Source organism: Abramis brama (assembly GCF_963993115.1).
Source record: "Abramis brama genome assembly, chromosome: 21".
Lineage (NCBI taxonomy): Eukaryota > Metazoa > Chordata > Actinopteri > Cypriniformes > Leuciscidae > Abramis > Abramis brama.
The window spans coordinates 14,268,127-14,396,791 of record NC_139983.1 but is presented as its reverse complement, the minus strand read 5'-3'; the positions used below and the strand labels follow the sequence as shown (position 1 = coordinate 14,396,791).

Here is a 128,665-nt window from a genome sequence, read left to right as displayed (position 1 = left end):
TGTTGTGTGAAACTTTACATATATTTGATATAATTTAATTCCTGTAGAAGTTCTATATGTTCTGTCGTTTATGTCTGCTTATTGTCAGATACATAATCAATAAAGAAAAAAAAGAAAAAAAAAGGAGGGGCTTTACTGATTGTAACAGGGCTGGCGAAAATAAGTAAATACATAAAAAAATAAAATAAAATTGTTTGTATAACAAATTTCTAAATAATTAATAAAAAAATAGATATAATAAAAAATAAATAAACATCACTTACTAATTCTTCCATACACTTACATACTATGATGGATAGATGCACTTTTATGGACTTCAAAACAAAAAAACGGCAATTCATTGCCATTTTAAAGCTTGGAAGAGCCAGTACATTTTTTAATATAACTCCGATTGTATTCGTCTGAAAGAAGAATGTCATATACACCTATAGACTTGAGGGTGAGTAAATAGGCTAATTTTCATTTTAGGGTGAACTATCCCTTTAATCAGTTATTAAATAAATAAACAGTATTATTAAATTGCGGTTGTTATTATTATTATCATCTGTTAAAATGACAGTTAAATGAATGAAAACATTTTCTTTTTTAACAAAACGCACTTTAATAAAAGAAAAATTACAGATTTTAAAAACTACTTTAAAAAGTAGAAATTCACAAAAAAACTACTTGATTAGAGCGAGTTGAGTGAAATATTGAGCTAATTATCTGCTAATAATGAGTGAAATATTTATTATAGGCCTAAATATTACATATCTAGCATTATTTCAATGAATGAATAAATTCAGACTATAAAGGATGGTTTCAAACAAATTTTCAACCCATCTATTAAATTATAACTATTAAAAAGAAAATGATCAAATTACCATACAAATTAAATGTTGTAGCTTTTTGTTTTTATGGACCCATTGAGGCAAATAATCTATAAATTCCACAGTTTATTCCCTCAAACGTGTTATTAGAATAGCAGTTTTTTGCAAACATGACTATTTTGTATAATACTATTTTGTATAATATTACTAGAAAAACACAGCTCTGCTTAAAATGACAAAAAAATAAAAATAAACTATGAATCTCACTAGAGCCATTTGACATCATTGAACTCAAATAAAAAGGACATTCAGGATAAAGGCTGACTTTAATATCACATTTGTATATGCTTTCATAAACATCGCATGGTGTTGACAAAAAGCTGGACCTTACTATATTTAAAAAATAAATAAATTCTGCCTTCTGTCAGGACACAGTAGTGATTATTTTTTTATTGAGTTATCTTAGGACAGGTGATTTCAGGGGTACTGAGTGATAATGTAATGCAACATAACTAACAATAACCTTCACCTTTATACATTTTAAAAAATACAAAATACGTTTAGATCTATACATATATATAATTTTACAATGCACCTTTTTTCTGGTCAACACATATTACATTCTTAACTTTTCAACAATTACAGAAACATCTTATGGAGTGGAACTGTCTTCATAGATTCAATGGTTATACCTTCAAATATAAATACAAACTTCAAGCACATATAAGTAGTTCACAGCATTTTCATTTACAGCAACAGGTGTTTTGAAAATTTGGCATGTGATGCCTATATGTGTACTAATGTGCACTAAAATTGTCCCACCCAAATTAACCATCACCTTCAGTGTTTAACGTTGCACATAAGGCAGTTTCAAGTTGTATTCAAGACCATTTCATCACAAACTAACCTTTAGCCTGTCCTGACTGCCTCCATGAACAAACTTTGCACTCAACTCTTGTAAGGTATCATGGCAAGTTCAGGTTGGAGTATAACTGATATAAAATATAAGTATAATAAATAAAACTAACATGCATACAGATGAACCACAGTAAAGACATACCGATTTATTTTGCATGAAAAATATAATGGTATCAAATACACACACACACACACTCACTCACTCCACATAACACACACATCCAAACAAACCTCAAACTGAAAGGATTCTTTCTCGTTACTGGTAATTACTATATATTCACATGAGTTATTGCTAGCATAAACAAACGGCCTTGCCTAAATGAAATAAAACTGGACATTGTGCAGATACGCAAATAAATAGACTTAAAGGTTTACTAAATAATTTTAAGTTAGTGTTAATCCATTACATTTTATTTATTAACCACTGCCACTTTACATCGGAGCGGTTTAATTTGTTTTTTGTTCTGTTCCTTTTTGTAGTTTTTGTTATCTGATGACAACATTTTTGTTGAGTTGTATCTTTATATTGTATTTGGTTTGTTTTATATGGCCTTTTTGATCATTTTTGTAAAGCACATGAGCACTGTAAAAATCATGTATAAATCTTTGCTACATAAATAAATATAAACGTATTAAATTGCTCAAATTGCACAAAACAGATGGTCATGTGATCTAAACATGGCGGCTCCCATGAGGGTGCAACCCACCTTATGTAGAAAAAAACAAACATAATTTTCTATGCCAATGATATGACTGGATCTCTTGACTATCCTTTCAACATATCTGTTAAAAGCACTATTATTATTTTTTAGGTATAAAAAGTAAAAGTGGAAACAATTAATTAGTACACATTTAGCTAAGAGTAGCTAAAACCAGACTTTCTTGCTCTGTCCATACCATAACATTAATAGACCAATGACGCAAACATGAAGAGAAAACACAAGCCCGTACAAAAGTCTGATACATGTTTTACAGTTAATTTGTCATAAACCTGAAAAGGCCTATATGAAGCAGTCAACCATATTTCTCTCTGCATTTCGCCAGTCTTTTTGCGTATGAAAGTGACAAAGGTAACTGCAGTTTTGGTATCGCATAAGCCAATGTTTGATGTGCATCAAAAAGTCAGAAGGATGGTTGTGTAAACCTCCAAAAGTCTAAAAGAGTGTAAGATGGATGTAGCTGGAGAACGATCAGCAGTACACCGACCAGTAAATAAGGTTGAAAACTATATAGGCTCCCGGGAAGATCATGCGGGAGTACTTGTCAATGGCATGCGTGTTCTGCATAATGCGGAAGGCGCGGATGCCCTTTTTCTTAGTGGCGGTGGACTCGCTGCTCATTGACAGGTGAACCACCATATGTTCCTGTTTCTCCGGCACCAATTCTTCGTGAACCATGGGAGCCTCTGTGTAGCCAGCCAAGCTGTTGGCGTCAGCCTCACTGTAGGTCCCATCCAACATCATGGTCCTGGTGTGGGACATACCGCAGGTGCATGGCAATGACTGGAACATGTTGAGTTGGGCACCCAGAGGGAACAAAAAACAAAGAGATCATTAACAAGGGCAAATTATCAGTTGGCATTAATAAACCAAGGCCACTCAAAAAATTGGCCACTATAAAGAAGTGCCTCTTTAAAAAATAGCCAATAGCCTTTTAACATGAGTAGTTAGTATATAGTATGTATACAGCTCACCACAGGCAATATTTCTGAATGCATAGAAATACCTTTTTAAAAGTGCAGTATGAAATACAATATCCCACAATGCAATGCGATTGAGTTAACTTTCCATTCATGGATAAGTCGGAAGTACAATCTTTTGTGTTTTGATATTTGATTGGAATAGCAAGAGTTAAGATGTTTATGTGCAAGATGGTCATGACAACAAAGTAGTGGATTACAGTTGGAAAATATTGCATAATTAATACTTAAAAAAAAAAAAAGTAGCCATTGTGTAGTAAGTAATATGCTAGAGTTCAAATATCAGTTCTAAATATAGCTTGTGGCTATGGAATAGACCTTATTTAGAGCAGCGCCATAACAAGTATGATCACTTATAATTTTCCACAGCTCATGTTGGTCTACTGAAATTTCTTGGAAATATATTTTTGCAGTGATTCGTCAGCAGAACAACCCAAAAACACATTAAATACAACTTAGTGAAATACAACTATTCCCTCACAACCTCGCTTTCAGTCCCGTTAAAAATCAAAGATGGCACTGCTGTGAATAAGGTCTATTGCATACTGCCATAAACAATTTTGCACCCAAATTAGTGGCAGAGCAAAACAAGGGTATAAAAAGAGAATGCCGTGTTCTGTACTGTATCCCACAATGCATTGTTCTCGACTTTCATTTCCATTTGGATGAATGAACCTGTAATCATTTCAGCCGTGTTCTTAAAATCTTTCTAGACTCATTATTTGATTGGATTGCTAAAGGTGAAGGCATTTTATAAACATACTTAAATAATCCAAATAACCGTATTTATTTCCGAGATGATAAAGCTCCACGAACCAAATGAAATATGCAATATGTGACAACAGTCTATTTTTAGGTGTATGTTAACAAAACTAACAAACAAAGACTAAGAGCCACAACACTCTACGTATTTCATGTCATGGGTTCTTTAAAAAAAATTATGCATTAATAATTGAAAATAGATGTTCATAAATTCCGATTTTTTACCTGCTCTTGAGCTGCTCGATTTCTGAGCTTCCGCTCTCTCCTCTCCTGGACCGTGGTCAGGTAGTTGACTGCCGCGTACTCCAAGACGGACAGGAACACAAACACAAAACTGACCCACAGGTAAATGTCCACAGCTTTGATGTAGGAGACTCTGGGCATGGAGGCGTTCACCCCTGTGATGATGGTGGACATGGTGAGCACCGTGGTGATACCTGGATAAAATCACCACATCCTGTTAACATCCGCAGGTGCGTGACACGACATAGGGAGCAGCAGTGACGCCCAAGGCCAAAATGCTGATTTGTGATAATCTTACCTAATGAAACTCTGGCTGGAACAGCCCTGCGATCAATCCAGAACGACACCCAGGACAACATCACCATAAGCGTGGCAGGGAAATAAGTCTGCAGCAGGAAGAAGAAGATGTGGCGGCGAAGCGTAAAGTTTATGTACAGGCGGTTGTACCATCCTAAAGAGAGATAAAAATGCAGATGGATGATCGAGTCAAATATTAACCCAGCAACCACAAAACACTTAAAAATTAATTCCATTGGATTAAATAAAATAAAAAAATTAAAACAAGTGACATTTACACTTTTGTTCAAAAGTTTGGGGTTGGTAAGATTTTTCCATGTTTTTGGAAGAAGTGTCTAATGCCTGCTACAGATTGTGTGATTTCAGCAATCCTAAAAGATCATTACAAATCACACTGATCTAATAAACTTGGGTACGACATGTATGTAGATTGTACGATGGTGACACCTATTGAATCGTAGGCTACGACGCAACTTAGTATAGAAGAATAAGACGTCATCAGCATGCGCTAGTGGTAAATAAATAGAGAAAGATGAATCGCACTTTGGCAATTGAGGTTTTTATGTGTGCTGAGAAAAAGAGGAGGAAGCAAAAGAGGAGAATATGGACGCGGTCATTGCTAGGGAAAAGAGGCCAAATTGGCATGCCAGTTTTGCAAAATGAAGCTTGAGGTAAGTAGTTTTAAGTTTTAACGCTGTCGCGTTATCAGGCCAAAATGAAGTTCGTTTGGTGTTCGTTTTGGAAGTTGCCAAAGCGAACTTTGCGGAAAAGTTTGCTCTGACTGGTAAACACCTTCAAACTAGCATTGGTCTGTGGTAATGACATAACAAGTAGGTGTGCTCTGAGGCTCCCTCTTCTTTAACAGAACTTATCGGTTAATTTCCTCTGTTCAGTCCATCCAGAACAGACGTCCATCACGAGTAAAACGCAAATACACTGTAGTGCTGCTTTATAGTAGAAATGGAAGTTGTAGTCCTAATTGAAAGAGACGCTGACATTGTTTGTTCATGTTTAAAACTCTAAAGCTGTTTGCTTTGAAACAATCTATTGTATAAAGCGCTATAAAAACGTGACTTTACTGGAGTGCAGAATTGGAAAGCTATAATCAGATGCTTTCTTAACTGCTGTTTTCTCACAGCTGTCATTTTTGTTGTGTTTATTTTATATTAAAAATGAAAGCGTGCAACACATATTTACATATTCATCTAAATGCCGCTCTAAGCAGTGTGGGCGGCGTTGGGATGTTCGCTAACAGTATATTGATGGTCAAGTATTTCAAACAAAAAGGACTTCACCATGAGTATATTGGGGCCTTTATGCTCACCAAGGCTGCATTTATTTGATCAAAAATACAGTAAGAACAGTACTGTAAAATACTATTACAATTTAAAATAACTGTTTTCTATTTTAATATATTTTAAAATATCATTTAATCCTTTCTGAATTTTCAGCATCATTACTCCAGTCTTCAGTGTCAATGATTCTTCAGAAATCATTCTAATATGCTAATTCTAATTTAAAAATATATATATTTTAAAAAGATTTTTTATGAATAGAAAGTTCAAAAGAACAGCATTCATTTGAGATAGAAATCTTTTCCAACATCATTAATGTCTCTATATTGTGTGTGTGTATATATATATATATATATATATATATATATAGATAGATATAGATATACATACATACATACATATATATAAACAGTGAGGAAAATAAGTATTTGAACACCCTGCTATTTTGCAAGGTCTCCCACTTAGAAATCATGGAGGGGTCTGAAATTGTCATCGTAGGTGCATGTCCACTGTGAGAGACATAATCAAAAAAAAAAAAAATCCAGAAATCACAATGTATGATTTTTTAACTATTTATTTGTATGATACAGCTGCAAATAAGTATTTGAACACCTGAGAAAATCAATGTTAATATTTGGTACAGTAGCCTTTGTTTGCAATTACAGAGGTCAAACGTTTCCTGTAGTTTTTCACCAGGTTTGCACACACTGCAGGAGGGATTTTGGCCCACTCCTCCACACAGATCTTCTCTAGATCAGTCAGGTTTCTGGGCTGTCGCTGAGAAACACGGAGTTTGAGCTCCCTCCAAAGATTCTCTATTGGGTTTAGGTCTGGAGACTGGCTAGGCCACGCCAGAACCTTGATATGCTTCTTACAGAGCCACTCCTTGGTTATCCTGGCTGTGTGCTTCGGGTCATTGTCATGTTGGAAGACCCAGCCTCGACCCATCTTCAATGCTCTAACTGAGGGAAGGAGGTTGTTCCCCAAAATCTCGCAATACATGGCCCCGGTCATCCTCTCCTTAATACAGTGCAGTCGCCCTGTCCCATGTGCAGAAAAACACCCCCAAAGCATGATGCTACCACCCCCATGCTTCACAGAAGGGATGGTGTTCTTGGGATGGTACTCATCATTCTTCTTCCTCCAAACACGTTTAGTGGAATTATGACCAAAAAGTTCTATTTTGGTCTCATCTGACCACATGACTTTCTCCCATGACTCCTCTGGATCATCCACATGGTCATTGGCAAACTTAAGACGGGCCTTGACATGTGCTGGTTTAAGCAGGGGAACCTTCCGTGCCATGCATGATTTCAAACCATGACGTCTTAGTGTATTACCAACAGTAACCTTGGAAACGGTGGTCCTGAACGGTTTTCAGGTCATTGACCAGCTCCTCCCGTGTAGTTCTGGGCTGATTTCTCACCTTTCTTAGGATCATTGAGACCCCACGAGGTGAGATCTTGCATGGAGCCCCAGTCCGAGGGAGATTGACAGTCATGTTTAGCTTCTTCCATTTTCTAATGATTGCTCCAACAGTGGACCTTTTTTCACCAAGCTGCTTGGCAATTTCCCCGTAGCCCTTTCCAGCCTTGTGGAGGTGTACAATTTTGTCTCTAGTGTCTTTGGACAGCTCTTTGGTCTTGGCCATGTTAGTAGTTGGATTCTTACTGATTATATGTGGTGGACAGGTGTCTTTATGCAGCTAACGACCTCAAACAGGTGCATCTAATTTAGGATAATAAATGGAGTGGAGGTGGACATTTTAAAGGCAGACTAACAGGTCTTTGAGGGTCAGAATTCTAGCTGATAGACAGGTGTTCAAATGCTTATTTGCAGCTGTATCATACAAATAAATAGTTAAAATATCATACCTTGTGATTTCTGGATTTTTTTTTTTAGATTATGTCTCTCACAGTGGACATGCACCTACGATGACAATTTCAGACCCCTCCGTGATTTCCAAGTGGGAGAACTTGCAAAATAGCAGGGTGTTCAAATCTTAATAAGCTTTTGAACAGTAGTGTATTTTAAAGCAAGACAGTCCAAGCACACTTTAAGCTAAATATTTCAAAAAAATTTGTTTGTTAGGTTGTAAATGATAAAAAAAATTTTATACATTGTCCAGAATTAGGACACATTGTGGTTGTTGAACACAATCTGATGAACCAGCACCAGTTGGTTAAATGTCACTGTAAACCCAGCACAGAGAGTGAAGTTAGTTTGGAGGAAAGCTCTGGCATAATTTGCTTGCAGATGCCACTTGCTTTGATATTTAATGTAATAACATTCCTAAACTTTTAAGTGTGACTTAAGTGTCCAAATCCGTCTTGGGGCCACATTTATTTGAAATAAATCAACTTGACAAATAATCCCCAGATACCTGTGCTGCTGTAGAAAGCCAGCCGAGAGGTAGTGTGAAACTTCTGTATGAGGAACTGAGAGAGAGAGATTTTGTCATCTATACTCAAAGACTCATCTCCACTTTTCCAGTACAGCATCAGATCCTCATCCGTGTAGGCGTCTAGAAAAAAAAGGATCCAATTCAGGAAAAACTAACTTGGCAGAGTGGATTGAGCATGTGCCGCACTAAAAATAACACAAATTAGTGATTCACTCACAACTCTCCAACTCCAAAGTGCAGGTCTGTGTATCCAGCGGGAAACGGCTGAAGTCCATGTTGCAGGCTGCTGTAACTGTGACCCTGGGCATAAGAACCATGTATAACATGAATGAAAATACAGAAACACACCGTCTTAGATCTTTATATTTCATCATATTTCTCACAGACTTCAGTTTTCGAACCCAAAATCCATGGAATTTTCATTTGCAGTTACAAGGGAAGTGGAACCGGTATTGATAATTCACTCAAAAATGGAAAACTCAGTCATCATATACTCACCCTCATGCCCAAACCTGTACAAGTATCTGACTATAACTACTATGTACTAAGATTTAAATTAATAATTTGATAGAATGCACTTATTGTGTCGATACATGTTTTTACATTGTACTTTTATATATAAAATACCTGTACATAATAACATTGAATTAATATCTGTAATTATATCCATAATTACACTGTTGACCCTACACCTATCCCTTAACCAACCCTTAAACCTAACCATACCACCAAACCTGTCTCTAACCTTACCAGTATCTCACCTCAATAGAAGCAAAAGTGTTTTGCAATCCAACATGAATACAATAAGTACACTGTAGTAAACAATTTTTTTGATGCAAGTACATAGTAATTGAAGACACCCAATATATAGTGTGACCTGACTTTCTTGCATTTGTGAAACGCAAAAGGAGTTGTACAGCAGAATGTCTAAGCTGCTCTTTTCTATACGAGTGTAAAAGAATAGAGCTGTAAAACCGATTCATTGCGAAGTTAGTTTGTGTTTATATAATATATATATATATATATATATATATATATATATATATATATATATGTGTGTGTGCGTGTCTATGTGTGTGTGTGTAATATATACACACACTGAAAAAAATGATTCATTTCAACTTAATGCATTTGTTTAAATGTAGATAAAATCAATTGAATGCAACCACTTACGATAAATGTTTTTATTAATTTCAAGGAATCATTTTTTTCAGTGCATAAACACATAAACACACACACTCATATATACATACATATACACAGAAACATATTATGTAAACAAACTTTTAAGTTAGATAATCGTTTTAATGCCCTATAAAAGACCGTCTTGAACATTCTACTAAGCATCTCCTTTTGTGTTCCACAAAAAGAGAAATTCATAGGCTTTAGTAATAAAGCTTTTGCTAAGAATAAAAATGTAAATGTGCTTAGTAATGCTAGTCAAGAACGGTGTACTAGCGGCATTTACTGAACTGGCACTGAGGACATCTCATTTTTCTCTCAGTATTTCTCTCTGTTCTCTGTCCATCATTTGTCGGACAATGGAAATAATCTGGGCCAAGCCCATCAATAATGACACTTTCCCTGGAGCCAGAACAGTATCTGAAATTTGACTTTGAACTCAGCGCTAGACCTTGATTATAGCCTGCACGCAGGTAGCTTGGCCTAATTTTTAACTCGCAGCACAAAAGACACGGCAAAAACATCACAGGCCAGAAGCATCGTTCTAATTTTAACACTAAAGCAATATGCAAATGCTTAAGCCCAGTGAAAAAAATATGAGCTTTTTCTTACATTGTACAAAATAAACACGAATTATAAATATATATACGTACATTTACATAAATACATTTAAACTCTATACATATATACATAACTTACAAATAATTGGAATTATAATGGCACACTTAAAAGTCAGAAATACTAGTGTTGATAATCTGCTTTTTTACCTCAGGCTGTAGAGAACGTGACCATCAGGGAACACTCTCAGCATGATATTTTCTGTGGTGGTGTCATGAATAAAAGATCTCTTAGAGTGGACGAAGAAGACATCGGGAACCCAGATCTTCTTCACCAAGCGGCCGTCGAAAGTCATGCTTTTATTTGTGGTGCTGGCGAAGGACAAGCGCTCATCCTTCCAGTAGTGTCTCAAGTATAATGTCATAGTAAAGTCCTACACAAACGGAGGAAAATAGATTGTGGGAGTTTTCACAATATTCAGTCAAAACAACAATCTTTACAGGAGGCTGTATCATCCTTGTTGTTTAAAACTTGTACAAAGGAGATACATTAACTTTTAAAAGTTTGGGGTTGGTATTTGTATTTTGACAAATTAATACTTTTATTCAGGAAGGACATATTAAATTGATCAAAAGTGACATTTTCAATGTCACAAATAAATGCTGTTACTTTGAACTTTCTATTATATCAGATTGAACTTTCTATTATAGTATATCAAAATGATTTCTGAAGGATCATGAGACTGAAGATTGGAGTAATGATGCTGAAAATTACATTTTTTCCTGTACTTCTGTTTTTACTGTATTTTTGATCAAATGCAGTCTTGATGAGCATAAGAGACTTTTTTCAAAAATATTTTTTTTAAATCTTACCAACCTTAAACTTTTCAATGGTAGTATTTGGATTAATCTCATGAAAACCTCTCACATTTGACACACAAATAATAAGACAAAAATAAGATATTATATTTTGTGTTATTATAATAAAGCCCTTTTATAGGATCATTAAGATTTTTTTCAAATTGGGACATTATCTCCCTCAAAAATCTTACTTCAAAAATCTAATTCTCACAGTGATGTGAAAAATATATGATTTTCAAAAGATGAAAAAAAAAAAAAAAAAGGGATCATTTGTAATTTCAAAATCATCTAGTCAAAAACATTTTGACTTTCTTTTTACCTTGGAACACAAAATGAGACATTTAGAGACTGTACATCAGACTGTCTCAAGAATGTGGACTAGAGCTTCAAAAGGTACACAGAAGTACCATAAAATTGGTTCATATGACCTGTGCGCAATAGTCCACGTCTTCAAAATCGTATGGCTTCTGAAGATTGAAGAGCATAGCGCATGATATGAATCATTTTTATGGTACTTCTGTGTCTTTTTGAAGCTTGAAAGCTCCATTCCTTGTAATTGCAATCGAAAGAGTGACCACATTCTTCAGAAATTCTCCTTTTGAGATTTAAGGAACAATGAAAGTCATTTGTGTTTGCAACAACATGAGGAGTAAATGCTGACATAAAATACCATTGTTTTTCTGCATTATATTAATTAGAATGGGATTGTATTTGCATTAAAACAATGAGAATTGAAAGAAGGGGATGTGATTAATTGTCAAAAAACTAATGTCACAATGCTAAAAACCTTAATGTACCATTAAGTACAGTTGGCTTCATTTTCTAAGCAACATGTAGTTTCTAATTTTACCTTTTGATTTTGGGGTGAAATATGATCTGGACATGCTCTCGAAGTTTATGTGAGATTCAATTATTTTCTTGATAAATAATGACAATGAAAAAATTTGCAAAGTTTTGGGAGCAACAAACGACAACTGTACTTCACTAGAGCAAGTACATGGCCAATTTTACATACAGTAAACACTCCTAACATGTCTCTCTTTGTCGTCTAACTACGTACCTCTTGATCCTCCACATGTCGGCTATGTCTCTTTAAATCGCTCAAGCAGATCATCCCTTCTCTATTCTATCTTTTGGTTACATAACCATAAACACTTGGAGCGGCCAGTAATTATATATGGTCAATAAAAGCACCACAAAGTTTCTTTGTTACATCACACAAAGGCTTCTGCCAAGAGGGAAATCCAATACATGAGAACGGAATGACAGAATGGGTGTCATATTCTGTTATAACAGAAGTAAAAAGAAGATTCATGATCAAAGTTTCTGCGATCAGAGACGCAGAAGCTCTTTTTTAGGAATACCCTTGTGGGACACAGTAACTGCAAAACAGCATGTAATAAATGAGCAAAAGGCAAGAGAATTATGAAATTGAGGGTGAATCTTACAAAACCTGTCGAGAACATTTCATAATTCTCTTGCCTTTTAAAATTTAGCATAAAGCCAATTTTTGCAAATACTTTTTCAAGAAAATTTTGAAAAAACTTTCTAAAATAAGGAAAATATGATTATATACTATTTAAATTGTAAGATAATTATAAATCATGGTAATGATGACTGTTTTTTATTTTATATATTATATATATATATATATTATGCACCGATTGAAATTTTTTTGACAGTTAATTGCATAATTTGACCGTTGATGCGCAGTAAGCCACTCATTTTGGTACTTGCGACTTACAAGTTGCTTGAGACTGAAAAGCGCGCTCCACTTTTGTAGATCAGTGGTGCGCATACTGGGTGTGAGCAAGAAGCCTGCGGGAATTTATTTATTTATTTAAAATTACGCAATACAAGTACTATTTAACCAGAGTAAATGAGACGAGTGAGTGAAAGGAGGTTGGCTGTGTGTCACTTCGCCGTCGGAGAGAAGAGAGCAAAAAACACACAGTTGACGTTATTACCTGTGCCGCTAGAAACAAAACGGACTAGCTCGGGATCGGAAAGACGTGAGACTGACCGTCCGATCATTGGTCCAGGCTGATCGTGGAAAATTGTCCGATTCCGTTCCCTGGCCGCTTGATCAGTGCATCTCTATTTTATATAATATATATATATATATATATATATATATATATATATATATATATATATATAAATATTTTTTTTAGTAATTAAATCTAAGCAAAAAAACATCTAGGTTACAAATGTAACCTCTTTTGTCGGAAGGAGACGTTCAGGCAAACTGATGCAAGGTAACGAGGTGCAGCATCTCGTTCCTCTTCTCAGAGATGTTCCCTTTCGAGTGGAACTTTGATTCGTGTCATGGAGATGACGCTATGGGGAACCAATAAGCACCCCGCCAGGCTGAGGGGATGCCTGCCTTACTAGGCAGTGGATATGCAAACCCAGTAACGTGCGGTGAAATCTTGTCATGGGTAGGCTGTGACCTATCAATGTGGCATATGTTCATATTCATTCAGTTAATGAAGCAACCCAAGTTCATATCAGGCATCATCACATCGCTGCCTGCATACAGCAAAGTCATATGTGAGGCTAATGCACAATCAAATCTAATAATCAAATTAATGGACACATCTATCTTATGATAGATATATATTATACAACAAACAAATGTTTTGTGCGGGACACAGTAAGAGAGGGAGGCGGCGCGGTGTCAGCGAACCGACAAGCAGCCTAGTCACTATTGTGTAGTTTGTATTAATGCCATGGTTCAAAAAATAATGTAAAGGTTAAATAATAATTCACTTAGACTTTATAAGAAGCAATTGCGACTTTATTTCACACAATTCTGACTTTATATCTTGCAATTCTGACTTTATAACATGCAATTGCGACTTTATTTCACGCAATTCTGACTTTATATCTCGCAATTCTGACTTTATAACACGCAATTGCGACTTTATTTCACGCAATTCTGAGAAATAATGACAGAATTGCGAGATGTAAACTCGCAATTGTGAGATGAAAAAGTCGTAATTATCTTTTAAAATGTTTTATTCTGTGGCGGAAACAAGCTTCCATACCTCCTGGCCTCTTCCTCCCATCCATCCTCCCTGACGCATAGCTACCGGGCCGGCCCAGCTATCGGTAGGCGCCGGCGGTGCCGCGGTAGTTACCTGAGAAAACGTTTTGGAAAAGACGGGCTATGGACCCAACCAACTCTATAGGAGGGGAGGGGAGAACTCCCTCACATGGTACAACCTATGCAGAGGCTGCGCGCTGCGGTGTCAGAATGCGGAACGTGTGTAGCCTAATGTAACTAACGTGACAAATGTGAAAAAACAAAAATCCTCGACCGGCCCAAAAGTGAAGCGGCCCACCGGGAATTCTCCCGATTACCCACCCCGGGCCTGTTGACAGCCAACGCTAGGCGCCGCTAGATCGGGAAGTGCGGATTGAGTGAGAGCGAGTGGATCACGTGACATGAAGCAAGCTCGGTCTCTGCCTCAATGTTGATAATTCAAGACAGCATGAGAACTGACTGCGCATGCGCAAACCTACGTAAACTACGTTCTATGGACCAAAGAGGCACTGCTAACCTCTGCCTCAATGGCCATGGCCTTGAATTTCCTGCATGAAACAATGGTTTTAGGAGCAAACAATGGCAAAATGAGTATATTATATGTGTATTCCTGAAAATTTTTGTTACAAAAATTAATATTTGGAATAAAATAAATGCAATTAATAATGTGGTGAATTAATAAAGTTCTTGGAATTAATAAATGTAATGTCAACATTTCCTTTGGTGAGGCACTGCCTACCCTGCCTACCCTGACCGCACGTCCCTGTGCAAACCATAGTGGGCATAAAATAGATTGACTCTGCAGATCACCTAGCTGGAGTCAAAGCATGTCAACCCACAGGGTGCAAATTGCTTATGGGAGCCACTCACTAAGCTCAATTTCAGGGCAGGCAAATAAACCTAAAAGGCCCCAAGAGTAGCTTATCAAAGGGAGTAAATCAACTAGGGTCTTCCATGTACCACTACCTCCAAGGGTGAGAATATATCCATCATTTTGCAAGGGATGCAAATATGAGGGTGACACAGAATAAATGCCAAAACTCTTGCTAGTGCAGCTCAACCCCTTAAACTCTATTTATTAAGCTCTACTAAAGACATAGGGGAGAGCGTGCAACCCTGTTTGAGCAAAGAACGTCTCCAGGAACCACTAGGAAAATCTGTTAGACTGCCTCTACTTGTCAGGTTTTCCCAGCATGGAGCAACTAGAGACTTTGCACGATACCAAGCCATAGGGGAGCAAAAGGCCCTACTTCAAGACCCAACCGTAGTTGGGGAGGGAATATATGAAACTGAGACATTTTGTAAATATCTATCACAATCCCGTCCATCATGCTCTACCCTAAGGTTATCTTGAGGGCAGCTCAAGAAAGGGAGCATGGCTTAAGTGCTCAAACCCTTAGTAATTAGTACTTCAGACTATTCACTACTGATGCCTCTCCAAGGGAAAGCCTAATCCTTACTCCTATTCAGGGAAGGAGGGAAAATGAAAGCAAGGCATAATGTGTGCCCAGTACTTCAATTTACCCAAACTTAAGCCCTACTTAAAGACCCCAATGTAACTGGAGGAGAGGAGCTTATCCCCTGCCTTGAGTAAGAACACATACACAGACAGCAAGGTGCCAAAAACCCACAGTAATTGGCCCTTGAGGTAAACGAAGCAGAGAAAGAACTTTAAGTACCCATCATAATTTTGTCCACCTTGCTCTACCCTAACTTGAGCAGCTTTCCTAAAAGGGAGCGATCAAAATGCTAACTGACTTCCAAACTTCAGCATCACAGGCTACAACCTTCAGTGTCGCCACTCATCCACTTCTCACGCATTCTGAAAAGTGGTTGTACCTCGGCAGAGCAGCTAAAGAGTGAAGGGGTTGTGTCTTAAAAAAAGTTAAGCAAGAGGGGTTTTATTTCCCTTACGTGGCTTACACCAGTGGGTGCATTCAGCTCCCTTGAATGCCAAATGCACTCGCTCTCCATTGGCAAGGCGGGAACCTTCCAAGAGGATGCAGAACCAAGGGAGGGATAGCTCGCAAGCAACTCATCAATCGGGGCTCTCATATTGATACTCACACAGTCCCTACAAATAATTCACTACATGGTAGAAGCTGCATAAAGATTCCTCCATAATCTTGACCCCTCAATGTGGTGATCTTGGAGAAATAAAAGGCTCACAGTCTTATATGCAGAGCAGCGGAGGTGGTGGAATATAAGTCAGTCAGGTCGGAAGGGGCAGCAGAGCGGCTTCCTGAATCAACAAGAGATCAATGGTGTTTAATAAATCTCCAATCAGATCAGAAGATTTTGCTCTCTTTTAAGAGCAAGCTTCCAAATTCACCAAATGGGATTGAGAGGAATGGATCTATCAGAAGCCCTGATTTCTTCTCCCCAAGCTCCGCCTACAATCCTAATGATCGCTCTTCCACCTCGGCAGCCATGATACCCGAACCGCGAGGTGCAGATGCTCAACTCTCATCTCTCAAGAGTGAGTTAAACATGGGCGGAGCTTGCCACAGTGAATTGCAACGTTGCATTACAGAGCATTACGGTGAATGGATTCAGCTCCCTCGAGAGCACGCGCTCTGTACAAAAGCTGGAATCTCATCACTATAAGAAAATCAGGCAAGAACAGAGCTTCTACTGCAAATGCATAGCTATGAGTGCATCCAACTCCTTAAAGAGCTAAACACGCTCTGTGCAAACGCTAGATTCTATCCCTCGAGAGAGAATCAAGCAGGAATAAAAGCTCTTACCACGAATGCATCACAATGAGCGCATTCAACTCCCTCAAAAGCTGAAAGCGCTCCGTGCAAAAAACAAAAGCTCTTACGCGAATGCATCACAATGAGTGCATCCAGCTCCCACAGATTCTGGTCTTACACGTGCATACAAACAAACAGCTCCTGAAGACAAAAAAGTTGATGAAGGGTCTTGCAGGTGCCCTTTTATACTCACGGGTGCTCTGCTAATGACGACACAGACTGCCGTCAGTCAATATTTGGCGTGTTTGGTACACGTGTTCAGACACAAGTTCCCCATAGCGTCAACTCCATGACGTAGTGTCACAGTTCCACTTTGAAAGGGAACTCAAAAGACGTCTGGACATATGTCAATAATTTGATGAGAAAATGTGCTTGTGCTTAAGTGTAATAAAAATAATGTCACAATGCATTTTTTTTGTTTTTTTTAAACAGGCTTATTTTTTCATGCAAATAATAATTTCTTGTTTTGTTAAATTAAAATGTAATTGTTTAATGTGTTGTTTAACACACCTAATGTGTGTTCATATATTCTAGAATTTAGAGTCAAAGAGTTGAGGATGTTACATAAAACAGCACAGGTAAAAAGCAACTGTTTAGGATTACCATGTCTACTTCTGAGATACTGTCCAAGCTTTCCACTTGTACATCAACTCCCACTGGAATAGCAGGACCTGAAAAAAACAAAAAACAAAACAATTTATACAACATATACAACTCTGTTTGTCAATTCATTTACACCATTTTCTCCATCCCACTGCTTTATGACCTCTTCTGCATATGCCATGCATACATTTTTCATAATACTCATTGTTTACTGGAGTCTGACAGCTTTATACCAGTTGCAATTAGCAGGGTGTTCGCAAAGACTTCTGTGAGCATCATTAAATATCTCCTCACAGCCAGATCTGAATCTGTTTGCTTTCCGCCAGATCTGTTCACAAAAGGCTTAGCAGCTGCTTTGACATCTGACGGATTGTAAGGAACGCTAGTTCTCAAAGGACAGGCCTTCAACCAGAACTGTAGCTTTCATATCCTACATGGAGCTGCACTTGTAAGGTCTTTTGTAGCAAACATAAACCCTTGCTCTTTCCCAGGATTAGTGTAATAGGGCTATCTGTCACTCAGAAGGTAAGACATTTAGGTAAATGGGCAGGAGGGTACATATGGACGGGGATGATGCACAAATGTCAGACAGATTCGAAACGAGATTTCCAGTGTGTTTCACTCCTAGTCGTAGTAATCCGACGAGATTACTGGAGATGGTAAATGGTGGATTAAACTTGGATGCTTAAAATGATACTGACACTGACTGAAACTTGCCATTATGTGTCACTTAATGTGTCGCTCATAAAATTTTTTTTATGAAATGCACAAGAATTGCTTAATATGCTGTAGAAAATGCATTTGAAATGCATTAGATAAGTAACGGCCAACTGTGGAGATGACTTTTACAAATGTTCTTATGTAATCCAGATCCTCATGAGCAAACTATTGCCAAGCAATACCCACTGGACTCCATCCTGTCAATTTCCCTGTCATGTACCATCAAGGCTTTTCATTTCACACAAATAAGCCTAAATAAGGACACAGCTCCTAGGTAAAATCGATTTGTCCAAACTAATCAATACCCTGCTGTCAGTTTGAGTCTGAAACCATTAGAATGACCTTGAGTGTCCCATTTCTTAGTTATAGTTACCACTTGGAGGTGGTTATTTGTGCTTGTTCCATGAAAAACAAGTGCAAATAACATTATATAAACTGGATATTCATCAAAAAAAACCTATTATTTTTTACACACTCTTGTGTTTTTCAAAACCCATGTGCCTTTCTGTCATCCTCTTAAAATTCATAAATATATCTCATTTTGTGTTCCACAGAAGAAAGAAAGTCACACTAATTTGGAGTGACACAATTTTAATTAAAGAGATAGTTCATAAAAAAAATTAACAATAATAATAATTTTTTGTCATTGTTTACACTCTTATGTTGCTCCAAAGACAAATGACTTTCTATTCTCTTAAAAGTTCTACAAATATCTCTTTTTGTTCCACAGAAGAAAGAAAGGCACACGTATTTGGAGCAACATAATGATTACAACAAAAATGTTCATTAAAGGGATAGTTCATCCAAAAAAACTTTTTTTTTTGTAATTGTTTACACACTCCTGTCTTATTGAAAACCCATTTGACTTTCTGTCCTATTAAAATTCCTAAATATATCTCGTTTTGTGTTCCACAGAGGAAAGAAAGTCACACTGATTTGGTGCGACACAATGTTTACAACAAAATGTTCATCAAAAACAAACAACAACAAAATCTTTTTTATTTTATTTATTATTTGCACACTCTCATGTTGTTCCAAACCCATATGATTTGTATTCTCTTAAAATTAATTTAAAAAAAGCATTCTTTTGTGTTCCACAGAAGAAAGTAAGTCAAACAGAGTTGAAAGGACATAATGATTATGACCTACTCCTTTACAAAAATGATGAAATCACCCCGTCTCAGGTTGATTTTAATAGTGCTTTTCTATCAAAGTTCCTGAGGCCACGAGCTGGTGATCGCTGGTTGATGTTTGGCGAGTGGGCGGTCTTTAAACCAGCTGTCTGCGTGGCAGGACAGGCTGGGATTGTTGCATGTGCTAATCCATGGGGATTGGTCCGGTCAGTACAAACCGCAGCCAGATTAATCTCGTCTCTAGCACCAGAGCGCCTCAGTCCATAGCAGATCGAGCGATCCTCCAGATGGACGAACCCATCAGTGAGGATCGCTTATGTCTTTAACGGGTGAATAAAAAAAAAAATAGAAAAAGTGAGAAAAGAGAGAGGGGCAACAAAATGTAATGTGATTACAATCGTCCACAGTTTTGCATGCAGCTTGTAAGACTGACTGATCTTTTTGCCGTCCAGCCAATTTTGGCAGCATGAATAACATGAGAAACGCTGCTGGCTTCAAGACGTGGCATCCTGGCATGGAGAGGTTACTTGATATCTTTTGATCTTTCATTTTGGTTCGTATCTGATTTTCGGATGCTGCTGGCCCAGCAGGCCAGAATATTAGTATTGAAAGCAGCATTGCACATATGCAAATCTACAGACAGAAGTAAACAGGGATGCATGTCACCATACAACATGAGACAAATCCTTAATACGTGTAATCCTTCACATCAAGAAACACATACTGTCCTATAATGACCCATAAACACACAGTGAGTGCTATATGTTTTTTTGTGTACATCAAGAGATACTCCCCTTGTGGAGGATTAGGCATAAGCTTTATGCACCATCAGTTAGCCGTCTCTGGATTTAAACTAGACTGCAGTCATGCATTAGCAATTCTCTTTTGCTTCTGAAGTAAATCTCATTTATGCAGTATACACGGCACATTATCCCTGCGCTACCTTTGACTAATCATTGCTTAGGTAGAATACTGCAATTTGACGGTGAAAAGCATGCTAAAAAGCATTGTTTAATATTTTTCCTGGTTCAAAAGTGCATGATGATTAAAGCAAATACTGAATATTGACAGAGCTGTGAAAAGAAATGGTTCAACAAATCCATGCAAACACTTTTTGATACAGCAAACATTTTTCGCAAATCCAGTCAAATGGCACCCGCTTTGAACATCCTTCACAACAAATTATTCCTTATTTCCTTCCAATTATGGGGGAAAAAATGTGCCACCCCAGTGTTTTCAGTGGCATTTTTTGCCTCGGTCTTTGGCTTTTCATGGGTGACTTTTAGCTCCTTGTTGAAGGATGCTTTTGATACTATCCTTTATCATATTTGGCATTTGCTAAAAAGTATTAATCACCTTGAACTAAACTAAAAACAGACAAAAATCTAATTTTATAAAAGTCTTTTGTCTTTAAGCTCATTGCAAAATTATTTTGAAATAAATATACTTTAAAAATGAAATGAATAATGAAATAAAATATGTTCAGTGCATTAAAAAAAGCTTCCTTTTTTGGACTATTTAGTGTTTTGTAATGCGATTACCCCCCCCCCCCCCCCCCCCATTAATACTATGAATCGATGACAGTTGTGAACTCATTACATCATGTTTTGAACTAGAAGCGAGATTTTCACTGTCAACCAGATGCAACAATGCATCACTGACAGAGATGACAGATCTGTGTATGCGTCTGAGGGGGTGAATATGTTTGGGCTATTTTCATTCCCTTTGCTGTGACCCCCTGCTGAACAAAGAGGAATTCCCAAACGTACGCCGAGTCTGAGCATCCAAATGAGTGACTTTTTAGAATACTCTATTCATAGGAGGAACAGCATCAAACACTGGAGTGTTTCTTTTTCTTTGCCCTATATAGGAACACATCATTAAAAAAAGAACAAGGGGGACTGTATGGACTGGCAGGAGAACTTTCATTAGTCCTTAGCCTATACTGCTTAAACTTTTAAGTGTCGTACAAAGAGAAGTCTTGAGCTCCCCCTTATATCATCCTTTAATACCATTCTAACCGTGGTAGACTAGAGGAGTCAGCATTAAAGGAATAGATCAAACAAAAATGAAAATTCTGACATAATTTTCTCGCCCTCCTGTCATTCAAAACCCCCTATGCTGTTATTTTTGTCCATGGATCACAAAATGGGAATTTTTTTAATCTTTACACCATTTTAGTGACAAAATTAATAGTGGCCATGGCTGTCAAACGCAACTGCCAAATGAAAATAACTCACCAAAAAAAACAAAAACATAAAAGTCTTTTGAAGCCATATGAAGTAATTATTAATTTATAATCTTACATTCTTGCCTATCAAAAATGGAAGGTTTGTGCGCACACACACACACACACACACACACACACACACACACAAACAATGGTGTTTTGCTTACCATGACGATGACATGCCATTTTTGAATCCGATATGCCTAGAGATAATATAAACTTGATATACAAGTAACATGGACTACTTTCATAATACCTTTATGGTGCTTTTAATCCTTTTTGGAGTTCGAAAGTCTTGTTGTTACTATGATTATCACTGAAATTCCCTGAAAATGACAGTATATGGGTAATGAGACAAAATAGGAGTGAATAAACAATGAACGTTTTTGGGTAAACTATTAATATTTAAAAATCTCATCTTCCCAGAGGATCAATTTGCACACACATCCAGCTGTTTTCATGTGATCTGATTGATTGTTAACGCTCCTAAAAGTGACAGTGACAATCTCATTAAAACTCTGAAAAAACCTTGAGGAATGTGTATAAGCTCCATATACACATTAGAAAAAGTTTAATAAGGTATTGCTTTGTAAAGCAAAAAAAAAAAAACTTTAACACTTTAACTTTAACACCCAGAATGCACTGGCCATGTAACCATCCAAGACCACTCCCACCAGTCTGTTATGGATACGCTTGACCAGAGTCAACTAACACCTTACATTACTAGGAAATACTACTAAGCAAACTTTTAGTCATAATGGTGTCGACTTGTATAGTTCCCGGGTGCAAGAATTCAAAAAGCAAATGTTTAGCAGGAGCAAGTTACTTTCGGTTGCCAATGAAAGATCCAGTGGCTAAAGGCTGCAAAGAATCAAAATATGGAGAGAATGCCGTGAAGGGAAATGTGAAAATCCTCCGTTTTTGTAGTTAGCATTTCAAAATGGATGACCATGAACACACTGTTTTTAGGCCAAACGGAGGGGAAAAACTGAAAGAAATTGCCGTTCTGTCAGTTCCAGCAAAACGCCGTCGCGTACAGGTACGAAAGCTGTTGCCATAGTGTTACATTTTTACCATAATGCTGTTTAAAGACTAGACAATGTATGATACAATTTTCAGTGATAAACCTAACCTTAAAAAAACTGTTCTGTTAATAACCCTCTGTTGATCCGACTTTTTTTGGGCAGGGATACAGGAATGAGGAAGTATAATCTGAAGACCGCCGGATGACGTGAAACGCTGACAAATAAACCTGAATTTCTCGGCCCAGGTAATACAGAGAACAACTAAACATTGTTCATGACATTGTAGCAAATAAAAAAACAGGTTGAAAATTGGCAAAGTTAGGCTTTAACATGAAATAATATAACGGACCAATTATATTATCACCGTAGCAAATATTTACCTGAACATTTTGAATGAATTAAGCATAAAGCAACTCAAGCTGCATGAACTCCACAAGTTTGTGTTAAACCTGATGTTGATCATGTTCTCCAGAATGGTTCGAGATGATCCAAAGAGCATCTTTTGGTTCAATGGAAGCAAAAACATTTCACTGTCTGTACAAAGAGTCACATGATCAATGACACAAATGTACTTATTGATTATAGTAACCTAGAAATAATGCAGAATCCATTTCTTCAAAATTGTATGCAGGCAATGGCTTAATATCAAGTAATAATAGTCTAAATTGAGAAAATAAAAAAAATTGGTTACACTATTTTAAGGTGTCATTGTTACAGTGTAATTCTATATTTAAGTACTGAGTAATATTAAGAAACTACATGTACTTACTATAGGGTTAGGGCAGGATTAGGTTTTGAATGAGGGTTAGTTGCATGTAATTATGCATAATTTACTGTTATTACTATGGTAAGTACATGTAACATATGTAAAAAGGACACTGTAAAATAAAGTGTTAACAAAAATTCCAATACTCAAAACCATATGCACTCCAGTTAAACTGAAATCCCAGTCTTTTTACAGCAGGGCTTGATGGGGAAGTTGTTTACCCCCATAGAGGGAGCCAATGTAGATTTTATGCCTGTTGGTCAAATAACTGACTTGAATGTTCTCCAATTGTGCATAGTAAATATGTGCAATCTGTACATAAGATTAAAACAATGCAACTAAAAATATTTGAGTGGCTTTCAGACAAACATACGGAAAGTATGGAATTTATAATAACACTTTACCACGACTTTCTTAGTCTCATGCTCCAAGTACAGTTGTCTTATTTTTGACTAATCTTCAGTTATTTTTGACTAATCTTCATCCTCATGGAGGATGTTAACACTAAACCGTAAACACTTACGAATACTGTATGTCTTTGAAGATTTGTTTTTAAAATAAACTGTACTGTACATAAATAATACTGGTCATGTCTTTGAAGATTTGTTTTTAAAATAGACTCCTAATGGAAGTTGTGGCTTTTAAATGAAGGGAATTCAGTTCACATTTGCAACACAGAAGAATGATGAACTAACCTGCAAATGCGGGCCTCATGGTGAAGTCATGATCGTCCACTTTCAACAACTGCTCTGTTTTCAGTCGCCGTGATTTTGTCACATCTGGCGGCTTCTTTGCCAGGGAGCTGCGGGTTTCAAAGTCACACAAAACACTCAGATCAGCCTCTTATATCATGGATTTGGACAATTTGCACTATTATAATGTGGAAATGAGCAGAGGTTACATGAAAAATTCAGCCTGAACCCTCAAAAGTCAATTACATTTACATAATTTCTGTGAAAATGCAGCCGCAAAAGTGTAATGACGGATTAAGATCATGCACAACGCTTGTATCAACAAACTGTTAACGCAGTGGCCAACTTGCTGCTGCAGCCGGATCTTTTTCAAATTACAAGAGATCTTATCGAAAGATGCTCAGAAGAGCCCCAAACTCTGGATTTCATGAACTGTGCTTGTTCCAGGCAAGCAATGAGCATAATTAAATCTTTATGTAGCGATATAATAATCACTGACAGTGACTCAAAAGAATCCAGTGAGTAGTAAACTGCCTCATTCCCCACATCGACTTTCCATTTGTAATTTATTTCCTGTTGCGAATATGAGACAGAAGGCAGCTTGCCATGACTGGCACCCTGTCTGCAGCGATACAGCTGGATTTGCTCATGCAAATTTGAAGGCTTTTGCACTCTAAAAAAATGTTAATTCTGAAGATTGCTTGTTTGTTTTAATTTCACAGACCCATGAGGCTGTACCCATGTCAGCTTGTCAGGACAGCTTTGTGCCAACGTACTGTCCTTGGCAGATGGGCGAAACGTGCCTGTGACACGTGGCTGTTTGTCTGAGTAAGAAGCACCAGTCCGAGCACACCATTGATACGTGTTGCGGTTCAGTGCCGGCATCATCTGTCTGGGTCATGTTAATTACACCCCGGCCCCTGGCCTCATTTATGGCACTCTGCTGTCATATAGAAATCAGGCTAATAAAGGTGGTGGAAAAGTGAGTCTGCGAAAGACATAAATGGATGAGGTCGCACCATCACCTCAGTTCTTATGTGCAACATTGTCATCTCTGATAACATAAATCAGAAACATTATCATCAAATGCTTGTAATTAGTGATGAAGTGATACATATCTGACATATGATATTTGACTATTTGGAGAGTACCAGCAGCATCAGCCGATAACTGTGCCCACTCGGTCGATTAACAGAAGTGTTTTTCTTTAGAAATAAGTTGCAAAGTCCGACACTTTCAATTACTTTTTAATGTTTCAAATACATTAAATAAGTTTTCATTTAACCTAAAATGCATAAAATTCATATATTCATCAAAAAGCACAGATACATTAACTGTAACCTATAACAACTTGTTTGGTTAACAAATTTAGATTGTGTGACAACTTAATTGAGGCATTCCTGGATTTTCAGATGAAAAGGTCACTGACAAGTATAGTAAAAATTGACACCCATAAACATGCATTTTGGGGTTAATTTATATAATTTTGTATATCCCAATTAAATTGTATATCAGCCAGTCGCTGGCCAACTAAAAACCTGAAGTTGAATTACTGCCTTAAGTAAAAATCAAAATCTTATAATGCAGTAATACGTTTTCTTCCACTTTAAATGCTTATGAAGCTTAAATCAGTAGAAATAGATGTTTTGTGTAGCCTGCTTGTTGACAGACATTCATCAATCATCTTCAATGTGATTATTGCTACATTCATCATCATCATCAGCAGCAGCATCATCTCCACCACTACCACAACAATCATCAGCATGAGCATCAGCAACTTTTTCATCATGAACAGTGAGCCCAGCAACGTGTAGGCTAGTCCACATCATCATCAGCACGAGATGTCAATCCAAGTTTAGCTGTCAAATGTTGAATTTCCACTTACGTCCCATGCTTCTGAGTGTCCACAGCTCCTGTCCACCTCCTCTCTCTCGTTGCGTGTTTATTCCGGCACTCCCCAAACGAGCCAAGGAAGAGCGCTAAAACCAGGAACTGTCTCAGATAAGGCATTATGCAGAAAACTAGGTGAAAAATCTACAGGTGTGTCCTGAACTCCAGCTTAATCCATGAATCCACGAAGGCAGCATCTTTCCGTTCTCAGCGCAGAAATCGCTGCAGCTCGCATCTCTGGCACGCGCGATGTGAGAATGGTTTAAATATCAGCGCGACGCGACGCATCCTGCAGCTCCGCGCGGCGTCTCTGCTGCCTGTCATTGGTTATCAGCCGCACAGCTGCTTTGACCACATGGCATCAGCGGTGGGCAGATACGCGCGCGCTTCCCACAGTTGTCTGTAGGGTTGGAGGAAAAGAAGGATTAGACAGACACATATGACCAGAAAAAGCTCTGCATCGGAGACTATGCAAGCTTTTAAATCTAAAGCACGGGTGAAATGGGTCCACTAAATGCCAAAACACCCCGTCTAAAGTTTTGACGCAATTCCACATGATTCTCTCTGGCTCGTGGGATCAATGCATTGCAGTTCTTATAAGTTTGATTCACTTACGATTCCATGGCGAATGGAATTCTGTTTAAAATACTGTTAGGCTATTACATAATTTAGCTAGCCTACTTTAGCTAGCTGCTAACCTATTTTAGATGTCCATCTTACACTGTAAAACAATCAACTACAATTCAACCGAACCGCCGAACTGAATTTTTTAAAAAAAAGTTTAATTGTTGCTTTGTTGCAACGCGACTTTCGCAAAATTAAGCTAATGACGCTCACTAATGACGTTAATTTTTAAAGCCCAATTTGCGCTCAATAGGCGTTTATTATGGCCGTTTTTTTAATTTCTGTGTACGATAAAATCTGTGGTTAGACACTATACACAAATTGCATGCAGTTTTGAAGCTGTTTGTTTGAAAAGAAGGAGAAGAAGAAGAAGAAAAAACCCGGCCTAAATTGATTCATAAGATTCCCTGAGGTAATTGTAGCCCAGCCCTTATTTAGCAAATTGTTACCAATTTACATAAAAAAATGTATCAAGTAATGTTATCTACAGACCTTATTTTACTTACAAATCCAAAAAGACCATTCTAAAAATAACAATCCCAAGGGAATCCATGGCTTGAAAACTGTCTGTTCTGGATTTTAGCAAACATAACAGCTCTACTGGGTGGAAATTATTGTGCCAATTTAAATGGATGGAAACAAAATGATGAAAAGCGTGCAGTGCATAACTTCCAGTGAAAATCTACTGATATGTTCAGTTTCTTTGTTTCAACTGCTTAAAGATGTCTTTTTAATTTCATAAAGATTGTATAGCCTAGGCTTTAACCATATGAATTGTACTTCTTCCAGTCTTACAAGGATCATAATTAACTATTTATTTAGTGATAATAAACTCTGATAGAAGCAACCCAGAGATGAAAAAAAGAAAAGAAGTAAATGCCTTTCCCCACTGTTTCTTTCCATTTGTAATTTCTTTCCTGTTGAGAGAACATCAGACAGAAGGCAGTTTGCCATGACTGGCACCACACAATAACACTGCTGGATTTCCTTTTGTTAATCTGCAACAAGACAAATTACGTCCTCTGAGCGATGGCCGCAAATGCAAATGTGTCTCTTTGAATGGTAATGATGCAGTTTAGGAATGACAACTTTGAATCACTACATGTGAATAATTTTGGGAAACATGCATAATATAAAAACATAAATGAGTATCTACAATTGCAAATATCGGTAACACTTTACAATAAGGTCTCATTACTTCATGTTAGGCATTAACTAACATTAACTAACAATGAGCGTTACATTTGTTATAGGCCTATTTATTCATCTTTTAAAAAAGTAATGCACCTCTTGATGGAATTAACATCACAAAATGTATTTTTGTGATCAAGATCAAGAGGTGCATACATTTTTGGTCAGGATCTTGTATTGACAATGCAAGAGTACAGCACTCTGTAAAGTCTCCTCCAGCACATCCCAAGGGCTTTCAATGAATTTAAGGTGCCAATTCATGTGTAAAAATGATTCTTCATGCTCCCTCCCAACCGTTCTTTCCCAGTTTGAGTCATGACATTGTCATCCTGGAATATGGCCATGATGTGTCTTCCAACATGCAATGAAAAGAAATGAAAAGCTACACAATCCATCAATTAGGGTTAGAATAGCTGTTGCCAAACATATAACATGATAATAATCACTGCAATAATGATCCAATCATAAACTCTTTCAATCCAAACATCGACTTTTTTTTTTTTTTTTGGTCGGGCAGTGTCAATTTTGCATAATTTTTCATATATTTTTTCCATCACCACATGAAAATTGGAAAATTGGCTCTGTAAAATTAACATGAATGATGATGGAAAGATGAATAAATCCTTAAAAATATTTTTCATTGTTCATTTTAATGTAAACTAAGTTAAAGTTACAATGAAATCAATATGGACAATTCATGTTTTTTTAGTATTTATTATCAGTGATTTATCCATGTATGTCAGTATATATTTTTTAATTCATGTGCCCTCATAAACTTTAATCAAAATAGCGTCCCCTCCCTCTTGTTACTGGACTGAGGGCGGGACAACCTGTCACTCACATGAGATCACAGCAATAGCAAACCACAACCAATCCAACAATCCAATCAATTCCCGATTAACAAAATCAAGTCTTGCCCTATTTCCAACTCCTTTTTCCTTGTTGTTTCATGCCGACTTTAACAAACGGAACCTTATCGTAAAGTGTTACCCAAATATCTGATGTCTTTGAAACATAGCTCAAGTAAAACATTTGACAAAAGACTTTTGTTAAGCTCGAAATTTTAAAACACCTGTGCTGTGAGGAAAGTTTCCAAAAAACAGTTCCAGACACCAGTTGCTTTCAAAGTCATTGCAAAAAGTAAAGTTATTTCTGAGAAAAAGGCTATTTTGTTATCTAATGCAATTTAATTTTTTTTTTCTCAATCTCATGAAGATTTCACAAGAAGATTGGTGTGTGGGGGGAGGGGATCTCCATCCAGGGGCTTGCCTGAAGGTCTGCTTTTCTGCCACTGTCACAGCAGCAGATGGTTAAGGCTCTTTTTTCATGCATTTGTCCTCCCACTCACTCAGCTCGGGCTCTACTGCCACTGAAACTCAGCTTATCTGGGATTTCACAGCAATTCAGCGCTACCACGCCCCAGCTCCGTATCCACTTGATGCCTGCCACTGAGCTGGAGGATCGCCAGTGTGTCACTAAAGGATCCGTTACGTAAAACTTTGTCAGGCCTCTCATATTAAAGGGATAAATCTGTCCCCTGCACAGCGAGGGCTTTTGTGTTGCAGTGTTTGCAAATCAAAATGGAGAAATTCAATTGGAAATATAAACAAAGCTATCCTTGGACCTTTTCTGATTAGACGTGGCTGATGGCATGTAGGAGGCTTTACAAACGCGCCATGTCAGACTCATGATATCCAGCCCTAACTGTGTCCAAATGAGCGCTGCCACATTGGCTCTGTGCTAAAAGCCAAATGAGAAAGATTGTCAATCTGAGTGACTCTGATTGGAGGTTACCGCTCACGCAGACAGGCGACTTCTTTTGAAGTGTGGAGCAAAGCACTGTAGGGCCTTTTCTGCGTTAAATTTGCTCATCTCCTCCCTATGATGGGTGCTGGAATCATTCTCGCAGTTCACACTCCTGGGAACCTCAAACTGTGGACTAATGTTGCATGCATTGCTCTTACAAATTTAGATAAAGGGAGAGTGACAACCACGTCGTGTCTTTTTACACTGTATTTGTTAAGCACTGATCTAATGATTGTTTGGCGAACAGCAAACGATCTCATGATGAGATATACATTTCACTGGAGCTACTGTATGATGAAAGAATTACACAAAACGTATGTGCAGTAATGAAATACAGACTGTTAATCTTTAAATCATAACATAGAGATTATGTACAGCGAGGCGTTGTCCCGCTTATTAAATTGCTTTACAGCAAATACCTAAATAAATTACATTAAATATTGACTTAAGTTGGAATTTTTTTATTATGAGTGAATGAATACCATAAGGTGCCAAGAGATAAGAAACTATGTAGAAAATATGTAGTTGCCTTGGTCAATTATGCAAAGGTTTGAAAAATCTAAATCATGCATGTTACTTACTGTAATATTCATTTCGCTATGATTTCTCATTCAAAATGACATGAAATCCCGATTTGAGTTGAATTGATTTTGTTAAAAAATTGCTATAAGGTGATGAGAGATATAACTATACACTGTAAAAAATATTGTTAGTTGAACTTTTTTAAAAAAAAGTAAGTTACATGGTTGCCTTAAAATGTTGAGTTCATTGAAATTAAAAATTTGAGTTCATACAATGAATGAGATTGGTTTAATCAACAGAAGCTCAAAATATTATGTTATCTGAACCACATTATCTGAGTTGATTTGACAAAAGAAAAAAAAAAGGTTGTGATAATTCATGAAAATAATGTTGTACAGTGCAGTATAGCTAGAAATTCAGTTGCTTTGGATAAGTAAATTATGCAAAAATATTCGCCAGGACTTGCCAATCAAAATTAAGTATTCTAGGGAGCAGTGTCAATTATTGTAATATTCATTTTGCTATGCTTTCTCTCATAACATAAAAGGTCCCATGCAGCCTCAAAGATTATTTTAATTACCAATCAGATATTGAAGCGATAATAGATGTTAAATATGTGGGAAATGATTGCAAGCTCAGCATAATCCAACAAAGAAGAAAGATAAACCAGTGGTTATATAACTGTTAATGAATACAATGGGTTAATTCATGAGCATTTCCAACTCAAGTATAGCAAACCGACGGTTTAAAAGTACATTAAAGCCAATGAAGAGAATTTTAGAGATTCTATATTTATTATGATTAAATTAAAGTGTAATGAAAGAATGTAGATATATTTTTTTTTTACAGTGCAGTGTATTCAAACATTTTTGTAATTTGAAATGCCCAATATTAATAAAAATGTATTAGGGCCATTGCTGAAGAAAAAAAAAGAATGTTTGTATGCTGACCCCAGTGTCTCTCTGTACACTCAGAAATATAACAAGAGAAACAAAAGCAATGCTTTATTCAGCTTTATGAATGATCTTCAGTATGGCCTTAGAAATCTGTTTCCAAGGTGATAAACATTAAAAAAAATTGTTCAGTACTGAAGGTTACATTTATAAGCAGATTTTTTTATATGGATCTGCAGTTTTTATCAGTTAACTGAAGAAAAGCTCACATGTGCTCGTTTTTTGTCACATGTATGATTACTGATCTGACATTTAATCTAAAATCGAGAAACATGTGACATGCTGCATAACTGCAAACAACAAAAACTAAAACATCTGTTGTCATTAACCTTTAACCTAAAGGCGTAAAACACATGTAATCTCTGTCAACACAAGACAAAATAAGGACTGTTGTTACCATTGGGCACATATAAAAATGTAATTGAAAAGTTTTAAAATCATTTATAATCAAATTTTTAAATTATTTATTTACGTAGGCATATTGAACTTTTTTTCAGCACAACCTTCATTTCCCTTTTGCGGGGTTGCAAACAAACTGTGGCATATTAAATATATGAAAATGGGTCACTCAAAAAAAAAAAAAAAAAAAAGATTAAATTGTTAAATTGTTAATTTATCATTCAATTGAATGTTTGCCTCGGTTCCAGATAAATTGAAATGGTTCTTAGATTTGCTGGATGCTGAGAGTCTAAATTATAATTTATCTTCAACGAGGCACTTCTGAATTGTTAATAATAATATTCGGGCTGCATATTTATGTGTCAGCGGGAGGTAAATTCACAAGTCAGATCTGCTGTTTTTCCTCCAACTTTTTCATTCCGTCGGGGAAATGGCGAGGTCAAAGAAACGTAGGCTGGATGCTGGGCTGTCCTCGCTCGTCACAGAATCTGGGGCTGTTGATCAGGGCCAATAGTTATGCAACAACAAAGATTACTTTTAAGAGAGTTTAAAACTGAAGAGAGTTCCTCTGGACTTCAAATCATCTCTTGAGCCATATACTCCCTCACTGACATCCATTTGAAATCAGAAATTGAAATCAATTCGAACATCTAGTTACAAGGTTTTTAGAAATCTATCTATCTATCTATCTATCTATCTATCTATCTATCTATCTATCTATCTATCTATCTATCTATCTATCTATCTATCTATCTTATTGAAGATGTCAATTTTCCTAGACCAGACATCACTTCCTAGGCCACTACTCTATATATTGAGTTATATATGCTGATAGTAAAAGCATTAGTTAGTGTACATTCAAAGACTAGGAATGCCATTAAACTTTTATTAATATTTATCCAATCCGTATGTTTTAACGACTTCTTAAATGTTCATTATCAAAGCATAAGGCCTACTAATGATTTTCTTTTCAAAAGTCAATGAGCTTCAATATACACTGAAAATCCATCAACAGTGTTTGTGTACTGGAAGAACGGCAGCGGAAGTAGGCTATCTGGATAACTTGACATGTGTCTGACGTGTACTTCATGAAGACTGCTCTCTTTTCACCCAATCAATGAAGACCTTGTAGAGCCCATTAAGCCTTTTCTTAATGTGGAGCGACAGCTTAAGTCTCGAAGCAATCTAATCCTCTATGACAGCTTCTGATTGGTACGTTCACTATAGTTGCTGTGCTGACTAGTTGTGACTGACAATAACCACTATGGCTGATAGATTTAAAAAACACTCGGTTTGACAGCAACTCTATTTAAAATGGCTGCGAGGAAAGAGTCTTTCCTAGATTCGAATATATTCACACTAGGAGACTTTCAATTTTCACTTCAACCTCACTTGTGTGCCTTAACAATACACAAGCTCAAGGGGAAAAGCCCTCAGTCACAGATGCGTCCTTGCTCTAGCCGAGTAAATAGCGTTTGGCCTCCTGATAGAGATTATAATACCAAACATGAAATTGTCTTACATAACACATTGTAGTTTCACTACAGATGATTTAGTGTCCATCCAGAGTGGAGCAGCTCTTGCGTAAGCGGCTCTGAACTCATGAGATTTACCCATCAGCCCTCATTGCTGAAGCAAAGGTATCCCCTGGGATTAGCACTGGCGCTCTAACCCACAGTGAGACACTTGCACTGCGTAGGCATTAAAACCCTGACAACACACACCAACCTCTGAAATCAGTTACATGATATTAGCGTCTGGACGGAGACGGGACCATGTACTTCCTGTGACGCCAAAGAAGTTAATTGTTCCTTGCGAGCAAAAGCTAAGAGCCTGGAAAGTGGAAAGTGTTTGAGAGAGAAGATACAACGCTTCTTGCATTTGTCAGAATAGGAACATTTTAGTGTAGTGGAAGTGAAATAAAAATGATTTTACCATAGTTGTGAGTGACAAAGTAAGAGACTTTTTTTTTTAAAAGCACTTTCATTTTTTAAACAAAATAAATCAATATTCTGCACATTTTTACACTTTTTTTTCCCACTTTAAATGTAGACATTCTGCCAACTGTATATGCTAGTGGTTCTCAACCTTTTTGACTGAAAGGTCCCCCCCCCCATTGTGTGACAATTTTCGAAGGCCCGTCCATAAAAGGTAAGTGTCACATGTATGATCTGTTTTGCTTGATTTCTTGTCCCTGTTTTGCTTTGACCTAGTTTTCTTAGTTATCAGTTTTCCTGCCACTTGTTTGTTACTATGGTTACTGATTAGTCCTCACCTACTCATTGTTCTGTTGATTACCATCCCTGTCTATTTAAGCGCTTAGTTTCTAAGGTTCACTCAGTCCTTTGTCTTAAGTTGATGTTGATATGATAAGCTAGTGTGTTACTCTGTTCATTAAAATGCCATTTGCTTTCATTTCTTCAAATCTTTTTGATTATATACACAGCAAGTGTGACAGTAAGATATTTTATCCAGTATTTCTGTTTTATGACAAAGCTGCTTGTTTTTAATCTTTTTTTATAAACATAAACTGGGAGAAAAACTGAAACAAATATAGCTGCAAGCAGCAATTACCGGGGCCAAGCACAAAGAACACGGTAAGTCATGCCAACATGGCTGAGAGTGTCAGACCAACTGCAACAACAAGCAATTAAAGACATTAAGATGATTTTAGGTAAGATAAATGTAAAATCATATATATTTAGTCACTAGTAGTATGATTTAATGGTTTATCAATTTTGACCAATAGGTGGCACTGTTACAAAATTCATGTGGTGTGGTCAGAGTAAAGTGACACACAAAGTTTAGTGTCAATATATCAAAGCATCACAGAGCCTCATTTTGGCATTAACTCATCAACTTTGTAAATGCGGTGTACGAAAACCGTTTCGTCTATCGACATGAAATCCATAACTTTTTGCCGGCATGGTCTATAGATGAAACAATTCGATTTTTGGTGAAAATCCGAACAACGGTCTTAAAGGAGTTAGAAAAAGTAGGTTTTTAAAGAAAATCAAAATGGCAGACAGGAAGTTCTGCCAATTATGGCAAAATTGGTATGTTCTCGGCATGACCCAAAGAATCTATTAAGACCAGTTTCATGACAAATTTGCATTTTTGGAAACTTTATTATAACTTTTGACCACAAGGTGGCGATGCTCCGAAATGTTTTGAGTACTGTCAGGACATGGTAGTGAAGACACATACATAGTTTCGTAACGATGCGCCAATGCATTCGTAAAATAAAGCATTTTACAACAAAATTCAAAATGGCCGATATGGGAAAACTGACGTGAAAATAAACGTGAGTGCTGCTTTGGACAGTTGGTGGCGCTAGAGGGAGAGTTAGAGACTCCAAATTTGCTATGGTGGCAGTTCAGACTGTCCTCTATGAATGTGCCAAATTTTATAACTTGCCTGCAAGCAGTTCTATGGGCTGCCATAGACTCAAGAAGAGCGGAAGAAGAAGAAATGGAAGAATAATAATAAGAACGCCAAATGGATACAATAGGTGCCTACGCACATTTGGTACTTGGCCCCTAATAATTACTGAAAGGGGGGAAAATAAAAAAGAAATATGTCTTCTAGATTTAATCTATTTTTTATAAATATAAATATATATTTAATAATATATTTTTCTATATTACATTTTTTAATTATAACATTAGTATTAAAGTCGACATGAAACAGAAGTATGTCAGAGTGAAATGGCTTCTCGAACAAGAAAAAAAATGTAGGGCAGTTGATTGGTTCCTTGTAGTTTGCTATTGCAGTGATCTCATGTGAGTGACAGGTTGTCCCGCCCTCGTGCCGAAAAACACATCATCAGAGAAGTGGCTGCAATAAGGATAAATACTGGAATATCCCATAAAAAATAGGAACTGGCCATTTTGATTTCATGGTGACTTTAATGGTGTTAATAATAACATATTAATATATATTATTTTAAGTCATCCTGCAGCCCCCTTGGAAGTTTGCTGAGGCCCCCTAGTGGGTCCCGGCCCCTTAATTGAGAACCACTGATATACGCAAAACCACCAATCATTTGCTTCTTTAACTTAAAGTTTCTGATACGCTTTACAACTTCAAGTAAATAAACAAAAAAATTCAAAAGATTAAATCAGATAAAAAATCATCTGCAGGGGTAATAAACATAAATAATTATGAATTAAAATAGGAAAGTAATTTTTAATTTTAAGCCATTAAATAAGCCAGTAAATACAAAATGTTGCATTTTTGAATTCTTATAAATAAAATGTATTATTATTATTTGCAAACAGTTAAAACATGGATGGCTAAGTTAGACGTGCAAGATATTTAATGCACAACACAGTCTGTATTTTCATTTTGGATTGCTGAAGAGCAGTAAGTGGCCCTAAAGAAGTTTCTGACAAACATAAATTGCAATTTTAAGTTTATAAACCAAAATATTTATGAAACTGAACAGCCATTTAACCATGAACAAATGACAAAGTAAAAAACGTCAGCAGGGGCATTGATAAATATAAATAATTATGAATTAAAAGGGTGAAATTTTGTTTTAATTGAGCAATTAAATTTCTTTCTTCTTTTATAGTGCATATAGAAGTTAAATGACATGTTTGTGCCCTACTGTACATATGCGATAAATATCTTTCTTTAGTGACTTTGGAAATGGCTTTTACCATGTATTTTGTGGGAAACTGTAGCACAATTGATTTTTTTTCCCCAGTAAAAAATATTATTTAAAAAAAAAAAAAAAGTGTTCTTTGTGAACAGTTAAAAGTAAAACATGGATGGCTAAGCTAGACGTGCAAGATATTAAATGCACAAATCAGTCTGTATTGCCCTTTTGGATTGCTGAAGAGCAGTAAGTGGCCCTGAAAAAGACTCAGAGCTCAAGCAAAGTCTGTGTGAATCCTTCACACTCGAGTCACTGTAACAGGCTGGACGGCTTTCAATGCTCTTCAATGAGGATGCACCTGAGTCCCGTTTGGCACGGTCTGTCTGCTCCACCTCCTCTGGCTCAGAAGCTTCCGACTCCTCTGCACTTTCAAGCGCACGTCAAACACCTCCTCTATGGCTTTCTTGAAACAGTGGAAATTGTAGTCGATAAGTCCTGTGTGAGAAAAGAGAAGTGTAACTAGCCTGTGGTAGGAAAGTCGTTCGAACCAATCCCAAATTAGACCACTGCATAAATGCACTTTGAATTAAGACTGACACACATAACAAGAGATGTCATTTAGCTTTGATCCAGAGAATGAAAAAAAATCTACATCAAACATTTAGTAACACCTACATGCAGCTATATTATGAAAGCAAGTGTTCAATATTCAGTACCACTTGATGGGTGCCAACTGGCTTTATGAACTCACAAATTATGAAATATTCAGTTTAACCAAAGACTTAAGGCATACAAAGATGGTATTCATTTTATATTTACATAATAAATTATCATATTCATATACTCATATTACTGTTGCTACATCCAAATTCAGAGGCTGCATCCTTTGAAAGATGGATCCCAATTCGAAGGCTCCTTCAAATGCGTCCTACGTTTTCCCGTGAAACGAAGGAAACAACAGATGGATCTTTCGAGGTCTTGCCAATTTATTGCGCACCAGTGACGACAGGATTTTTTGAGAGAAATTGCCAAATTACACTTTTAAATGCAATTATTGAGTTTCAACTTACTCAAATATATAATAATATAAATGTAAAACTAAAAAAAAGCATGTTAAAGGGGTCAAATGTTGATATATCTAACTAAGATGCCATTATGCAATCTAGTTTATACTCTTTATTATATACAGAAATGAACCATAGGGCAATTCCAGCGTTATGGACGTGACATTTGCAGTCAAAACTTGAAATATAAATTCTCAGAAAATGCATTTAATACCAATATATTGTAAACGTCTGTTTATATATCCATACTCCCTTAATAAAGGAGTCCAGACATTAGAAAAATATCAGTCTACGCATGCGTTTTATATTTAATATGAGGGAAATACACATGCGTTATGGACGTGACAAAAAAAATCTCTAACTTTTTGTTGCCAAAATATTTTTTAGTAATTCTGTGAATTACACTGCGCAAACCAAAAGTAATAGTACCCACCGAATGAAGAAGGGTTGGCTCTCCACAGAACATAAAATATTCATTTTATGTTATTTTTCGTTTTCGCATTTATGAGGAAAAAACCATGTTATGGACGTGACAGTTCTCCGTTACGGACGTGACCGCTCTGAAAGCGACACTAAAATACTGCTTTAAAACGTTCACAGAGACCTCAAACAGGCATTTAAAACACCAAATATTAAGGATTGGTATTATAAGCAAAAATAATATTCGATGTTTGTTCGAAAATCGTACCTCTCCCACAACATGCTCACCGGTAAGACGGCGTTCACTCAAATCCCGCTCCAACATTACATTTGAGTAGGCATTTAGTCTCATATTAATGTTTAAATAAAATAATTTTATTTTTTATTTCATATGTTGATTATATGAAAGGATAACAGCATGAGTAAGATCATAAGATGCGCAATATATCGGATACAGTATATCAGCGGGCAGACATGATTTTGACCAATTCTTTATTTTTTTTTTATTTTATTTTTTTTGTAGAAAGCTTTTCTTTAATGTGAATTTCGTTTTGTATAAATTGTATCTTAACTTTAATCAATGTTTCATCAACCAATTGCCTGGATTTTTTAAATAACAAGAAAATAGGCTATAACAGACAATATAATCAGGACACAGAGGCGCCGTCGCGTGAAGTGGAGCGCGCCTCATAAATGAACCGAAACTCCGCGTATAATGTAGGCTACTTGCCTCACATACCTGAGAAATATATCTATAGGACGTCTGAAATGTCTACTTTTAAACTACTTTTAAGTCGTGAGTCAAAATGATTGCAATATCACTATTATTTTGTCAGCTTGATCGCGGGATTATGATGAATATTCATGTTTTAACCAAGAGGGAAAAAAGCGACATCCCGAAGGAAATGTCCTATGGCTATAAGACACATGCTCTTCTTTAAGTTGTACTGTATCATATACTACCTTCTGTATTCATATTTCGTCCTGTAACTGGCAGAGGAAGAGAAGATCCGTTCATGTGCGCTTTATCCGCCGCGCACTGAGGCGCTATATACAGAAATATACCACGCCGTATTAAAGAGCGGCCTCTATTGTTTACATTTTGTTATAAAATAGACTGAATTTGAAAGTTGATACATTTTTTCATATTAAAACTAACAAAGCACAAATGTTATTGCGATTATTGGATATGCACTGAATATATGGAAAGCCTGAAACCGATCACAATTGCATATGATTTGATGTGAAGCGTCCGTAACGGTCACGTCCGTAACGCATTATTATGGTTGTTCAGAGCAAAGTAGTGGAATGAAATGTCGATCCTAGTAAGCATAAACATAGTTTAGCTTTGCATATAAAGTTTCAAGTTATTTGCATTTATAATTGTTATATTATATAAACTTAATCTTTAAAACGTTACGGACGTGACAGAGCACTGAAGCGTCGAGACCTCTTTATTAAAGCCCTTATAAATTCAACAGGCAGTGCTGTTATGACCAAATTAGTATATTTATTTCTCAGGCATGCCTCCATCTTTCAGCAAAATGCTTTATGTTCGAATTAAGTTTTTAAAAGGGGGGTCTTTGATACCTCTTTTGAAAGCATGAAATATGGCTGGTTGAAATTAAAATTTTAGCATTGTTGCTCACCTCATATGTGGTGGAAAAACAAGGCAATTTTCTTAAAATTTCTGATACAGCACATTAATACAGTATATTACAGACCTAAATGGACAACTTAAAAGGGGTTTTGATCTTTAGGTAAAAACTTTATTTTTTCATGGTAAGGATGACTTTTGCGTGGAATTTCCCCATAGTGAATATATTTAGACAGTTTGTGAACCCTGTTTTGTTTTCAGACAGTTTAATATAACTTTCAAAAAAAGTCCAGTACAAACTTTAGGGTCAGTCACTGGCAGCTGTCACAGTTGTTAGGGGACAAGACTAGTCCTCCATAGGCTAGACCGTCCCATTTAATAACGCTCAGTCTGACCTTTGAGTCCTTCAAAGGATGCAGCCTTTGAATTGGGACACATCCTATGAATGGGAGAAAGTGCAATGTGCAATATGGCGGAATAAGTCCCACCGTCTACACTAAGAACAGGTAAAGTCATTGTCACTGACTGTTTCTATAGCAAAAAGAGCTTTTAAAGACAGCTGCAGTGTTCTGAGACACGCGCTTAATGACTGCACATGCACACTGGCTGGTCCAGTCTGAAAAATGCTGGGTTTTTGTTGTCATGATTTGAGCATTTAGAAATAAACATTTGCATTGAGGTGCAATTATTATCTGCCACTATTTGTATAGTATAAAATCTAAATACTATTTACATTAAGTGCAGAGAAAATACTGCTGTTTTAAATTAGTGTAAAATAGCCTCTGGCAAAAATGAATCAGTTCAGTTAAAGATCTATTAGCGTGAATAAATAATTATAATGTATATACTACTATGACTCTCTTTAAATGCTAAGTTATGTTAAGTTTAAAAGTTTGGGATAATTTATTTTAAAGAAATTAAGATTTTTACTTTAAATTGACCAAATGTGACAGATATAACAGACATTAACAGACACCAAATCAGCACATCTGAATTATTTCTGATGGATCATGTGACACTAAAGACTGGAGTAAAGGCTACTGAAAAATCAGCGCGATTGTTCCCGGCGCCCCCCGCAGCGTTGGTCTGGTTTCACACTCAACCCTGGTGCGTTTGCGTGCATCTTACGTCATCGCAAATGTGCTCGGTGTATAAAACAGAACGCGAGTCAATATATTGTGTTTTTTCTTCTGAACAAGTGTGCACCCGAGTACATGTTGCTTTCACATTCACACGAACCGCGGCACGGTTCGAGTGCAACCGAACTCAGACCACCTCCTCCAGGTAGTCTCGGGTTCGGTACCCCAGTGCACACCCGGGTCCACATGATGGCGTTCACATTAGCAATTTTTTTTTATGCGAACCGTGCCCCGTTCCGAACTAAACTGCCAGTGTGAAAGCACCCTGAGACACTAAATAGCCATTGAGACTAGCCCTGGTCTCCCCTAAATGGAAAATGGCAGATTTAAACAATAATATTACACCAAACATATTTCCTCGTTGTCCAGAAAGCTCACCTTTCCTCTCAAAACTCTCTTCCCTGAGGAAACACACCAGGGCAAGAAACTTGGTGACCTCTTTTAGGTACATGACCGTAGTGTTGTTTAAGTGGATTATGGCCATGGAGTCTTTATCATATGGAGTTCCTGCCTCATCTCCGGTCAATCTGTGTATATATACATATATATAAATAAAAGGACAATTAAAACAAATCACAAACAAAAACAAAACCACTTCTCATCATGTTTTCCTTGTGTTCAGCAGTTCCAGAGACATTACATGCATTTTTTTTTTTTTTTTTTCACTTTTCCTTCAATAATGAGTCCGTAATGAAACACGTTCCCTTACGGGCGGCTTCCTTTCCCAATTTAGCTAAAGAACAGACCACAGTTAAAAAAAAAAAAGTGAAATTGTATCTGTGTGGAACAGATGTTGATTCATATCATAATTATCAAAATGAACAGATGCCCGGTCATAATCCCCTGCTTTTAAAACCAAACAATTTTATGCTATTATGCATGGATATTACAAATATAGAAATATTTTTCACACAAAAAAGAAAGCACAGAAAAGATGATGAGCAAATTGAGATGACATAATAAAGCGTGTAATTTGAAGCTTCCTGATACTGAGAGCACGGATCAATGTGAACATGATGAATAGGGGAAAAATTAAGTAGCTTATTAATTTCAATGAGTAATAAACAAGCCGGCTGGTGGAAATTAATTCCACAACAGCTCGACTAATGTACAAATATAAATAAAAGTCATATTCTACAGATTAGCCCACAAGCAGGCATGCAAAAATGGGCTGAACTGAATATAACCACTCCATGCCTCTCAGTTACCGACTAAAGCTCAAATTTGCAGGGTTAACAGTACTGTCTGCTCCCCAATTCATGGAATAGTGCTGAGGTGGCCCATCTGCTCTTGTAAGCCACTGCGAACCGACAGCTGTGCGGCCCCGGGTCAGGCCTGCGTTCCTGTACCTATTAAGACCGCGGTGTCCCGTCAAATTACAGGACAAATAGGGTCGATGCTGCTGGAGGTGCAACTCTCTGCCCTTCCAATGTTTAAAGCCAGTGTTTACATATCCCAGAGTTATATGCTTCTAATCCACAAAAGATTTAATCACAGCCAGCAATGGCTATAGGGAAACAAAGTTGTTGCATGTAGAATGTTTGTGTGTATTTTTAGATGCATGGCAAAAAATTATTATAGTGAGGGAAAGTGCAAGGCTTGCCATGCTGCTTCATGTCTATGGGATGAGAACATGTTACATAGCGTATTGTGACTGTGGAGGGAACTGTATGGGATTGAGATGGTGGGGAATCTTGGTGTCACTCACCCATAGATGCACGAGATGTCGATAACCACATCTATCATGTCACAACACAACTCGTAGGTCTGCATGTCCACCGGGCTGCTGTCGGTTGCTATGTAAATCTTACTAACCACATCAAAGAGAAAAGCCTTTTCAATCCCTGAATTCTGCAATGAGAGCACAGGGTCGGGTTAGGGGTCAGTAGTTATTCTTAAGAAGAAATGCAGTGGAACAGGACATTATATCTTAGAACACTTTGAAGTGGAAATGAATTACGCAACCAAGTATACTGAATTGCAAGTACTGTTGTTAGAAAATGCATCTAATTCTATAAAAGCTGTTGGAAGACTAGAAATCCTCTTCTTAAGAATAAATGTGACTTTTGTGACTGATGTTTTTAAGTTTGTGAAAGCATCACGGTAGGTTTTATATTGCGGTTAAATACTTTAAATAAATTAAGAATAAAATTAAATAATTTATATAATATTTTAAATAGCTACATAGTTCATCTCATTCAAAAGTAAGATATTTTATGGTCTCAGAGGCTGCATTTACTTGATCAAAAATACAAGTAATATTGCAAATAATGATTACAATTTAGCTGAATTTTCAGCAGTCTTCGGTCACACGATGCTTCAGAAATCATTCCAATATACTGATTGTGTGCTAAAAAAATATTTCTTATTATTAACAATGTTGAAAACAGTTGTGCCGCTTAATATTTTTGTGGAAACCATGATATAATTTTTCTTTTAAAAATTAGAAATTATTTAACCTAGAAAACGTTTGAAACATTATAAATGTCTTTACTGTCATTTTTGATCAATTTAATGCATCCTTGATGAATAAAAGTAATAATTTCTCTAAAAAAAAACTTTGACAACAATTTTTATAAAATATTTTCACAGTGTAGGGACAGAGATCAAGGACATGAATCAATCTATCAAACCAGACAATGCATAAAAAGCAGATTAATATAATGCATTGGCAGATGGTTAAGAGATTTCAATCTCCATAATGTCAAATCTATAAATTGTTCAGCTTTCATACTTCTATAGCATAGTCTTTTTACCATGTCAATTTACCCTCTGCTGCCACCAGCTGGTGAACTACTCAAGTAGTTATGATTCTGCTAAATGTAATTGCTTTTCTGATCAACATAAAAATAAAACATGAGCACCATGAAATTATATTATGTTTGAGAGAGATCATAATAAATAATAATGGGTTTTGTAATAATCATGTTGAATATTTTTTCCATTGTACTTAACTTCAAGTGGCAAATCACAGGGCAGTGCAAATGTACCCATGCTAATGGATGAATGTGACCATATATAAATGCGCAACAGATAGCAAATTATGCTTTCTGGTTTTGCGTCTAAACGTGAAAATGATTAGCAAAATACATCAAATACATCATTTTCTTTTTCTACTGAAACCACTTTGCAAGTTATAATTAGTGTATCGCTATTTTAATTCTAATTAAGACTTTCAAATGCATCATCAATTACAACCAATGATGTCATAATTGGTCGTGCCCAGAATTAATCATACCCCTGCTAAATATGATCAAAAATGGCTGTAAAAAATAAATCTGCATCGTTTATCCTTTTGATCATTTATTCAAAAAATTGGCAAAAATCTAACCTTTCATTGAAGTAAAAGAATTGAAAATGGGGGGGAAATCACATTATAAAATAAATGTTTTTCTCCAAAACACATTGGCGACAATTATTCATACCCCTAGAATTGTTTATGAGTAAAATATCTCTGAAGTATATTCCCATTAATATTTACCTTTTTTAGCACACCAGGGTGACAAGGAACATGAAATTGTCCAGCTATGACTTCTTATTTCACAGGAGTTTAAATATGAGGAAACACAAAGGCCAAATTCCCTTAATCATCCATCACAATGAATAAAACCAAAGAACATAGTTCTGATGTGCATCAAAAGATTGTTGAGCTTCACAAAATAGAAAGTGGCTGTAAGAAAATAGCTAAAGAATTGAAAATCCCCATTTTGACCATCAGGGCAATAATTAAGAAGTTATAATCAACTAAAGATGTTACGAATCTGCCAGGAAGAGGACGTGTGTCTATATTGTCTTAATGGACGGTGAGGAGGATAGTTTGAGTAGCCAAAGACTCTTCAAGGATCACAGATGGAGAATTGCAGAGATTAGTTGAGTCTTGGGGTCAGAAAGCCTATAAAAAAAAAAATCAAACAACCCCTACATCCCCACATGTTGTTTGGGAGGTTTTCAAGAAAAATGCTCCTCGCTCCTCCAAGAACAAACTCCAGCATATTCAGTGGTCAGACACGACTGGAACTTCAAACGGCACAGGGTTCTGTGGTCAGATGAAACTAAAAAAAGAGCTTTTTGGCAGCAAACACGCTAGATGGGTTTGGTGCACACAAGGATAAAAAGTACCCCATGTGTACAATTTAATATACCATTGGATCTTTAATGTTGTGGGCCTATTTTTCTGCTGGAGGTCCTGGACTTCTTATTCAGATACATGGCATTGTGGATTCTATCAAATATCAACAGATAAAAAATCAAAACCTGACGCCTTCTGCTAGAAATCTTATAATGGGCCGTGGCTGGATCTTCCATCAGGACAACGATCCAAAACAAACATCAAAATCAACACAAAAATGTGTTAGGGAGCACAAAATGAAGCTTCTGCCATGACCGTCCCAGTTCCCTGACCTGATGAGTGCAGTGAACTGAAGAGAAGAAGCACCAACATGGATCTGGGAATCTGAAGGATCTGGAGAGATTATGTATGGAGGAATGGTCTCTGATCTCTTGTCAGGTGTTCTCCAAACTCATCAGGCATTACAGGAGAAGACTCAGAGCAGTTATCTTGGCAAAAGGAGATTGCAAAAAGGTATTTAATAAAAGGGTATGAATAATTGTGGCCAACGTGTTTTGGAGAAAAACATTTATTTTATAATGTGATCCCCCCCCCCCCCCCCACTTTCAATTCTTTTACTTAAATGAAAGGTTAGGATTTTGCCAATTTTTTGAATGAAAGATCAAAAGAATAAACGATGCAGATTTATTTTTTTACAGCCATTTTTCATCATATTTACCAGGGGTATGATTAATTCTGGGCTCGACTGTATATATTTATATATATATATATATATATATATATATATATATATATATATATATATATATATATATATATTTACAGCTATATATATATAAATTACTAAATATTTCTAAGGTCTTAATGATAATAACAGTCATTGAGAAAGAACATAATTAAAGGTACACTATGCAAGATTTATACCTTAAAGCTGCCGTCGGCAACATTTTTTTGATCATATTCAGTTAAATCGACACTATAATCCGACAGAACAACATAAATAAGGTGGTTTTAGAAAAAAACCCGAGCTTCTAACTCCACCTGGAGCGTGTTATTTGTTTTGCAAAAATCCACCGCTCCCGGATCATCGGGTGGCAGTAACGTTAAATACAAGTACTCCACAGCGACTATAGGGGTCGCTGTTTGAGAAAAACGGAAACGGCATAGTGTGCCTTTAATTCAACACTAAGTACTGATAATAGATTCATCACTGATAAGATTTATCAATGCTGAAAATAAGTAAAACCAAGATATTAAAACTAGTGAGGTAGGCCAGACAGAGAAATAAAAGATGTTCAGCTACTCACAGATATGAAAATGTTAAGCAGATTCTCAAGGGTGGGAAGTTGAGGGATGAGTTTCTGCACAACTTTACTGAAAGCCTCAAAGATTGAATGATCATAGATGCTCGTCAAGTAGAAACTGAAAGAAATAATACATTTCACATCACAATTCCAACATCTGAAGATATTTTTAAAACTGCCAAAATATCTGAGCAGTTATAATACAAACCTTAAGTGTATTCTTTCTAAACCGGCATCGGCTAGATCATCATTGGCTCGTTTGTGTATGTCCCTCTGTTTCTCAATCTTGTGGTCATCTGACAGCCCATCCACCTTGTGGATGAACACCTCAAAGTTGATATCTGGATTGACCTTGTAGGCTCTTGTCACAGTGAGGTGAAGTCTACTCAGTGCCTCCACATAATCATCCTGTACAGGAAGACATTATAGTGTGTTTTTAAGACAGACAGAACATTTTAAAGCACTACAAACCCAAGAACTGAAAAAAAGTCCCCTCAGTCAACTGGTTCTGAGACTTACTGACCTGACTAACTCTACTAACACTAAGCAGTCTCAGATCAGCACTGCTTCTCACACAAACATCAAAATAAACCAAATTATCAAAGTCTAAAAATACATCTGGAACATTGGGATCAGGAAACTAAAACACAAAGTAAATTACAATTCTATTGAACTCTGAAATCAAATTATGAATTGGAAGAATATCTCCAGTGTGTGAGGATCCTGAGCAAGTACAGGCTGAGTGAACACAGCCTAGCCATCGAGACCGGCAGACACAGAAAGAGCTCGTCACCCCGAGAGCAAAGGGTGTGTGTTCACTGTAGGACAGGAGAGATTGAGACAGAGACGCACTTCCTCCTTCACTGTCACAAATACAGTTCAATCAATCAGAGACTTCTACATAAACAAATTCACAAACTTAATAAAGAACTTTACAGCCATGACTGAAGTAGATCAGATAAAGATCATACTAGGAGAGGGACAGACAGCAGCACTGGCTGCCAGATACGCGTGTGTGTGTGTGTGTGTGTGTGTGTGCCACAGCCTGAGAGACAGCAGGTGAATGTGTGTGTAATGTTTGTGTCTGACCTCAGTGTGTTTCCCTACTGTCCACTGTGTGTGTGTGTGTGTGTGTGTGTGTGTGTGTTAAAACACTGTGGTATCAAATGTTCACACATTTTAATTTGTTACACTGTTAATTTGTACAATTAATTTAATTTGTACATTTAAATTTAAGTTATGTTATAATAGAAAATTCTAATAAAAATTCTATGTATTCCAAGCTTTGGCAATATTGTATTATGTACAGTCATGCCAATAAAGCAATTTTGAATTGAACTGAATTGACAGACAGACAGATAGACAGATAGATAGATAGATAGATAGATAGATAGATAGATAGATAGATAGATAGATAGATAGATAGATAGATAGATAGATAGATAGCCATTTCACCTGAGAGTCTATGACAAAGATGAGAGCCCCTGTGCCACGAAATATCATCTCATAGTCGAATGTGGGGTCGAAGAAATCAATCTGACCAGGAAAGTCCCAGATTTGGAAACTGACAAAGGAACTGTTGGAAACATCCTCTCGACAAATCTTATTGGTGCTCTCCAGAAAGAGAGTCTCGTTGGGTGACATCTTGTGGAATACAACTTTCTGAATGGAAGACTTGCCACTTCGCCTCAGGCCCATGAGCAGGATCCGAGGTTTCACCTCACTGCTGAACGGATCACTGAACCCCAGCACTGTACAACAGCCAAACACAGGAACACTGCTTGAGAATATGCATCATAAACACGCAGGCTATTTCTGGTTAATGGTAAACCAAAGGCAGAATTCAAACAACTAAACTGAGCCACAATGAACTGCTAGTGACCGCTATACTACAACTCATGTTCAAAAGTTTGGGGTCAATAAGATTTATTTATTTTAATACTTTTATTTAGCAAGGATGCATGAAATTGACCAAAAGTAAAGCCTAAGTAAAGACAGTAAAGCCTTTTATGTTGTTACAAAAGATTTATATTGGTAAATGCAGTATACGTTTGTTTACTAATTTATGTTGTCACTATAAGACCTTATGCGCCAGAGAAACGAGGGCGCCGCCATCTTTAGAATATTGTCTTTGAACTTCCGTTTTTGTGGTCGCTCTGTATATTTCTATGGCATTGCTGTCCAGGAGTAATTGGCTTTTGAAGTGGATTTACTTTATGTAAAGTTAACGAAAGTTATCATGAGGATTGTAATGTTTAAAGAAGATGTCTTAACGAATGTCAGTAGACCGGGAAGATTTTAAAACGAGCCGTTCATTCATAAATACGCAAGATCGCTGTGAAAATACAGACCGGAAGTCAAAAGACAACGAGCGCAGCGCTGAAAAGGGGCGGGGCTACTTAAGGTCTATAGTGTGCATAGTAGCCTACTGTAGTATTGTCGGTTTTGTTCTGTAATGCTATACATGTCCCTTTTTATACACGGTTCTGATAGGAATAAGAGTGACAACCTTATATTTCCAGGAAATGTGGTAGTGAGTTGGGTTTTGGGTATGGCATGAACAGACTCACCCTCATATTATTCCAAACCTACGAGTTTCTTTCTTCTGCTGAACACAAAAGAAGATATTTCAAAGAATGTTGGTAATCAAACAGTTAACGGCACCCATTGACTTCCATAGTAGGAAAAAATAAATACTATGCAAGTCAATGGGGACCATAAACTGTCTTGTTACCAACACTCTTTAAAATATCTTCTTTTGTGTTTATGTTTCATTTTTGGGTGAACTATCCCTTTAACAGCTAATTGTCTGTCATGTCACTGATGTTGCCTTTAGCAGGAGATTTTGCTGTCAATCACTAATGTTAGTGTAATCTGTGCTTATAGAGCGAGACACAGCTATAACCAAATATTTGAAGAATGACAACAGCTGGAGTGTATTGAATTACTCAAAAAAGGTTACTAAAAAAATAAAATACACAAAGCCTTGATATTTACTGCCAAGTCTACGATTTTCTTTTCACTATGGTTACCGGCATCACTCAAGGTTATCTTTAGTCAGAGAAAAGATTGACATTGGTTATGTGTACTGTAGCCTATACAGAAAGTTTTTGATTGAAAGTCATGTATTCAAACATGATAATAACTAGTCCAAAATGAAAGTACACCTAAAAAAGAGCTGCATGTAAGGATAACAAAAATTGTGTATGTATTTTTCTGTATGCATGTAGCCGAAACCATGAATGTTTTGACATGAAACATCTTATAGAAAGATTAAAGGCGGCATTCGAATAATTGTCATATTTATTTAATTTCAAAACAGTATCATTCTGCATCATTGCACAATAATTTAACATCTAAAAGAGGCATGAACGTTGATACAAACTGCCGTTAATAACATCTGCTGGGGACAAGTTCATACACTCTCAATTAGACATGTATAGCTAAGAAGTGAAAAGAGAAATGGCATACTAATCCCATCAGTTTAAATCATATCAGCAGGATGACTGGTAGAGGGCATGAGTGTGGAGTTGTGGGCACAGCCTACACTGGCATTCCACTCCTTCATATCACATGCTTGCAGATGATTTGATGACTGTGACCTTGCTAGCTCTCAGCTGAGGAATGTCAACTGCATTTGGTGAGACTGAGGGACACTTCTAGTCTCAAAATACAGCCTGCAGTGTTTATCGAAGTGTCTAACAGGGGCACCACATAGTGAGGAGTAGCAGTGTGTTTGTGTTTGTTAAACGGGTCCAGTTCCAGGAAAGTCCTGGAAAACTTCAGCTGACTGAGCTGACAATCATCGTTTGCATCTAAAGTTGTGTGTAGAAACAATGGAATGAAACATAAGAAATGCTTAGCTTAAAAATCTAACTGGTTTCTAAGAAATCTTGTAAGTTGAAGCATGAAATAAAATTATACCATGGTCTGTCTGAACACTCGACTCTGATTGGTAAAACTGTTTAAAAAAAAAATCTAATTTTCTAAAATCTAATCACTGTTCTATATTAATGTACTGTTTTTACTGAAGCGCACACACACATACGTCACTCACAGACAGAGATCAGAGACAGTGGTTTTCCTGCAGAAATGGGCTACTTTCACACTGTTTTCACGGGTTGAAGCAAACTAGTTTTGGCTTCGATTCCTTGTTTTGAATAGCAATCGGGCTGGTTTTGTTATGACCTGGCAACCCTGATTGAAGATAGCGCTGCGCAAAAACAGAAACAGGAGCACAGAAACTAGTTGTCAACACTGCCCTAGTACACTGCCCAATAACATTTATTGTTAATAAATTAACTTTGCTACTGAATCTCTACATTATATACAAGGAGGTTGTAGCGTCGCTGTTTTTGAAGTAATTAAACTCACAGCTTCATTGTTGATGCTGCACAGACGCAGGTAATTCACACGCATCTCTCTCTCTCTCTCTCTCTCTCTCTCTCTCTCTCTCCATAGGCTAATTCATAAATAAATAGTATAATTAAATTAAATAAACATAACCTTACCGCACTACTTTATCTCTGTGTCTGATTTAAAGCAGGCAGAATGAATGTTAGATCTAACGAGTGATAGCTGACGTAAATAACAGTGACCTTCATTTTAGTCCTTTCATTCAAATTTAGCGCTGCAAATACCAATGACAGCTTTAACTTGACAATGCTGGCAAATTACCATGGTATAAGCAGGATAATCCACGGCTAGCTGTGCGTTAAACGATTTCAACGCACGACATGGAGGCAAAGAACCGCAAATCTTCCATAAAGATCAAATAGCCAAACTGAATCACACAAACTTATTTAACAGATGGTCTTTAAATAAAACCAGGTAAGACAAGTAAGGCAATGTAAGAAATGTGTGCACTCATTAATAAACCCCTTGTAAATGTTTCCATAGTATTTCCACCAATTAGTAGTACCAATTTAGTTAGGCTACAGGCTACTACAGTTTGTTGCTACTTTCAAAACCATATCACTGTTTCAAGTAGCTATTTTTTTTTTATTATACTGGTGTCTAATGCCAAATCGCCACAGTTTTAATGTAGTAACACAGCCCCCTTTTTAATAAATCTTTTGAACATTTACCAAAACACCTTACAGTAGTAACCAGTTATTAGCAGTATTTTTTAAACCATAATACACTTTTATAGGATCTCAAATAGTATAAGAAGCTTGCAGAATTGAATTACAAATAATAATAATAATAATAATATCAAGTTACCACAACTTAATAATAAATCCCTCTTAAATATTTACCAACCAAAGTTTCCAACAAAACACTAGTTGCTGAAACTATTGTTGGTAGGCCTACTTTTAAAACCATAATACATTTAAATATAATATTAAACATTGTAAGAAGCTTACAGAATATTTAATTGAGCATTTCTTATTTAATATTTATTTATTTATTTATTAGTTTTGGTGGCTAATAACATCAAGTAACCACAGTTCTGTGACTTGTAGTAGCAAACTAACTGTTGTATTTTAGAGGGAATTACTGTTACCATATTTTGTAATGGAATTACACTTTGCGCCCGTTTAGAAACATGTAAGTTACAATATAGATGAGCCCTTATTTATGAGTGCAAAATTAAATCTATCCCCTAACCTCCTTCATCACAGCCGCAGTCTCCGTCCCCGTCAGTGAATGTATCGAAATCATCATCGTCGTCATAATATCCGAACGACAGCGCTTCGTTTTCTCCGTCCGCTTCACTGTAGTTCCTTTCGCTTGTCATTCTCAGAGTTTGAGAAATTTTATCTGAGGAGGCAGCCAAACTTTTCCACATTGTCACCTGATATGGCCATGCCATGGTGAACTTTCACCTCCCCCCTCACACACACACACACACACACACACAGCAGACCGCCTGCGTGAGGAATCACAGCACATTGTGACAATTCATCACCGTCATCTCAGAATGAAGCAAGAGTTGCAGTGCAGAAGAACTTTGAGAGAGGACAGACGCCTCCCTTCCCCAAACAAACATGCCATGCATGGACTCCGACGATGGCTGTCACTGTCGATCTCGGGAGATGTAGTTTTTTGTTCACGCTTGTTTAGGAAACTTCGCCCAGTTTCTTTTCTCGTTATTAATGTTGTTATTATATTATATTATATTACACACACCAAATGGCAAAACAAACATTATAATAATATATTAAAAAAGAATAATATATAATAATTTAATGTATAATAACACAACAATAATGATAATAGCCTACTGTAATTTATATATATTAATATATACATTTAATGTTTGATGACATTTTAACTTTTACGTATTTAGTATTTTAGTATTATTAATATTAAAAATTATTAAATAGTTTACGTTAATTTATTATATTACTATACTAAGTATTAGTAAATATAGCCTAAATAATATTACTATTCTTAATCTATCTATCATAATTTTGTTTAATTTCTAAACTAGATGCTAGTCGAAATTATCTACTTTTTTATTATTTCAGAAACCACATATGGATTTCAAAGCCAAGGACAGATTGAGATTTGGCCTGTTATTTGATTTTGAGCTGTCGATCTGTGCAAGCCGCTGGATGTCGCTGCGATGTCGCGCTCAATTACTATTTATGGAGAATATTCAAGCACGTTTATGAGAGACGATAGAGTCTCATTCTCTCTTCCGGTTCACTATTGAAAATCTATATAATTAATACCATAATTGTTATTAAGATTAGCCTAATTCTCTAGTTAATTTTCTAATTTAGCTCTCTTTCTGTTGGGAGTAAAACTTCTCAAAGTCTCAAACTTTATTATTGTACACCGTAGGCTATTGATCATGATTATGTGTCATTGAGAACTAAATAGAGAATTCTTTTTAAATTCGAATCGAATTCCTTAATTCGAATTGAATTTGAATTTAGGGTAGCAAAATATACTTTGTCCTGATGTTCCAATGTGAGCCTTACAACCAAAAAAAGGGAATAGCCTACTCAATGCACTGCCTAATGCGGAATAAAGACAATTGCATCAGAGAGCTGTACACTCTTATAGCTGCACAATAAGGTAGCCTATAACATGCACCGTGAGTGACTCCAGACTGAACTTCAGCTCATCATCTCTTGAAAGCTCGCTGTCATAGCCTCACATGATTTCTGCTTCTGTACCGCCACAAAGCCAGCAGACTGCAGCTGATGTTGGGAATTTCCTCTGGGACAGCAGCCGGGTGAGTGGTTAGCTGGTGTAGTGCAGATGTTTGGTGTGTTTAGCACTGCTGTAAGTATATGAACTCTGGCCTCTGCTTTCTCAGACACTAATGCTAATGCTGTGGAACCAGTCCTGCTCTGACCCAACGGAAACTCTAAAAAGGTAATTTATTCATTTTATTATGACTATTTAGTCATCTTTGATTACCTTTTTAGTTATTTTTAGTTCTTATGTTGATTATTCAATCTACTCAAAGGGTTTTCAACTGGTTAATGGTTGAAAAAAAGTATTAAATTATAATATATTATATTATCTGAATTTCGATGTGTGTGGTCATTCGTCATCAATCTTTATTTGAAACATTGTAATGCCTACAATATAAGCTAAACAAACTATTTCATAACTATATTGCACTGATATATTATACATGGTGGAGCGTATAGAAATAATTTATTAAACACATAGATATTTAATGTATGCAATATGCTGTTGTTGCTTACAGTGACCAGTTAATGAGTGATTTCAACAGCCCTATTTGAATGTGCTATATTTCTTTTTGCTCTTAGCAGAGTGGGGTTCAATTTAAGCTTTGAGGTCAGTTGATCATTATATAGCCTACAAGATCAGCTTAGAAATGATCCACAGGGATCGGGCTATAAGCAGAAAGGCTGGAACTGCAATGACAGGAGATGTACATCTGTTCAGATTTCAATTTCCATATAAAATAGACTATGCTTATACTGAAAGAACCACAATATACGCTGAAGCATTACGTGATTCACATAGATTTTACCTGAAGCAGAATTCAAATGTTCCTTGGATGTGTAAGTTGCCAAAGGAAATTCTTTGAGCAGAGATTGTATCTTCTTGTTAATTATTGTATGATACATTACCTAATACTGATCCACCCTATACCCTGCAAACACTTTTAATCTTTGTGTTATCTTAATATGTATAATTTCCCTGTGGAGTAGTAATGCAAAATTCATGAAACAGTGAGTACGGCCTTGAAAACAACAATCCAGAATTGCTGTATTGCATTCAACCCACTTTAAACTCCCAGATGTTGCTTTTACATACTTCATGATGACTTCAAAGGAGATACATAGTAGAATGTCATTAATACAGAAGTGCTGTGTTGAGAGCTAGCATTCTAAGATCTGTGAGATGTTGAGAGACATTGACATCTCTGTCTCCTTGACATCCAGACTTATCTGTTTGTTTTATGTGAATGCATACCTCCTTCAAACACCTGCTTTACTTAGCTTAAAGTGATTTTATTTGACAAATATTAAAGTATACGTTAATGCATAAGTCTCAATATGATATATCCAAGTAGAAACAGTACTGACTGCGAGATGCACAAAATGTTAGTGGGGATCGATTGTGCTCAAGAAGTAGGTAGAGACTTCTGTCAGTATGCATGTGGGTAAAGAGTATTAAAAGTGTACTATAAAAGTGATGTATTAATAAAATTTGTGAGCTATACTTCCAATTTGAACAACTTAAGACCAGCCTGTTAACCTAAATAATTTTAATATTTAAGAACAAAGCTTGTTTCAGTGCAGTGTGATATCAAAATTCATGAGCTAGCCTAAAAGAGTTTATGAGTGCCATTGCATTCGTTAACTTCATGAACTGTTGAGCAGCATGCAACAGTACAGTAGTATATATATATATATATATATATATATATATATATATATATATATATATATATATATATGACTAAAAGAGAAAGCAGAGCTCATCTCCATCTGTCCTACTGCTCCAGCTGTAGCTCGTAGGACTCTGAGACTAAAATCTTGCTCTTCTTTTTCTTTTCACAGCACATTTGGTCCAGGCTTTTAATGTGTCCTTTGTTCAATGCATATTTTAAGCTGTTTTCACCAGACTTCAGAGCAAATCTCTCTAATGCTGTAATGTTACTGTGTGCAATCCAGATCTCTTTTCAGTGAGAGAATGAGATCATCACATGCTCTTTTCTTATACTTATTGAGGCATGGGACAAAAATGTGCCATTTTCCATGTGCCATATTAATATTTAGTGTGCCTATTAATTAATATTTTAATACATATTTTAGTATTTATTAATATTTTGAATTTGCTTTTATTTTTACATTTTCCCGTTTTCATTTTAATTAAGTAATTATAGTACTTATACTTATTTCAGTTTAACTTCAAGTTTTTCCATCTAAAATCTATATTAAAGTTTTATTTCAGTTAATGAAAATGATTTTTAATAGTTTTAGTTAACAATAACAACAGAATATCATCAAGCTATCAGATATTTATAAAAAAATATTAATACAATAATATCAATATCAAAGTTCTAATATCAAAGTCAACCTTCTGATGATTAGTTTGTCAAAGGTTTCATTTGCTGATTATTTCTTATAAATATTTTCCATGACATTATTATCCTACTGTGTTGACGAACTTAATTACAGATAGGAAAATTTTGCGGGGGAAAGAAAAACAATTCTTGTTTTGTCCCAATTTAACTAAAAAAGAGGAGCATATTGGCACACGCATAATGTCCGGAGACAGACCTGACATCAAAACAAGAGCTTAAATCATAGAGTTTCATGCTCATCCAGAAATATTCCCTCTTGCCCATGTGCAAAACCTAAAGGAAAGACTACAATGAATCCCTCTCTGTTCCCGTGCAAGGGATTACCCATGTGACTCTTTTAATGTCAGTAAAGACAGCTGGTCGTACACTCTCAATCCTGCGTGCGGGATTGTGGCACATCTGCGTATGATTTCTTTTCACGTGAGCATGCGTGACTTGTTTTCCACAGGACGTTTGCAGTCCAGCTCACCTGATCTCACTTAACGGTCCCACGGAGGCAGAGCTCACTCTTCAGGGGGGCGGTCAGTGGTTACCAAGGCGGCCTGGAAGATGTAAACTCATGGTCTATCTCTTTTGCTTCTCTTTTTGTATCTGTGTCAACCATTATTCCCTTGAGCGAATGATAAGACTGTCTTCTAGCAAAGTTTGAATGGGCCTCTGGTGGCCTTTAAGCAGATGGGATATACAGTACGGTCGGCCACACAACCGTGCTAAATGTTAACCACAATCAGTTTGTGTTTTTCTTTTTTCTAGGGTCATCAAACAGCCCTGCACCGGGCAGCTGTTGTGGGAAACCGTGACGCCATCTCTGCCCTCATCCATGGAGGCTGTGCACTTGATCTACAAGACAAGGTCTGTTCATTTGCAATTCAAAAATGGTTGCATTATGAATATTGTAATATCAGAACTATGGCATGCTGTTCTAAATTATACATAAATCTTGCTAGCTGTAAATTAACCTGTCAGATCTACGTAAAAATCCAGACTATAGTACGTTATTGTGCTGGAGTCGCTTTAACCTACATGAAAAACGTAAAATCCGTGCTATAGAATCTGATTTTCTTTCATCAGGAAGGAAACACTGCTTTGCATGAGGTATCATGGCATGGCTTTAGTACATGTGTAAAGCTACTGGTCAAAGCTGGTGCCGATGTCCAAGTGAAGAACAAAGTAAGTAGATTTCCTGTGGATTATTTTCATTTTACCTTAGGATTAAACCAGATTTTCTATTAAAAAGGCTCATTTTTCTTGAGCGTCTTTAAAAATCCCAAGGAATATTTTGAAAAGCTGAAATGTCTTTCCTATGTTTATGTATTTCCATTTGAAACAGGAAGTTGAAAAATTAAAAAAGCCAGTTTTATTGGTTTTTCATTTAGACAACAAAAGGAACGGTTACACTTTATTTTAAGGTTATTTAGTTATTGTACTAACTCAAATAAGTACTGAGTAATATTAATTAACTACATGTATTTACTATAGAGTAAGTACATGTACTGTAGTAACGTAACTATGCCACCAAAAAAAAGGGAACTATGTTCCCAAAGAATCTTCTGCTAACATACTTGTAACATAACAAAAGACATATACATTTAAAGGGACATTCTCATTCTACAAAGTGTTTCAGAATACAGAAAACAAAAATGTGCCCCTGTCTATTTTCCAGGAAAATAATTTTATAATGCATAAGTTTACTGTAGATCAACTGAAAGCAAACAGATGTGATCTAACCATATCAAAAACTCAACATTTTGAACACCGGAGATGTTCTGTTAAACTCTGAATTTTGATTAATGGTCATTACGCAGTCCACTTCTATGCAATGATTTATTTTGTATTACTATTTCATTTTAAGGCAGGAAACACTCCTCTACATCTAGCCTGTCAGAATGGACATTCCCAGAGCGCTCAAGTGCTACTGCTTGGCGGAGCTATGCCTGACAGCAAGAACAATGCATGTGCACTCTTTTAAAATCATTAAAAAAAATGTTTTAACGATTATATATAAATTGCAATGTGAAAGTAAACATTTTTAAAAACTGAATAAGAAGAGGAATCATTTCTTTCCTTCCAGGCAGGTGACACATGTTTACACATTTCTGCACGCTACAATCACTTGGCCATGATTAAGATCCTCTTGGGTTCTTTCTGCTCTATGGCTGAGAAAAACCAGGTCAGATCCTCATTCTGATTGTTTTGGATCCAGCACAAATGTGGTTCATTTGTTATGTCCTAGTTTCGAAATGATTTTTTTTATTAAGTTAATAGGCAATTATTCTATAAGCTGTCAAAAGATAACAAAACTACATAATGATTTATGGATGATGTATTATATTGTACTTCAACAAACCATAAGAAATTGGCACAAAAATTCAGAGACAAATTAACAAACAATGAAACGGTTTTAAACTCCAAGATTGTGGTTTAGATTACAGCAGTTTTCTCCTGTTAATTCCATATACGATTACAGATGTTTTTGGTCATAATCTTTAGGGAAAAACGACATATTTTTCAGATAGGAGACACTGCGCTCCATGTCGCTGCTTCTCTAAATCACAAGAAAGCTGTCAATCTGTTACTAGAAGCAGGAGCTGACACAAACATCAGAAACAATGTAAGTCATGTAATCTCATGATATGCCTGAATATTGTAGGGTCATTATTAAAGTTAGTTGTAATAGGGGCTGAATGATTCTACAGCTTAACTATCAATATTTTGCCCTTGACCATGGCATTTAGCCGACTGTAAATTGCTTTGGATGACAGAATCTGTCGATCTGTTGAAAATGTCAACTTATCTATCAACAGACAGGCCACACTGCTCTTGATAAAGCCCAAGACCATAACAACCGAGATTTGGCTATTCTTCTTGCAAAATCCAGCCAGGTAAGCAATGTTATTTACATTGAGAGATTTTCCATTTAGAACCAGTTCATTGTCCCATCAGACATACTCATTTTAGCGAAGCGTTACATGAACACTTGATTCGCACCTGAATAAATCAGCGCTATTGAACAAATCCATTTATTGAATGATTCAATGACTCATAAAGGCAGTCTCTTGATTCATTTTTGAACAAATTGTGTTGACTAATGATTCAGATGACTCACTCATAAACACAGTCACGCGCCGCCACCTAAGGTGCGTTCACACCATGTCGTAATTCCCATAATTATGAGATTTCAACTTGTAACTTGTAACTACAATTTGTAAGCTGGGAATTTTGAGTTATTTCTCTGTCTGTTATTGTTTGTAGTTTTGACTCAATTTCTCCTACGTGTTCTCCTATTTTCACTGAGGGCTTAAATACACAAGGCAAACAAAAGCGCTAACAAGATAATTAATGAGACCACAGGTGAACGGGATGATTAATCAAACAAACTGGGTCAAATGACAGACACAGAACCAAAACACATACAGTACATGTAACAGATTAAGGGGCTGTTTACACAACACTGTTTTCAACTAAAAACGTAAAACTTTTTATGCGTTTTGGCCATTCGTTTACACAACAACGGCGTTTTGGGTGCCTGAAAATGCAAACTTTTGAAAAGTTTTTGAAATCGGTCTCCGTGTAAACAACAAAAACGTGAATCTCTGAGGTTGATAACGTCATGCACATGCATATTATGTGTTCAGTCTATACTAGTGTTTCATCGCCATCTAATGGCCTGACAGCAGAATACAGCGTCGTTTTCGCGGATCCGTGTGAATGGGGATCGTTTTGGCAATGGTGTCGTCTGTACGCGGAAAACTCAAAGGAAAAACTTCTCTGTTTTAAGCATATCGTTGTCGTGTAAATGTACCCTTAGCTTGCGAATGATTTTTATTTAGTCAGAATACACGCTTACTTTTGAATGGCCATCAATGGAAAAAGACGCTTTGTGCCTTCAAATGGTGTAGTTACTCCATCTACCAGCAGGAGCTAACTTAACTATCTTAAACCATCCAAACATCTACCCTATTCTACCAATAGCTTCTCTAACTCAAACTGCGTCTCCCTGTTCAGGTCCAGAGGTTTGCTCGTGGAAAGACAGTGAGAAAAAGAAGAGATGTGTTGCAGGCCCAGAGGAGAACTCAGTCCCTCCCCAGAGATCAAACGTCCGGAGAGAAGGTGGAACATTCAGATAAGATTCACCCATCTAGAATGACATCTGCCCTGCCGCAGATTCATCATTTGTAATACGATTGGGGTCTAGGGGCCAGTGAAAAGAAAATGTCACTTGACTTACTAAGCTTCCATAACTCTAGAAGAGATCAGGAGGTCATGTGATTGTTTCGCCTAAAAATCCCTCTCACGCTGTGCACTGCCATCATTGTGCAGGACTGTACAGAAGTGGCTGAAGACACGAACAACAGTGATCAAGTATTTCACAGGATACAACCTGAACGGAAAACAGCAACTCTAAGCCCCAGCACGAGGAGAAAGATCAGGAGTCCAAGAAGGAAGGTAGCGATATTAAATTCATATCATTAGTAATTACGGTAACACCTATTATAATATTACGGTAATACCTATTATAATATTGAATACTATAATATTTCATATTCCATGTAAGGGATGATGTAAAGTATTAATAAAGAAAATGATAAAACAGGGGTTTAGTTTGCAATAATGCTGACATGCTGATTATACAGTATTTTGTGCATTAGATGGCTTAATAACTTAATAAATAAACATGAAATATTGATTTAAGTGATCTGTTATTTTAATATTAATAAAATGAATCTCAATAATTCTAATAATAAATATTTTTTATCTATTAAAAAAGTTGGAACATGTGTCCCGGAGAGAGTATCAGCTCCATGAGAGAGGATCTCCATCCCAGAGAGTGAAACACAGCAGCCCCAGCTCTCAGGAAGAAGATCAAACTCCGGGAAAAGCCTTTCAGCTTTATACACTATACAGAGACAGAGATGGACAGATAAAGCAGGTAAACTCTACATTAGTGCTATAGTGCAGTGTTTGTTTTAAACCTCTTAACCAGTGACTGTGTGCAAACAGGCTCCTGCAAGTGACTGTCATTGTAAGCCCCTGATTAAAAAGCTGGAGAAAAAGCTGAAAGCCACAAAGATGGAGATGAGGTCAGAAATTCACACCGTCCAAGAGGAGATGAACTGCAGGCTCGGCAGGATAGAGCAAAAACACAAGCATCAGGTTTGTCTTTTACATTTTCCTTTGTAACATCTTTTGGTAAGATATAAATTATTAATATTAAATAATAATTTTGTGAAATATTAAAATTTTAAATAACTGGTTTTTTTTTATTCTTACATATTTTCAAATGTAATTTATTCCTGTGATGGTAAAGCTGAATTTTCAGCATCGTTGCTCCAGTCTTCAGTGTCACATGATCCTTCAGAAATCATTCTAATATGATGATTTGGTGCTCAAGAAACATTTCTTATTAATATCAATGTTTTTGTGGAAACTGTGATTCTTTGACGAACAGAAAGTTCAAAAGAACAGCATTTATTTGAAATACAAATCTTTTGTATCATTATAAATTATAATGTCTTTACTGTTACATTTGATCATCAATTGAATGCATCCCTGCTGAATAGAAGTATGAATGTCTTTAAAAAGAAAAATCTTACTGATACCAAACTTTTGAACAGTAGTGTAAAAAAAAAAAAAACTTGTGATTTGGAGTTGTTTGAAATTGATTAAAAAAAATAGATTAATATAAGTAGTACCATTTAATATCTAGGATTTAGGAAGACTTGATCAGTTTTGGTGCATGGTTCTTTATTGTAGATTTCTTTGTTATCCCTTATGGATAAAATAAATTGGAAAAACACTTCTGAAACCAATGCCACTGAAAACATGAGTATTAGAGACTCATATCTCTTCCTGTTCAGATTAACCTGTTTGAGAAACTCACGCAGGAGCGCGTGTCAGCCGAGAGGATGGAGTGTCATTATCGAATCAATCAGAGGGCCACACTGGAACGCATGGAGGGCGAGAGAAAACAGGTACATCAGCTCTAGAGAAGAGATGCAAGACCACACCATCGCATCAGTCTAGACATGATTAATCAAGCTGATGTTGCTCTGTTTTTCTCTTTCAAGCAGGCAGCTGCTACCAATGCTGTGAAAAGCTGGTGCATGTCTAAGATTCAGGATCTTGAGGTGCGAATGCCTGCAGACACACAGTACTACAAACTCCTGCGCTCTCCGTCGGCGGATCACTCTCTGGTGGACTCAGACCCCGAGGGTCTCCCGCTGCTGTCACTCGTCTCTGAGGAGAGCTCCAGCTCACTGGCCACCTACGTCAATGTGTTACCCAGCCCAGGACCAGCTCCTAACACCGATGTGAAAAGTCTGGAGTTTGGGGATGCACTTGGGAGGAGATACTTTGAGATGAAGCTGAATGGTTCTTCAGGTTTAAAAACAATGCTTTGGAAAAAATCATTTTTTTTTTTTAGCAGTATTGAAACAAGTTGTACATTGACCTATGAATTGCATTGTATATATTAAGATATTAAGATCATATGAAAGAAAATTGATCTACAATGCATTTTTTGTTAATTGTGTGTATGTATATTATATATATATAGAGCTAGAGAAAAAAAGTTTAAAGTTTTTATAAATTTTTAACTTAATAAAGTTTGGAAACATTACTATTTTTTTGTTTTTGAAAGAAGTCTCATGCTCATCAAGCCTGCATTTATTTAATAAAAAATACAGGAATAACAGTTATATTGTGAAATATTATTACAATTAAAAAGAGTGGTTTTCTATTTTAATACTTTAAAATATGATTTATTTCTGAATTTTCAGCATTATTATTCCAGTTTTCAGTGTCACATGATCCTTCAGAAATCATTCATGCTGATTTGATACTCAGCTATTATCAGTGTTGGAAACTAAGTTGTGCTGCTTAATATTTTTCAGGATTCATTGATGAATAAAAAGAACAGCATTTATTCCAAATGGAAATCTTTTCTAACAATATAAGTCTTTACTATCACTTTTTATCAATTTAACACATCCTTGCTGAATAAAAGTATTAATTTCTTTCAAAAAAGAAAGGAGAAAAAATGACTGACCCCAAACTTTTGAACGTTAGTGTATACAAAAGATTTATATTTTAAATAAAATATTTTTTTTTTAAATACTTTTTAATCATCAAAGAATCCTGAAAAATGTAATTCAGGTTATAAAAAATATATCAAGCAGCACATTGATAATAAATCAGCATATTAGAATGATTTCTGAAGGATAATGTGACACTGAAGACTGTAATGCCTCATGAAAATTCAGCATCGCATCACAGGAATAAATTATATTTTACAGTATATTAAAATAGAAAACTCTATAAATTGTAATAATATTTCACAATATTACTGTTTTTTTTTTCTGCAGTTTTGATCAAATAAGAGACTTCTTTCAAAAACATTAAAAATAGTAATGTTTCCAAACTTTTGACCGGTACTTGATTTTGTCCATCATAAAGTGATTGAGAAGTTGTTAGAGGGGAGGGGTTGAAAAAAATTAGAGGGATTGGTGACATCAGCCGAAGTTGTTTTTGATGAAAATAATGTTCATAAAGGCCAGAAACAGGGTTCATTTTTGATTTCATGTTCACTTTAAGCATTAAACTTTAAATTTTAAAGGATTTTTTCAGTGTTTTGTAATATGCTGTACTCTAAAGTATTTAAAATAAATTAATAATTTGTTTGACTAAAATATTTTTACATATTCACACAGATGATTATCTTAACCTGACAGCTCCTTCCATGGTCAAACACAAACCTCTTTCACGGAAGCTGGCGACTGCTGACCCCAAGTGGCATCGAGAAGAACTGCAGGAGGTTGAGGTCTCAGAGTCCAGGTCAGACAAGGGGGATGCCAGCAGTAGCCTGTCCACATCCAGCAAGCGATTCAACGACAGCGACACAGAAGCAGCGCTCGGCCCGGCCTGGAAACACGGCGGGCACCTGAAGGATAGGATCGAAGCACATCACGCTCAAACCCAGCAGCACGGCACCATGAAGACCCTGGAGGTGTTTTCCCAGCGACCCGCGGAGGCCAGCTTCATTCAAGAGCGGGGAAACTTGCACGCCATGGAGGTGACGCAGCGTTTCTTTGAGACGGTCTCCACCCAGCTGGAGCGCTGGTATGAGAGGAAGATCCTGGAAGCGCAGAAGGTGTCGGAACAGAAAGCTCTGCAAGATAGAGCCAGTCTTATGGAGAAGGTCATCACCCTGGAGGAAGAGCTACAGAGGCTTCGCACTAACACTAAAACCAACTCTTGACACGTACGGTACAATGCCCACATGCCTGGATTCCTCTTAATATGAAGGTTGTGGCAATATAAACAAGATTGGAGCTTTGTAAACTGTAGCAGAGTAAACTTCAAAGTAGAATTGTACAGTAAAAAACAGGGATGCAAAATGTATAGGATATAATTTTTCCTTTTTCGTCAATACATGTACTTACTATAGTAATAACAGTAAATTATGCATAATAAATTTTAGAATTACAAAATAATTACAAGTAACTAACCCTAAACCAAACCCTAACTGTAACTATAGATTAAGTAGATGTAGTTCATTAATATTACTCATTACTTATTTGAGTTAGTACAGTGTATCTAATAAAGTGTATATAGTGTATCTAATAGTGTAACCTAAAATTCTTTCATCGTTTACTCACTATCTTTCAAACAGGGTTGATAAATTGGCTTCCTTTCATTGAGCTGGAATGTGAATTGGATTGGCCACATCCCACAGGAAGTTCACATGTAATGCATTCTGGGAAACCAAATGTTCCTCTCTGGAGAAATATAGAAAGTGTATACAAATTTATATAGCTGGCATTTCACAATTTAGTTTTCTATACAATGAAAGGTCTGGTCTATCAAAAAAAATAAAAAAAATAAATACATGGGTAAAAACATACAAATAATATAACAATATAAATAATATAAGTATTAAATATTGAGCACTAAATCAGCATATTAGAATGATTTCTGAAGGATCATGTGACACTAAAGACTGGAGTAATGATGCTGAAAATTCAGCTTGACCATCACAGTAACAAATTATTATTATCTATTTATTAATTACATTTTAAAATATAGAAAAATAGAAAAGTTATTTTAAGTCATAATAATACTTCACAATATTACTGTTTGTACTGTATTTCTGAAAATGTAGCCTGGATGACCATAAAATAGCCTACTTTTTTCCCCCATAAATTTACCGACCCTAAACAGTAGTGTGTGTGTGTGTGTGTGTGTATACTATATATATATATATATATTATACTGCACCACATCAGGGTGCGTAAAAAGGACATAATTTTCACATTTGTATTACATATTACATATTCTATTACTTTAAATGTGACTAAATTATCTTCACTCCAACAATATGGACTTGTAGCTTGTGTGGATTGCAATATTGTGAATTAAGAAATAGAAATATGTTTTTTTTTCCAGTCAATCAATTAGTAATGGCCAGATGAATAGTAAAGTCTTTTTTTACCCTATAGGTAGAATTACTATAAGTTAGATAGGCTACTTGTTGTAAGTATGATATATTGTTCAGTTCTTCATTCTGTGTCCCTGTACAGACAAAATGTAATTAAAACGTTGTAATTAAATTGCGTTGATATCAGTTTAACTTGAGAATAAAAAGAAATGTTTGCAAAGAATGCAGGATTTTTGCTCATGATTGATGATACATGTGAAAGCTATTAAAAGTTTGCCGAGTCAAATGTTGTATAACACACAGGTCATGACCCACCATGACCTCAGCACCACATTTCTGTTTTGCAGGGGTCTAGCGAGTCGCATGCATAATCATCCTATTTAGTATAGTGTAGGATTTCATCAGTGAATCTCATCGTTTCATAGCCTACTTTTCATTAAGAATTTATATCTTTTCCACTAAATGATTAATGATTGTGTCCATAATAAATCTGAGGTTGAAAACGATTTAATACTTTGAAACTCAAGTACAAGACAATATGGATGAATATTTGAATGCTACCGATCCTGATCTGAATTCTGACTTGTGATGCAGCCTGAATCATAATCACACCGTGTTTGTTCGTTGACCAGAGGAGAACTGCACCCCCGACTGAGCCTGGTTTCTCCCAAGATTTTTTTTCTCCATTCTGTCACCTTGATGGAGTTTAGGTTCCTTGCCACCGTCTCCTCTGGCTTGCTTAGTTGGGGACACTTGATATTCAACAATATTATACATGATTTAAAGGGATGGTTCAGAGTAAAATCAACCTAGTGTCCTTTGCACCATGACCGCGAGCCAAACAAAAAGGCCCCCCAGAAGCCTTTTTTCCCTTGGTCGAACATTATTAAAGTTAGAGCTTATTTAGAGATATCAGCCGAATGGCTTAGTGCAGGCGCTAATGGATCCAAGGTTGTATCTCGTAAATTACCACACTAATAATGCCCAGAATGGTACCAAACTTCTACAGTAAATAGGTTCTGTACTCATAAAACAACACATTGGAAAGTTTGTAAGTACATCAGGAGTTTATTTAAATAACACTTGCCTGACGGCTCATGCTACCGCTAACCCGGACGTCGAGGTCACTATAAGGATGTGTGTCGCATAAGGATGTAGTGTAACGACGCCCGGTTCCAGGAATGCACTAATATTTTGTTGGTAGTACCAGTTTGCAACAATTATTAGTTAACACTAAGTTGTCAACATTGCATTACGAGAATGGCTCATAATTGTAGCACACGCTTGTATTTTGAAATCTATAAAAGCACAAACCTACGGGTAGAGACACCAGCAAATTGGCTGAACCAAAAAAACAAAGAAAAGACATTTTTCAAAAAGAGGAGATTAAAGTCATTTTAGAGGAGGTGGAGCTATACAAACATATTATTTTCAGCAGGTTTTAAGGGCAGTCAAACAAATAAACAAAAACAAAAAATCTAGGAGGATTTTGCTAGAAAACTGACTGCAACTAGGGGCATTAAAAGATCAGGGAAGGAGGTCAGGAAGAAGTGTCAATACTTTGCCAGCCTTGCTAAAAGGAAAAGGGCACTGCAGAGGACAACATTTAATAAAACAGGAGGTGGTGGGCCCAATGAGTCCTCCCTTCTCACAGCAGAGGAAGAAAATGCCTTGTCAATACTTGGCACAAATGCTTCAGATGGCATTTGTGGTGGAATTGACATCCATGGAGGAGTATTGGTAACTCAACCTGAGCCTGAGTCAGGTCCTTCATGCTCAGAGGAACTATCAGTTTCAAATGCCATCTCCCAGCACAACTCATAGTCCTCCAAACAACCCTCCCAGGCCTCAGCCTCCATCTTCTGTTGTCCAGACTGCAGCCACACACCTCAGCAGTTTGAGAATCTTTGTAGTTGTAGTCAGGACATATGAGAGTGTCCTTACTTAACAGGGAGGAATAAGATGAAGAGGTGGTGGAGGAGGAGGAGGAGGAGGAGGAGGAGGTCAAAGATGGCATGATGGGACCACATGATGGCCAATCAAGAAATGCCCAATACATGGCACAAGTCATTGACAGATTTTTTTTAGTTCATCCTTATTTTTCCCAGTCTTTGAAGCATATTACATATTTTATAAATTTTTTTGTTCATTCATTTAATTTAGATTAAAATTATTAGATTAAATTATTTCATTTTTTTCTGCCCTTTTTAATTATTTCATTTAGAAATTAATTTAACAAAAAACGAGTAATAAAGTGTACAATAAACTTAAAGTACAATCGAAACCTTATAATCACATTGCACTTGAATAAATGTGTAATGTGCCGGTTGTCCAGAAGGTGTCTTCTTACGAGAGTACGATGCACTTAGGGATTTACGATTACTCCAGAGCACTCGTAGATCTACATGATTTTCAAGTGCTACTTAAATTACGATGCTTTTGGAAAACAGACCGTAATATTTAGATCAGTCGTACGATCGTTTTTACTATCTTCTTAGGCTTACGATGCTTTTGGGAAACGCAGCCCTGGACGATTAGCCTAGCCTATCTTTTTTTTTTTTTTTTCATAACTGCTTTATAGATGAAAATGAACTAATTTAATAATTGATGATCTTCACAACTTAAACAACATTTAACTGACTTCAGCTGAACAACGGCCAAAATGCATAATTTTCCTGTTATCGTAAAGCTGCATGTAAAGCGCTAGGCTAAATTAATCAATGTGACAATACTAAACAAAAACAAAAAATTCTCAAAGTCTAACGTTATTTTTTAGATGTTTTCAAGGGAAAGCTATTCACTGTTCTGTTTGTTACCTCGTTCACACCCAAAATCTCTCCTTGGTAAATATCCGCAGGCGTGCTGGAATCTCATTATCTCCAAACAGACAGATCAAGGCTGCACGAGTCTGTATTGATTGAAATTAATCAGAGTGAAGTAATCTATCAGTATGGTGGACGTCCATCTAACTGCCGCCATCCATTTCAAACTCCCGCCCCAAAGACAAAATGCTTTTACACTACAACAAAAACAAAAGGCTGTTACATTGTTACATATTTAAATAATTTTATTTTTGAATATTTAAATTGGCAGTAAAAAAAAATAAAGGAATATATATACAATCATTTTTTAAAATTAATGTTCACACTTTAAATAGTTAGCCCTGGGTCATTCTAAACCCCGGGTAAACAGAATCCTGGGGCCGGTTTCACAAAGATAGACTTTGACTATGGCTTAGATATAGTAGATAGTCAGACTTCAGATAGACATCTAAATAAGACCGTTACACAAAGCACTTAAGACTCTGACTATCTTAAGTCAAAGGGTACTTCTATACTCTTTGCTTAAGTAGGACTACACTGCAATGCATTCTGGGTAAAATAGACACTTTTCAAAACAAGAAACATGGCGGATCGAGTAAGCGCATTCAACCGCTCAGTGCTGTTTACCCCAGCGGAAAATATGTGTTTGTTGGAGGAGTATAAATGACGGCGTATGTTTTTATGTTTCCATTGTTCGATCGCGCCCGTGCCTCTCTCTCTCTGTTATTATGCAGCATTCACACCAAACGCGAATAGAGCGCCAAATTCGCGTCTAGTTCGACGCTTGAACATTTTGAATCCATTCGCGCGTCCAAGGCGAACAGGACGCGCGTATAAAGCGAGCGTTTGAAGCGAAATAGACGGGCGTTCAGAGCTATGACTCCACTATGACTCTACTACTCCCTGTTGCGTGAGCGGTGTATTGCATTTCACGCATCGCCCGTGACGCTTGCGTCCACTGCTCAGACTATGAAAGGGAGCGCGTCGATCGTTGCTCGCGTTGACTATGTAACGGCCCTAACAGTTACAAGGACATTTTACTTGGGAATGTAATAACTGGAAGAAATGTTTATGAGCCATTTTCCCTTTTCTTTTGGCAGTTTGTAACTGATTGTTACTGCTGGTTGCCAAGGTAACATAGAGTCTTAGACCTAAGTTGGCCTGGGGGTAAGGTGTCTAATTTTTTTGGTCTAAATTAAGTCAGTCTTTATTTTTGTGAAACAGTCTAACTTGCATTAGACTAGTCTATGAGCAAATTTTAGACTTGTCTAACACTATAGACCGGTCTAAAATAGCTTTGTGAAACCGGCCCCAGGGCTATCTTGATTCAAGTTTCACAAAGCTCATAATTTCCCCCTGGGTTTAGGTTCGTAAATTCATAAGCTGCCTTTTCACACTACATTCCTAAACCCTGGGTTAACGTCCTTATTTGCAGTGTCTGTGTCACTGAGTGGATGAATGCTGCATGCAAAATGTTTACACAAAGGCTCTAAAATTGTGCATCCTCATATTGCCGACTGTACTATCAAGTTTATCCAGAATGGACTTTTCGGACTATAAAGGTAGGAATGACACAGTCTATTCACTCCAATTGTTGTTTTCTGTCGCCATTTGACATTTCCCCTCAAACGCTAAAACCACTGTTTATAAAACGCACAATGTTTCTGTGACTGTCCAAAGCATGTGAATATGAGGCATGCTAAGGTGTCATGAAGAATCTCAGGCTCTGCAGGCGTGACGTGAAGAAGCTCAGGCTCGGCAGGCGTGACGTGAAGAAGCTCAGGCTCGGCAGGCGTAACATGAAGAAGCTCAGGCTCTGCAGGCGTGACGTGAAGAAGCTCAGCAGGGGTGACGTGAAGAAGCTCAGGCTCGGCAGGCGTGACGTGAAGAAGCTCAGGCTCGGCAGGCGTGACGTGAAGAAGCTCAGACTCGGCAGACGTGATGTGAAGAAGCTCAGGCTCTGCAGGGGTGACGTGAAGAAGCTCCGGCTCGGCGGGCGTGACGTGAAGAAGCTCAGGCTCGGCAGGGGTGACGTGAAGAAGCTCAGGCTCTGCAGGGGTGACGTGAAAAAGCTCAGGCTCCGCGGGCGTGATGTGAAGAAGCTCAGGCTCTGCAGGCGTGACGTGAAGAAGCTCAGATTCGGCAGACGTGATGTGAAGAAGCTCAGGCTCGGCGGGCGTGATGTGAAGAAGCTCAGGTTCGGCGGGTGTGACGTGAAGAAGCTCAGCAGGGGTGACGTGAAGAAGCTCAGACTCGGCAGACGTGATGTGAAGAAGCTCAGGATCGGCGGGCGTGACGTGAAGAAGCTCAGACTCGAAAGACGTGATGTGAAGAAGCTCAGGCTCGGCGGGCGTGATGTGAAGAAGCTCAGGTTCGGCGGGTGTGACGTGAAGAAGCTCAGCAGGGGTGACGTGAAGAAGCTCAGGCTCGGCGGGTGTGACGTGAAGAAGCTCAGCAGGGGTGACGTGAAGAAGCTCAGGCTCGGCGGGTGTGACGTGAAGAAGCTCAGGCTCTGCAGGCGTGATGTGAAGAAGCTCAGGCTCGGCGGGCGTGACGTGAAGAAGCTCAGGCTCGGCAGGCGTGATGTGAAGAAGCTCAGGCTCTGCAGGCGTGACGTGAAGAAGCTCAGGCTCGGCGGGTGCGACGTGAAGAAGCTCAGGCTCGGCGGGTGTGACGTGAAGAAGCTCAGGCTCTGCAGGCGTGACGTGAAGAAGCTCAGGCTCGGCGGGTGTGACGTGAAGAAGCTCAGGCTCTGCAGGCGTGACGTGAAGAAGCTCAGGCTCGGCGGGTGTGACGTGAAGAAGCTCAGGCTCGGCAGGGGTGACGTGAAGAGGCTCAGGCTCTGCAGGCGTACACGGCCAGCTGCGGACAGCACGAACATGGACTACTTGTATTATACAACTGAAAGTGTATGCTGGGGTCCGCTCATCAGATGTGTTCCACACATGCGCAGTAGATCGACGTGTACAGTTCCACACACACGGTGTGTACGCTTCCACACACGCAATTTTCCGCCACAAATCATTGCACATCTGGCTGTCTTTGTATTGTTTTAACGACGGATTGTAGAGGTGCAGGTAGCGACGGACTTCTTCACACAGCCTCTATTTAAATTCAGTATATAATGTTGTTTTTCCAGCGCATACGCAGTCGGTGCTTTTGCAAGGGCACTTGTCCGCATGGTCACAACAAATGGGAGGTACGTGGAGGCTGTTTGTGGACATCCGCGTACCTCCCATTTTTTGTGACCATGCGGACAAGTGCCCTTGCAAAAGCACCAACTGCGCATGCGCTGGAAAAACTCTCTGACGCACTTACTCGCGCACACGGAAAGTATAACACTAGTTCAATAATACAACAAGATGAATTTACCATAGTAAAAGTAAAAAAACATTAAAAGTACAAGTTAAGTAAAAGGGCAAGTTAAAGTGCCCCATTATGCTATTTTAAAGGTTCCTAATTTTGTAATTTTGCAACAAAGGTCAAAAAACACTTTCATTTTCACATAATATACATTGCACATCACCACATTTTTCAATGATTCTCAAACGACTCGTTGGATGAATCAGTCTCTCTAAATCTCTCCTTTCCGAGAGCCTGCTCTGCTCTGATTGGTCAGACAGCCCAGTCTGTTACGATTGGTCTACCGCTTACGGCGCTTGTCGGAAGCTAAACGCACATTACCATAATTGAATTTCAGCTCCGGAGGCTTCCTAAAGCTCAGTGATTGTACACACTGTAAAGACAGTAACAATGACATCGATTTTACCATATCAATCCGAGTGCGAGTCCGATGATGAAACATTGGAAGAACTAGTTATTCAGCCTGAACCTCCACTGCAAGGACGACTTGAGCAGAACGTTTCTAAGTGATATTCTACTCAGTTAGAGGTACATTATGAGATGTTGCAACTATAATTTCTCACCATCAGCATTAACAAGTGTATGTTCATCAACAAACTGTGACGAGTGACGACACATTGACCGTTGCAAGATGGCCTGCGCGCCTACGTGTCTATGGGATTAACAGCATAAAAGGGGTAAACCGTGGTAAAAGGGACATTTGATTTCATTCTCCTCTAAACCACTCCGCAAACGGCAACATTTTTTGACACAAAAACTTGCCACAGCACTGTCCCAAAATTCCGCTTTTTAAGATGCACGTGGAAATTTGTCTGATCCTTAACGCGATCGCAGGCAGCAACGCAAAGTTGATTCTGTGCTAAATTGATCTATTATTTAATATTTTTTTTAAATGTTGTAGATTTAAGTATAACAAATGAGAATCTGTCAAATTATTGTCTATATTTTGAGAGAAAGGTCTTGATGAATGATTTTCAGTTTTGTTCAAGGTTAATAAAGCAACAGTTTTTCAATAATTGAAGAATATGTAAAAGTATGATAATTGGAGTAAAAGGCATCCCTGCTGTTGGGGCGAAAGGCACAATAATTAACATGATAAGAAATAGTTGGCTGACTTTCCTTTGTTGACATGACATGGTTAGATTCAGATGGTAAATATCATAGCCTATATTAAGTTAGAGATAATCACCATATTTATAATGAAACCATCATATTTAAAACATGATATTAATCATAAAAATATCATATTTAGTGTTACTACTGTAAATAATGTTATATTAAATTAGAATAGGGTCTCATTCAATGCTTTCAGAATCTTATTAAAATAATTTTTGTTTTGTATTTTTAAAAAGAACATTTTAATGATAATATATTTATTGAACAAAAATGTATTATTTTATTTATCAAAATAAACAGAAAATAGTACAAACTTTGCTAAAGTGATTATTTTGAACAAGTATTAACTTAGACATTATTAAAAACATATTACTTTAGCTAAAGTATTTGTATTAATACTTTGTGCCTTTTGCCCCATGCTGGTGAGCCTATTACTCTGTGTGGGGGGTAAAAGGCCCACCTTGCCACCTCATACATCTATAAGATTTTTAAACAAACAAACAAACCATTTTTATGATTTATTTTCTCACAAAATCTGTTGTTCCATCAATCTTTAACAAACACATACTTTTTCTGCAGTTGTACATTATGGGTGTAGTAAAAAGCAAATTTTTCTTAAGGTGTGCCTTTAGCCCTGTTGTACCCTATAATAGGCATAGTTTAGGGTTAAGTTGAACAAAGGTGGAAGTAAAAACTAGCTCTTGAAAGGGTATTGCCCCAGGGACAGATTTTTTTGGAGAGTGTAATTTTATTATTTATTTTAAGAGCAGCCAGATAGTAAGTGAAAAAATTTACAGACAGTCGCACCTTCACAATGGAGCAAGACTGTCAGGGTTTATTTTAGAAAAATGACCAGCGGACATATGGTTTCAACACATATGACTATTTCTGCACATTTGCACTTTTAAGTACAATTCCAATTGAAATATCCTACAAACAGTTCCTCAAAAAAATGCATAGAATTCACTGTGCACATTTTGGCCCCAGTCAAGGCAATTAGATCAAATGAAGCACCACAGAACAAAGACCAATAGATGGTGTTCCACCGTTCGCTTGGGTATTAACTCATTATGTAATGAAACGTCCCTGATGTGACTTCTGGCATTTGCAGTTCAAGCTTCTGCAAGGGAAAATCAAATCAATCCCCCATTGACTCTGTCAGCATGTGATGGAAAGCTAATTAAAGGCCCTGAGGGATGGCTGGTCATTTTATGAAGCATGTAGTGTGATCGGCGAAATGATCTAGTTGTGCAGTAGCTGAGAGGTTCGGACAGGGACGAATCAGGATAACAAAATCACGTGCACATGCTGATTGGTGGATCACGGCTTGCCACGTTCCCTCCTGTTGTTCCGATATAAACCCATGTTTTGTTTTGTTTTGAATCAATTTCTATTGGATTTATAAGGTAAATGCACAATATTGTGCAAATATGCTTTTAATGAGATTTGTGGCACATAAAACCAGAAAAAAAAGTACACGCTAAACAAATCACTGCAGTATTGATGGATTGAGTTTAGGAGGGGGTGGGGTGGGGGGGGATTGAGTTTAGGAGGGGGTGGGGTGGGGGGGCCTGATGCAATCGAGAGAAAGGTCTTTCATTTGACATTGAGTGCTCGCAAACGTAAATAACACGGAAAGCTTCTGCCTAAACTCAAAGGGGAACACAAAGGAAAATGGTGATATAGAGTTGATATATTCCACATGTATGGTTTTGTGCTATAGGTGCTGGGTCAGATAAAAAGATCACCTTTTGAAAATTCCATACGACAGACATGCACAATAAACGCAATTTGCTATTAAAACTGGGCTTGACTATAGATTACACATACGATTAATGGTTAAATAGGATGAATATGCATGCTTACTGAAGTTTGAGACCCATTTTGTTGTTTGAGTCAACCCGGTAGTTGAGCTAAAATGAGTGGGATTGCATGAATACGGCTCACTAGAGAGCAATATCATGATATTTTGTGTGGCAGAACATTGTATTGACTGACTGCATGAGGGACATTCGGTTGGGTGGCATTGCGGGCAACTTTTTATGTGTGTGGGGGTGCTGTTTTCAGCAATTGCTTGATAAGATCTGCCATGGGGCATTGTCCTGTCAGTTTCTGATCAATTTCTAAATCCTGTGAACTCGCTGCATGCAACAACTGTGGGGAACATTCACTGTAGCCGACATTATGCGGAGAGACTGGCTGCGTTTTAATGTGCAAACTCCATGGCTGTAAAATGAAGGAATGATTTTCCTCATTGTGGAAAACATGCTTGTTTATATACCAAGGAAACTAGACAGCAAATCCCACTGAAATGTAAGTGCATTTTAGTTTGGTTTTGCAGATAATGTTTTGATTCGCTTAGTTATGTCATTTTGAACTATCACTTTGTGCTAAATTAAATACGACCAGTTTTCTGATGCATGTGCATGTCTTTTAGACTTGTGATTTACGTCAAACATCCTTCCTTTGTATGTCGGATCCATGGAAAAAGCCTCATGCATGACGGCTAATACATAAATGCAGAAAAATAAAGAATAGACCAACTTGAACAGTAGGCTAACCTCCTATTTTTTTGTCTTAAACTAAGCACGAACATGTTGCGGTGAAGATGGGGGACTGGAACTTGTTGGGGGGCATTTTAGAGGAGGTTCATATTCACTCCACCATCGTGGGTAAAATCTGGCTGACCATCCTGTTCATATTCCGGATGTTAGTTCTCGGCGTGGCGGCCGAGGACGTTTGGGTGGACGAGCAAAGCGAATTCATCTGCAACACGGATCAGCCGGGATGCAAGAACGTCTGCTACGACCAGGCTTTCCCGATATCGCTTATTCGCTTTTGGGTACTGCAGATCATTTTCGTTTCCTCGCCTTCGCTGGTGTACATGGGACATGCTCTGTACAGGCTGAGGGCTTTGGAGAAAGAACGGCACAGGAGGAAAATCCAGCTAAGAGCCGAGCTGGAAGAGACGGCACCCCTCTTGGATGAGCACAAGAAGTTGGAGAAGGAACTGAGGAAGCTAGAAGAGCAGAAGAAAGTGAAGAAGGCTCCTCTGAGGGGCTCCTTGCTACGTACATATATTATTCATATCCTTACCAGATCAGTGGTGGAAGTGGCGTTCATTGTGGGGCAGTATATCTTATATGGCATAGGACTGGATCCTTTGTACAAGTGCGAGAGGGTGCCTTGCCCGAACAGCGTGGACTGTTACATCTCCAGGCCGACGGAGAAGACCATCTTCATGGTTTTCATGATTGTCATTGCAGGGGGTTCGCTGTTCCTGAACCTTTTGGAAATATCCCACCTGGGGGTGAAAAAAATTAAACAGACTCTAAGCGGTCTCCAGTTTGTCGAGGACGACAGTCTTTACAAACCCAAGCATTCGACTATTCAGCAACTGTGTGTGATGACGGACTTGTCGCCTCACAAAAACCCGCAGTTGAAAACTTTTATCCCGCAGGGGCAAATGGACCCACCGCTGTTCTTAAACAGCGCTTGCGTCGGCTCGAGCAGCGACATACTGCGGCACAATAATTTCGCTGCGGCCACCCTCCCAGTGTCCTGCATAACCCAACAACCCCGCCAAATGCGCCAGCCCAGCCAGGGAATGATCCATGAACTGCACTCCCAGGCATCCATGGAGATGCTAGAGGACCGGGAAAACAGAGACCAGCATCTAGGGAGCTGTAACGGATCAGAGATGGACGTTAGGCCTTTTAACTCGGGTCATACCGAAATACCAGCCTGCCTTCGAAACGCTCTGCACAGGCCCAGCCGCTTGCCGGACCTGGGGGGCGATGCTTTAGAGTCCTCCGAGAGTGACTTTTGTCCACCAAACAGAAAAGCCAGTTTCATGGCCCGTATGCCCTCGGACAGCATGTCCGGCAGTCCGTCCTGTCCCTCCACTAGAAGTTCGGAGTCCGAGCTGGGCTCCCTCAACGACCTGCCCATGAACCCACCACCAGGGGGTGGACGACGGATGTCTATGGCAAGTAGACGCAAATGACACACAACCACTCTGCTGGTCATATAGAGGCATATAAAAGCTTTCTTATCCAGAACGACTTTTTGTGCATATATGTATGCCATTTACGTATTTATTTTGTAACAGTAAAACGAATTGATTTTGTGGTTATAACAAAAAAATTCTGTTATAACTATTAAGAAATTGTGTAAATTCTAAAAATCATCAACTGCCAGCTACATTAAAGAAATTTTATTGTATTTGCATTAATAAATATTAATTTAAAAAACGATAATAATGAATATCAATATCAATAATAATGATAATATACTGTACATTATTATTTTTCTGATATAGCTTACTGATATGAAAAATGTCCTTTTTTTTACAGAGTGTATTCTTGGATATCTCTTCCATCATGAAAAAGTGAAAGTGAGAAGGACAACAGGAATGTAACAAGGCCGTTCATGAGCAGAAATGAATGGAGATATCAGCGACAAATGGTTTTACTCTGGTCTGCTCTGCTTGGAAAGCACTGGTTTAACACAGCTTTATTGTGGTATAAACAGTGCTGTTTTATACCATTCATTTTTTTTTTTTATTGTAAGCACCTTAATTTACCAGTAAAGCATTGTGTAATTATTTTCCATGTCTAATTATGGAAGCCAAAAGACATCTGTGCATCTTTATAAAAGCTTCAGACCTTCAGACAGCTGGCAAAAAAATAACATTTTTAAATCATTTAGCTTACATCCATAAAATGTGATGCAAGCTGATGGATTCTTACATAAAATTATGAAGAAAATAAAAGTTTTCTTATTTCCAAAAGCGTTTGTGTTTGAATTCAGGGTGAATACAGATCATGCAAATATTATACTCCTAAGAGCAAATGATGCAAAACGCATTCAATCTGCATAAAACATGCTTGGCAATTTATTTAATATCCTAGTAGACAAATTCAATGTGGACACATTCAAGAATGTAACAAATACAGATCATGAACATTGAGGTCACAACTTTTCAAGATTTGATTAACAAGAGAAAGCAAAAAAAAAATCATTTTCAAAGAATCCCACAAAAACTGTAACTATAAACAGAATATGTACAATACATACAAAATATACATAAAAGAAATGATTGTAAAACGTCTTTTAAAAAGGTTGTAAACCAGTTCTGCGAGACGAGAGGTATATCGATTTTACAGGTAGATCTGTGAATGTCCAAAACTCTCCCTACTGTATGTAAACTAATAAATGAATATTCATATTTGCCCTTATTACAACTATTCAACTGTGATGCATCATATAACAAAGCCATGATAAAATGCTTTATCCAAATTCAAAGGTCATGAGAAATATATTATATATATATATATATATATATAATTTAAAAAGAAATCTGAATATGCACAGAATTCTTCAGAATTTAATCTGGTAATTTGTAAACATTATGAAGTCATATTTGAATTCTTGACAGTCAATTATTTGAGTGTCGTCGTTTATGGTGCACAAATGAACCCACATGACAATATAACATTTTTTAAAGGCCAAATCTATTTGATTTTTGCCCAATACAGACTTAAGCTAACATGTGACATGTTCGATCAGATCGATCATTTTTCGAACAAAATATAAAAAGATCAGCTTTAATCATGTCTTATCTCTCATTAAAGTCATGCAGTTCACAATAATTTGAAGTAAATAGACTTAATTAAAACATATACCCCATCTAACCTTTGAACTATAGTAATGTGACGATATAGATGCGAGTCACTTAAAGCAACAACAATGTAATGCAGCAATGAGATTTTTCCAACTGTTGTCACCTTAAGGCTTGAACTTTCACCTCATGTTATTAAATCAAACATGTAAAAGTGTTATAATTACACTGAATTGAATTGGACTGTATGCGAATCTTTTAACGGTGAAAGCATTAGGACCAGGAAAATAATTAAACACCGGGAGTGGAGTGTGGTTAAGTGTACACATTTTTTAACATTTACAAAATGATAAAGGCCCACCCCGCTTAAAATATATAACCCAAACATAAGAGAGAAAAATAATATTGATTTGCTTTGATATCTGACAACAGTAAAAGGATAATGTGCGTAACGCCCTGAAGGAATCAAAACAGATCAGAGAGATCTAAATGTGAGCTGCCAAAATGTACAAGGTCAGAATGGTTAATTTATTAATGTTTGCTTTTACTAATGAGAGTTTTATATACAACAGACATCCCTTATCAAACATGTTAACAGTCTAGAAAACTGAGTTTCGAAAAAATCTGTAGAAAAAATCTGGACCGTATCAAATGGTGCTTCATCACAAAATATTTGAGGGGACAATCACATATAGGCAGCTAATCGTCAATCCTGACTGGATTGCTTTATGATCTATTCTGACATTTTGTAGAGAAAGAAAGAGATCAGATGGTCATTTCTCAGTGCTGAAAAACAGATTGCTTGGCTTCTTGCAAATTCAGGTGAGAAGCTGTTTAGTTTCTCTGTTATTCAATTTCGTTTTTTCTTTATGCACATTAGGAATGCTTGAATGCACAATAGGTACAAACAACTTTCAAACACTCAATATTATATTTGCATATTCTGCTTGATTTGAAGTTGCCTTGCCACCAAAACTAAGTTTGAAATTCCTGAGATAAATCTGAGAACTGTATATATGAATGAAAGGAAAGTAATATTCAAAAAAGAAATTATTTTAGCATCCTATACAGTATGTATGAGAACACATCCATGTGCACACACAAGCAAAAACACATAAGGTGCACCATGAAAACAGAACAGTTCCCTAAAATAAATAAAAAAATAAAACAACATTAGCAAAAAAAGAAAATAAAAAAGTAACATTTACATGTATTGACCAAATACTCATGTTAAAAGATAAAAATGCAGTTTACCAAACTCAGTTCCTCTCAGGGAGCTCTTCTGTCGTACACTTCACGGTCATTTCCTGGCAAAAATCAAATGTCACACTTGAGCTGCCCGTCTGGGAGGGCTCAGTGTCCTGGGGCGGCACAGCCTCTCGGTCCACTCTAAGGTGTGGGTGTGAAGGTTCAGCTATGGTGTGACAGTCAGGGGACGACACCACGTTGCCATGTGAGGTGAGGGTGATGTCTATACTGGTGGAACTGGGAGAGATTCTAAGGTCTGTACCGGTTGAGCCGGATAAAACTGGGTCTTGTTGTAGATTATACAGAGATAGAGACTGATCCGGACTCCGTTGTTCCTCCCTGCACACCTCCTGCGACAGAAAGGAGAAGTTTTCCCACAGCTCCCCCATGCAGGTCTTCAAATGGCTACGTTCGGTTAGGAGCTTCTGTCTCTCGCAGACCTAATGGAGGAGAAGCACACACTGTAATGAAGGTGGACAGAAAAATCTAGATTCTGGTGGTGTGCGCAAGCAAACACTGTAGGGTTGTTTCTGGTGTCGCCTACCAGTTTGTGAATCTCACGCTCCAGGTTCTGGATGCAGTCCAGCTTTCTTTTCCTGCAGCGCTGAGCTGCGACGCGGTTTTTACCTCGGCGTCTCATGTCGTGGATGAAGTCTAGCTGATCCGTGGTCAGTTTATGCATCTTTATCATCAGCTGAAAGTCGTTGCGTGGAAGCTCTGTGATCTGGTCGACTGAGAAAGGCAGTTTCACCTGCAAGTGTACAGAGCATTATAGTTAGATGCATTTATTGCAACATGCTACTTAATATACAAGAAAAAGCAAATGTAAACAAATTACAAAACACATCCTTTACAGAATGTATGGTGCTTCACCACTAGATGACACTGCCATCTAACTTGTATGAAGTGTTTTTTTATTTGTGTTCAGAGCACTGATAGTAAAGGCCTCGTCGGCTAAAATGAGCAAACTTATCAAAAAAACAAAAGTTTAGGAAGAAATTATCAGAGTATGAAGAATATCAGAATATATATTAGTTATTAGTAAAATTCTTGAAAGATTTTCACATAAATGCTATATGACGCTAAAATTATTCGATATCAGATGAGTCTTTGTGTCAAAATATTTGGTCTTTTACACATAATAAATGATTTTAGGTACACTACCACTCAAAAGTTTCGGGGTCAGTAAGATTTTACTGGGGAAAAAAAGGGGTCGGTTTCCACAAAAATATTAAGTTAGCGCCACTATTTTCAGCACTGATAATAAGAAGGAATGTCAGCATATTAGAATGATTTCTGGAGGATCATGTGACACTCAAGACTGGAGTAATGATGCTGAAAATGCAGCTTAACCATAACAGGAATTAATAAATACATTTAAAAATATATTAAAATAGAAAACACACACATATACATATATATACATATATATATATATATATATATATATATATATATATATATTTTTTTTTTTTTTGTTTTTTTTTTTTACAGTTTTTAATGTATTTTTTAATGAGCTTGATTTTACTGGCTTTAGATTGTTCAGCCAATCACAGTACAGCTCCACAAATGTCATGCAAATGAAGATGCGTACAGGACACATAACGGTTCAATTAAAATTCTGTAAATAGAGCAACATGTATTCTTGTTTCAGTGCAATGACAGAGATGACACCTGACTTAAAACTCTGCCGAGGGAGTCCGTCATAGTGTTCACCATGACGAATACTCCCTCTCTCTGCTGTGACCTTGTGCCACTGCTCAGTCTGTGTAAAATGGAGGTCTATATTTAACCACTCTACTACAGAGAGCTCTGTAATAAGGCTAGAATGACAGATTAGGCTTCCAGCAGCACAGGCATGTTTTCTCCTCTCCTTCTCTCTGAAGTCAGGTCATTTCTGGGAGAAGACACTCGTACTGTGAAGTAGGGCTCATCTGTTAGCCAGTGAGGTGAAGCGGCCCATCATCAGATGGGAGCCTGGGGGCCGCTGCCCCACTTCTGTCTGGGGACCTGCAGCTGGGAGCTTTGAGTGAAGGGCAAAATAAAGACGGCTATAGAAAGATTGTTTCAGCAGAGATTTCTACACTATATTGGGCTGAAATTTTGCATTTTGTTTTAACCTCATTTTCCTTTTAGTTGTGACTAATAAAAAAAAAAACATCAAATAGTAGCATGGTATTATCAGTGTTGTGGATATGTACTATTGTATAATAGTTAACGTTTATTATTATTGGAAATTATAATAAATAATTTAAAGTTAAAAAAATCTAATAACACCCCAAACTTGATAAATTTACTTAAGAAGCAACACTCCTTAAGACATTAAGACTTGTTTTCAGAGAATATATCTTTTTTATAAAATAATATATTATTTTTTCCATTTTACAAAAAGTTAAAAATCAGAAAATTGTCCAAAAAGCTCACAAGATTTTATTGGCTAGAGGCCACAAATAAAGTGCAAAAGTGCACAAAATGTTTTCGGGTTCATACCTTCATCAGTGTCAAGTGTTTCCAAGCATACATCATTTACAAGCTTATTACCATAATCAATATAATATCCTGGAATCTGACTTTATCCCATATATACTTTGGGCATGAATGAGGAATTATCTCATGCAATGTGCATCTGTCGATTTACACAGTGAGATAGATAATAAAAATCATGTAACCATTATGTATTTCAATGTCCAATTATGTGACTTGTGTATTCATATTATAATGCAGGGTTCACCAATCTCGGTCCTGGAGGGCCGCTGTCCTGCAGAGTTTAGCTCCAACCCCAATTAAACACACCTGAACCAGCTAATCAAGGTCTCACTAGGCATACTAGAAACGTTCAAACAGGTGTGTTGGAGCTGGTTGGAGCTAAACTCTGCAGGACAGCGGCCCTCCAGGACCGAGATTGGTGAACCCTGTTATAATGGTACTTTTTTTGTGATATTCAATAATGAGAACAAGAATATTTATGGTCATGTCTTTAGAATTTTCAAAGTTTTGAATACAGTAGAATTATTGTTATAATGTACAGTATATGTATGATTATGTAGGCTATTCATGTAATTATTTTTATATGGGATAAAGTCAGATTCAATATTATATTGATTACGGTAATAAGCTTGTAAATGACCGCACCGTGGAGAAACCTGGCACTGATGAAGGGTTGAACCCGAAAATGTTTTGTGCACCTTGCACTTTATTTGTGGCATCTGGACAATAAAATCTTGTGAGGTTTTTGGCAAATTTTCGTGTGCGGATCTTTTTTTAGATATTTGAGTTTTTTGGATCTACACACCGCAAGAAGTTTGTTCATTCCTCTGTTTGGGACTAGTGTTTGGTGCTAAGCCTTTCCATTCTCTCTACAAAAAGTGCAGTAATTTATATATACATGTAAAATGTAATAAAATCAAGAATCTGCGATTTGTTGATTCTCTTTAACCTTTATTTAACTGATAAAAGTACAAAGAAAAAAATGTCCAATGTTGTCACGGGCCAATTTAATTGTATTTTGTACAACACACTCCAAAAAAGTTGGGACAGAGGTCAAATAAAAGTGAAAAGATTCTAGAATATCCAAGTTAAACCGCTTTGAAACAGTCCACAATTACTGTAGCAGAAAAACTAGTAATAGGTGAAGGTAACGTGTTTTGGTATAAAATAAGCATCCACCAAAGACTGCATGCAAAGATGGGTCACGGCTCACCACTTTGTGCCAAATATCAAGAGAGAATTGCCAAACAATTTAAAAATCACATTTCTCAATGCAAGATTGCAAAGTATTTAGGTCTTTCATCATCTACCATACATAATATTGTGAAAAGATTCAGGGAATCCAGAGAAATCTCAGTCCGTATAGGGAAAGGCAGGAAGCCTCTGTTGAATGTGCGTGACCTAAGAGTCCCGCACATTACATGAGAAACCATTATGCTACTATGTCAAATAAAGCCACATGTGCTTGGGAGTACTTTGGAAAACTATTGCCACTTAACACAGTCTGCCGCTGCATCAAGAAGTGCAACTCAAATCTCTGTTACGCAAGGAGAAACATCTGTTCAATGCAGAGATGCTGCCGAGTTCTCTGGGCCCGAGCTAATCTCAGATGGTCTAAAAGACAGTGGAAATGTGTGCTGTGGTCAGATGAGTCCACGTTTCAACTTGTTTTTGGAAAAAAACGGACATCAAGTTCTCAGTCCCAAAGATGAAAGGGACCAATCTGACTTTCATCAGCGACAGATGCAAAAGCAAACATCTGTCATTATATGGGGATGCATCAGTGCAAACGGCATGTGAGACTTGCATATGTGTGAAGGTAACACTGATGTGGAGACATACTGTTTACTGGGATTGTACAGAGACATATACTACCATCAAGATGACATCTTTCCCGGGAAGCAAGACAATGCCAGACCTCATTCTGCACATGCTACAACAGAGTGGTTTCTAGACACTCTACACCCTAGAACGGATGTGCTTGACTGCCTGCCTGCAGTCCAGATCTGTCTCCTATTGAAAATGTATGATCAGACAACAATGACCACGGACTGTTGAGCAGCTGTCTTATATCAGGCAAAATTGGGCAAAAAATCCTCATTCAAAACTGCAACAATTAGTATCCTCAATTGATAAACATTTAAGAAGTGTAATTAAAGGAAAGGTGATGTGAAACGGCGGTAAACGTGCCTCTGTCCCAACTTTTTTGGAGTCTGTTGCAGCCATCAAAATAAAAATTGGGAGAAGAAATAGTCAATTTTATAGTTACCTAATACCTACACAATGTGTATCTGATATGAATAAAAGACATTGTCAATTTATATAGTCTGTTTGATGCGCCGAACATTCTAATCACATCGGTGAGATTTAATTACTTTATTCATTCCTTGATTTCAGTAATCTGATTATGTAACTTGCAGTACTTGTATATCTTATTCAGTTTGGCTTTAAGTAAATTTATCTTGTTTTATAGATTTTTGGGAATGCAGAAACTTGGCACATTAATATAGAACTAATTGTTGGTCACAGCTGTGAATATACAGTATCAGCCATTTTGCAGTGGCTTAGAAAGGTCATCCAATAAGATTGTAGAATCTGAAGCTATCAGTTTCATAATGCTGCTGTGTAAATATCTGGGATGTATCTGAGAATCCCATAAAAATGCATTATCTCTGTAGTCACTTGTAAACTGACAAATTGGGTCCTCAAAAATCAAACGAGATTTGAATGAGACAGCAAATTATCATACACAGATTCTTGAACTGGCAATGTGTCAGTGTTGTCAGGAGGAGGAACAATTATGTCATTGAGACCTAAGGAACAAGAATGGCTCAGAGCTTATTGCCATGGCAACCCTCCAGTGTTTGCCAAGTTCCTGCAGGTTTATTCTCAATCTCAGAAGCTGGGGAATCATGTGGGAATGTTTTGCAATGATTACATTTTTCGTATTTATTCATGAAGATTTTGCTTTTTAATGGGATTAAGTATTAGATTTGCATTTGTGCCTATCAAAAGCTCAAATGTCGACAGCAAGTGCGCTAACCACTGCAACAAGGTTGCATAATTTTGAGGAATGAAAAAAAAAATCTAATTGTGTTATTTCTGATAAAAATTGTGATTGCAATATTACAAATATTAAATATATTTGGTTTTATTTTGATTAATTGTGCTACTACACCGCAAGTTTTAATTTCTATTTATTGTTAATTATTTGGAAAACAGAATCAACAAAGGGATTCTGGCAAAAGTGACACCACTAATTTCCTCAATTATCTCAAAACCAATTCTAATGACCCCTGAAATATGTGCTTTGGGTTCCTGTAAGTTTATCATTATCAGGTAACTAAAATTATTGGCATTTGTCTAGTTCTTGTAAGAGGTTTAGTAGCATTTTACTGGAAGAACATAGAAGGTCCATCCATTGATCAATGGTTGAAAGATCTGTCACATTGTATTGCATTGGAAAGAATAACCTACCGTATATAAAGGGCAAACTAAAAGACTACCATAAAATGTGGGATCTTATTTTACATTTTCTGGAAAAAAACAAAAATCAACACAGGCAATATTAGATACCGCTCACTCCACTGATTGATATGTGTATATATGTTGTGCTTTTGTATTTGAAAATATGTGGATATGTCTGTCTTAGCTTTTGTATAATAACTTCTTTAACTGTGTAATTGATTTTTTGGATGCTGAGGGTGGGTGGGGAGAGTAGTTAAAATATAAAATGTATTTTCTTTGGATATTTTCTTGTTAGCCTCCAAGTTTTCCAATAAAAATATGTTATAAATAAAAAAAGAATCAATGAAGTGAAACAAATTTTTCCAAAGTGTATACCAACCTCTTGACTGCGCTCTTTGGTGGGAAACAATTCACTATCTCCATCAGAAAAAGATCCAGATTCATCACTGGAATTAGTGTCATAAGACTTCTCGCACTTGATCTTTGGTGTCCCCGACGTGCTATGCTCCCGGTGTTCGAGCGCCAGGCATCTCGCCATGGTGGAACAAGGAGAGGTAGAGAGCTCAAACTGGGGCAGGCTGGAGGGAGATCCTCCACTGCCATCCTCAGCGTAGGAGTAGGAAGAGCAAGAGCTGGAGGTTCTGATGTGAATTTCGGCACGAGACGAGCGGGGACACATTTTAATGGGCACAGGACAGCTGCTCTTTAGGTGCCGGCGGTAGGGCAACGGGGGCTCTTGGGAGACAGAAGTAGGGGACAGTGTTTGGGAGCAGGGGAATGACTGGCTGGAACCTGCCCATAGGTCTTCCGGGGTTTCCTGTCCCAAACAGCTCTCACCCGGATAGGAGTGTGCAGGTGCCACCAGATGGTGGGAGGTCCGAGAGGAAAAGATGACGCTTTTTCGGTCACTCTCCTGTTCAGCTTCCTGCGAACAGATCCTCTCGAAGGAAAACGACACCCCATCAGTTAATTTCTCAGCCTTCTTTGAAGACATCACATCAAGTCCACCGACAAAAGCCTGATAATTCTTTTGGAAGTCACCCGGAGCAACTTCTTGTTCTCGAAACGGAGAGGTTTTGCTGGCAGGTTGCAGATCAGTGGTAAGATAATGATTAGAAGAAGTGACTTCCTTTTTAACAAGGGAGCGTAGGCACACTGGTGAACTTTTGCTCACAGGCAATTCAGTGGGTGTTGAACTAAGTTGCCTTCCTTCAAACTCCATTTCCATGTCCATCTCTATCTCACAACCTTTACCCCTACCCAGACCATCCTGCTCCAACTCAGACAATTCTAGTGGTACACAGACTTCTCCACTGGCTGGCTCTGCCTTCACCTTTGAAAGATCCAGGCCCCGGGCATTGCTGCTGGTGACGGTATCCTGCAAGGAGCCAAGAAAGCTTGAGGTACTGCTGTGTGAGGAGGTGGTTGAGTTGTGCTTGGCATGAACCTGATGGTACTTTCTATATTTGGGATAACGAGGGAGGTCGAAGGTTGGAAGATGGAGGTTGTCGGTGACTTTCAATTGCTCAGTTTCAGGGTGCAGCCTTGATCCGAACAGTGGAGGTTTGGAGTCACTCGGTCGCACGTTTCCGTCCTCTGATGGGGGACTCTGGCTGGTGTGCATGCCATCAACCTCACCTTTCATCTGGGCCTGTAGGAAGTGGAAGCAGGAGTCTTCGAGGTTGTGCATCCCCAGGAATTCTGCACAGCACATGACATCCTGGATGTTGTCCCTGTTGAGCAGCAGCTTGGCTGTGTAAGCAAACTGCAACAGCGGGGCAAAGCCTTTCTCCGTGATCTATAGAAAGAAAACAATACAATATTTCATGGTCCTCAGTAGTATTTCAATAATAACATTTTATTTGTTCCCCAAAGACCACTTATATTGTTACACAAGGTTTCTTGCCATCATTTCCACACATTCTTCACCCTCTTTATGATCCCTAGAACTACAAAATGCTGTTTTACAACTGTACCTTTAAGACCTTAAAGTAATAGTGATGCAATGATATTTCTAATTAATGGCAGACATATTTTTTAATACTACATTGTCTAAAACAATACATTAAAAAAGAACACAAAAATCTAAAATGATTTTAAATGCAAACATGAACTTCGTCATCATAACATTCTAATGTACAGTATGAAAAATAGAAGTTTATTTTGAGATTTGCTAAAGATTATATTTAACTGTTATTAAATTACCATTTTGAACAATTAAGTGAGTGTTGGATGATGACAGGTGTAATGTAAAAAAATAAGGAAATGAGCATACACAAATTAATATCGATTGATATTTATAGACAACCACACAAAAGTGTGAAGTCAGTAAGTTTTTGAAAGAAGTCTCTTATGGATGCATTTATTTGATGAAAAATACAGTTAAATATGTTTTCTATTTTTTATATATTAAAATGTAATTTATTCCTGTGTAACTTTTCAATATAAAAAAAAAAAAAAATTGTACTGACCCCAAACTTTTGAACGGTAAAATATATTAAAAAATAAAAAGATTTTTGTAATCTCTTTGCAACTGAAACCCGCATTTCAAAAAGTGTAAGGAAGGAAACCCCTTTTATGAACCCCATGATATCTTCTTTATATTCAGAAAGGCTACACAGTCAAAAGGCATGTTTTGACCACAAATGACCAAAAATGCTTATCCTCAAATGAAATAAAAAAAGCAACTGTGTCTATAAAGTGTGTGAGCTTCCTATCAAGGTCTTACAAGCTTTATGTCATGTAATAAAATGAAGTGAACCGCATAGTTTCAGGAACAAAAATAAATCGCCCTTCTCATCACTTTCAATCACACTATCGCTCTCGCAGGTATCCACGAATGCTTGGGGCAGCGATACTACATCAAGAACATCATCTTTAAAATAGAAAGTCATCCTGCTGAAAATACAGCTCCCCCAGACATTCAGTGAGTCCTCCCAGAGCTGCTAATAAATAGAAAAGCTTGGGGGGGGCAAATGCTGAGCATTCTGTAGATCTATTTTCAGCTGGCATCAGCAGCTGCCGCCTGCAGAAGCATGTCTTTATGGAAGCCAAGCGCCATATGAGACTCCTTTAATGTTATAACCAGCAATCCTAATGAGGGCAGCAGGCAGGGACGCATACACACAAAGCAGAAAGCAAAGACTCCACACTATAAAGCAAGAGAGCAGCAGCTCAGCATGACTCTGAGGAGAGAATGAGATATGAAGCCAATTTCCTGGTCATTACAGAATACAATCTGACATTAAGTGTTTTGAAGATGAACGATTATTAATATATAAGTAGAGGCAAATGGGGGGCCTTCTGACATATCTGGGATATTGTAATACAAGTTTGAGCTTTTGAAAATCGCAAAGCACCTAAAGTATACAACACAGAGAATCAACCATGAATAAATCATACTTTATCAAGCACAGTGAAGTTCGGAGAGGGAACTCTGCTAACACTCCTGGCAAACACAACAACATAAGCAATTATATCAACTCAAAGCTGCAGATGATGAAACATGTTTTCTCCACTGACACATTCCTGCCAGACTGCTCTATCTATCGGTACAATAAAACACTTGTTGTTGAAACACAACATTCCTAAAAGAGAAATCTATTAATCAAAATTACAGGAAAAACAGAAATATTGTGAAATATTATTACATTTATTATTTTAATATATTTTGAAATGTAATTTATTCCTGTGATGCCAAGCTGAATTTTCAGCATTCATTAGTAGCCTACTCCAGTCTCTAGTGTCAAATTATCCTTCAGAAATCATTCTAATATGCTGATTTGGTGTTCATAAGAATATTTCTATTACCATTCATAAGAATATTACTACTCTCAATGTTGCACTGCTTAATTTTCTTGTGGGATTTTTCTTTTCAAGATTCTTTGATGAATAGAAAGCTTTTTTAAAAACACTTGTAATATTATAAATGTCTTTACTGCCTTTTCTTTTTATCTATTTACGTGTCCTTGCTGGATGAAAGTATTAATTTCTTTTAAAAAATAAAAAACGTGAGGTTTTCAGTGCAGGTCATTTAGGTGTATCCTTGCCGGCTGTTAATGTATTCTGATTTTGTACCTCTGCCAAATGAGGACACTCACCTTCTGTGGCAGGTTGATGACCGGCTCATGTTCGGTCTGGCCCCTGAGCAGCAGGGAGAAATACTGGCTACAAGCTGCCAGCACTGCCTTGTGGGCACGGATCTCCCTCCCCTCCACCAGTACTGTCACATCACACAGGACGTCCTGCTTCCGCTGTTCATTCAGGCACAGGAGGATGTTGGCACAATGCACCGTCGACTCATACACATACATGGGAGCTTCAGGCTTCTCTGTAGACATCCCTTGCTCAGAGCCTGGGGACCAAAGCAAATCGACAAAACGGGTTACGCGACTTCACATTATTCAGGTTTCAAAAATTATTAATTGCAAGTTTGATGAAAGCTACTGCAAGGGAGGAATGCATAGCACAAACATTTAAATAATTATATCACAATTGCTGATGCAAGTGCACAGATATGTCTCAATTCAAGCTGATGACCAATTAGCAGCATGTGTCAGCTCCAAAAGTGGACTGATAATTAGAACTTTGATATGTGATTTCCCAAAGTAACAAGACAGCTAGTAGAGTTTCAAAGAGGACGTAGTTGCACATAAACAGCAAATGTTTTAACAAGGGCAATGGTCTCAAAAATAATGACAGAATATGTCAAACAAGCACTCTGAAGCTCATAAATAAGGATAGATGATTACTTCACAGGGCAGTTGCTACATATAGAAAGCCGAAAATGTGTTGCCAACTGTAAAAAAATGTAAGTGTATATAGGGTATATGGGCAGCCATCTCAAAGGAGTCTAATGATGGCTCTGCATGGCCATATAATGGCAAAAGCATATGAGCCTATTTTGCAAGACCAGGTTGCAATAGTGGTAGCCTCTGTTGCACTATTCCTGCTGGTCCAATTTTTAAGATGATAACATTGACATTGCTTAAAAAAAAAAAAAACGTTTCATTCACACCAACTTGAAGTCAAATGTCTTCTGTGAGCTCCAAAATAATCAGATCCAAACATCAAGTGAAATTCATTTATGGGAAATTTCGAAGAGTAGTAATTTTTTATGTATCAACATAAAAGTCTTTACTGTCACTTTTTCTAAACAAGTGTGTATTTCTTTCAACATCAATAACAAAGAAATCTTACTGTCCCAAAACTTTTGAATAAGTATCAGTATTAATTATGATTATATGGTGAGCATAAACCTTTTAATGATGGTTAGAAACCCAAAATGAAAACACGGATAACACAAAATTTGTGTTACATTAAAATTACATCATGTAAAGAATGTTACATTAGTTAAATATGTTAAACTAATCCAAATAATAAACTTGGATTGCAGATTAATACATATACATTTATATTGTGCAATTATATTGTACTATTTATTTTATTTTCTAAGCGAAAGCTAATCTATAAGTAAGATAAAACTCTGTAAAAAAATATTGGTGGTTTAGCCAAACTTAAAAAAGTAAGTAACCTGGTTGCCTTAAATTTTGAAACTGAAATTAAAATTTTTTAGCTAGTACAATGGAGATTACTCAAAATATTGTTATCTGAGCCACATAAATTATCTACGTTGATTTGACAAAATATAATTTTTTTGTGATAAATCATGAAAATATATATATTTTTTATAGTGTACGAGAATTTCAACAACATTATTTGATAAGAAGTCATATCATAATTGAGAATATTTACATTCAGCCTGTTAATAATGCAAAATAAACCCCTTGAGGATAATAGAAGACCCGATCCAGATTGATTTAGCGATTCTACAAAACTAGATATGGTTTCTCTCTGTTATCCCACTTTATTCAGTTCATTCCTAGATGTATTGACAAGTTGAAAGGAGGAACTAGAAAGGGGGATATTCCAATTATTTTGAACCAGTCTAGTGAAGATGAGCTGTTGAATAGCATTTGCTCACTCTAACACAGCATTTTTCACAGCATATTTCTGCATCTTGACTTTGGTAATCTCAACATCAGCTTGTGAATCATTAACACATTTCCCAATAAATCACATACAGAGCCACATACAGAGAAAAATGTCTGATAGCAGCTGTCATTCCCTTGCTCTGCCCACACTAATGAGATATCAACACCATGTCAATTCATTCAGAGATGCCGCTCTGAAAAGGAAAAATACCATAAACAGAGGGAATTACAGCATGTTTCATCATCGACATAGATGCATGACTATGTCAGACAACCATGACTATAATACAGATGAGTGTTTTCACAATGGAGCTCAAGGTGCATTGTTATTGCTGCACAAACAGTACAATGAAATATGTTATCAAAAGATAAATTACTCCTAGAAAAGTGATCCACTGTAAACTCATTCAAGTGCAAAACTAGGCGTAATGGTCGCTGTGGAAACAGACCATTGTGGTCTCTGCTACAGAACTAGCCTATTCCCTTTCTATTCCTCCAGACTGAATTGAAATATAATTAGAAAAAAGCCCCTAATTCCCCGACCTAGATCCACTGCCCAAACCAATATGGCTTTATATTATGGAGTAATAATTTATTTGATGGAAAATACTGTCATGAGCATGTACACAGTAATTAGATAAAATGTAGATAGAAATCGGGGCGCGAGAAGTAGGGATGCAGTAGCAAATTTCATTTACAATTATTAAGTGGGCTATTAAAAAAAAGTGTTATTCATGTGTTAAATTATGTTTTTTAAAACACATGCGCAGAGTGTGACGTCATATTGTCTGTCCGTAGAAAGAATATGTCTGCACTACTCCTGAGCGCAAGTCCACCGTCAGTGTTGTGTAAGGTAGGCACTAGGTAGGTTTTTTGTGTTCATTTCTATTTCCTGTTGCTGTGCAGGCTATTTTATTGTATATGACAATAAACAGTTCAATAACCCTTTTATTTAAAGGCTTAGTTTATGTCCCGTAGACCGGTTCGTTGCATTACGATTGAATCAGTAGGCTAAGTCAAAAATGTGATGTGCGGTCAAATATCCGGGTGTGTGTAGCTATGCTGTTTATGTCACCGATACACTTGTGTTTCACAGAGTTTTGGCGAGTTTTATAGACTTGATATGGTTTCTTATTCAAAAGTGGTGACCCATAAAAAAAACAGCACCCCCCCAACCTAAAACATCTTCCCGCGCCCTTGTATAAAATGTAAAAATCGGAATAAATAAGCAGAATTTATTATATACAGACTTTAGACATTTATTTAAAGCACAATTATTTTCAAAAACTACATTTCAAATTTTCTGAAGAAAATGCGAGTGGAGTAACATGCCACCATAGTGTTAGTGTGTTCTGAGTGTTTTTAAGCACATTGCTTTGTTGTTTCGAGGGTATTCCTTTGTGGTTGCTTATTGGTTCAAGTCAAAAGAACTCGCAAGTATCTCTGATATTCTATGGCTCAGATTCCTAATAGGGCTGTCAATGTTAACACGTTAATGTGATTCCTTAATTAAAATAATTTAACGCAAATAACTTAATGAAGCACACGAAACTGCGTCATTAACGTAATTTACCTCATGCAGTTAGATGATATTGGGAGTCATGAGTTTATCACACTGAGCATCTAAAATGGCGCAAGCACCTGCAACCGTGGTAGGCAGACATTTCTATTCTAACCCCTTAACCCGACTTCACTTCGGTTTCACTCCGGGAAAGTTTTTAGTCCAATTATCCAGTAAGCAAATACATTCAATCAATCAGTCCAAAACAGCGCTAATTTAAAGAAAAACAGGCTTATTTCATCAGTGATGGCAGAGAAAACAGTGACTTGATGGACAGTTTTCAGTGAATTATTCATTCCAGTGAGTGTTTAGCTTTAAAACACGAGCTCTGTGATATTCTGTAGGCTACAATGTACAAATTCAGGACAATGTTTTTATCTATTATGTGCATGTTGCTGTGTTTAGTAATTCTGAATAGATCCGTGTACCGTAGCACTAGGCATATAATGCAGTCAGGTCAACGCGGTTGGTTTAGGTTTTTTTTTGGCATTTCCATGTGGTCCTGTGTTCAGTATTGCAACTTGACATGTCTAAAACATAAACAAGCTCTGATAAAAGCTCTACTTCAACATAAGTTTATGAAAAAGTTAATCGCCCGCCAGACAAAACAGTAAGTCCGATTACTTGCAATGTGTTTTAGTGTTTCTAATTTAAACTCAACAAAAATTAAGTTCAAGAAAAGAAGTCCATTAGATCCCACATGTAAAAACATTAAATAATTGATTACACAGCACAAACGCGGTGACCCCATTTTCCACACAATCACCAAGACATTAATTAAAAAGTACATATAATTCAAGGCCTCCTACTTCAGGGGGTAATATGGCCGTTATGACCACCAAGAGAAGCCTGGCCTAATTTCATACTGACCTGATTACAGCAGCTCTTCTTTCAGTTCCAACCACTGAAGAGCTTTCTGAGAATAATATGAGTGCTGTCTTGTAAAAAAATAAAAGCTTACGAGATGGTGAGATAGTTTACCATGCGGAAAAAAGAGAAACTATGAGTCAACAACTTTAATATGATTAAATGTTCTTTAGAAACCTGTATCCAAAGCAAGTTACTGTACAACTTGACCAATGAATTTCCATGACAGTTATTGGATAGGATTCTCTACGCCTGTCCGATGCTCTCGTGCTGAGAACGGTTGATGAATACTTGAGCATATCCTCGTAAAATATATAGGCTAACCGCTATCTGCAGATTCCATGAGCTCATGGTTTCTGTAGCAGGACGTGGCAGGTTGCAGGAGCAGCGATGCAGTGCTGCCTGCTGGCTGATGCTTTTAAACCTGCAGGTCAGTAGAGAAAACCACACAGAACCAAGCAGAATGACACAACACACCTCAGATAAGAGCTCATCTTGGGGGGATTTTCCAGTAGGAGATTCAACAATGACATCATTAGTTTCAACAATGAGCTATTGTGCTCAAAATAAGGTTAGCTGTCTCTCTTTCAGAGGGTCACTGTCATATTCACAAGCCTGGATAAAGGACGTGAACAAATGGTGTTTGAAAGAATGGATCTCATTGAAAAAATGCAAGCTATTTTTTGGTACTCCGTGGGAAATGTCCCACAATGCATTCACGATTGCGTTCACATCTACCTTGCTTCAGGTCCCGATGCAAGTTGGACACAAAATGCCAATGAAAAGTCAAAATGGAGTGAGTAAATACACTTGTGCCATTTCACATAGGCCTATTTAAATAAACTACAGTTATGCAAAATATAGTTGTTCATTGAAAGGCAAAGAGGTGTTAGCTAAACAGCTGAAATATCACTCCTCAAGTCAATCAGGGCATTCCTAAGCAGGCTTTCCAGTGCAAAGATAGGGGGTGACTCAATGCCAGAGTATTTTGGGCACTGGTTGCTAGAGCTTGAATGAATCATCATTTCTCAGATTGAAGTGAGAAGTGACTCATAACTGTCTTTAATATGGGCAGAGGCAACCGTGACACAAAAACACAGCAAGCAAACTATAAATATATACAGAAGCTCACAGTGAGGTGCATAAACATACTTTAGTACAAGCAGTACATTATACAATCAGAAGATGGTCATGAGCTAGGCATTAAAACATTATTTTAAACTAAAGTAATGAGTGCGTGCATTACAATAAATTTACCATAAATAAGGGGTGTTAGGCACATAGATTAACTGCTAACAGTTTACAATGGCTTCAAATGTGATTTATACAATTAAAACAGAGTCAGAACTAATTATTTAGAAAGAGATACATCAATATATTTAAGAACTTAGTCAATAGCCGCTTTCCGACCAAGTAGTTACAGGAACTTAGTTCTAGGAACTGTCCACTTCTAAACAGTTCTAAGAACTACTCTCCCCCAAACTCGGTTTTGCTGTTTGCGTTCGCACTGGCCAAATGGCCATAGGAACTGGTAGGAGGGGTAAGGGAGTGACGCAAGCACGGTGACTTTTATTTTGACGGCGCGACGGACCTTTATTTTGGCGGCGCTGAGAACGCCAGAGCAAATAATGCTCGCATTCTCTGTGTTTATTAGTTAGCGATCTGTCTAACATGTTATTAGATAGAACTGTTATAGAAAGTAGACAGTATATGAAAAAAAAAGGTTATTAGCCTATGCCGTGTGGTTGATGTCCAGTGTTGCTAGCTGGGCAGATAAACATAATCATGTTTGACTTGGTCCCCTCAAAGTTGCGTTGGATTTTCTCTTCAGCATAAAGGTTTAGAGACCCATCTATCACTGTTTTCCATGTTTTATAGTTAGTTTATGGAGTAAATATATAGGCTATAATCTGTGTGTTTACATTCTAGCCGTTTTAAAAATGGCGGGTGCTGGTGCTCCGCGTGCGTTCGGTCAATCAGCGAACACTAACGTCACGGGTAGTTCCTATAGTGCTGGTTTAGACCCTACTCTGAAGTAGGACCTAAATTAGTTCCTCCAAACGGAGTTCCTAGTACTAAAATCGTTCCTAGTTCCGGTGGTGCGAACACGCCGACGGGTACTTTAGCCAATAGTTCTAGGAACTGTGAAAAGGTTCCTCCGGTCGGAAAGCGGCTATTATTCAATATCAATTTATGTGCTGTTAAATGGCATAAAAGGGTTATTTAATGCCATCATATCACTTCAACCATCCAAAAACCATCCAACCAAAAAAACAACAACATCCAAGCAAAGTATATTGAAAATGTCTAAATGCAATGTTAAACACAATAAAAACTCCAGTTAAAAGTACTACATTTATATAGATCTATAAACTTTTGTTCAAAGATTTTATGTTTTTGAAAATGTTTTCATAAAAAGATGTATGCTCACCAAGGCTGCATTTATTTGATCAATGTTAATATATTTTATTTAAAATGTAGGTATTGCTTATCATCAAAACAGTTGTGCTGCTCAATATTTTTGTCAACACCAATCACTTTTTTTAAAGAATCTTTGATGAATAGAAAGTTCAAAAGAACAGCATTTTTTTTAATCCATTTTAGTAGTCAAAAAAGTATTCATAACTTCATATATATTCATTTTTTCTTGTTGCCTATAGGAACTTATCTACACTATGAGCAATGCTTGACAACACAACAATACACTGTATTGAACACAGCTGCCTAGACTGTGCTTTTGCAGTTTGACTTCACACTACTTGATTGTAACTGGAGCATGCTAGTTTTGTCACGTCATGTCACTCGCATATAGTATAGATGGCATGTCAGCATGACCAAGTCCTGGACATCCTTTCTAAACAGATGGTAATTGAGGCCAGCATGAGAGGCAGTACCCATCTGAGGGTGACTGATGGTTCAGCCAGCAGGTTGCACTTGCACCTGATTTGCTCACTACAGTAAAATATCATACATTTCAGAAGAATATCACACAAGTACTATGGCTTCAAATAGCTCGAAAGAAATTATTAACCATCTATTCTATAGGACACATTGAAAAGCTCTGAAGATTTAATGTGGCTGTGATCTCACAAAGTGATCGTGAAACATCAAAAAGGAGGAATTGGGGAAAAAAGCAAACGCTGAAAGGTTTGAGCGCTCATTAAAATTTCCTCATGCTCTACAAATTTGATGAGGAACATAAACACACATTTGAAGACAGTTTACTACTTTTTATCCATGTAAGACAACAAAGGCATGTCAAGACAACAAACGTTGAGATAATTTAATAAAATTATTTTTGAGATAAAATCAGTTTCTGTACTAATTAATGACGTGACAAGGCAAAATGTTTGCAAGAACGATATTATGAACCATGTTAAGTAGTGTCCTGAAATGGTATTTTGATTTATTTCCTTTTTTTTTTGTATTGTCATGCTTTTGTCACTAATTGGGCAAAACTATCTGATTAATTAAGGTCTTAATTCATGAGAAATTCCCTGTTGTAATTACAATCTCGGAAGCATTCCCGTTTCCAGGACTCAATTATGCTCCTTAAACTGCAGAAAGCAATATTACAATGACATTTAGAATCACCGCCCTGAAGTTGAGCTGAAGTCCACTGTTGTCATTTCAATAGATCTTTCCTAAATAAAGCACAAGTATATCAATCCACTGGGAATGACCTTTCTTTCCTGTCACTTCATTTTCTAGGATGTCGTCTTCTCCTCTCTTATTTCAGCTGAACCACTGACATCACATCTCGCCTGAGGTACGTCTCAGTCTGCAGCGAGAGCATAACTGGACCACTCACTTTAAGTCAGTCAAAGCAAAATAAAGCAACAAAAGAGGTAACAAAATTCATTGAAATCCAGGATATTCATGATCAAATTACACATTATGAAATGGATAGTTCCGGTCCTGGAAGTTGATTTTTCAATACAGCTGTACATTGTGCTGCACATAACAAACAATGTTCTTTAGCTGTGATGACATTCACAATACAGTATGCATCTTGTACCTTAACTGAACTACTATAATAAAAACTATGAGAACGGTATGAACCGCACATGTCATAGAGAGCACGACCAAAGAGTTTATGAGGTTAAATGCAACCCACATGTCATACTGAAACCCATGCGTGTTGTTTACTGCTTACTATGCAGCTAGTTTCCTGCATTCATATTCAGCTGTGTTACTTTTACCTAAGTCAGCTGATGACCTACTTCAAACAGAGGATAAGAGTCACAACTCCTCTTTCATCTGTCTGTCAAAGCGGAAGATTCCGGTAAAATACAAAAAAAACGCAGTGGTAAGCATCGTGACACTTATATTCAAAGGAATAATAGATATGAGATGGGGGTGTAGCTGGAGATTTGTGCATGCTACTTCAGCATGAATGCATCTGGAGGCTATACATTTGGATTTGCAGACTGAAGCTGCAATGGCTGAGATATGCATAATTTCATAAAATGCTTGGTAACATATAGAACCGTCTTGGGGATCTTTTGTCAAATATGCAAAAACATCTCGTAAAGAAATGTTACTCTACCGACTATTATTCTGCACCACTAAAATGTCACTCTTGCAGTATTTTAAGAAAATGAATATACTCTATACATTCCATTAAATCACTCAATATTAAATACACTGAACAAAATTATAAATGTAACACTTTTGTTTTTGCCCCCATTTTTCATGAGCTGTACTCAAAGATCTAAGACTTTTTCTATACACAAAAGGCCTATTTCTCTCAAATATTGTTCACAAATCTGTCTAAATCTGTGTTAGTGAGCACTTCTTCTTTGCCGAGGTAATCCATCCACCTCACAGGTGTGGCATATCAAGATGCTGATTAGACAGCATGATTATTACACAGGTGTGCCTTAGGCTGTCCACAATAAAAGGCCACAAGGCCACTCTAAAATGTGCAGTTTTATCACACAGCACAATGCCACAGATGTTGCAAGTTTTGAGGGAGTGTGCAATTGGCATGCTGACTGCGGTAATGTGCATCAGGGGTGCATTAGGGAATGATTAGAATTATGCGCAATACCCGCAATCGTACCCCACGCCGTAATTCGAGCCATGGGATTCCTCAATCAATTCACTATAAACAATATAACAAGAAAAAAACAAGAACATTAGAAAAGAATGCCTGTTATCCCATTCAATTTTTGTGAAAATTGTATAGGGTCGCTATTGACCCGAGGTGTGTAACAGTGCAAGTATATTTTTTCTGCACAACAATAATTTAATCTTTGATGACTGAATAAGTGCAATCCACCTTTATTCCCCAAGGTGGCAATGTCTGATACACAATGATGAAGTGATTTTTCACTCATTGTTACTGCAGGCAGAAAACAAAAGAATAGAAAGTATAATCAGCAAAGCTTGAAATGGCTCAGTGATTTATTGCAGAACAAGTACTGAACAAAATCAATTATTAGTCACTGTCACTTAATGGTGGATCTGGTGAAGAAGCAGTCAGTGATCAAAATATTGATTTTGAAGATGTTGAAAATTATAGTTTTGAGAATATGTTTGAGATGGCGAATCTGAGCCAGATGCTGAATGTATTGGGAATTTTTTTGGGGGGGGGGGGGGGGGGGGGGGTGGAATACTTCTGACTGAGTTTTGAAAGTGGAAGTGTGACATTTTGCCGGTTCAGTATCAGTAACAACATTTCCCATATTATTACTTGACCACAAAGGGAATCTCCTAATGGCCCCATTAGCTGTGTTTGTATTCTCTTGGATTGAGTCGATCTCTCAGACTAACACTATAGCTGTCCAACAGGAAGTTAATCAGTACTCAATGAGTTCAACAAGTCCACACAGTTAATAAATGACAGCTGTGGCCAAGTGCATTCCAGCTCTGTTTCTTTCACCCTTTGCTCCGTATGAGCATTAGAGGCATTAATATTATCATATCATGACCTGGCACTTCATTATTAGCTGTGTGAACTGCTTTAAACACAATATATTAGGGTACAGAAGGGGCTTACAAATGACTTAGCAATATTGTGGTGAAAATTACACATGCATTCAGCCGAACTGAAACTAAATGAGCAAAAACAAAACTCTGAACACATCATTCAGTGGTTTGATGGTGCAGACATTGAATGAAATTGACATGCACACACAGTAGTGTGTTTGTTAATTCAAAGCGATCAGACAAAACGGGCTAAAACTTCTCACAGACATACATTGAAAGAGGGCGGTTTTGAAATGGGCTAACCAACCATAAAACAACCACTCAGAAACCCTGTAGCAGCCACAAAAAACAATGAGAACACTTGAGACTGTATAGCAAGTCATTTCGGGTATGATTATTTCATCTCAAAACTAAATATGCATCTGAGATGCTGAGTGTGTACAGCTCTTAAATTGAGAAATATTGCAGCTTTAACTGCTGAATATACTAAAGGTCACGTATATGGTGACTCAAGCATTTCATGACACAGAACCGGAATTCTGTTTGCTTTATCAGACTATTACAGAAGCAGTTTTCAGTCAGTCAATGAAGAAACATCTGTTATGTTGCAAAACAAACAGAAGACAACTAGCATCTGTTTCTCAACCGGTGATAAGCGACAAACCCGCAACCGCTGACAAAACAGGTGCTTTCATCAGAAGAACAAACCGCTGTTACATGACTAAGGAGATGTTTCTGCATAGTCAAAAGTGAAGACGAGGCATTGATTAGGCTGTGGCCATTGATATTTTCTGTCTAAACACTTTTTAGATTGTAAATGGGAATTGCAAAGGTTTTGGAGGAAAAAAATAAGGAAGAACACTAAAATAGATCCAAGTCCTATAAGCCAGATCTTTGCTGTCATAAATATCCTGAGAGCACTGATCATCAGTGATAATTGGTACTGATGTGTAGTTGAATCTCATTATCACTTTAAGACCAAGATTCCTCATCATTACCACACTCGGTCACAGCTCTAAATAAAGATGTAGGTAAGTGTCAGAGAGATAGTGCTTTCCTATGCAAATCTAAGTTATAAGGTAAAGGTGTTAAATCTATCTATATAATAAATCTGAATATTTCTAGAATCTGGTGAAAATTTCCACAGTGAACACAGGAAATTTGCTACTGTCTTTTCTTCACCACAAAGACCTGTAAACATCTCTTCTCACAGGATGTAAACCATAAACCCACAAACACTTCATCCACCCATAACCGAATCTCATACCCTCCCTGCTTAATCAAAAACACATCAAATCTGGGTCTATGTGGTGCAACACAATTGGTTTCATATGAAATAATGGATGAGATAAAGATGATATTTCAGAAGAGATTCTGTAGCACGGGTTTTAAAACTGGTCTGGTGCAGTTCAAAATATTGTAATAAGAAAGCAACAAACACAAGCTTGTTTCGGCAGGCTGATAGTTTCATAAAGCCACCAACCAATGCCCTCGCACACTTCTTCTTTCAGTACAACATAATGATGCAATACCTCATTTTTTTTAATGTAGTTTCATCATCCCCACAATTAAAAAAGTATTTAAGTATAAGCTGTCTATAAATTATAAAGTATAAGAAACTTTAAGGAACAATCAAATCTATAATTTCTTGATTTACTTTCGCATTTGAATTACTGGTACTTGGTTATCAGTTGATCTTTACTTCCCCCCAAAGTCATAACACCTCTATTTAAAGACATGACAATTTCTAGATAATTGATTGGTTTGAGAAACGTCAACATTAGTCCAATTTTAAATACAGCAAAGTTAAAACGGAGTAAACTACACAAACACTGTGGAAAAAAGTTCTGTGACTTAATTTTGATTTACCTGATATAAATTTTTCAATCTGTTTCCCTAATTTTGAGAATGTTTTTAGTCTAAGATTATGATTTCAGTAAGATAAATAGAATAGAATAGATAGATACTATTATAGTTTTTATTTATATTTTCTGTTGTAATTTTAGTTAATGTCCTGTTATTGAGTATTTTGTCATGTTTATTAGTTTTTTTAATTTCTATATAGCTGTATTAGTTTTTACTTCAGTTTTAGTTGTTTTAGTACATCAAGTTAAACAAAATGAAAATTAGAAAGTCTTGCCTTGGAAACTAGCTGAAATAAAATATGATATATTTTTATATTGCATTTTATTTCAGTTAACGTTAATTTTATTGCAAGCAAGGAAATGTTTTTCTATGGTTTTAGTTAACTATAATAACCCTGGCTGTGATAAATACAACATTTTGCCTTTGCATGACTGCATTAGATAGACAGATAAATAGATAGACAGATACTGTAGATAGACAGATAGATGTGAACACACAAAATGGTATTAAATGTGGTCTTTCTGAATCACTGTTTCCTTTTGTCTCAGTCAGTCCAACCCAAAGTCGTGCCTGCTGCCATCCATCTAATAGTGACAAAACGCAGCACGAAACCTCCAGACCTAAAAATGTCAGTGCAGCTCCTTTGACTCACTGTACGGTCCGAAAACGTTGACGTAAGCTTTCTCGCTGTGCTGAGACATTGCCTCCTCTTCTGGTACCACAATCAACTCACTCTTATCGACAAGACGCTCACACCAAAACAGACATAAGCTGTAAAGAGCAGGTTCACTTACCTAAACTTTCAGTCGTTCCTGCACGAAGATATTCTGCAAGACGCTTTCACATGGTCTCTTCTTCGCGCTTCGTTAACAGCTGAAGGAGCGAGCGTGCACGGTGTCTTTGAAGCAGGAGGAATGGTGTGTTCACTGTCTCAATCTATGTTGGATTACATTTGAGACCGCGTGCTTTTGCTTTGCTCTTTGCTGATTGTGGCATTTCCAGCACGCGCCTCCTCTAAATTGCTACATTGTTGACATTGGGGCGATGACGTCATGGCGATGCGCCCATGGTAAAGAGATAAAATATGGCACGAGCCATTCAGTTTTTCTACAATTTGTGAATCTAACTAACATCTTCACATCATACCTGTAAACTAATCACCCTCTGAAGTGCCACATATACTGCGGATAGGTGTATAACGCATTCGGCGAGCTAATGATTTCACAGATAATGGGATTTTGACACCTCATGCAGGCAGCATTGACTTAAAACACTTTATATTGTGACTTCCTTTAATATATATATATATATATATTTGCAACTTATTGTGTATTGTCGCAGTAGCCTGATAAATCATTATTACCTGTATGTTGAACCACATGCACTCATTCTGAGACAATAACATTGTATTCACGTTTTTAAAGAAAGTACAATTGTAACAGTCTATTAGCCTATTATGGTAACAAAAATTGTGAAAGTTGAATTGCAACCACAGTTCAGGTTATTTAAATAGTCAATTTGTATGGTGGTTGTATTTAGATTAGAGCAAGAGTAAGCATAACAGCACTTAATCTCACTGTACCCCAAAGGAGCTGGCAAGCAATTATATGAATTATCTGGTTGTTGCAGACGGCTCTTGCTTCTCCTTTGATTCTGATCCAAACGAGCCATAATTTCACTGTTAGGTTCAAAAATAACTGTGACAGATTCTCAAAGGCGCAGAGTGGCACTGACATCAAAGTCCTCTTTATCACGGAAAATGAAGACCTTAAGATGCGAAACATGCCTCAGCTCTGCATCCATCCTCACAAAGCATCAGTGGAACCTGTCATAGTGTGCATGGTACACTTGGGAAATGATTGCTTTCTAGCTTTGTTTGAGTCACTGAAGTCATTTCAAACACCAGGGATTGATTGTGATTTCTACAGCAGCTCAGTATTGATGTTGGAAAATATATACAGTCTAAAATCTACATCCAATAAGCTAGATTTAAAAGTGGAAATTGTGAATGAATGTATTGTGGCTTTAATTTGAATTGTGTAGACCCAGACCCACATTTTATTTTATTCAACTGATGCAATATTGTGAAAATTCACCAAAAAATGAAATTTCTGTCAGCATTTTACTCATCCTCATCCAAACCTGTATTAGTTTATGAGATATTGTAAAGAATGTTGGTAACCAGACAGTTGGCGTTAAGCCATTTCTTAACAACAGAAGAAAGAAACTCATACAGGCTTGAAACAACTTGAGGGTGAGTAAATGATGACAGAATTTTAATTTTTAAAATTAAGAATGGAGCCTCGTCGTTACTCTCGTTTACTCACTTTATTTTAATGCAAACAGCGCCCCCTCATGGCTACGATTGAAAATGCGATTAGCTTGAAATTTCAAACCAAAATATCAATAAATAAAAAAAATCTTCTGTTTAAAACCACAACCCTTTATTACTATATACATTTGTAAACCCAATTATTCACTACGTGAATAATACATCCATATTACTTTTTAAGCTGCAAAAGGACTTTTTTATTTTGAAAACGCGAAACACCGGCAGAGGAAAGGAAATTTGAACTTAGCTGATCCAAACTGAAACAGACAGCGAGTGAGTGAGACGATGAAATACTATCAGCCTCCGTCTAACAGCTGCCATCGCAATCCGGGTTGATTTTCACAGCTCTCCGGCCAACGAATTTACGAATGCTACTATGGAGAAGACTTAGCTCATGAATATTAATCAGGCATCGTGACTGGCCTTTCGCCAAGGAACGTGAACGCTAGCTAATTATTATTCATGAGTTTAGCCTTCTCCCATAGTAGGAGCTTTTACAGTCTACGAGTAGGAGTCATAAATTCATCTCCCGTCCAGTAGATTGCAGTATAACTCGCATGTATCTACATTTGCCGAAAAAACAGGACAGAAGAAAATACTGTTCACTGATACTTCTGCGTTAGATTAAAGCGTTAGATATGCTCTGCTCACAAGATGTGTCGTTTGATATCTGTCAAGAGAGGTATGATGACGCTGCATATTTTCAAAATGTAATTATTATAAAACATGTGATTGTGTGTTTCAGTCTTAGTTACACATGTGCCAGGGTGAAATAAATGTACCATATAGCTGCTTTCTAATATATTTTGTCTTCACTGGTTGCAGTGTTAGGTATAATAGGTTCTAACCATTTAAAAGCAATAATGTCCATGCATTTTCAGCATACTAATATTGTCTGCAGTACGTTTAAATGAATACATGATTTTCACAAATGCTGTTACATCAAATCAATGTAGGAATGACCTATAAATTAATAGACAAAACATTCCCCGTCTATCTGCGTAGTTTAAAAAGTTAATGATTATAGTATAGTCAAAGTAAGTTGTGCAATTAAGTGTACAAGATGCCTTGATATGACCTACTGCCTTATTACAGACTGAGTTTAATTTAAAGTTATGTATTTATTTATTAATATAATAATTTTATTTAATTATTTATTTATAATGATTTAAATAAATAAAAACATATTTTTAATTTTTATTTTTACTTTTCCCAGCAGAAGCTTAAAGATGAAGAATGAACCTTGAAAGTTTAACTTAACGTATTTGTTTCACCATTGACTGAACATCTTCGGGGGAATGGACTTTAACCGACCTCCAGGGTAATGGCACGGTTTAGGCGTAAATCATGTTGTGCACTTATCGCTTTAGCTTTGGTCGTGTTTCTTATAACAGTTATCTTAAAGTCTCTGAGCCCTGAGGATAACAATTTTGGCAGTCAGTTTACATTAAGACTTATTCCACCTCCAAGAGAAATGGAAAAAGATACCAAGGTTGTTGTATCCGCTAAACCTGCGCAGATGATACAGGCAGAGAAACCCGATAGCCTGAACAAAATGCAAGATTTCCCTGAACCAAATTACAATGTGCACGCTTTCTACTATGTATGGTATGGGAACCCTCAGTTTGATGGAAAGTTTGTTCACTGGGATCATCAACTCTTACCACACTGGGACCCCAAAGTGGCCTCGGGTTATCCCACAGGACAACACCAGCCTCCTAATGACATCGGGGCAAATTTCTACCCTGCACTGGGTCCGTACAGCTCCAGAGACCCATCAGTTTTAGAGGAACACATGCGACAGCTCCGAACAGCTGCTGTTGGTGAGAAGCCTCTTTGAAATGTATATTATGATTACTTATTACAGTTGCTCCATCCATCTACTGAATATGCTTTGCTTATTTCAGGTGTTCTAGCGGTTTCGTGGTATCCACGTAGTATGAACGACGACAATGGTGAAGAAATTGATAACTTGCTGCCTTTGATTCTGGATGCAGCTGACAAATATCAGTTGAAGGTGTTGTAGATACAGATGAAGGTTTGAAGTCTTGCTTTTCATAGTCTTGCTTTTGCTTTTGTGTCTAATGCATTTTTTTGTGTGTCCCTAACAGGTTGTGTTTCACATTGAACCATATAAAGGACGAGATGATGCTAATATGCGTGAAAATATTAAATATATTGTGGAGAGGTACGTTTGATGTCTTTTATACAGCTCTCACTATTAATTTACTTTTAAAAAAACATTTATAAAAAGAGCATTTTTAATTTCTTAACATTAGTTAAATGTATTGAATATCAGCTTACAATGAAAATACTTTAGTAACATTTATAAATCTAGATTAATATACATTTTTACATTTGGGTCAATGACAAATAAAGCTTCAAAAAATGTGTAATTCATTAAAACATATTATATCAAAATTGATGTAATGTATATATTTGAGTTCGGAACAATGTGTTTAAACAAGTTTTAAGTGTAAAATAACATTTCAAAGTGTTTAAATTCATTTTTTGACTTTTTTTGTCAGGTGGTAAAAAACATATTTGTAAATATATTCCTAAGTAATTTTATTAATGAAATCTTGGCAACAAAAAACAAAAAAAACAAAAACAGAGTGGTTACACTGCCTAACACATTATGATCTTGTGGCTGTGTATTTTATTTATTAATGAATTATTATTGCACTCTAGTGGCCAGGTATTTAGTATCTTTAGCATCCTATTTTACTTTTAAAGACAGACAAATTATCATACAAGGATATCAGTAAATGCATTCAGTACAAAAACTATTCACAATCTAGTTTTGAACCCTTTGTTCACTTTGACCTATAATGTGTTGGTTTAAATCAAGAATTTACATGGTTGTAACACCTGATATACTATACCAGTTCTTCACAGGGAATATGCTGAATACTGGATTTTTTTAAATTATTTTTTTTAAATCAGTTACATATAAAAAGTAAAATACAAATACAAGTGTTTCAATTAAAAGTCAATTTTTGAAGTAAATTGATCAAAAACTGAATAAATAATATGTGACATCACATTGAGAAAGTAAGAACTGGAATAGGCTACAGTGCAATAGATTGTTTTATATTGAAGTCAGTTGAGAATTTTAAATTAAACTATAAAAAATGCATTCATCAAAATGTTTAAAACATTAAATGTATAGCAACTTTAATGAAACACCTATAGTTGCAAGATGCTTATCTTGTAGCCGGATCATTTTTAATGCGTTCCCTGTGTCGTGCTGAGTTTTCGATCTACGACTTTTTTGGTGCAAGGGTGGGACAACCTGTCACTCATATAACATCACAGCAATAGCAAACCACAACTATCCAATGACCCAATCAATTCCCGATGGAGTCCCACTCTACAATTTTTCTTTTTCATTAAGCCGTTTCACTCGGATATCACAATAAGGAAGAAAAGGCCATCACAACTTCCGTTGCATGCTGACTTTAAAGTAGAACGATTGTTTTTGCTATTTTGTCCATAAGAAAAGCAATGATATTAATCTCTAATTCTGTAGTTAAATTTTAATAATATGTAGTTATTCTATCATTGATGAATGATCAATGTACAGATTTTTGTTTAATAACACTTATATATTGCATTTTACAGGTATGGAAACCATCCTGCTTTTTATAGATACAAAACAAGCGCTGGCAAATTTCTTCCACTGTATTATGTATATGACTCCTACTTACAAACTCCAGATGTTTGGGCAGAACTGCTTAAGCCGAATGGTATATCGACCATTAGGGACACACCGTATGATGGCATCTTCATTGCTCTTCTTGTGGAAGAAAAGCATAAGAAGGACATACAGACTGCTGGATTTGATGGACTCTACACGTATTTTGCAACCAATGGCTTTACGTATGGTTCCTCACATCACAACTGGAGATCCATCAAAACCTTCTGTGATTATAATGACTTGGTATTCATTCCAAGTATAGGGCCGGGTTATATCGACACCAGCATAAGGCCTTGGAACTCCCAGAATACAAGGAACCGCATTAATGGGAAGTATTATGAGAACGCTTTTAATGCGGCTGTGGAGGCAAGGCCACAGATCATCTCTATAACTTCTTTCAATGAATGGCATGAAGGAACGCAAATTGAAAAGGCCATCCCCAAGACATGGGGTAAAACTGTGTATCTTGACTACCTTCCTCATAAACCTACAGTCTATTTAGAGTTAACACAAAAATGGGCAAAAAAATTCAGCGAGGAGCAGAAGAAATGGCTGGAGTAAAAATAAGTTATTTACTTCATAGTTAATCCTGAAAAAGCAAGTATTGCCGTAAGAAGTAGTGCTTACTAAGGCCATGGTTTGTTTAATTTTGTTCTGTTTGAGTTGTACAGTGTGTTTTACTTGTATGCCTTTTACCACTCTATATGCCAACTTGACTGATTAAACTCATCAAATATTAATGACAAATTGGAATCAGAGATATTCTGCTTGGAGGCTGTAAATAACAGTCCTGCTTTATACTAGACGTTCTTAACCACTCTGTACTCAGCTTAAAATTGAAATGGATTACATTTATTTGGAAATATGCATTTTAAATGAGTTCTATGACCGTCTTTCTCAGAACAACCCAATAAGTGTGTGTACACCGTCAAATGCTTTAAATTTAACGTAAGTGCATTAAACACACCTAATATAAAGCGTGACCAAAATAATTACCTATGGTTGTCATGGCATTGCAATGAATTGATTAATTTATTATTATATAAATGAAAGTTATTAAATGAACAATAAATTTAAAATAAAATAAGTGTTGCTCATTTTCATACAGCATATGCATATATTTATCAGTAGTTTTAAGATTTTTCTGTGCATTCATATGGATTCAAACAGCAATGAGGAATATAAAATATATTTTCTGAATTGTTTCTCTTGAACAATTGCGGTCTCAATAGTGCCTAATTGGGCCACAATTTGTTTAGTTTGAGTTGTGCATTTGTTTACATCCTACACAAATCTAGGGGACTTGAGCAGACACATTTAAAGAGCTAGTCTGAGCCCTGCCACAGCATCACAAACAACCAGTTCACTTTTAAGTGTTTTATTTCAGCTTGTGACAAATGAAAGTTTACACACAACAACTTAATGGGAGGCAATGGCTTCAGGAGGGGGCAATGCCAACATAAATAAAAATGGTTCTGCTTTGGGAGTAAACCTTAACTAAACCTCTCAAAGAAAAACAAATCAACAACAGAAATGTACACTTACTCCCTATCTAGCCACAAACCAGGAGAAAACAGAGGGATGCAACAAAAATGGCACCCACTTCAAACAGCTTCCAAAACGAAAGAAAAAGAAACAATCAAGAGGGCAACTGCTTAAAAGGTGAAAGCATTAACAATATGCAAACAGTAAAGCAACAATACTTTTAGACTATAGAGTAATGCAAAAAAGTCATATGCAAACAGTCATACACAACCACAGGAGAGCACAATAGCTTCAACAAACTGGGCTGGGCAGAGCACAGATCATGCTCAAGAAAAGGTTTCTCTTTGACAGAGTTCTGCCTTGTTTTTATGTTGCTTCCCTCGTGGTTGGCAAGCAGGTGAAGCTGGGGGAGCAATCAGGCTACCTGGAGAGACAAAGGAAAGAATGGAAGAAAACATGATACCACAGTACACCATACAGTTAACACTGTCACAAGTTTGTATTGTTGTCAAAGAACTAAGTCAATAACTCACCTGCAACAATAACAACAATAAATAAATAAATAAAAAACGTCTCTGGATGTAACGACCCCTCCCATAAGTTACAAACATGACCCCTAAAAATGTTTGTAAAGTCACAAATTAGATTTCAACAACATGAGTTAACAACAAACTTAAACCACTTACTACTGTATACTCACTCTTAACACATTTTGGAGTACCCTTGGTATGCTGGCTGTCAAGGCTGTAGGCCAACTCATGCATGACCAAAGAGCAATGTATAGACAAATGAGCATAGTAGAACCACAACGACTCACAGCAGTGTTCTTGAAATGCACTTTGGACTCTTGGTCTTTACTTACGACCGATTTGTGCTTCAAAAGAACACGCACAGTAAACAACCCTGCTAAGATGTACAACAGTGGCAAAACACTGACATCCAGATCTTAATTTATATAAGATCCCAAAACCATCAAAAGACCGCTCAAACAGCTTTACCATTCTTGCACGTAAATGCTGGGCAGTGGATGAAACATTTTGATTTGGCTTACCCATTACAGACGGGTTAGACCTTTGAGTAGCGATTGAGAGCTTAGCCTACTAGCAATTTTCAGGGACTCTTCTTCCTGAACTGGGTCAGCAGATTCAGAAGGAACCAATTCAGGCTAAACAGAAAGAGTACACTCAATAGAATCTGTTGCAGGATTCAAATGAGTCAGCAAGGGTTACAACTTATTCTGTGCCTGTGCATGAGTTACTGAAGAAGTAGGACACGCAGAAGGAAAATGAGCAGTGACACCAGTCAAAAGACATGTTTCGTGTGTCTACAACAATTGGATGAAGAAAAACTTTACCACCAGCCAAGTTAGTCCCCAAGATAAGGCTTACCCCTTCCACTGGCAGCATAGTTCATACACCAAGAGGAACTGTACCCATTACCAGATCAGACTTTAGGTAGACCATATCCAGTGGCACATACACAACCTAGTTTGAGACCATGGACCAGCACATTAGTTCCAGAGTATGTTTCGGGTGAGAATAGCAAAACATCAGCTAAAATAAGTAATTGTGCTGCACCAGTGTCTCTCAGAATTGAAATTGACTAACTGAGAGAGTCAGCACTAAGGGAAACAGATCCGTTGAAGAGAAATGGTTCATATCCCAAACTCTTAGACTGTATGGATGAACATTCAGGGACAGAGACAACCTGAGGAAAAGCCATACTTTTAGACTTTGCAGCTAGTCTGGCTATCACCAGACCAAGCTCAATCTTTTAAGACTGAACATTAGTCTGGGGAGTCTGTATTTTCTACTGCACAAGATCCGTGATCAAAAGGCATAGTTCAAATGACTCAAATGAGGTTAAAAGGAATTGGATTGACGGTCGTGCGAGAGCCAATAGCATGCCAGGTGGATAAGCCAGTTTGTGATTGGTCCCCGTAGATTTGTAACGGAAGCAGGATAGAAAAATGTACAGGTTTCCAGCCTGAGCTGCAGGGCGAAATCAAATCACTGGCAGATCGCGCTGGGTTTACCCAGTCTACTTTGCAGCCAGAATTTATTTGTTTCCACACTTTACAGTCTGAAATTAGGTGACCTGAATCCAAGCAGTATAGAAACAAACTCTGGCAACTGACTTACAACCCCTATCTGTTCTTTCCAAAGGAGCAAACTTCCCTTTCAGACTTCCTATGCCTGCAGACTGATGTTTAGACTCACATGAAGATGGGAAAACTGTTTGTGGGTAAGCACAAACTCATCTGCCATCACTGCAGCTTCAGAGAGTACGTTTACCTTTTGCTCATTCAAATGAACAGCTACTGTATGTTCTCAGGTGTACATTTTAATACTCTTCTAGTAAGATGAGCTCTTGCAACTGCTCGAGGCTTGTGACCCTACTAGAGAGACACCACTTCTCAAAAAGTGTTTTCTCCTCTTGAGCAAACTCTACATATGTTTGATTGGCTGCTTTCATTAAAGCATTCGAAAGCATTGGCGATAAGCTTCAGGTAATGACTCGTAAGCTCTCAACACTACGGCTTTGAAGATCTCATTATCAAGAGACTGTTCAGTTGGAAGTGCAGAACACACCTCTTGCGCTATCAACAAACACACCATCAAAATGACATTGTAGGAGCAGCGCCTACATGTCCTTCGGCCACCCTAATTTAGCAGCGATGCGTTCAAAGTATGAGTCTGCCTCAGCCTCTCTACAGGGCAGAACTAGTTTTATATACTTTGTAACAAAGATAGGCTGGTTATCACTTACGGTATCACTTAAGTTAACAGTGCTAGATTGTGACTGTGCATCACCAAACATAGGTAAAGAGGGAGCTCTAGAACATGGCAGCGGGACAGGCTTTCTGTGCAAAGACTCAGCTTCCAACTCAAGCATTTTCAGCTTAATGTCTCTCGGAACCTCCACTTCAATGGTACAGAGTTGTACTATTTTAATCTTGTGCTATTTTCTTTTTAACTCCAAATCAAGCTCTTTGATCGCCATCATTGGATCTAGACAGGATATAGTAGGAAGGGGAAAATCTGAAGCAGAGGCTTCACCTGCAGTTACTTCCTCCTCTGACATCATACAGCTCCTCTTTGATCACCTGCTTGATAGCATCTCTAGTCACTAGTAACATTCTTCACCGATTAAAAACTTCTGTAGATGGAGCAAGCGTAAACGCTAACAAATCAAATTATCTTACCTACCACACACTCCCCCCCCCCAAAAAAACTTATAATAGTACAAAAAGTCTCGATGACATATCAATAATGTGCTACAATGAGCTCTACTTTATAAATGAGCGTTTTACAAGAGACAAAATCACCAATTCATTTAAATGTCATAATAGGCTAGTTGCACGTGGCCGCCATGTTGGATTTATGATCACCGAGAGTGGCCTATCACAGGGCAAACGTGTGAATGTTCACGGGGTATTTTATGCAAACAACTCTAATCGTAGTTGTAACTCTATATTTACAGTAGGCATAATTGTCATAGCGTGCGTATGCAGGATGAGTCCAAGACAATCTTCTGTTCGTGAACAGTTGTATTTCATTCATTAATCTGACTATGCATCCGTGCATTTAATTGCCATTGGCTTGTGTGATAGTAATATAGATCTTAGTAGTATTTTAAGTGATAATTGATTTTATAACTATAAGAAATCATTTTCGGCTTTCTCCGGCTCCCTGGCTGCACCAGGCATAAAGCAAAACCGGAGGTGTCTATCCGCACATTTGCTGATCGGAAATCCAACATGGCGGCCATGTGCAACCAAGGTTATTATAGTTTTGCATTTTTAAATTAGTTTTTATTTTAATATCATTTTCAAATTTCCTATAAATTTCAGTTTAGTGTTAGTTAGTTTCATTAATGGTTTTGTCAGTTTTAGTTTAGTTTTTATTTTGTGAACACATTTCTATTTAGTTTTTATATATTTAGTTTCAGTTCAAGTTTTAGTAATTATAGTTTAGCAGAGTTAACAGAACACTTCATTTAATTTCAGCACAGTTTAATGTTTGCAGTTTACATTTAACTCTTGTGAAAACCTCTTAATAATAAAAATAAAATAATTGTTTGAGGATGAACAAAGAACCAAACAAATGCAACTAAAAAGTAAAAATTATATAATAAAATAAAAATGAAATCTTGTTAAACGTGGTGTATAAGAAAAAGAAAAAGATATGCGTATGATTATTCTGATTATTCTTTAAGGTTATTTCTATGATTAATCCTTTCAAACATTATTCTTATATTGATCCATTTATGCTTTTTGTCTATTGCATTGTTTAAAATCATATACATATTCAAATGTTCTCTTCAGACCAGACATTTAGTATGTATACTTCTACTGGTTCACACAGAGAGCGGTTTTGCTTTGAAAAAGCAAACACAGTGGGGAAAAAGCACAAGGTCTCGATACGCGTCCTTTAAAGGTTGAACTTATTTTAACTAGAGTGTCGCGTTCCCAGATATCACATGTACATCACGGAGACGTCTATTTGATGTGCGTGTTTACATCTGGAAGACATATTTTTAGAGTGTCTGTTCATCTGCAATACATCTATAGGACGTTTCCTGTCAGATGTCAAATAGACGTTTAGAAAATGTCTTTAAGATGCAATGATTTAAAATGTATGTTAAACTGACATCTTAAAGATGTCTATCAGATGTTAGTAAACAGCAGATGCTTTCCAGATTAAGTGATCTTTAACAGACATCTTGCAGACGTATGTGTGATATCTGGGTTTTTAGAGCGTCGTGTCATGCACGTGATGCTGCAGAAGACGCGAGACTCTAGCGCAACGGTCATACATTGAAAAATAAAGTAGCACAGTGGAATGGAAAAGTGATTTTCCGGTAGGCTACAGGATGAGAGCTTATTAATTACAAAAACGATTATTTATTTCTGCTAATTATTATTTTGTTTCAGTTAGTTTTTCAGTAACTGTTGTTAGTTTCGTTTAGTTTTATTTTTTATCATTAAACCTTAACTAAACCGCTCCACGAAAAGCAAATCAACAACAGAAATGTACACTTACTTCCTATCTAGCCACAAACCAGGAGAAAACGGAGGCATACAACAAAAATGGCACCCACCTCCCTACAGCTTCCAAAAATAAAATAAAAATAAACAAGAGGGCAACTACTTAAAAGGTGAAAGCATTAACAATATGCAAAAAGTAAGGCAACAGTCCTTTTAAACTATAGAGTAATGCAAACAGTCATACACAACCACAGGAGTGCACAATAGCTTCAACAAACTGGGCTGGGCAGAGCACAGATCATGCTCAAGAAAAGGTTTCTCTTTGACTGTATGTTCTGCTCTGTTTTTATGTTGCTTCCCTCGTGGTTGGTAAGCAGGTGAAGCTGGGGGAGCAATCAGGCTACCTGGAGGAGTGGGAGGAGACAAAGGAGAGCAGGAGACACAAAAAGCAACAACAAAAGAAAGAAAACATACCACAGTACACCATGCTGGAGCCCATTTTCCGTACGCGGATTACTCCGTTATCTGGATTTTACTGTTGACGATTTGACATGATCCAGGATTGTAAGGTTCTTCAAAGCTCATCCCGGAGTTGCTGTCATAGCAACAGGTCTGTAAGCTCAAACCTGCTCTGGAGCAGGCTTATTTCATGTAAACAGGATCAGATTTCATCTTTTTATGTGGAGATGATACTTAAAGTCTGTTGCCGCCACTGCTACTTTCTTACAAAAGTACCTTATTGAACCAGGAACAAACATAATTTAAAATAATAATAAATGATAATTTTAAAACTAATTTGAAAATAATATTATGTTGTGTAGTCTATCATAATATGGACACAGTTTTATTCACTGAGAAATGATTTTTTTGCGGGAATAATTACCTAATAATTTTATTGGAGTCTTACACACATGATGTACAGTTAGTCTAAGCCGTGCATTCATTTAAACAGTGACAACTACTCTAGGAGTGGCTTGAACCAGCGCAGGAGATATGTGCCATAGAAAAATGTTTTTGACCCACAAGTAACTTTAATTAATGCTGTCAAGTAACAAATCTGCCTCACAGGTAAAATTAAATGAATTGCTAATTACAACACTGAAATAAAAAATGTAAATCCTGTACAAATTATCGTGAAATAATTGGGAATCATGTAGCAAACATTTGATCAATCTATTAACTTTTATGTTGTTTTGGTCGCCTGGCGACTTATAAAGGCCAAGAAATGTTTTTTTTTGTCTGGAGTGTGATGTTCTTTTTTAATATGATGTCATTATGTTGCTGCATTGATCATTGTCTCGAGTATTGTATCCTCCCTTTCCAATGAACACAAGAACTCGCTGTAATCTCAGGCTGTGTCCCGAAGGCTGCGAAGATCTGATTGATACTGTGTCCCAATTCAGAGGCTGCATCCTTCAAAGGACTCAGACTTCTTAAAGGCCACACCTTAAAATAAATAAATGGGACATTCTAGCCTACAGAGGACTTTTCTTGTCGCCTAGCAACTGTGACAGCTGTTTTTATGCGCATTTTGAAGTATCGCATCAGAAACGAGTGATGGAAACACTGATTTTTTTTTTTTAAATCCATTTGCAAAAAAGTAAAATAAAAAAATATCACGCTCACTTGACGTGGTTTTTGACTTGTGCGAAAAACAGCTAATGTGAATAATGGGAGATGGAAATACATTTGCCGAATAAATTCTGACGTAGTGAACATTAAACCCACTTGACTGATCGGCTGTTTCCTCATGATAGGAATTCCAGCTCTCTTTAGGGAACCGAACCAGATCATTTGGCTCAGCTCAGTGATAGGAGTATAGGCTTGAGTGTGTTACTCATCTTGCTCAAACAACTTAATGGAAATGCACCTAATTCGGATTTGTTTTTGTTTATTTGTTTGTTTTTTGTGAACTTTGAAAAGATTCGGTAACGCTTTAGATTACAGCCCGGAAAGTACTGCATAATTAAAGCGATTTTACAGTGTAACTTTCTGTAATTATAGTGTACCTATAAAGTACTTAAGTTTGGGTAATAAAGGGGTAACAATCAGGAAAAAATTTTTTTTTAAATTATAGATCTAAGGGGTACTTATTCTACTTTTGATACAACAATATGATACAACAATCACATCTGGGACCAATTTATAAAGGTTTACAGTGATATTAGATTGTGTACACAAATTATTAGATAATCTAAACAATATTGTGTATGTATTTGTATTGTACTTACCCTGTAACTACATGGAACAAGAGGGTAACAGGCACCACTTACCCTGTAACTACATGGAACAAGAGTATATTTCCCAGTATAAAAAAAAAAATTGCAATAGTTTTAGCTTTACTTGCCTTAAAACATGTAAGCCCAAACTTAAACATCTGCACTTTTGCTATAAAAAAGCACTTTTGCTATAAAAAAAAAAAAGCCTATACAGTTTGTATTGGTACACAATTATTACAAAAAAAGGGTACACAGTGTATGTTCTCGCTAAATTGCTCCCAAATGTAAGATTGTTGTATCATAATAGTAGAATAAGTACCCCTTAGTTCTATAATAGGCCTACTTACAGTATAAATATTTTTTTAATTCTCCTGGTTGTTACCCCTTTATTCCCCTAACTTTATATATTGTTCAATTATACTTACATGCAAGTACTGCATAGGTACACTATAATTACCAAATGTTACGCTGTAAATTCATCTTAATTACGCAGTACTTTCCGGGCTATAATCTAAAGCGTTACCAAAGATTCTCTTCACGTTTGGATGGAAACCCAGCTACTGGTGATGAGGGACAGTAGACTAACATTTGTCTTGGACTTATTTGAAAGTTATATTAAACTGTCTGAAAACAAAACAGCTGGTTCAAAAAAATATGTTCACCATGGTCCATTTCTGTATAATAAATAGTATAAACTATATTTAATCTGTCAACATTTGAACCACTTTAAGTTTTTTTTTTTCATTATGTGGCGACCGAGTTCTTAAAACAGGGACACCAATTAAATAAACCAACTACGCCACCCTGGGGGCTTTTTACCAGGGAATCGCCCTCAACAAACTAGGAGCACACAAGGCTCACAGGCTCGTATCGGTTGGAGTCAGGCATGAAACATGGGTAGGGTACAAATAGTAAAATCACTTTTATTGATTAAAATGATCCAAACAATCACAGAAGAAGAAACCCATTATCAACAAAAAGGATATTCAAAATTGGACACTCCTGGCGACGGAAATTGGGAACGGCAGCCAAATCACTCAACCCAAGGGGCCTCCCTATTTTCAAAAAAAAAAAAAGAAACAAAAAAAAAGAAACAAAGAAAACCACAAACACACGTGCACTCACACTGCACCCAGTCGAACACCTCCGTGTGGCACAGCAATCACTACAAAATACCACCACCAAGATGAGGGCTGCCGCCCTTAGTTTCCTTGCCGCCCAGGCAGGCCTACAATAAAGAACACACGTAAGACTCATACACCACAAATAAAAATAAAAACAAAACGAAAAACAAAGAACTACCCCAATGTTAATTGACCCTTCGCTAAGCCCCGCCCTCCTTAGTTACTGTTGCTACGCCTGTCAAGCTTTTGCGCCTGGCACGTCTATTACAGTATGTATGCACTGGTTTCAGACATTCCTAAGGAGATAATTAGTCATTTTTGGCAAACAGGTGAAAATATGAGAGTGCAATACTGCAGTATGCATTCGAGGGCTATATCCACGACATAATAGCCTATACAAACGATTAGAGAATAATTTCATCAAAATTGAAGTTAAAGCATAACGTTAGGTCCCAGCGCAAGCAGCAACCGCCTCGTACGCTGACCATTCAAATGGGAAACACACAAATTTGAGGAACAGCTATGTGCATGCCCAGCAGGGTAAGTGAAATTTGAAAATATTCTAATATTTATAAAACAAACAGCTTATCCATATGTATTGTGGAATAAACACAAGACATTAGCCTGACCACTTTGCAATGATAACATTCTCCCGCTTATATTTTTAGCGCGCCAGGCTAACGTTACTGCTCACACGTCGGACTAACTTACTGTTATGAACTGATTAAGTTTGCATACCAACCTTTTCCTTGGAGATCTCCGGCAAGCCCCGTGATGTTCCCTCCTTTTACTAACTACCTTTTACTTTTACTAGAACTAACGGGAGAGTCGCGATCGGATTGGGGTAACGGTTTGGCCGTCGATTAACAAAATGTTGAAATATATTTTTAAGTAACGTTAAGTTAAGTTATGTCAGTGAGCCTCCGTCTTGCCTTTAATCACACTGCTTGATCCACGAGCTGGACAATAACTTTATTCTAGAGCTGCTATAAAGCCAAAACTTTACTTTTAATTTCCTATTATCAAAGCTGCTTTGGAACAATCTACATTGTTAAAAACGCTATATAAATGAAGATGACGCCCGGCATTTCTCCCCTTGGGTTTTAGGTTTCGGGAAGGGAACAAAATCCACCACCCCGTCCAAACTTTTAGGATACCGGGTATCAGATTTGCACAATCCATACGCACAACGCGGCATGTTTCCCTCTCGCTCGAAAGCTTGCCAGACCTCCCGCGCCTAGTTACGGTTGCTAAGCCACGATTGGCCTGTGGCGGTTTTCGGGCGTGGCTTAGCGAAGGGTCAATTGTTAGACCCAAATGCACAGTGTTCAACTCAAACAGTATGCTAACAAACATTCTCCTCACATGTAGAAGGATACATTCAGATGATCATCTCACAACATTGCTTGATACTACACATTCAACGCTTAAATCCAGGGTACTCCTATGAGAACAATTGGATAACCGGATATCCTAGACAGCACCAGGAAAATACAGACCAGTGCCCGGTTGCATAAAGCACCTTAAAGGAGAAGTTCACTTTCAAAAAAACTTTTGCTGATAATTTACTCACCCCCATGTCATCCAAGATGTCCATGTCTTTCTTTCTTCAGTCGCAAAGAAATTAAGGTTTTTGATGAAAACATTCCAGGATTTCCCCCCATGTAATGGATTCTATTGGGACCCAAACGGTAGAAGGTCCAAATGACAGTTTAAGTGCAGCTTCAAAGGGCTTTAAACGATACCAGACGATGAATAAGGGTCTTATCTAGCGAAACGATCGGTCATTTCCAAAATAAATAAAAAAGTTTAAGTTTTATAAGCACAAATGTTCGCCTTGCTCTGTTCTGTGATGCGCGTTCGTGACGTCACGTAATACGCAATTACGTTGAAAAGGTCACGCTTGAAAAATTTCTGTCCTGAAGAAAATGTTCTTTTTGGCTTTTTAATATTAAAACACCCAGGATACGCACACGAAATGGGCATTTTAAACGATAAACTGACACAAATACATTTGAAAATGTGTATATGGTCCTCCTTCCGCACATTTGTAAACACGTCAAGTGTGACCTTTTCAACGTAATTGCGTATTACGTGACGTCTTCAACGCGCATCACAGAACAGAGCAAGGCGAGCGTTTGTGCTTATAAAACTTAAACTTTTTTATTTATTTTGGAAATGACCGATCGTTTCGCTAGATAAGACCCTTATTCATCGTCTGGTATCGTTTAAAGCCCTTTGAAGCTGCACTTAAACTGTCATTTGGACCTTCTACCGTTTGGGTCCCAATAGAATCCATTACATGGGGGGAAATCCTGGAATGTTTTCATCAAAAACCTTAATTTCTTTGCGACTGAAGAAAGAAAGACATGGACATCTTGGATGACATGGGGGTGAGTAAATTATCAGCAAAAGTTTTTTTGAAAGTGAACTTCTCCTTTAAGTTTTTCCCTTAAGTATGATACTTAAGGGGCGTTTTCCCCTTACCTAAGAGAATAACTTAAGGGTGTTGCATATAATCTCTTAAACGGTTCTCTTAGGTAAGGCAAACATTTAAGTGTTTCACGACAGCGATCCTGGATTCACGTTATAAAAGTCTGTTGTTGCCATAGATACGCAAAACACTAACACCAGAGAATGTCTAATAAGGGGAGAAGTTTCACTCTCAGTACACTTCCGGCTTCTGAACTGGTTGCAGTTCCACTCTGATTCCATATGAGGGCGGCTCACAGGACGAGTGCAGAATGAATGGAGGTCTATGGCGCTATACACATCAAAATCCACTTTTCTTAGGATATAATTTTTTGTCTAGTAATTTGAATGTTGTATTCGAAAGGAGATGCAAAGAAATTACACATTGCTGGGTGTTAGATTTTTTAGAGTCACTTATTTGCTTTAAAAAGTCTTTTAAAGTGTCAATGATGTCATACACATCGTACGACCAGAGATACTGCTTTACGGCAATCCTTCAGTCGCTTTGGTGCTTTCGCGCTCTGCACTTTCTTTTCTCTCGAGGCATCGACAACACAGCTGACACAGGTAAATACGCGTGCTAGAAGAGTTTTTGTTTTGTTTGTTTCTGGTCCCGCTTCGGATGCCACGATGCCATCAAGCGTTATCTCTAGTCGTAATCAGTCCTTCACTGACCAATCAGCGTTCATTAGCAGAATGCTAGCGTGTTATGGGCAACAACAACTCAACCTGTAAGAAATCAAAAGGACTTAAGTACTCGTTCATTCAACTTTCGACCTATAACCCATGTTGAACTTGCAAAACCTACAATCAAATCTGAGATTTCTCAACGGCAATCAGGTGAAAGAGACACATTTAGCCGTCTAGCCCCATAGACTCCCATTCATTCTGCACTCATGGGCGATTGCCTCCAGTGGAACTCTGGTGGAACTACAACTAAAATTCGGTACAATAGGACTTAATAGGGAGTGGGCAGGCTCTCCGTAGACGGGCTCTGCTAACACTAACACTTTCGCAGTTTCATCAAATAAAATAGGCTAGGATATCGGAATGGATAAAGAAAACAAAAAAAGAACGCCTAATTGGACAGAGGAGGAGAAATGCATTCTTCTTGACGAATATGGTAAAAGAAAAAAATTTTTGTTGCGTTTAAATGACGGGAAAGCCCCCGCAACCCGGTGAACCACTCTGTTGACAGACGATTTATGCACGTGGAAAACATCTCCCACTACCGTCTGAAAACTCACAGTTGCAAAAAAACGCAGTGCTATAAGCAGTTGTAACACCGCAGGTAAAGAGTGGTTGCGATGTGTGACATGGTCAAGGTCGCCGTCTAGTTTGTTAGCGATGTCATATTGCGCGTCGATCAAATCGGTATTCCTGCAACAATTTTTTAATCGCTAAGATGGTCCAAAGGGTTCTCCCTATCCCTAAAAATGATTCTTGGCACATAATGATCTTCAGCTAGTTCCATAAATTCAGCCACGTCGTCTTAATTTTGTCCGCGTTACTCTTAAGGTTACGATTTCCAAACCTTAAGTTATACTTAGGGAACGTGGAAAAAATGAACAGTGATGACTAAGAATGAGCATCAAAAGCCACTTAAATAGCTCATTAGCTACATTCTGGGTAACTTAACCAAGATCAAATCCCGGGCAATGAAAACATTCCCACCAGTTCTCACGGAATGAAACGGGAGCAGTTGACGTTACTGGTGTCGTTGAGATCGGAGACGTCATAGTGACGCTAGTCATTAAAGGGTAACTAAACCCCTGGTCAGAGCCTGACTCCACCCACTGGCAATATTTGAAAAATGCTAGAAAAGTGGGCAGACCCCAGCGGAGATAGAGGGGACGAACCGTGAGCGGGGGGGCGTGTACGGTGTACCTGAGAGACCTGCTGTCAGACTCTCTAAAATGGAGAGTTTGCTCACAGGGTCGCAAGACGACGTAAAGTACATGCATCTGATGAGTTTTATCGAGTTGATGTCAATAGCGCGCACTCTCTATAGGCATTTTCATATTTTGCCGCTATGTGAAAAAATCCAGAAAAATGCGCCGACGCGTTTGTCGACCCCAGAGGATTAACTTTAGCCTAACCATAAATTGTGATTAAAATATATATGATCACTCACATCAAGACGCCGCTGCGGTGGTGGAGTCCATGCAGGAGTAGCAGCGTTTGGCACTGCGTCGCTTTTCAGCGCGAGCTGTGTGGAGAAGTCCATTTCCACCTCTATTGCGTTGGAGAAGCAATCCCGCGTAAAATGCAGGTTTCACACTCACGGTCTTCCAGGCCAAGTGCATGCAACCACTGGCGCCTAATTTCCAAGTCTGCTGGAAAGCTATGCAGTCCAGCAGTGCTGTTGCAACCAGCAACACTACACCCAAGTACCCTCCTGCCCACTGTACAATACAGATAAATCTACGCTAGCTCGTACCAGGGGCGTGGTGAGCTGGAACCTGCTTACGTCACCTGCCACCGCAACATCCAATAGGAAAATTCAACTGCAGTAGCCACCGTTCAACCTTAAGAGGGCAGCACTCAGACGTTTTTACACCATATATTGTAAAATTAAAACACTTTATACCCAAATGTCAAAAAAGTTACTCGAATCAATGAACAGCACTAATAAAGTCCCATTCTTACAGATCATTAACTAAAAAAAGTTGGTTTAGGGTTTAGTTTAACTAAACCCTAAACCAACTTTTTTTAGTTAAAAAAAAAACTAAAAAAGCTTGTAAAGTCGAGAGTTTGGATGTGTTCATTGTGATTATATTGGCTGGGTTTATAAAAGTTTATAAAATTGAAAGGATATCTTTGCTTGGTGCACTTGGAAACAAGCTTGTCTATTTCTAAATGTAATCGCGTGCATCGCTGATGATTATACTGTCCGTGTGTTGAAAAAAAAAATTCGATTAAACACACTCGCACCAGACACACCCCAAAGCGGAGACGTTACAGCGTTGCCAGCGGCACTGAGCGGAGTTTTGCCGCTGTAGTGGACACGCACCGTTACGGCACGCACGGAGATGAAAAAGGTATGTAGGCTATGGACTTATCTAATGGGGGATATAGTGAATAAGCCAAAGTCCCAAAAAGTCGAAGTGTTCCTTTAACTATGCATTGGAGGCAGGGTTCGAATTATGATTTCATCTTTGTGGGGGTCTCTTTAAAAAAAGAAGAAAAAAAGTAGCCTATGAGCAGGCGCGGTAGCTTAATAATGTAATATAAAAATATAAAAAAAATTAAATATAATACAAATTTAATAAAAAAGCGTTGGTAACACAATTCAATTTAAATAGTATATTTGGTTTAATTTGTCGTTTATTTCGACCGTGTACTTAAGCGGTCCAGTGGTAGAATATTTGCTAAACGCGTCAGCGGTTATGGGTTCGAATCCTAAGTTTTTTTTTTTTTTTTTCATCAAATCCGATTATGTTTATAAGTGGTTCTATATCAGGCAGAGACACGTTTGTGTGCAGTTTGTTTTGTAATTTTACTGGAACGAATAGAGAGTCTCCACAACGGATTGAAGCGCGCCCGAGTGAAGACAAACAAACACAGTATCCGCGCCAATGATCGCAGCGGCACTTTTATCACTTGATTTAAGCATAAGGATGTACCGTAGTGTGATGACGATCCGAGATTCCGCGAGATCCATGTGTTTGGCATCTTGTCCTATCTTTTAAGTCATGCTACAGTAGTCTGAAGGAAAAAGTGCTTTATTTGTAATTTAAAATAATTGTGCTGATGATTTTTAGAGACCCCCACAGGTGTATGATTTTACTGCTTTCATGGGAGCTCATCCTCTCTCTATGGGAGCTCAGCTCCCACTGGCTCCCACGTAATTCGAACCATGATTGGAGGGTTATATTAATAATTGTATTGTTGAGAAGGTCGATGAAAAGCTTCAGCTCCAGACAAAGATTTACAGGTCACAGTGTAAACGTTATAGTTTGGTGCTATTTCGCTTCAAAAGCTCGCTTTATACGCGCGTCCTATTCGCTTTGTACGCGCGAATGGATTCAAAAAGTTCAGGCGTCGAACTAGACGCAATACGCGCGAATTTGACGCTTTATTCGCGTTTGGTGTGAACGCAGCATAATGAACAGGCTGCGACGTCAAGATTGCAATGCTGTAATGTGTGTGTGTGTCAGAGAGAGAGAGAGGCGTGGGCGCGATCGAACAGTGGAAACAAAAACATACTCCATTTTGTTAAGATAGAAGCTAGGCTAACGTTACGTTAGAGATGTTAAAGATAACGTTCAAATACGTTGTTGACTTACCTTAGAACAGATGTAGACATCCTTGTTTAATTTATCCACGTTTAGTTGGTGTTGTGGTCTAAGTTACCGCATAACTTCTCACCGCATCGCTTCTCGGCCTTTTGGCTAAGATCAAGTGTAGTATCTGTTCTTATCAGTTTAATATCTGATACGTGCCCTACCCGGGCACCATATATATTATATTATAACTTAATCCAGAGCAGACACTTATCTCGGTTGAGATGTGGCTTGGGAAAGGGTAAAAAATACACACCGTAGCCCAGCCTCTCAGGATACCTAGTGTTGGAGTTGCATGTACCCCATGCACACCGTTTGACCATTTTAAACTTAAAATGACAAGAAAAAACATATAAAAACGAATGAAAACTGACTAACTGCAATGCATTTCAATGGATGTGGAAGCAGAGAATGTCCGAGTGTATTGGGTTAGCTATGCGCACTGTGATTGGCTCATCGCGTTTGGGGGCGTGGCTTAGCCATAGGTCAATTGTACACTCGCATATCCGTGAAATAAGTCAAACAGCAGCACATAGTTATCAAGGTCTGATTATCTGGTTCAGGTGTGTTTAATTGGGGTTGGAGCTAAACTCTGCAGGACAGTGGCCCTCCAGGACTGAGTTTGGACACCCCATGGCTTAGATAATAGCATAGCATAGGCTACAGCTAACGTTATCCGATGATCGTGCTATGAGCTTTACCTAATTTAAAATACATTAAATACACGAATGACTCGTTATAACGTAGTACAAACGTCTTCTATAATAAAGTTTTGTATGATTTGTAACCAGGCACTAAAGCGATTACCCATAAAATGTGCTTTGAACCAATCGGATTGCTTGGGTCCTAAGCCCAGACTCATCACACCAAAGTGACTGGATTATTCACCACACCTGAACGACAACAATGACATGACGTCACGTGTAATACCCTCACAAGTAACATGCACCAACCACATTTATAGTCCTCATAACTAGAACTAAATCACTATCCAGCCGAGCGTTAATAGGCGAGGCGAATACCTACTGCTACAATTAGATATTTGAGTAAGTTGAAACCCAATATTTGCGTTTAAAAATTCGGCAATTTCTATCAAACAAATCCTGTTGTCACTGGCGCACAATGAATTATGGGGTAGGCAAGACTGCGAAGGATTCATCTGTTGTATCCTTCATTTTATGGAAACGAAGGACGTATATGGAGGCCGCATTTGAAGGAACCTTCGAATTGGGACAGACTTCGTCGTGCAGTGGTGACGCAATCGGCCTTTGAATGCGGCCTTCGCAGCTTCAGACAACTTAATCCAGATATTTTAATCAAATCCACAAATTCATTTTAAGAACCAAATCAGAGATCAGTTATCACAATTAGAAGACGTAAACGATTAGAAGACACAATTGTTACATCCAGAGACGTTGCGGGTTATCGACTTTTTTTTTCTTTTTCTTTTTTTTTCTCAGATGTATTAAGCGAGGTACGAGGAATGGACCCCAGTTATCACAGTTCTTTGACAACAATAATACAAACTTGTAAAAAGTCGATAACTCACCGCAACGTCTCTGGATGCAACGCATGCCTTTTACTCATTCATGAAAACCTGACTTATTAAACTCATTAAATTGCATTTAGAGATAATCTGACTGAAAGCTTTCAATAAATGAATTGCCCGTGATCATCATTTGCTCAATTAATTGATCGTGTAATTGCTTTTTTATCAATGAATCTATTAATGCTACTAATCAAATGAACCTGTTTTTAAGACAATACAATATTAAATTAATTCGATCCACGTGTTTTTAAACGATTTTTTTGAATCATACATCAAATGCATTTATTTATAGGCTAATACACTGCTGACTGGAATACAGCAATGATGAACAAAGGAATAATTCTTGACTACATAAATCATCCAGTCTAACGCCACCGTTGCATATTTCCCATCTAATACATTTCTTTGCATTCCTGCATTAGCATGTATTAACTGCACATGCACGCGCTTGCACACGCACACACTCTAAATCTATAATTGCATGCATGCATATGAACAGCAGGGACACTGGAAAGGTATCTGGGCGCATGTGGGGAAGGCGACATTATTCTACATCACATCACACGGCGTTACATGGCGTCTTTCCCAGCGACGCACTTGCTCGCATTCTCCGTTTCTGACCCATAGGATCGAACGTGTTTTGTCTTGCACGCGTTGATTTGAGTCTGTCATCATTGCGGACACATTGCAATATGCAGTGATTCACTGACGCGAAGGCTATGGGTTCAGGTGCATCGTATCCAAATATTGCCTTCATCGGAGATTTTTCAGCACCATTCCGATATGCGAAGCGCGTGGGATGTAAATAAAAGAAGCGCATGATGTGGCTTTCCCTCGAGGATGATTGCTGATGGAGAGGTGAGACAAACGATTTTTACCGATATGAAGGTTACCTGTATGCTTTGCATATATTGCACGACACGAGTAGATGCTTTAAATATCACACACTGCGTGCACCATCATTTTTTCATTCATCTCTTTGGGGATTATGAATTATAATAATTAAACAAGGCACGAGCGCAGGGACATTCATGCTCATGGGATGCTTCATGCGTCCTTTTTGGATGCGGTTTTGCTTAAAATAGACAAAGAACTCGAGAGGCTAGAGAGAGAGAGCGTGTCACATTTAAAGAATAGCCATATTTCGTGTAGTAATATGTCAGATGTGACAGTCTGCTTTAAGATGACCTTCAGCATCACTGGTGAATAAAGCACATCACCTTGCACGGTAACACATTCATTTATGTTGTTATGGACAGCAGAAGCACGATTTTAGATCAGTGTTCATTAAATAGCCTGTATAACATCATGTCACTGATGGGATAGACACGAATTCCCAAAGCCTACTAAATAAACTACACTAAAGCTTTATATTTAATGGTTTTGCATCATCTTTTCATCTTCATGTCCTTCATCCACATTTTCTATTTATTAGACGTGAACACTAAAACCAACTATACCAGCGTGCAACTCCGTGTCCCAAATACATCACAATACATTTAAAACGAATGCCTTTCTTTTTCAAAGACTCCCAGAGAGACACAAACATGCAACCTCGTTTCTCTATCTGTTTACTTTAACAGGATCATGCAGCATATGTGTATTGTTGGTATGTAAAAAAATGTAAATGTGTAATAGTTAGGAGTTAGGAAACAGGATATGCCAGACACTTTGTTATTTAAAATCCGCCCAAGGGTCTTTAAACAGCTGATTATTGCCCAATGTTTCTTAACCTTTAGAAATATGTCATGCATTAGCAATAATTACATTCTGTTATGAACTGGATGTGACACGTGTATAATCTCCCTGTAGCCTTATATGTCCTGCTTATTTACAGAGAGCTTTTGCTGTGATATAATATGATTGAGTCACAAATGCACTGATAAACCTTTTAAACAGTTATTATGTCCACATGTGGTTTTATGGTAAATGGACATTGCGGAGATGAATCGAAGCTCATTTCTCAACCGCAGTATACAGTGTAGTGTAAAACGTCCATGTAAAACCCCACAGCTGAAATGCATTGACTAGAAATAGGTGTGTTAGATATAGGAAATATCAACACGAACTGGACACTGACATAAGAATCCAAAATAATTTTATTATATACAGAAAATGTTATTTTCATTGTTAATAGTCTAAGTTAATAGTCAGATATGTGACTCATCAGTTCGTTCATTGATTTCTTTAATTATGTTAGAGATTTTAAAAAGATCTGACACTAGTTAAATAGAACAGGATGTTATTAAGTGGAAGTGTGAAGATTTGTTTAATGGCAGATTTCACGGCCCTTGTGAAATTACAGCTAATTGAGTGTTCATTGAAGTTTACTGACTAAGTTAATTGAATGTTAATTCGCTTAATTGTGTATTCTGATACTACTGGTTTTTAATACCCTTGAGTTGAAGACGTTGGTTAATTTTTGAAGAATGTGCAAAAAATGTACTGGGCAGTTATAAGGAACACCTTTAGCAGTATGGGAATGTAGGAAATTGGAAATAAGTAAAAAAAAAAAAAAAGAATAATTATGGAGTCTGTATACAGAAAAAACAAAATCTAGTGTTTCCAGATTATTTTGTTAGCTTATTTTAACATCCTGATACTGTCAATATTTTGTGTAAATAGGCCTTTTGGTTCTATTATCTCTTGACATCCTGAAGATGGCAGTGTTCCCATGTGTAAAACTCATTTTCTGAATGTTCCTTTTTAATGATCCAGAATTATTTTTGAGGATTGGATTGGTACAGGGCCACAGTACCACCTGCATTTTGAACAGTGGTCAATAAATATGGAGTTTCCTATGACGAATTCTTAAACTTCCACATTTGGTTCCCCCAATATAAAATGTTTGGTTACACCATTTTTATACAAAGTGTTTTGATTATAAAAACTCCAGTGTTAAATGAACTCTCCTGGGAGTTTATTTGACGCCAGACTCAATAGTGTTAAAGTGTTAAAATATGAGTGTTGAATGAACACTGAAGAGTGTTTAAGTTAATGAGCTAATTAAGTGATCAATAATTGTCAATCATCACTAAATTAAAGACACCTGATGTTAACAAGCAGAATCACCAAAGGAGAAAAGCTAATTTAAGTCACCATTATGGTGGTCAGTGTTTGCTTTAGTTGGGCTCTTGACCCATAAACTGTTAACATTATATTTTGTTTGGCTGTTGTAACTGAGTTTAACTGCCAGATGAACAAAGAGATAAGGTGATCAGGCTGTGTTGGTGATGTTTTGATGTTATCATCATTTGACCTGATTCACTAAACTCATTTAGAGAGTTATGTTTACCTTGTTGATTACAGCAGCCCTGTGATTCTACAGCATACGATTTTTAGCATTTTCTATATAATCCAAAATATTTCTTAAAAGTTGTTCTGAAGATTTTATTTAGACACACAGACTAATCAGCTTGTGAATCTCAACAATGGTGACAATAATAAAGCATGTTGCAGTGCATTCTGGGTGCCACCAATCAAAACTCATTCATGGCTCCCATTATGCATTGCGGTATGAATAAATTATGATCTGAATTGTCTTAGCAATTTCCTTTTCCTAATTGAATATTTTGTTTGTCACCATTGTTGAGATTCATACACTGATTCTTGATGT

The 128,665-nt window shown here is 37.3% G+C and overlaps 7 protein-coding genes across 9 annotated transcripts in view; 4 read left to right on the top strand and 3 right to left on the bottom strand.

The window, feature by feature from the left end:
• Window positions 1–1,116: 1,116 nt before the first annotated feature.
• On the bottom strand, window positions 1,117–26,132 carry gabrr2a (gamma-aminobutyric acid type A receptor subunit rho2a). Its single transcript, XM_084096880.1, has 9 exons — window positions 25,887–26,132; window positions 24,005–24,111; window positions 17,436–17,503; window positions 10,377–10,600; window positions 8,645–8,727; window positions 8,407–8,547; window positions 4,730–4,882; window positions 4,414–4,625; window positions 1,117–3,229 (listed from the first exon to the last, which is right to left on the bottom strand). Exons 1-9 carry the CDS (start codon window positions 26,009–26,011, stop codon window positions 2,918–2,920), a joined length of 1,425 nt encoding a protein of 474 aa, XP_083953006.1. The 5' UTR covers window positions 26,012–26,132; the 3' UTR covers window positions 1,117–2,917.
• Window positions 26,133–35,277: 9,145 nt separating this feature from the next.
• Window positions 35,278–51,606, bottom strand: rragd (ras-related GTP binding D). Its single transcript, XM_084097819.1, has 7 exons — window positions 51,193–51,606; window positions 47,038–47,333; window positions 45,791–45,990; window positions 45,586–45,700; window positions 41,918–42,060; window positions 40,588–40,736; window positions 35,278–36,484 (listed from the first exon to the last, which is right to left on the bottom strand). The coding sequence occupies exons 1-7, from the start codon at window positions 51,395–51,397 to the stop codon at window positions 36,333–36,335; spliced, it is 1,260 nt and encodes a 419-aa protein (XP_083953945.1). The 5' UTR covers window positions 51,398–51,606; the 3' UTR covers window positions 35,278–36,332.
• Window positions 51,607–55,565: 3,959 nt separating this feature from the next.
• On the top strand, window positions 55,566–63,971 carry ankrd6a (ankyrin repeat domain 6a). Its single transcript, XM_084096005.1, has 14 exons — window positions 55,566–55,670; window positions 55,862–55,960; window positions 56,180–56,278; window positions 56,961–57,063; window positions 57,184–57,278; window positions 57,621–57,719; window positions 57,913–57,990; window positions 59,114–59,218; window positions 59,429–59,554; window positions 59,877–60,038; window positions 60,110–60,262; window positions 60,967–61,080; window positions 61,177–61,489; window positions 62,818–63,971. The coding sequence occupies exons 1-14, from the start codon at window positions 55,668–55,670 to the stop codon at window positions 63,363–63,365; spliced, it is 2,097 nt and encodes a 698-aa protein (XP_083952131.1). The 5' UTR covers window positions 55,566–55,667; the 3' UTR covers window positions 63,366–63,971.
• A 9,899-nt stretch (window positions 63,972–73,870) lies between these two features.
• gja10a (gap junction protein alpha 10 a) lies at window positions 73,871–76,637 on the top strand. The gene is made up of 3 exons (XM_084096372.1): window positions 73,871–74,158; window positions 74,433–75,833; window positions 76,201–76,637. Exons 2-3 carry the CDS (start codon window positions 74,454–74,456, stop codon window positions 76,237–76,239), a joined length of 1,419 nt encoding a protein of 472 aa, XP_083952498.1. The 5' UTR covers window positions 73,871–74,158; window positions 74,433–74,453; the 3' UTR covers window positions 76,240–76,637.
• An 83-nt stretch (window positions 76,638–76,720) lies between these two features.
• bach2a (BTB and CNC homology 1, basic leucine zipper transcription factor 2a) lies at window positions 76,721–101,893 on the bottom strand. The gene is made up of 5 exons (XM_084096371.1): window positions 101,687–101,893; window positions 88,772–89,025; window positions 85,051–86,469; window positions 79,261–79,467; window positions 76,721–79,156 (listed from the first exon to the last, which is right to left on the bottom strand). Exons 2-5 carry the CDS (start codon window positions 89,009–89,011, stop codon window positions 78,728–78,730), a joined length of 2,295 nt encoding a protein of 764 aa, XP_083952497.1. The 5' UTR covers window positions 89,012–89,025; window positions 101,687–101,893; the 3' UTR covers window positions 76,721–78,727.
• A 1,894-nt stretch (window positions 101,894–103,787) lies between these two features.
• manea (mannosidase, endo-alpha) lies at window positions 103,788–107,671 on the top strand. Of its 2 annotated transcripts, none has more exons than XM_084097673.1 (5): window positions 103,788–103,906; window positions 104,444–105,047; window positions 105,132–105,241; window positions 105,336–105,412; window positions 106,849–107,671. In XM_084097673.1, the coding sequence occupies exons 2-5, from the start codon at window positions 104,549–104,551 to the stop codon at window positions 107,483–107,485; spliced, it is 1,323 nt and encodes a 440-aa protein (XP_083953799.1). In that variant the 5' UTR covers window positions 103,788–103,906; window positions 104,444–104,548; the 3' UTR covers window positions 107,486–107,671. The 2 variants fall into 2 exon arrangements, with proteins under 2 accessions (XP_083953799.1, XP_083953800.1); XM_084097674.1 differs by having other exon boundaries at window positions 103,796–103,906; window positions 104,441–105,047.
• Window positions 107,672–125,527: 17,856 nt separating this feature from the next.
• Window positions 125,528–128,665, top strand: part of fut9a (fucosyltransferase 9a) — a 9,945-nt gene continuing 6,807 nt past the window's right edge. For both annotated transcript variants that reach the window (XM_084097818.1, XM_084097817.1), the window contains exon 1: window positions 125,528–125,907. The gene's annotated coding sequence lies outside the window, so the exon portion shown is untranslated. The remainder of the gene's footprint in view (window positions 125,908–128,665) is intronic.

Bases quoted from the DNA above. Each gene is read 5' to 3' on its own strand.
- ankrd6a (XM_084096005.1), top strand. The intron at 57,279-57,620 runs GTCAGATCCTCA...CATATTTTTCAG, and splicing joins CTATGGCTGAGAAAAACCAG to ATAGGAGACACTGCGCTCCA. The intron at 57,991-59,113 runs GTAAGCAATGTT...CTCCCTGTTCAG, and splicing joins TTCTTGCAAAATCCAGCCAG to GTCCAGAGGTTTGCTCGTGG.
- gabrr2a (XM_084096880.1), bottom strand. From the start codon at position 26,011: ATGCCTTATCTGAGACAGTTCCTGGTTTTAGCGCTCTTCCTTGGCTCG. The intron at 8,728-10,376 runs GTAAAAAAGCAG...TCTTATGCCCAG, and splicing joins CACGTTCTCTACAGCCTGAG to GGTCACAGTTACAGCAGCCT. The intron at 4,883-8,406 runs GTATCTGGGGAT...ATCTCTCTTTAG, and splicing joins GGCTTTCTACAGCAGCACAG to GATGGTACAACCGCCTGTAC.
- gja10a (XM_084096372.1), top strand. From the start codon at position 74,454: ATGGGGGACTGGAACTTGTTGGGGGGCATTTTAGAGGAGGTTCATATT. The intron at 75,834-76,200 runs GCAAGTAGACGC...TTTTTTTTACAG, and splicing joins GTGGACGACGGATGTCTATG to AGTGTATTCTTGGATATCTC.
- bach2a (XM_084096371.1), bottom strand. From the start codon at position 89,011: ATGTCTACAGAGAAGCCTGAAGCTCCCATGTATGTGTATGAGTCGACG. The intron at 79,468-85,050 runs GTTGGTATACAC...GTACACTTGCAG, and splicing joins CCAAAGAGCGCAGTCAAGAG to GTGAAACTGCCTTTCTCAGT. The intron at 79,157-79,260 runs GTAGGCGACACC...CTCCTCCATTAG, and splicing joins AGCGTGAGATTCACAAACTG to GTCTGCGAGAGACAGAAGCT.
- rragd (XM_084097819.1), bottom strand. From the start codon at position 51,397: ATGGCATGGCCATATCAGGTGACAATGTGGAAAAGTTTGGCTGCCTCC. The intron at 45,701-45,790 runs GTTTGTATTATA...TATTTCTTTCAG, and splicing joins TTAGAAAGAATACACTTAAG to TTTCTACTTGACGAGCATCT. The intron at 40,737-41,917 runs GTGAGTGACACC...ATATATACACAG, and splicing joins GACATCTCGTGCATCTATGG to ATTGACCGGAGATGAGGCAG.
- manea (XM_084097673.1), top strand. From the start codon at position 104,549: ATGGCACGGTTTAGGCGTAAATCATGTTGTGCACTTATCGCTTTAGCT. The intron at 105,048-105,131 runs GTGAGAAGCCTC...TGCTTATTTCAG, and splicing joins GCTCCGAACAGCTGCTGTTG to GTGTTCTAGCGGTTTCGTGG. The intron at 105,242-105,335 runs GTGTTGTAGATA...TGTCCCTAACAG, and splicing joins CTGACAAATATCAGTTGAAG to GTTGTGTTTCACATTGAACC.